A 144,179-nucleotide genomic window follows, 5' to 3' on the forward strand; every position below is an offset into this window, starting at 1 on the left:
CTGGAGTGATAAAGGCAGGTGTCCCATGTGCCTCCTTAATCTGCCCCAATGCCTTCAGGCACCCGTGGACTTGGGAAGCATTTGTGACTTGTGAAGCGGTGACAGTGGCCCTATGTCTGAGCCAGAAGTCTCATCTGTCGGAGCGCCCAAGCACTTTTATTGAAATACCTGTGTACTTCAAAATACTTCGAACGCTTGGCCCTGGTGCTACATAAATGCAAGTTTTTTTTTAATCCGGATCGGTGGCAGAAACCGCTCGGTTTTAGGGAGACTTTCACGTCATTGAGCGTTTAATGAAATACTGCTTCTTGAGAAAAAGGAGTTTGTTTCAGATTCACAGTGGATTAGTAAGAGAACTTTTATAATTACTAATCGGGATTACCGGTTGAGAAGGAGGGAATTGATCAGTCAGATATTGGGGGGGTGGAGTAATTTCGGAGCTAAATGCTTTGCTGTTTACAGCGCTCCGAGCTGTCCAAAAACTGGGCGCTCTGAGATAAGGGAGGAGTTGGCTGGTCTGCTGGTAGCGAGCGGCAGGCTCTTCTGAGGTAAGTCGATGTGGACAGCATGTGCTCCAGATTCCAGTGCTTCAGGCCAGCTTACCTTTTGTTTTAAAGTGAAAACGAATCTCTCATCAGCGAGTGGTCTTTCTTAGCTGCTGGAACAAGCAGCAGCCTTTAAAAAAAACTCAATAAGTGCCGGCTCCTTATGTCTTTCCTTGCAGTGTCTCACACTGCAACACATGCATGCCTGCTTTCCACTGCCAGTTATGAAGGAGCACTCAGTGAAGGAACTGTTCCAACTGAGGCCGCGACAAACTATCTGATCAGGTTGGATCTGCAGTTGGAAATAGCTCAGTGTTGCCACCCATTCTGGAAATGGTGTTGTACAACTCTATCCGGCAGGGTAGGAGCAAAAAAAAAATCCCTTTCTCTTTAAACACCGAACTGGCGGTGAACAGATCCATGGAGTGAATCTGATGTGTTGAGCGTATCTGCATAAACTCGCGGCGCTCAGAACCTTTGTGGGAGCATTCAATATTGGGTTGGTTTCAGTTGTACTGAAGACCCGACTGAGTTGGCAGTGCTGTTGTTAAGGGGGGTCAACAGACACCAAGAAATTCACTAGGGAATTCAAGGAAGGGTGGGGGAGGGGGAGAGAATAACATTTAATTCTAAAAACGACCGCCAGAATGTGGGAGCGGGGACATCGAGACGACCAGAAGTGCTCGATGGTGACAGGTCTGAGGAAAGCCTGACAACTGAGAGGGAGGGGAGAGGGAGGTGTGGGAGGAGTCGCACGTAGAACATCAAACCCCAGCGGGAGCTGGGACAGCCTGTTCCTGTGCATTCCAGGCATCTTAGAGACTGGGAGTACAATTAGGAGATGTTAGATTTGATATCCGGAAATGCATTTTCACTCACAGAGTCACAACTGCCTTTCTGAAACAGCAGTGAAGGCTAAAACTCTGGAATCTGCCATGGATCAGACCTCTGAATGTTGCAGATTTGAATCCGATACAGCCCAGGCTACCACTTGAGTGCAGTACCTGAGGGACTGTTGCAGTCTGAGAGCTGCTGTAATTCAGACGAGGCGTCAACTTCGTCCTGTGCCCCAGCCCCGGGTGGATGTGCAATATCTTGATGGTTGTATTTTGTAGAATCGAGCACTGTCCTTATCTCCGCCTATTCTGTTGTCTGTAGAACTTCTGATGTGCATATTGACTGCAGTTAGACTGCTGTATTAGAAAATGCTTACACAATGATTACTTTGGGTTCTTCTGAAGTTGCGAAAAGTGCTCTATAAATGTAACCGGAAATTGGATATTTTTTAAAAAAAACTGCGGATGCTGGAAGTCAGAAACCAAAGCTGGAAAAGCTCAGCAGGTCTGGCAGCGTCTGTGGAGAGAAATCCGAGTTAGCGTCGCCAGTGCAATGACCCTTCCTCAGAACCGGAAATTAGCTGGTGCACTGGGGAGATATTGTGATCTCAGCACGGTTGAAGATGCGCCTAACGCTGTTCTGGAATTATGCCCTTTAAAAAACGCAACGGAAGGTACAAAGAAACAAGGTGCAAACTTTGTCACACCTCTGGTTAGGATTACTGTGCATGGGATTGGTCAGTGTTCCCACCTAGGGCAGTGTTCCTGTGCACACTCTGTGAGGTACTGCAAAAGGAATTACTGTACATTCTTTATCGACTTGTTACTCTTTGCTTCAGTCCTTGCCGTCTATAGTCTGAAGTATACAAACGATCTACTAATCACTACATGGGGAAACAAGCCGTTCGGCCCATCGAGTCCACACCAACCCTCAAAACAGCATCCTAGCCAGACCATCCTCCCCTACCTCATACATCTCCTATGGCTAATTCATCTAACCTGCACATCTTTTGCCTGTGGGAGGAAGATCTCTCTCTCTCTCTCTCTCTCCCACCACCCCCCCCCCCCCATCCACTCTTGCTCTGTCGCTCTTTCAACCTCTCTCACTCTCTCCCACTTCTCCCTAACCACTAATTGGTTGAAGACTTGTCTCCCATCCATAAATAGATTGTGATTCCCGTTGGGATGGGTTTGTGACAGAAACAAACTTGCTGCAAGAAAATCCAGCCCATCTGTGATTCTGGGAATGGGGAGACTGATGTATGAGGAAGAGACGGACGAGGTTAGGATTGTTTTCACTGGAGTTCAGACAAATGTAGGGGGATCTTATCAAGACTTATAAAATTCTAACAGGACTAGAGAGGGTAGATGCAGGGAGAATGTTCCCAATGGTGGGTGCATCCGGAACCAGAGGTCACAGTTTGAGGATTCAGGGTGAACCATTTGGGACGGAGATGAGGAGATGTGTCTTCACCCAAAGAGTGGTCGGCCTGTGGAATGCAGTACCACAGGAAGTACTTGATGCCAAAACAATGAAGAGGCAGCTAGTTAGAGCACTTGGGACGAATGGTATCAATGGTTATAGGGAGAAAGCAGGATTAATCTATTGAGTCGGACGATCAGCCATTATCGTGATGAATGACGGAGCAGGATTCAAGGGCCGAAGGGCCGAATGGCCTCCTCCTGCTCCTATCTTCTATGTTTCAATGTATCATAATTCAATAATTAACCACTACGTACTTTGTATGATGAACACTAAACCTTACATTTTCTTTTTGTCTGTTGTCACAGCCAAAACAGTTAGAGTCATATATCATAGAACATAGAACATAGAACAATACAGCACAGAACAGGCCCTTCGGCCCACAATGTTGTGCTGAACATTTGTCCTAGCTTAAGCACCTATCCATGTACCTATCCAAGGTCACCAATGATTCCGAATCTGCCACTCCCACAGGCAGCGCATTCCATGCCCCCACCACTCTCTGGGTAAAGAACCTACCCCTGACATCCCCCCTATACCTTCCACCCTTCACCTTAAATTTATGTCCCCTTGTAACACTCTGTTGTACCTGGGGAAAAAGTCTCTGACTGTCTACTCTATCTATTCCCCTGATCATCTTATAAACCTCTATCAAGTCACCCCTCATCCTTCGCCTTTCCAATGAGAAAAGGCCTAGCACTCTCAACCTATCCTCGTACGATCTATTCTCCATTCCAGGCAACATCCTGGTAAATCTCTTCTGCACCCTCTCCAAAGCTTCCACATCTTTCCTAAAGTGAGGCTACCAGAACTGCACACAGTACTCCAAATGTGGCCTTACCAAGGTCCTGTCCAGCTGCGACATCACCTCACGACTCTTGAATTCAATCCCTCTGCTAATGAACGCTAATACACCATAGGCCTTCTTACAAGCTCTATCCACCTGAGTGGCAAATATCACCAGTATTTACCGGTTAAGAAGTCCTGCGCTATCTAGGCCGAGGTTTTGTAAAATCATAGGACTTGAACGTAATCCAAAATTAAGATACATGATGCAGCTCCATGTCTTCACTTTATTTCTCTGAAACATATAAACAGTAAAACTATTATGTTTCTTAGCGCAGTAATGTGTGTGTGTGCGCGTGTATGTGATCTTATGTAGTTACTCCTCACTGGGGTAATGTGCTATATCCCAAGTTGTCATATAAAAAAAAATTTTTATAAAGTACGGAGAATTCCCACATTTACCTGAGTTTCAGACCCAGGTTGAAAGAAAATACACTCTAGTATTCTGCATGTCACAAGAATGACTGTTACAAATACATAAATTCTCATTACAGATTAACAATTTTGAACTGTTGAAAATAACTCTATTGGTCAAAAGTCTAACCATCTTATAAACACCCACTAAGTGTATACACACTCTCTCTCTCTCATTCCAATGGTTCATCTTCACAGGGTTTACTCAGATGACCAGAACCTCGCTTCTTAACTTTCTTTCTCCTGATACTTTCACCTGTTAACAAGAGGCACAGGGTGACTGGTTCACACATATATGGGTCTTTGACTTATCCATTAAACGTGACCACCTCCAGCAACTGGAAAGGGAAATAAACTGGCTATTTTTAGGCTTGAGATATTTTTTGCTGCAGAGAGAAAAAACATTCTTTCTCCTCCTGAGTTCCAACTATTTCTGCCCAAACATTCATGTCCCTAAAGTTCAGCTACCTGGGAACCAATCACATAGTTATTGACAGGCCAAAGGCCTGTGTCATCAACCAATTGTCAATTGTCCCCAGATTAATCAGCTGCTCGTTGTCAACCAAAGCTCCATTTGTGAACATCCTTGGCTCCAAGTTATGTGCGAACTGGATTTCTACCACTGCTTGAACAGACAGCTGTTTAAACAGCACTTGTCACGAATGTCAGGTTCCTTGCTTTTACAAAGTGCAGTAATCTTTGATTTAAAACAGTTCTTTTCCCATTTTAACCCAAAATCAAGATATCCAAAATGAAACCAATGCAGTCTTTATATGTTGCCAAGATGGATTGATGTCAACAGAGGAGGAGCATTGTAGTTTGGTGTTCAAGTGAAGATTAGCATTTATTTACAATATCACGATCTGGGTTTGCAATTGAAAATGTCACAAAGTAGAAATCCTATCTGGACCCTAAACAGCAAGATACTGATGGCTGAGTGGTCCTGTCTCATTCTGTGTTTATTATTAACTCAAGCCAGGATGACTTTTGACAGAATAGCTTCCCAAAGTTGTAGCTAAATTGACACTTGTGGGTGTCCTAGACAAGATTCAGCAATAATTTGATGCAAAATCTGAGTAATTAATTGTTATTAACTTTAATAGCACCTGAGGTCAATTTGTGAATGCAATGTTAAGGTATGGCCCTATTGAAGGAGAGAACAGGGAGAGATGGAGAATCGAGAAAGATGAAGACATGAGAGAATATTGACAAAGTCTCTTGCCAAATGTTAAGGGGCAACTATGAGAGACTATTTTGGTGAAAGGGTTCAGAGCAGGTTTTGTAAATATGGAAAATTACAGCACAGAGAGTGATCCTTTCAGGAGCAGGGTATGGTATAAGCTTTGGGTGAAAGGTGCTGTTCTGAGCATAGAAAAAAGGTTGACCATGTTGAGATGGAGAGTGAGAAAGACAGAGCAGTTGTGAGAAACAATTGCAACATTTAAAAGGCATCTGCTTGGGTATATGAATAGGATGGGTCTAAAGGATTATGGGCTAAATGCTGGTAAGTGGGACTAGATTAATTTAGGATATCTGGTCAACATGGACGAGTTGGACCAAAGAGCCTGTGCCTGTGCTGTACACCTCTGTGATTCGGAGTGTAATTTATAGATCTTACAATAGTTTTCAGTGTGGCCAGTGAGCAAAGCATGAGATTGGTGTTAGGGATTCGGGTGTGTGTGGGAATGGGCAGGTTTGAAACGTTTCTGGACAAAACCTTTAGTGAAATGTCAAGTTAGAGTAGTTGAGGTCATGGAGAGTGCTATGGAAGAGGGGGGGTAGGATCTAATAGACATGTGTGAACACAAAGATAATGGTTCAATCGTGAATATTAAGTCTCTTCTTTATGAGCAGCAGGAAGGTCAGACAAAGATGCTTGGAGATGATAATAAAGTTGAGTGAATGACAGATAAGCAGAGTGGGTGGAGATAGAGTGCAAGAAAAACAGTTTAAAAAGGATGAAATACAAACAGGTTGCAGGGCACAATGGAAGTGGTTTCTTGCTTCATTGTGAGCCTATTTTGTAGGGATAACTTTGTGAAGTGGTGGCAGAGGAGGAATCCATTGTAGAGGAGATCATCTTTGAGAGGTTGGGATATACACAGAGAGGTGCTGCCTGTAGCCATGAACAATTTGCATTATAGCATCATACAGCATGGAAATTGGCCCTTCGGCCCAACTCACCCATACTGACCAGGTATCCTAAGCTGATCTAGTTCCATTTGCCTGCATTTTTCCCATAATCCTCCAAAGCCTTCCTATTCATTTACCCATCCTGGTAAAAGGTTTTAAAAGTTGTAATTGTACCCACCTCCACAATCTCCTCTAGCAGCTCATTCCCTACATACTCCACTCTCTGTGTGACAGAATTGCCTATCAGGTCCTTTTTGAACCCATGCCCTCTAGTTAGGAAAGAAGAGTGACAAGGAACTGTAATGACAATTTAGGGAGTTAGGTAGTAAACTAAAAAACATGACCTCTAGGATAGTAATTTCAAGGTTTCATTACTCCCCATGCTACTGAGGCTAGTGACAGAGGCAAAGAGTATAACTGAACATGTGGCTAAAACACTGTTGGAGATGGAGGGCTTCAGATATGCCAATCATTGGGATGCCTTCTAGGGAGGATGGGACTTTTTTTTAGATTACTTACAGTGTGGAAACAGGCCCTTTAGCCCAACAAGTCCACACCACCCCGCTGAAGCGCAACCCACCCATACCCCTACATTTACCCCTTACCTAACACTATGGGCAATTTAGCATGGCCAATTTACCTAACCTGCACATCTTTGTGACTGTGGGAGGAAACCGGAGCACCCGGAGGAAACCCACGCAGACACGGGGAGAATGTGCAAACTCTACACAGTCAATCGCCTGAGGCAGGAATTGAACCCGGGTCTCTGGTGCTGTGAGGCAGCAGTGCTAACCACCACTGTGCCACCATGCCGCCCTATACAAGAAGCACCTAATCTTGAGGGGCAGGTGGTAAGTGCCACTTGGGAGGGTTTAAACTAGTGTGGCAGGGCAGTGGGATCTGAAACAGCAGGTCAGTAAGTGTAGAAACTGGGGAAGGGCTTGAATCTAAGGCAAATAAAGCTGAGAGGAGGAGCAGTCAGGGAGAGGTGCAGAGCTTGGCGGAACTGGAGGCTTGGTCTGTATTTATTCAATGCATGAAATATAACAGGTAAGATGATCAGCTTAGAGCCTGGGCTAATGTGTGCAATTATGATGATGTTGCTATTAAAGAAATATGCTTGAAAGAAGGACGGGACCGGCAGCTTAATATTCTGGGATTTCAATGTTTGGGAAGGTGTGTGAAAACTCTTTGGCAGGTCAACATAATGAAGAAGGAAGTGTTGGGTGTCTTGAAATGTATTAAGATATGCCAGGATTCTCTGGGCGGCAAGGGAGGAAGGAACTAGAGCCTTAACAGACATCTTTGCATCCTCTCTTGCTTCAGGGGAGGTTCCAGAGGACTGGAGAATGGCCAAATTTGTTTGTTTGATTAATAAAAGAAGCAGAGATAATCTAGGTAATTACAGGCCGGTGACTCTGACGTCAGTGGTGGGAAACTGTTCAAGAAGAATTGAGAGACAGGATTTATTCACATTTGGAAGTGAATGGACTTGGTGATAGGCAACATGGGTTCTTCTGGGGAAGGTCATGTCTCATCAACTTAATTGAGATTTTCTGAGGAGGTAAGAGGAATGATTAATGAGGAAAGGCAGCAGATGTTGTCTACGTGTACTTCAGTAAGGCATTTGATAGGGGACCGCATGGCAGACTGGTACAGAAGATCGAGTGTCATGGGATCCGGTGTGAGCTGGCCAGATGGGTGCAAACTGTCTTGGTCATAGATGACAAAGAGTAACAGTGGAAGGCTGCTTTTCGGAATAGAAGTCAGTAACTAGTGGTGTTCCACAGGGATCAGTGCTGGGAACTTTGGTTATAATGATCTGGAGGAAAATCTGGGGAAGCAGAATGATTGTGGTTAGCGCTACTACCTCACAGTGCCAGGGAAGGTTCAGTTCCACCCTCGGGTGATTATCTATGTGGAGTTTGCACATTCTCCTCATGTTTGTATGTTTCCTTGGGTGTTCCAGGTTCCTCCTACAGTCCAAAGATGTGCAGGTTAGATGGATTAACCATGGGACATGCAGGGTGACAGGGATAGGGTAAGGGGGTTGAGTCTGGGTGGACTCGGTGGACTGAATAGCCTGCTTCTACAGTGCAGGTTTCACAGGACCCCTGGAGTGCAGTAACAGGCCATGTGGCCCATCGAGTCATACTGATCCTCCAAAGAATATCCCACCCAGACCTACCTCCCTACCTTGTCCCTTGACCCTCCATGGCTAATCCACCTAACCTGCACAACCCTGAACACTACGGGTAATTTAGTTTAGTGGGGAAGTATGGGGAAAATATTTCACACGGGCTGGTGGTGCCTGGAATGCACTGCCAGTGGAGGTGGTGGAAGCAGGTACGCTAGCTATGTTTAAGCTGTATCTTGATAGTACAGGAACAGAGGGCTAGACACTGTGTATGGGCAATCAGTGTTGGGTCTAAATAAGGACTAGGAATCAGCAGAGGCTTGGTGGGCTGAAGGGCCTGTTCCTATGCTGTATTGTATTATTGTATTGTAGTTATGGACTCACCTATTCTGGATAAACAACCTTGGATATTCAGCTCATCCACGCCCTCATAATTTAATAAACTTCTCAGGTCACCCCTCACACGCTCCTTGGGAAAGAAATTCCAGCCTATCCAACCTCTCCTTTATAATTCAAACCCTCTAGTCTCAGTAATGTCTTGTAAATCTTTATTGCACCCTATCTAGTTTAATAACATCCTTTTGCAAGCCATCGTGCTTATGAGCTTAGCTGCATCTTTGTTCACCATGGGGTACACTTGTCACCAGATTCGCTGTGACATCACCATACTGGGTGGTGCTTAAAGCATCCTAGGTTTTACCCTTCTCTGACTCTTATACCCTTGTACATATCTCCCTTGTGCTTCTTTTCTGGCTTATGTGAATATCACATTTTTTTGTAAATAATTATATTTACTACTACTCAAATCTTTGACTTCATAACATTCAGGTAGCTATTCTCTTTGGATCTGGAAGATTGGTTGGTCTCTGGGTTGACAGTTCTTAACTTTGATTCTGCTTCTGACTGTGAGCGGGCTGGAGTACCTTTGATCTGAGCCAGATAATTTCTTCTTTGTAATATCCTGTACCTCTGAACAATGTTTTCCTTTTCATGATGTACTGTGGATCTCTGGACAATGGTCATCACTTCTTAGTGTGACTTCCATGTGTGTATGCACCAAATCTTTAATCTGTGTCAGTGGATGTTTATACTTAATTAGACAATAAAATCTGTGAAATTTTCACTTCAGCTTGTGCATTGGCTTGAATGCACTCTTTTAACCTTCATGTACGTTATTGGTGAACCATCATGGTGCCTTCCTCACTCCTACTCTGAGGATGTTTGAATTCAATCCTGGGATGAGGGTATTGCTGGCTAGGTCAGCATTTATTGTCCATTCCTAATTACCCAGAGGGTAATTAAGAGTCAACCAAATTGCTATGGGTCTGGTCAAATGTGGATAACAAATGTTATAGGAATAACAGATTTCTTTCCCTGAAGGATTATTGTAACATGTTCACCGTGAGCTTTTATTTTTCACAATAATGTTTTGGGGAAAAGGGAGGAGAATGGGGTTAAGAAAATATTAGCCACGATCAAAAGGCAGAATAGACCTGCTGGGCCGAATGGCCTAATTCTGCTTATGATGTGGCACCTTATCAAATGACTTCTGGCAATCCAAGTATAATATATCTGCAGGCACCCTTTAACCACAGTGCATGTTACTCCCTCAAAGAACTGAAATTGGTTAAACATGATGTAACATTTGACAAAACCATGTTGACTATTCCCAGCTAGCTTGATATTTTGTAAATTGCAGCTTTAATCTCTTTAATGATCAATTCTAACACCCAGTACAGAGTCAAGCTAAGTGGTCTATCATTTCCTGTTTTAGCATCCCTGCCATCTAGAATACAGGGAATATATCTACTACCTTCTAATCTGACTGAATGTTTCCTACACTGAGTGAATTGTGAAAAACTAGCAAAAAAGCATCTACAACCCTGTACAACTTCTCTTAAGACACTAAGATGAATTCTATCAGGGCCGAGAGCCATTGTCAGACTGAGACAAACGCTGAGTGGGTGAAACTATGAATTTGTTTCAAAGTGGGAATTCAACTGGTGTATCTTTTTCAGCTTTAGTTTTGGAGGTAAGGTTGGTTTCAATCAATAGCTCTTAAGATAAAATAATTTAAATCAAGGAGGCAGTGGCATGATTGTAGCAATTGCATCTTAAACCCCTGAAATTCTTGGTGTAAATAGGGCGCTAATTACTATACCCTGGAGGTGGCTTTGTGCAGATTCATGTAAGAAAGGAATCTTTTGCACCTCTCAGTTAGCAAGGAGTGCAGCTGATGTGATTGCAGACTTTGTCAAAGAGACACAAAAACTGAGTTAATGAAACTGGGAGTAGGGTTCAAAGTGGAAATACAATGCAAAAGGGAACAGAGATGCTTTAACTTGAGTTTATGGTAAGACATAAAATCTCCAGGGTGAGCAGAAAGCTGGAGAAGATAAAACACATGGAAGGAGAAGCCAACCCGTTGTGAGACCGATGACAGAGTGATGAGCAATCAAGTGCCGTGAACACAGGGAAAGCAGCTGATTGGTTAGTCAGCTTGGAGAATCTTTCTAGTCTTTTAAAGTTTGTGTTTAGGTTTCTAGTATTTTTCTTCTCTTTTAGTTAAAAAGCTGGTTAAATATAAGATTGATGCTGGTACTTCTTTAGTTAATATAAGGACAATGGCATGTAAAGAGAAGAGAATCTAGAGTGATTAATTCAGAAATTAAGTTGATATGAAAATGAAGGCGGGATGGAATATGTGATGCTGCAGCATGTGAGAGCTGCTGAAATCCAGGTCGATCCAGTGTTGCAGTATAGAAACTTTGGTTCTGAAGTAGGAAGCTGGAGTCCAACTGCAGACACTTCTCCACGTGCTGCTCCACACTTTTCCTCCAAGAAGTGGTTGTTTCCCTCAGTCTAGGGAATTAACATTTTTTAAAAAGCCTTAATTCTTCTTTTTATTTCAACAGGAGCCAATGATTCACTTTAATATTGTGAATTTATGGAATAAAACTACAAGATAAGTGACTAGATCAGATTCCCTACAGTGTGGAAACAGGTCCTTTGGCCCAACAAGTCCACGCCAACCTTCCGAAGAGTAGCCCACCCAAACCAATGCACCTAACACTATGGACAATTTAGCATGGCCAATTCATCTGGCCTGCACATCTTTGGACTGTGGGAGGAAACCAGAGCACCCAGAGGAACCCCACACAGACACAGAGAGAATGTGCAAACTGCACACAGACACTTGCCCAAGGTGGGAATCAAATCTGGATCTATGGTGCTGTGAGGCAGCAGTGCTAACCACTGAGCCACCGTGAGATTCCACACTATGGAAACAGACCCCTCGGCCCAAAAGTCTACACCGACCCTCCGGAGAGTAACCCAACCAGACCTACATTTCCCTCTGACTAATGCACCTAACATTATGGGCAATTTAGCATGGCCAACTCACCTCACCTGCACATCCTTTTTTGGGGAGTGTGGGAGGAAACCAGAGCAAACCCACACAGACACCAGGGCGAATGTGCAAACTCCAAACCCACACACATGCAGGGAGAGCATGCAAACTCCACACAGACAATTGCCCAAGGCAGGAATCAAACCCAGGTCCCTGGCTCTGTGAAGCAACAGTGCTAACCACTGAGCCACCGTAATTAACTTGTACTTGAATGCGTTCTCCATTTGAGTTATATGACTCTGTACATGACATGTAATTCAGTACAAGCAATGCTCGTGTCAAACAGCTTTGAAAAGTTAAAAATCACACAACACCAGGCTATAGTCCAACAGGTTTATTTGGAATCACTAGCTTTCGGAATGCAGCTCCTTCATCAGGTGGTTGTGGAGCAGGATCATAGGACAGAGAATTTATAGCAAAAGATCACAGTGTCCTACAAACTGATGCAGTATATTGAACAAAGCTAGATTGCTGTCAAGTCTTTCATCTTTTAGAATGGGTTACAGGTTTCCATTCATTAATATGTAAATCCCAGAACTTCTTTTAAGTCACATTCTTGAGACAATTTAAGGTTTTATAAAAAAGGTGTAATCTCAGCTCAGATAATGTACTAAAGGTGTGAGATTAGAGTTTGTCTGTACTCAATCTTGAGTCAGACTGATTCTATTCCCAAAGTAAGAATTTATAAAATGTTATATGGATTGACTGCCTACGGATTGTGTGCTTCTTGAGCAAAATAGAATGTATCTACAAAGGTTTGAAAAAGATCATTCAGCTGGGTTTGCAAGTTAATATTTGACCTGACACGTTCTGTATGTGTGAGGTGTTAGTTGTCGTGCTACCACATGTCTTTCTCATGAGTCCTTTTCTGACACTTAATAAATGTTTGCTGAACATTCTGAAATATCTGCCACTGATGATCCACTGACTTGGCTTAATTTTACAACCTCCTTTAGACCAATCTTTCTTTGTACCTCTGTAATTGCCCTTAATTAAGTTGAAGACGTTGTTTTGGGATTGAGTCGCCCTCCCTCAAACTGAATTTGAAATTCTGTCATGTTATATATGCTACCCACCTTGAGGATCCTTACATATGAGACTTCTGATTGGCCCCTTATTGATAGGAATTAGTAGCCTAGTGGTATTGTCACTAAACCATCCAGCCAGAGACTCAAGCAACGATCTGGGTCCAAATCCTTCCTTGGGAGAGGGTGGAATTTTGATTCAGTTAAAAATCTGGAATTAAGAGGCTAATGAAGATCATGAAACCGTTGTTGATTGCCAGAAATTTCTGTTTGGTTCAGTAATGTCCTTTAGGGAAAGAAACTGCTATCTTTACATGATCTAGTCTATATGTGATTCCAGACTCTCAGCGATGTGGTTGACTCCTAACTGCCTGCTGGGTACTTAGGGATGGGCAATAATTGCTGAGCTAGCCAGCAACACTCACATTCCATGAATGAAGTTTAAAAATTCTTAACATGTTACACATTGCTGGATCTAAAATTATGTATTTTAAAGTTGCCACCCTGGAATTATGTCTCTACAATTGCTATCAAGTCATATTCATTTATTTTTACTTGAGCCATCAATTAATCTATCTTGTTTGCAAAGTTGTGTGCATTTGGAATAAGAGCCTTTAGCTTTGACTTCTTTGTATTGTTCTCCCTCTCTCTCATTCTAATTTCTGCTGCATTCTATTTTCAGCCCCTTCCTGACAAACCAATAGTAATTTCCCTCTTCACCACCCTGCACCTCTGCTCACTCATTTTGTTTTACTGTTTAGTCTTCTCTTCAATTGTAACGCTCTCCCCCCATGATGAACCCTGTCTGTGACCCTAGGTTATATGATTTTCCAAGACACTGGTCCCAACATATTCAAACAGAATCCTTCCTAATGGTACACCTCTCTCTTTCCCTAACACTGATGCCAGTGCCACATGAATCAGAGCCCATTTCTCCCACACCAATGTGTGACCCACATATTTGCCCCTCTAATCTTATTAATACTGCTTCAGTCTACATGTGGCTCGGATAGTTGTCCCAAGGTTATTGACTTTGTAGTTCTGCTTTTTTAAAATTTAGCCCCAAACTGCTAATAATTCCTCAAGGAGTATTACATTCCTAGGTGGCACCTTCATCTAGTTGGCACCTTCATGGACCATTTAGGATGCTTGTGTTTATGTGAGGATCCATCCAGCTGACCCAGCACAGAATGGTGACTTGGTGGCTAGCACCGCTGTCTCACAGTGCCAGAGACCTGGGTTCAGTTCCACCCTCTGGTGACTGTTTATATGAAGTTTGCGCATTCTCCCCACATCTGCATAGGTTTCCTCCCACTGCATCCAAAGATATGTTGGTGAGGTAGATTAACTAAGGAGGATGCTTTTGGTATGTAGGGTATGGTGGTGGTTCAGGATGGGATGCTCTTTGGATGGGCTGAGTGGCCTGCTCCCACATTGTAGGGATTCGATGAAACCTAGGATTTTTCCCGACAGGATTAATTCATTGTTGTCACATGTACCAAGATAAAGGGAAATCTGTTGTTTTGCATACTCTACAGGTGGCTTGTACCATATAAAGTGCAGCAGGGTAGCAGAACAGAGTGCAGAATATGGTGTTACAGTCACAGAGAAGGTGCAGAGAAAGAGAGATCAATATAAACATTGAATAGGTCCATTCAAAAGTCTGATAACAGCGGGGAAGGAACGGTTCTTGAATCTATTCATATGTGTATTCAAACTCTTATATCTTCTGCCTGAGGGAAGATGGAGCGAGAGAGTATAACTGGTGTGGGAGGGGTCTTTGATAATGCTGGTTGCTTTCCCAAGGCAGCAGGAAGTATAGGTGAAGTCAATGGTTGGAATGCTGGTTTTTCTGATGGACTGAGCAATATTCACAATTCTGTAGTTTCTTGAAGTCATGGGAAGGGTAATTACCAAACCACGTTGTGATGCAACCAAATCAGATGTTTTCTCTGGTAAGTAGAGTTGGCCATTCATCCCCTCAAGCCTGTTCCACCATTCAACTAGATCATGGTTGATCTGTGGTCTGTCTCCATATACCCGGCTTTGGCCCATATCCCTTCATACGTTAGGTAAACCTTTCAGCAATGTCAGATTTCAGATTCACAATTGATCCTGCATCCATTGCCATTTGTGATCAATTATTGATGACACAGACCTGCTGCGGGCCAGCAACTATGTGACCGGCTCCGGGGTAGCTGAGTGCTTGGACCTCAGGAGGAAAAGGAGTGGTTGTTTTCTCTGAGGTAAAAAACATCTCAAGCCAGTTGCTGAAGGAAGTGACCTTTAATGGATGAGTCAAAGAGCCATATAAGTGTGAAGCATTCATCCTTTGCTTCTTGTAAACAAGCAAAAGTGTCAGGAGATGGAAAACCAAAAAGCAACATTCTACTCATCTGAGTAAACCATGTGAACAGGAACCACTGGACTATCTTCTCAGAAGTTCCCACGGTCAACGTTGCTGTGTGTGTGTGTCCATAGAGTTGCTTTCAACAGTTCCAAATTGTTAATCTGTAGTGAAAATGTATTTATTTGTTATAATTAGTCATTCTTGTTAAGTACAGAAACCTGTGTTTTCTCTCAATATGAGCCTGAAAGTCAGGTAAATTGGGTAATTCTTCATTTTTAAAAAAAACTTTAATTTTGTGACAACTCAGGGTATGATGGATCTCCATTTCCAACACGACTGTATATAAAAGATTGAGCTGTATCTTGTACTTTTATTTAAAGTTCCAGTCCATTGACTTCTGTTTAGATAACACAAAGACTTCTGAAAAGGTTGCTCCTTGGAAACGGTGATGTATAACTCTAAATATTTTGGCTGCGTGATAGCAGTAGGCAGATTCAAAAAACTACCAGAGGAGCTTGATTTCAACACTCTTGTCTACAGTTGTCACTTCACATTTCAGTGCCACTGTGCCCTACTTGGCTTGTATTAGTTAGACTAATCTATGGTTCTCTACATGAGATGAATGCTAAGAAGGACAACGCACCAAGTGCCCTTGTGACAAATTCAGTAGATGTTGGAGATATGCTAACTTCTCTGGCTAATGGAGGCATAAAAGTAATGCTCTGTGGATAGTTCAGGCCTACAATTTGGGACATAGATACTGCTGGTCACCAAGTGCAGCTCCCTCCATTCCCCAGATAGCCCAACACTATCTTTCCAGTGAAGTCAGATGTAGGGCTGGGGGGGTATATGCAATGTGAGTGAGGCAAACTGGATTTCCTTCAGTGATGCCACTGGGAAGATGAATATTATGATAAGCATTGGGGTAGTCATTATTGTAAATAGTTAGTCTGCTGATAAAGCAGATTTTAAAGAAAAGTGAATTATAATATTTAGCAATTGTATAGGTTAAACTTGCTGAATCAATGTTTATCAATTGGTTAAAAATTCAAATATTTCATGAGGAATGGGCTTGAATGATTTCAACATTTGCTTTTTCCCTTCTGACTCTCGTACGTTTTGATATTTCTTGAAAATAGCTTTGAAGGAATGTGCTCGTATTTATTGACAGCTTTGTGGGAATGTTTGATCTATTTTTGTCATTTTTCTAGGGTGGCCACGCCTGAAAGCCTGATCTCCCTATCACCTCCATGTCACTGTTTATTCCCCTCGTTCTGTCGCTAAAATCTCATTGTTCCATCTCCTTTTTAAGGTGTAATATCTCCTCCTTTATCTTGACATCTGTTTTAATCTCTCTAATTGCATTGGGATGTTTCTTCTACACTGAAGGCATTATATAAATGCAAGCTGCTTCTGTCTCTCAAAATGGCATGAAATAATCATTGCTCCCAATTGGTAGAGAGATACTTTAAATTACCCACAAATCTGAACAGGAGGCTACAATTTGTATACAGTTGCAATGTTTGTTTGGAAAAATAACAAGAGAATTATTTCTGGTCAGCCCTTCTAAACAAAAGAATCACTTTTTTTTATGGATTAAGACTGGAATTAATGTCACTGAATATCTAATATTGGATCTGACTTGGAATAAAGTGGATTTGACTGCAGTTTCAGAATGTTGTTCGGAAAATAAATGTTAGCTCTCTTCCGGAGAAAGGACAATTCCATTCTGTTTTAAAGTGGTACAAGTATAGGGAACAGTGATGAAGGGAAACATATAATGTTTTAGTGCTTCCATTCTCATTCCACCACTTTTTAAAGGGGTAGTATGTTATTGAGATAAAAGACAGGAATTTCAATCCCTTCTCTCCTCCAGAAACATGGGCAGAGCTGCTCAATCTTTCAGTATAGTTTCAGGAAGGACAGACTCTTCCTTCCCCTATGGGGCTTGCTGGCATTCGGGGACAATGTTTCGTTGGCTCTGCAAATACACACTTATTGGAAGTTAGCAAGATTGTTTTAATAGATGATCCCACTGAGTTGCCAGCAATGTCTCTGGAAAACTATTTTGGAACAAATGAGCCACTTCAATCTACAACAGACAAGTCCAATGCAGCTTGCACTTATTTAAGTAATCAATTCCAGACATCTTCACTGCATCCAGATTCTATTTTTGTAGAAGCTTAATCTTTGCCATGATGTAAAATGGGGCTCAGTTCATCTGGGTCAGAGGTCATGGATTCAAGTCGCTCATCAAACTCCTGAGTCCGTAATCCAGACTTGACACTTTGGTATAATACTGACAAAAGTACTGCATTGTGTCACCTGTTTGGAAGGGGGCCTGCTTTTGTTTTTTTTAAAGATTCCGTGTTTGGAGAAACCCATATGAGTTCTCCCTGGTCTCCTAGCTGATGGCCTTCTCTCAATCAAGTTCCCTTAAACAGATTTATCCAGTCCGTTATCTCTGCTATTTGTCAGACCCCCACCGTGTAAATGTTAGATGGCGCTTTTCTCACAATACTACCATGACTACATTTCAAAAGTCTTTCAGTATTTTTAGACATTGTAAAAGATTTCATAAAATGAGAGATCTTTCTGCTTTACTGCTTCATCAAACTTGGTAGCACAGATGAAAATCTTATTAATGAGCTGACCTTTAACCAAATTTAATCTCCGCAGGTCCCCTGTACTCTGTCTGGAAGCCTTACTGTTGTTCTGTCATATAATATCACTGCTGTGTGCTCCTTCTTATACAGGTGATGCTACATTGAGTGGAATTGTACCAAAGAGTATATTGTCCACCTGTCCTGGTCAAACATCTGACCATGGCCTTAAGCCACTCTGTTACTGAGTAGTTGGCTGGACAGTCTGTAGTAGCTTGAGAAATATTTTGTTCCACTCCCCACTGACTGAAGTAGACTAAGTAGCACTTGGAATAGGATGGCTCTCTATCATAAATTCTGTGAACAAATTTTAACAAGAACGGCATATGCCAGCTCCATTGTAGGGCTGGTCTCTGCTTGCTTTTAATCCTGTTTAATTACATTCTTGCAAAAAGTCTAAAGCAATGACCATCTAGTAGAGTAGCTGAAACCAGTTTACTAACGTTTACAGCACTCGAAGTGAAGCCCTGCTTAGTGAAATGCATCATTACAAGTTCAGGCATACACTGTACAAAGGGTTGCCAAGCTTTGTTGGACTTATTCCTGGAGGTTCCATCATGTGGTCTTCAGCCTCTAGCCAAGCTCTCTGACTCAAAAAGCCGCCTTTTTTTCCCCTCCATTCACTACATTTTCAAAGCCACTTTGCTTAAAAGTGCCCCACTTCGTTTAGCAACCCCATTATTTTCCTTTTGGTTTAATTACAGCAGTTTCTCAGAGATTATAATTTCTAGGGAGGATTTGCAACATGAACTGAGTATGATTTTACTATTCTTAAACGGAATTCTGCCCCATTTTCCAGTGGACTTTCACCAGGTTGTCAGCAAGTTGCAGTTGGAACACTTGCACCTTTTAAATGCCTGGAGTACAGCCAAACCCACTCTATGTTATTTATATTGATTGGTTCTTTCAAAGAAGTTTTTGATAGTTTTCCCATTCAGTTGATAGTTTTGCAAATTGTTCTGATGAGTGCAAAACAGAAAGCTTCAGCAACTTGTCATTTTTTGGCAATATATTTTAAAATTTAAAATTAAAAAAAAGTTAGTAGATAGCACTCTTGCTTGTGGGCTCAAATCTCATTCAAGTGATGAATCCATAGTCCAGGCTGACAGTCGATTAAAGTACTGAAGGAGCGCTGCGCTGTCAGAGATGCTGCAGGATGGATGAGGCAGTAAGCCGAGGCCCTGCTTACCCCCAACAGGACAGAATAATAACAATTGTATTTGAAGGAAAGCAAGGGAGTTCTTCCTTGCCCCCGGTCAGTATTCATTCTTCATTCTTCTGCAGCATGTTTCGGTGAAGTGACCAATTCCTGCTTGTTATTCTGACATTTGCTGAGGGTAGAGGCTGCTGCCTGTAAGAGCACTTCATTATCTATGAAGTGCTTAAGAATGTCCAGAATTATTTTTCTAAAGTACTATATAAATGCAAGCTTTTATTAAAATGCAAGCTCTTTAGATTAAACTGAGATATGGCAAGTTGCCAAAATGTACTTACAACAACAGATCATTGATTACAACAATTAAGGTAATCACTAACAGAGCTCAAACTAGATTACATGAAATACTGTTTGATTTAACTTTTTTTTCTTTAAAGTAACATTAAAGTATACGGTGTTTTTGTTCCTACCATATATTCCTGTTGTATTTGATATAGACCAGAGAAGCGATGTGTTATGTCTACAGTGTGCAAAGGGCTAGTTGGTGTGGTCAATACAAAGTTTGAGATATACAGGCCTACCAAACCTTGTACAATGTTTTGAGACCTCCATGAATGAAAGACTTCAGATGCTGCTGCAATGCCGTCCAGAAGATAAATTATAAAAGGCATAGTGAGGATCAAACATGACAGAAACATTGTTGTTTAACTGCCAGTCAAGATCTAACTGGGGAGCTGAACACAAGGGCAAGAATTATAAGTTTGAGGTGTTGCTGCAGGAGGAGCCAATGTAGGCAGATGAACACCAGATAGTACGTGCAACGGACTTGAGTGAGAGTCAAAACATCGAGCTTTGGATGTACCAATTTTGCAGAGGAATTGAGCAAAACGGCAAATTATTTTAAAATTGGAATGAGGCTACTCTGCAGTGAAATATGTCTGTGCTCAGGGTGTGGGAAATTTGCAACTTTCTTTCCATGAAGACTGGTGGATGCTGTGTCATGAAAACTGAGATTGATAACGTTTTCTTAGGTAACGGCCTTAAGGGACAAAAAGCAGGGTAGGTGGAGCTGGGGTGCGGATCAGCCAGGATGTCATTGAATGTTGCAACAGGCTGAGAGGGACTGAATATCCCCCTTTTTGGTCCCCTTTATTCCCGTATTCTAACCTCATTAACACAATATCCAGGAACAATTGCTCACTACCAAAACCAGAGAATAGCACTGAAATATTTGAAATTTTTATGAAAGTTCCAGAGAAAGGATCAAGGGAGAGCATTGTAGGTGCCATGTGGTTGTTGGTGAAGATGGAGGAATTGTCTCTCCTTGAGTCTACACTGTCCGACAATTAGATTCTGCTGTACAAATTACCATGAACAAGGAATTTGTAGAGTTGGGAGTGGGCACCTCTGCTCAAATATGCTGGCACATTAACCTGTCATTGTTCTGGAGACCATGGGGCAATTTGGTTTAGAGCATGGTGTGGAGGAGCCTCTTTCCTTTACTCCACCCTCCGGCCGGTATCTGGGGTTCACTGATTATGGTGGTGGTCTCTCTCCAGCAGGCTCTGAAACTTCAAAGACCCAGAATGCTGCACTAGGGCAGCTCCGCTGGGGAGACAGCACTGAACCAAACTCACTGTTTATAGCCTGACTGGCGAGTCGGAACTTATCTCCATACTGTAATGGCGACCACCACCAATGCCCGGGCTATTCCCTCTCTTGTTGGTGGGACAACAGCCACCTGGTACCTACCCACTCGGGCAGTATCCCCAAGAGAGAGAAAAAGAGAGATCAAATGGCCTATCCTGGCCAGCAAACCCCCTTGAGTGGGTGGTTCGAATTGTCTGGATCACCCTTCGGTCCTTAACACTGGAATTATGGTCTGGGATCTGCTGTGAACTCAGCCAGAATTGGTGTACCCAGATGGAGCACAGTTGGACTCAAACGTGAGCTGAAAATTGTCACTGACCTTTATTACAGGAAAAAAATTCAACTTGCCCAGTCTGTACAACACTTCAATGAAACTTATACAATGATACAAAATACAAGAAAATTGGAGCGGACACAATGTAAATCTTTTTAACCTTACACAATTTACAGGGTACTTATACCTGAAGAATCACACAACCATCCTCCCCCCATGCCTAACCAACTACTCCAGAGTACGAGTGTTCCAGGCCTGAAAAGGGTTCTTTCAGTCTCAGAGGGGCTTGTTGCTTGTCCGGTGGGGCTCCCTCTCTGTCTCAGGTGTTGCTGTGGACTTCCAAAGTCCGAGGTCGTAGACAGGGTCGATGTCTTCAGCCCCAAAGGGTTGGTGTCCAGAGATGCAGCGAGCTCAGAGCAAGGAGAATGATAGGAAAAGGGCCCCGATAGCTGACCCTGCTGCCCCCTTTACCCCGGCGATTCCAAAGGGCCGGCCAGGTCTGCTCCTCAGGTAACTCCATCTCATGAAGCATCTCCGGTGATTGCTGGGGCCGGTTTAACCTCATCATTCATGGAAACAAAAGGGTCGATACCGTCCCAAATTTACTTCAGTGAAATTCTGATGACTTCATGGAGCCTCCCAAAATGTTTTCAGATTAGAGTAAATCGTTATCCCATGAATTAGACAGGTTCATATGCCTGCCCCTCGATACGATGTCTGGCAGGTGCTGTTTTGTTGGCCGAGTTATCTCATACTTCTGAGGATCTCCATCCCCAGAAGGAGCTCTGTCCTTATTCTGGCAGGCCTGCTGGGAAATCCTGCCTGCACAGATGCCAGGTTGACCAGTTTTTCACAAAAGACCATTTTCTTTCAATCTTTCCTTTTAAAACTGGGGATTGCCCTGAAACTGCTACAATGGCTCATTTTTAAAATGTTTTGCATTTCTTTAAAGTTATCGGCAAGGTGGTAGTGACAGCTCCTGGTTGTTGTAGGCCCGGAGCTGGGGTGGTGGTTACAGGGAGAGTGTGGGTCTTGCATGCGACCTGACAGCGAGGTGGGCACAATGGCGAAGTGCCCGATTCATGGCAACTCTGATGTTGGTGGTTTCCAGTGCAGGGGCAGCGAGGCAGTGGAGGAAGACTGGCAGGGCACGGTTCAGGACTCATGGTGGAGGTACCAAGACAAAGATGGCCTCTCTTTCAGTTATATCTTTTCACTCTTCTTATTCTTAAACTATATTGAAGATGGCGTCTGATTGTGGTAACAGTTGAAGCTTTCACTGTATTTTACTGTTTTTTATTCATTTGTGGGACTTGGGCATCACTGCCCTCCACTGAGGTCCATTGGCTATGGAAATTTGTTTGGCTGGCCAGCATTGCTAGCCCATCCCTATTTGCCCTTGAGAAGGTGGTGGTGAGCTGCCGTCTTGAATCGTAGGGATGGAATTCCAGGATTGTGACCCAATGACTGTGAAAGAACAATGGTATATTTCCATGTCAGGATAGTGAGTGGCTTGGAGGGGAACTTGCAGGTGGTGCTGTTCCCAAGTACCTGCTGCCCTTGTCCTTCTAGATGGAAGTGGTCGTGGGTTTGGAAGGTGCTGTCTACAGATCTTTGGTGAATTTCTGCTGTGCATTTTGTAGTTAGTACACACTTCTGCTACTGAGCGGCGGTCATGGAGGGATTGAATGTAGATGTGGTGCCAGTCAAGCGGGTTGCTTTGTCCTGGATGGTGTCAAGTTTCTTGAGTGTTGTTGCGTGCACCCGTCCAGGCAAGTGTTATTCACTGTAAAACACAAGTGACAATAAATCATTCATTGGCTAATGAATGGCTAATGTGCAACCTGCCGAGGGATATTAAGGATGCTATGTAGCTCCATGGGCAACATTGTTTTGGGGAGGTGTGACACCTCCCTAGGATAACCAAGAGAGTTTGCAGGAAGGGGATGTTAATGTACTATCATCCGTGTGGCTATCCAAGAATTGCTTAATGTCCCTAATGTATCTGACTCTACTACCACCGCTGGCAATGCATTCCACGCACCCACCACTCTCTGGGTAAAGAACCTACCTCTGAAATCTCCCCTAAACCTTCCTCCAATTATCTTAAAATTATGCCCCCTCGTGTTGGCCATTTCCGCCATGGGAAAAAAAAACTCTAGCTATCCACTCTATCTATACCTCTTAACATCCTGTACACCTCTATCAAGTCACCTCTCATTCTTCTTCACTCCAATGAGAAAAGCCCTAGCTCCCTCTACCTTTCTTCATTAAACATGCCTTTCACTCCAGGCAGCGTCCTAGTAAATCTCCTCTGCACTCTCTCTAAAACTTCCACATCCTTTGTATAATGAGGCAACCAGAACTGAACACAATATTCCAAGTGTGCTCTAACCAGGGCTCTATAGACCAGCAGCATAATCTTGCAGCTCTTCAACTCAATCCCCCTGCTAACAAAAGCCAACACACCATACACCTTCTTGGCAACTTTGATGGATCTATGGACGAGGACCCCAAGATCACTCCCACACACATAGACACACACAGACACACAGATGCACACACAAGCACAAAGACAAACACACCCACCCACAGACACACACACACATATACACACACACACATCCACACAGGCACAGACAGACACACAACAGACCCCACACAGACACGTACATAGACACGCACACACACATACACACAGACAGACATGCACAAATACAGACACACAGACAGACACACATGAGCACATGCACACACAAATGCACACACATGCACAGACACGCACATACACACACAGAGACACAAACATGCATGCAAACAGACACACACAGACACACGCGCGCACACATACCCCCACAGACACACACACACTCCCACACAGACACACACACACACAGATATACACACAGACCGACAGACACACACAGATATTTACAGACATGGACAGACACACACAGGTACAGACAGACGCACACCCACAAACACACACATAGACACATACACAGCCACGCACACAGATACACACAGACAGACACTTATACAGACACGCAACCAAATACACACATATACACACATACAGGCGCAGACATAGACAGACAGACACACACACAGACATGCGAACACCGACACACAGACTCACACACAGATATACGTGCACACACAGACACACATGCAACACACATAGACACAGACACACACACTCTTGCGCACACACGTGCACACACACACAAAACTGCCAGCACACTGTTGAAGTCCTCTTCTCCCACCCCTCAGACCTGACCTCCTTTGGGGGCAGCACGGTGGCTCAGTAGTTAGCACTGCTACCTCACAGCAGCAGGGACCTAGGTTCGATTCCAGTCCCAGGTGATTGTCTATCTGTAGGACGTTTGCGTGCTCCTAAATGTTTTCATAGGATAGAGGTGGAGTTTAATAGAATACCGATAGCACATTCTCCCCGTGTCGATGAGAGTTTTTGGTGGGTGCTCCAGTTTCCCCTCAAGACCAAAGCTGTGTAGGCTGGGTGGGTTGGTCATGCTAAATCTGGGGTTATAGGGATAGAGTGGAGGAGGATGTTGAGTGAAATGCTCTTCGGAGGGTCATTGCAGGCAGAGTGGGCCAAATGGCCTCTTTCCATTCCATAGGGATTCCATGGTTCTAGCTGGCTCAGCTAGGAATCTGATGCATCCAGCAGAGGCTGTCTAACCTGATTACTCTTTATTTAAAAGGTTGGAATGTTTCTCATGCTTCTCATCCTCATGAGTTGGTGCCCACTGATTGATTGGCAACATTTAAAATGCTGCCTGAGGCTACACTGACTGCAGGGCTCAGATTGGCACAGGGCTTCACTGCTGACCTTGTTCTCACTTTGTGCACAGGCCAAACTTCTCAATGTACATCATACTCAAAGACCCAAGACAGGGATGACATCTAAACATAAGCTTTTGAGTTCTGTACCTGTGTGATAGGAGTCAAAGAGTGTGGTGCTGGAAAAGCACAGCCGGTCAGGCAGCATCCGAGGAGCAGGAGAGTCGACGTTTCAGGTAAAAGCTCTTCATCAGGAATGAGGCTCCTGGAAGGGTTTTTGCCTGAACCATCGATTCACCTGCTCCTCAGATACTGCCTGACCTGCTGTGCTTTTCCAGCACCACATTTTTTGACTCTGATCTCCAGCATCTGCAGTCCTCACTTTCTCCTGTGGGATAGAAGTGCAATTTTGAATTGAATTGAATTAGCTTTATTGTCATATGTATGCAAATTAGTATAGTGAAAAGTTAACAAGTGACCACTTACTGTGCCAAGTTAGGTACAAACCTAGGTACAGTTTCTTCAGTTACAAGATTAATTACAATGTAACAACGTCAGCAATACTTGGCACCATCTTAGCTATTGAGTACTAGGGTACAATCCTTAGTTAAAGAATAGAAAAATGAAGAGAAAAGGTTACATTACAGCTATACACAGCATAACCCTAGGTCAGAAAACAAGAAGCTAAAAAGACAAACATCAGAGTCTCTCACCAAGGGCTGTCCACAGCAGATCAGCGCTGGTCAATGTGCTCTAACCGTTGGCTGCCAACACACACCGCACTGAGCCGCCGGTCACTGGAGTCCCCACTTCAGAGGCTGGGGCTGGCTATTTGAGGCCGAGAGAAAGGAGGAAGAGAAGGAGAAAGGAAGAATAAGAACAGGTGCAGCAGACGAACTCCAGCTGGAGTCACCTACTTCACCGTCTCCTTACCGGAAAATACTTTGAAGAAATTGTGTAATTTGTGTTACGCGGACCAGAACAAGGTAGGTATAGATTTGAACAGATTGGTAATGTTATTTTCCTTTGATCGCAAATGACTCAAGCTGGAGGATAAAATAGAGGGAGGTAGTTCAGTAGATGAAGGCATCAGGAATGAGGATTTCTATCGCCACTCATGTCTTGTTCGTTACTGTGCATAAACACACCATTGCAATGGGTGAATAAAGTTCATTCCTTTGTAAGTTCTACTGTTTGTGCCTGACTGCCTGCTGCGTCCCGAGCTTGCTTCAGCTTGTTAAGAATAATTGTGTTCATCAAACATCGGGAGAGAGCCGTTTGCATTTGCAAATGTGAGCTCCTGTTTGTGTTGTGTTTGTACAAAAAGTAGAAAAATATGATGATTAAGCAGTCTGTCTTTTACATTCCTATTTTATTGAGTTCTTACACAGGCCTTCTGATCTGGTCTTTTCTAATTAAACTTCTTAAATCTTTTGCGGTAAGAATTTGCAATCAATTTGCCTCATTCTTAATCACGCAGATATGACTTTTGACCTAACGCATCCTGTGTTTAATTTTTTTCAGATGTTTCATGAAAATCATTTACAAGAGCACATTCCAGACCTTCGAGTGCAGAAGTTCTGAACCACCCTCCGCAGTACAGAAAAACAAACTTGACACTCTGTTGGAACCAGGGTGCAGTGCAAATCTCGGTAGACAGTCGAATTGGTACAATGCCCCGGCACTCAAAGGTTCCATTAATGGAAGCCCCAGATGGAGGATGGGGCTGGATGGTTGTGATTAGCTGCTTCGCAGTGACTGTTTGCACAAGGGCAGTGTCCAGGTTTGTCAGAAAACCTCTTGGGGTCATTGTACTTTGGTCTGATTAAGACAAAGCTTTGCTTGCATTTACAATCCTTCAGATTGATCTATAATCTACATTTCTGTTCAGTATTGGATGTGTGACATTAGTTTGAACCTTTTTTAGGTGTACGTTTTAACCATTCTTCCTCTTATCTTGCGTGCATGCTGTTCCTGGCCTAGAGGAGTACAGCAGGTGCTGTGCCCTGAGGAATTGATCATCTGATTGATCAGCGTGAGTTGAATCAACATCTGCTTTTCTTTCTCCCTGGCTGAGACAGACAGACCTGAATGGTCTGATTCATTGTGTTTGGAGCTGTTTTTCCAACCTGCTAGATGTAGCAGCATGTGGCAACATAATGTCCCATGGAAGCATGCCAAGGAAGTCTTTGTGTTCAGGAGCTATGACTTTAACTTGGAGCAGGGCTTCAAAACACTGGGAGTAGTGCTTATTATTTTTAATGGTATTGTTGTTGCTTAATTGGATTGCTCATTTATGTTGAAATTATGTGCTCTTTTGAAACTGCAACTAATGTCTGAGGTCAATTTTTATGTAATGTCATAGTGTATTAAAGTGCAGGGAATTCAGTTTAGCTTCAAGTCGTATAATGGCTGATCAAAGAATTTTTAAAAAGGCGTAATTGAATTGAAATTATGACAATTAAAGTGAATTTAGTTTCCTGATTTGCCCTTCAATGTTTCACTTCTCCTTTTCTTCTCTGGAGATGGAGACTATGGAGATGGTTCATTGATCACTGGATATTCTCTAGTAACTTTGTCAAATAAATGTGGCCATTATGTCAGACCCTTAAAGATGGTATTTTAGAGAATATTTTGCAAGGGATCCCATCAAAATGATCCCCTAAATAAAACAGATTCAGAAGTGTAGGTTTCTAATTTAGGAGCTGAGCTTAATTTGTGGGGAAGGGGGTTTGGCTTGTTCTAACACCTTCTCTCCAGATCGTTTAAAGGTAATTCTGATTTGTAGGCCTTTAAGAGCCCTTTATTAGTTATCAGATTTAATGTTACAGAGTAATGTCAACAACATGGGTTCAATCCCCCCACCAGCTGAAGTCACTGTGCACAACTCTCCTTCCCAACCTCTTGGTTCCGAAAGATTTACAAGGATGTTGCCAGGGTTGGAGGATTTGAGCTATAGGGAGAGGCTGAATAGGCTGGGGCTGTTTTCCCTGGAGCGTCGGAGGCCGAGGGGTGACTTTATTGAGGCTTATAAAATCATGAGGGGCATGGATAGGGTAAATGGACAATGTCTTTTCCCTGGGGTGGAGGAGTCCAGAAATAGAGGGTGTAGGTTTAAGGCGAGAGGGGAAAGACTTAAAAGGGACCTAAGGGGTATCTTTTCCACACATGCTCTGCCCTCTGTGTGAAATGAGCTGCCAGAGGAAGTGGTGGAGGCTGATACAATGACAGCATTTAAAAGGCAAGGAGAAAGTGAGGACTAAATATGCTTGAGTCGAGAGTATGGTGCTGGAAAAGCACAGCAAGTCAGGCAGCATCCGAGGAGCAGGAGAATCAATGTTTTGGGCATAAGTCCTCCTAATGAAGGGCTTGTGTCTGAAATGTTGATTCTCCTGCTCCTCGGTTGCTGCCTGATATGCTGTGCTTTTCCGGCACCACACTCAGAGGTTGAACAGGCTGGGGCTGTTTTCCCTGGAGCATCAGAAGCTGAGGGGTGACCTTATAGAGGTTTGCAAAATCATAAGGGGCTTGGATAGGATAAATAGACAAAGTCTTTTCCCTGGGGTTGGGGAGTCCAGAACTAGAGGGCATAGGTTTAGGGTGAGAGGGGAAAGATATAAAAGGGACCTAAGGGGCAACATTTTCACACAGAGGGTGGTACGTGTATGGAATGAGCTGCAAGAAGAAGTGGTGGAGGCTGGTACAATTGCAACATTTAAGAGGCATTTGGGTGAGTATATGAATAGGAAGAGTTTGGAGGGATATGGGCCGGATGCTGGCAGGTGGGACTAGGTTGGGTTGGGATATCTGGTTGGCGTGGACAGGTTGGACCTAAGGGTCTGTTTCCATGCTGTACATCTCTATGATTCTATGACTCTATGAAGATTTAGATCCATTTCAAGCTTCAAACTTTCTGGAAGCGCCTTGTCATGACATACTTAACAATACTAAAGAAAACTGGGTTGTAAGTTGTGTGAAATGCAAGCATGGTCAGACTGTTTGGGCCACAGCATGACAGGAAGATGGCACAGAGGCAAGAAGATGACAAGCTGCTCAAGGTGCAAGAATAGCTCCTCAGCAGGAGTTTAAAATGATCTAGGAGCATTTCCATTACCTCAGCTGGGGACCATATGTGCATTGTCTCCATATTACAAAGGAGGTGCTAATAACAAGCTGCCACCATTTCTAACCAGGTCATGGACTGCACTGTAAGTTAGTGTGAGGGTAACCATTGTCCTGAATTTCTTTGCATGAGATTGTTCTCGGCAAAACCAGGTGCCGTACGGTAATCTAACCCATTTCGCTTTTCACTCCTGATCCGAGAGGTGAGAAATGCTATTTATGTCACTTCAAAGGGGTTCATTACCTTGAACTTGACCAGAAAGGTGCTTCCATCTACTGCTCACACAGCTCTGGGGACACTGTATCTCAATACAGAATGTACCACAACCACAAAGGCAACCACATCATGCAGGAAATTGCTTGGCCTCCTGACAACTGTCACAATGCTCTTAATTTTGCAGTTGTCCTTCAGGATTTCAGTCACCATATCAAGGCAATTGTGGCTGTTGAGTGTTGCAGACTCTGTCAGTTTAACATCTGGCTTGGATCTCTCTGCAGATATAATGAGTCATTCAGTCATGTCAAATCGCACTGCATGGATAATTAGGGTGTTGATGCAACAGTTTTGCTGCCCAGATCTAAAGAAATAATGTAATAATTGTGAGAAGTATGTCATAATTGTGGTGGGCTTCAGTGATGAAGACACCACCACTGGAGAGATGTTGAGCAAGGCGAGAGGAGGGGATGGGTGGTTCCTGGTACATCCACTTTCTGACTGGGCTTTGCCTTATCCAACAGGAGTTGCATTGTACGTCCGAGAGACACTCCCTCATCCATTTTGACCTGCAATATTATCCCTCCATCAGTTATCACAAAAACAGATTGTTTTTGTCATTTTGCTGTTTGAAAATTGGCTGCTGTATTTCCCAAGATACAATACTTTATTGGTTGGAAAGGTGCTTTGCGAAATCATGGAGTCATACGTCATAGAAGAAGCCCATTGAGTCGGTTTGACCTATATACATACACTGCACTTTCCCACACTAGACACGTAGCCTGAAATGTAATGCCATTTCAAGTGATCATCCAAGTTTTTTTTAAAGATTGTGAGGTTTCTTGCCTCAACTACTCTCCTAGCAATGCTTTTCAGATCATCACTACCCTCTTGATGAAAAGATATTTTCTCAAAATGCCCTTTTAAACCTCCTAGCTTTCACTTTAAAACTTACATCCACTTGTTATTTACCCTTTAACATGACAGGGGACTAACTGCTGTATACTCACCCTATCCATGCCCCTCATAATCTTACACACTTCCATCAGATACCACCCCCCCCCCAATTTCCTCTGCTCCAAAGAAAACAATCCTAGCCCCTTTCCACAGCTAAACTGCTCCTTCCCCAGCAATATCCTGGTGAATCTCCTCTGCGCCCCCTTCGGTGCATGTGTGGAATTGCACAAGGCCCTGGATAACTGCGTGTGGTAATTTAAAGTCTGCTTTTCCCAGCTGGGATTACAAATATCTACTACCCTGACCCCCACCCTGATTTCATTTTAGCAATGGCTTTCTATCTGAATCCACTGATTCCCAATACTGCTGCCACTGGAAATTGATTCTCCTTATTTGCACGATCCTAACTGCTCACGCTTTTGAATTCAATCTCCCCTCAACCTCCTCTGCTCAAGAGAATCACCCCCAGCCTCTCCAGTCTCTCAAAGTAACTCGTGGTTCTCCTCCCTGTTAGCATTCTAGTCCTCCCCAAGAACTTCACATCCCAAAGTGTCTGTCCAGAGAAGAATATAGTGTTGTAGTTTGGGTCTAACAAGTATTTTCTGAACATGCCACACAACCTCTTTCCTTTTGTATTCCATGTGTCTATTCCCAAAGCCAAGGAATCTGCAAGCTTTCTTAGCAGTGCCAAGCCGTGTAGTTGTGATGTAAGCACGTTCAATGCATGCAGCTGTAGAAAAAGGAACATCTGCTACTTTGTCTCCACCCACAGTGTTAATACATCTTCCCGTTGCTGATGTATTAATTGTGCATTCTGAGCATTTGTATATTTTAGTTCCATGCTACACCTTATACTTGTTTTGGATTTCTCAGATGCTTCTCCATATTTTTCGTGGAGTTCCAGAATTATTTTGCCCAAGATTACGCCATGACAGCATGGATACACTCCACGGTTGACTGCACGACAATGGTATTTGGTGAGTGTGTGATTACTTCAACTCATAAACCGTACCCTCCGAAATACAACTTGGGAGGCTTTCCCCATGTGCAATCATGTAGTCCTCAGCAGCTCAAAGCACAGGCTGCAGTGGATTAATTGCAGCTATCCTGTTGTGTTGAGGTCATGGAAGTTGGCCATAATCATTAGCCACATGATTATTAATAGAATTGTGTATCGGCCTTCTGATTCTGTAATGAGCAAATAGTATAAATGTATAAATGATTTCACTTATTTGTTCTCAAGTATTCCACTTGATGATATCAATAAATTACATCTTAAGCCTCTGACAACCCTCTGCATATAATGAAGATTCTGTGTGTATCTAAGGCAGCAATTATATCTTTTTTTGAACACACTGCTCATATTTAACTTGAGATGTGCTGTGGGCAATCAAAATGTTGAGGATCGGAAGAACAAAGAATGGCGCGGGGGACAAGAGATGATTTTTAAAAAGGGCCCATTTTTTAAAATTGGGAACACGCTATTTTTGAGCTTTCAGCTCTCTATCTGTTTCCAAGGGTTGAACTTCCACTGAAATACCATCAAGAAACCTTTCATAGAGTGACAGCTTTATGGTGCTGGCCAACTGTGAAGAATTTACACTGTCGGAGAAGATGGGATAAAGTATCAATAAGGCTGCAAGGCCATGCTGCACCAATCCTCACAATCTAAGGAAACAAACCTAATTAGGCTTGCCCTGTAAGTCAGTGGGAAGTCCCAGGTTCCATGTTCGCTGCCGTGACAACAACACCCTCTGCTCAGAGGTTTGTAATTAAGCAGCTGACTTGCTTGGTGTTTGACCATTCACAAATGGAGGGCTAAAATGCCAGTCACACTTTTTGGCACTCTCAATTGTTCTACTGTAAGCTTAGTGCATGTTTCAGACATTCTGCAGCTATGTTAACAATTTGAAGGAAGATTTGCCTTTTTTTTTCTGAACTAAATTCTCCTTTCCTAAGGTTCAGGGTTGATTCTGTAGTTTGTGGTGCAGAGAGTTGCTTCACTGTGCTAACTTGGTTAACTAGTCAAATATTATACTTGACAGAGCTGAAGGCACAACAAGTATCTGCTGTTAATTATTATTTGCCAGAGCGATGCAGTATTCGGAATAAAGTGATTAGACTTTAAAAAGAACTTGGGTACGAATGAAACATTAATTTTGACCGATCTGGGCACATGTCCTTGGCAGCTTTTTAATATCTGAGCGGAAAATGTGTTGCTGGAAAAGCGCAGCAGGTCAGGCAGCATCCAAGGAGCAGGAGAATCGACGTTTCGGGCATGACCCCTTCTTCAGCTTTTTAATATCTGTCTCAGTACCTAAGGAACAGTTTCAAAGTGTCAAGAAATTACTGTTTTGATTCTGAATTAATCAGATGCGCAAATCCTTCAGTAAATCCAGTAAAGCTTCCATATTTGATGACGTTAAATATCACACAACAACAGGTTATGGTCCAACAAATTTATTTGAAAGCACTAGCTTTGGGAGTGCTGTTCCTTCATCAGGTAGTTGTGGAGAATAAGATTGTGAGACACAGAATTTATAGCAAAAGTTTACAGTGTGATGCAACTGAAATTATATATTGAAAAAGACCTGGATTGTTTTAGGGTGACCATGTTGGTTTCAGTTCTTTCATATATAAATCCTAGAACTTTTTTAAAAGTTACATTCTCAAGTGAACTTTAACAATAAGTGCCATGTCAACTCAGATAATGCATTGAAGGGGTGAGATTAAAGTCTATCTGTCTGTGCCCCAATGTTCAGACTGATTCTGTTTCTAAAAAAGGAATTTACAGAATCTTACATGGATTCGTGCAGTTTTTTGAGTAAAATAAAATGTAATTCTGCAAGTACAAATTCATCCCACAAACGTATATGTGTGTGTGTGTGCATGTGTGTGTATCTGGGGGGATGTGAGTGTCTGTGAGAGAGTGTGTGTATGTGTATGTGTGTGAGTAAAGGGTATAAGTCTGTGAGAGGATGTGTGTATGGGTGTGAATGTGGGGGTGTATATGTGTGAATGTATGAGAGCGAATGTATGGGCCTACACTCATGCAGACCCCCTCTCATACATAAGCTCTCTCTCATATGCTCACACATATACACCCACACACACACCCTCTCACAGACTTATACCCCATTACACTCACACACAGATGCACACTCTCTCACAGACATTCATACACACCCTCCCTCACTCTCCCCATGTACACATGTAAGTTTGTGGGATGAATTTGTACTTGCAGAATTACAATTTATTTTGCTCAAAAAACTGCACGAATCCATGTAAGATTCTGTAAATTCCTTTTTTAGAAATAGAATCAGTCTGAACATTGGGGCACAGACAGCCTCACAAAGGGCACCTCACATTTTCAATGCATTATTTGAGCTGACATAGCACCTATTGTTAAAGTTCATTTGAGAATGTAACTTTAAAAAAAGGTTCGGGGATTTACATATGAAAGAACTGAAATCAACATGGTCACCCTAAAAGATGAGAGACTTAACAAACAATCCAGGTCTTTTTCATCATATCATTTCAGTTGCAACACACGGTAAACCTTTGCTATAAATTCTGTGTCCTACGATCCTATATTCCACAACCACCTGATGAAGGAACAGTGCTCTGAAAGCTAGTGCTTCCAAATAAACCTGTTGGACTATAACCTGGTGTTGTGTGATTTTTAACTTTGTACACCCCAGTCCAACACCGGCATCTCCAAATCATATTTGATGACTGTCTCCTGACCAACTTTAACCATCAAATATTTCCAGAATCTCCTGAAATAGGAAATCATAAATAAACTCCGAACAAGACTTGGATCTGTAGGATTGGATGCAGAATAAAGGAAATCTAAATAAAGTGTTGAGCCTCTCAAATGATTGGATCCAGTTAAGGAGGTGGATGGAATATAGCACCCGCAGGGCCAATTGGGTAGCAAGGAACATCACTTGATTTTACAGCCAATTGCCAACCTCCTGATGAATGTAACCAGGAAGTTGACAGGAAGGAGGTGCCCACTGTTAACCTGGCCTGCTGAGGAACCTTCTAAAGAGTTAAAAATCACACAACACCAGGTTTAGTCCAGGCTCATTTGGAAGTACAAGCTTACGGAGCGCTGCTCCTTCATCAGGTAGCTTGTGGGGCAAGATCATAGGATACAGAATTTATAGCAAAAGATCATAGTGTCGTACAACTGATGCAATATATTGAACAAACCTAGATTGCTGTGAAGTCTTTCATCTTTTAGAATGAGTTACATGTTTCAATTCATTAACATGTAAATCCCAGAACTTAATGAATTGAAACCTGCAACCCATTCTAAAAGTGGAAGACTTAGTAACAATCTAGGTTTGTTCAATATATCGCATCAGTTGTATGATACTATGATCTTTTGCCATAAAGTCTGTGTCCTATGATCCTGTCCCACTAGTTACCTGATGAAGAGGCAGCACTTTCAAAGCAAGTGTTCTAATTAAACCTGTTGGTCTATAACCTGGTATTGTGTAATTTTTAATTTTGTCCACCCCAGTCCATCATCTGCTCCTCCACATCTTCCTGTAGAGGCAGGATATAGTCCCTGTCACCTACAATCAGTTGATGGGGATCGGTAGGGGAAGGAGGAAACTCAGTTCGGGAGAGGCTGGAAGAACAGCCTTTTGGGGTCCAGAGGTAACTCCTGCTCCTGGACTTTTGAGGAAACAATTCCAGTTTTTACAATGTAGCTGCTGCTCCTCCTTCTGACACTGCTTGATGTTTGGCCTGGTCAGAATGTCACAACTCTGGCTGGAAGAATCTCAAGTCACAGTCACATTAACAAAGACTTAACTAACTTCAATGGCGACTGTTTCTTCCTGTTGTTACATTGGGTACTACATCAAGGAAGCTAGCAATGTCCTTCCGGTCTCACATTCAAGTACCATATCGTGCACTTAATTCAGATACAGACACCAGGATATGCCCAATACAATACACTGTTAGCTTGCGGCAGTGTTTAATATTTGAAATTATAGTAAATTAGATTAAAACTGAAAAGGGGTGAGCTCTTTTTTTTCAACAGCCACCCCTGTCTGTTCTGAGCAGGTGTCCAGAACTGGAGGAGAATGGGGTTGAAGACTGGATGGGGTGGAAGCAGGATCAGAATAAAAACTGAACATCTGAGAAACTGCAGGACAGATATTGTTGATATAGATCCAGAAGAACTTCTGAGCTAATCAATAGAATGCTACTTTACAGTTGGAACTGGAGAGGCAGGAAAACCAAAACCGTTTTATCTTGTCATGAAAAGATTCTTCACAAATCTTTTAAAAAAAATGAAAATCCAGATTTGTGATTGGACAGCACTGTCCTTAATCTTTCCAATCAGCAGTGAGATTGTTACTTGGACATGGACGTTCTTAATGTGTATTATAAGCAGAACAATCATAAGCTGTGAACACATTCTTTCAAGAATTAACTTCTCCTGGGCTTGGAGATTAGGTGTATTTTCCAAGTGACCACAATGATTTTTAAGAGCAAGAATTTAGGATGTGGAAAAGAAAAGGGGTGAGAGATAAATAGAACAAATAGGCAGGTGGGAAGGTAAGAGTTGAAAAATGTGATGCTGGAAAAACACAGCAGGCCAGGCAGCATCCGAGGAGCAGGAGAATCGACGTTTTGGGCATAAGCCCTTCTTCAGGAATGAGGCTGGTGTGCCAAGCGAGCTGAGATAAAAGGTAGGGGGGAGGGAATTTGGGGGAGGGGCACTGGGAATACGATAGGTGGAAGGAGGTGAGATAAGGGAGGGGCACTGGGAATATGATAGGTGAGATAAGGTAGGGGGAGGGGAAATGAGGAAGCTGGAGAAATCTACATTCATCCCGTGTGGTTGGAGAGTTCCTCGGCGGAAGATGAGGCGCTCTTCCTCCAGGCGTTGTGTAGTCAGGGTCTGGCAATGGAGGAGGCCAAGGACCTGCATGTTCTTGGCAGAGTGGGAGGGGGAGTTAAAGTGTTCCTTGGCCTCCTCCATCGGCAGGAATACTTTAACTCCCCCTCCCACTCCACCCTTTTGACCTGCAATCTTCTTCCCGACCTCTCCGCCCCCACCCCCTCTCCGGCCTATCATCCTCACCCTCACCTCCTTCCACCTATTGTATTCCCAGCGCCCCTCTCCCAAATTCCCTCTCCCCTACCTTTTATCTCAGCCCGCTTGGCACACCAGCCTCATTCCTGAAGAAGGGCTTATGCCCAAAACGTCGATTCTCCTGCTCCTCGGATGCTGCCTGGCCTGCTGTGTTTATCCAGCACCACATTTTTCAACTCTGGTCTCCAGCATCAGCAGTCCTCACTTTCTCCCAGGTGGGAAGGTAAGGACTTGGGTCTCAAAAGATCATGAAGTGTTGAACTAACCACATCCCACATTTGGGATTTGGGAATAGCTGCCAGGATGGGCATCAATTCTGAGATCTTTTAGTTTCTCTTCTGGCCCAAGCTTTGTTCCTTGAGCTCCCAATCCACTGCATAATTCTTTCCGAAATTAAAACGCCAAACTTTCTACAAGAATGAAGTTGTATTAACTGGGAAATATAAAACTGCAAGCAATAACCAAAGGTATAATTTTTTCTAACTCTGCAGTTATCAATGAAAATGCAAATGATGTAAACTAATGATGGTCACAGTGTGGGGAACGGAAGACATTTTAAGTTGCAGGTTGCAGCCTGGAAAGTAACCACATCCCTGGCAGACTTTGGAACTTGGAAATCCATGAGGAAAGTTAAAGGAAGACCTTCTGATATTGCAACATATGCCTGTTAGACATTAAAGGATATATATGGGTCAGGAGTGAAGACTGTTGTATCTGGTGCAGACCATTGAATAACAAGAATGGAATTAGCCTGATGTTCGGTTGCAGTATTCTGAATTTGTTTCCATGTATCCAGCACCATTAACAGCAGAAACTACTGAAGGCCCAGGACCCTCCAGTAAATGCAAAGCTGGACCAATCATCTTTCACCATTCAAATATTAGATTTTTATGACTTCCAGAAGAGCACATCCGTGATAATGGTTTCGCAATGTTTATGATTTGAAACATGTTACTGAATTCCAATGTATGCTATGATCAGTCAAAGAACCATTCTGGCAACATTCTGAAAGCTAAATTGCTGACAATCTGCAGGATATCAACAAATCAGATAGCAACACCTACCCAGAGCTTACATCCAATCTTGTCCATTGATCCGGGATTCCTAGGAACTGGCTGGTTGCTTTTATTCAATAAGGTATGATTTCAACAAGTGCTTATGAACATTTCTTTTATTCTTTGGTTTCATCATTTACTGTTTCAACTTGCAATAATTCTCTTCCCATTCTATTTTTCAGGGAAAGCAAACCTCAGCACTCTAAACTTTGATAGGCCTTGAAAATAGCTGTAAAGTCCATTGATGTGTGAACGGACCCCAGCTGTCCAAAGCCGTGTGGAGATCGTGCAACATCTGTGCTACCTGCTAATTATAATGATTGCACTCCAATCTTGAATGTACTGCTGCCTGCCAGCAAGGATCACATGACAGTGCAAGGCTGATACCACTATAGCCAGAGGGCTTTTGCCCGAAACGTCGATTTCGAAGCTCCTTGGATGCTGCCTGAACTGCTGTGCTCTTCCATCACCACTAATCCAGAATCTGGTTTCCAGCATCTGCAGTCATTGTTTTTACACCCTTTTAAAGGCAAGCAGCAGGCAGTAAAATTCATTCATTTCACACAGACACTACGCTGAGGAAGAATCATCATCGTGCCAATGTGAGAAGCTCTGAGGCCCAGAGTGCAGTGACACAAGAAAATTCAAAGACTTCTTGCACATTGTCAGACTCGGTGAAAGCATCTTCGGATACCATTTCCTGACAACTGATCCTCTCGCGCTCCTCTAGTCACCACACCCTGTTCACTCACTTATTATCTATCCCATTCAAGCCCAACTGAAAGCTAACATTCACAGCATCACCTCATCCTCTCTCACTGCTGCAAGCCTCATACCCACCACTCACAGCTTCCACTCTACCAACTATGAAAGGCAAAGCACTGAAGCATACTTCCCTCTCTCTTGCAGGACAAGGGGCCCATAATCAGAGACAGCAGCACCTAACTCGATAGCGGGTGTCAGACATTGTCAGCATTCCCTCACCCCTACTGAAGAAGAGAGTGGGTAGCATCATTGACGCTGCAGTGAATGAGGATAATGCTGGAATTATGGAACTTCACAAAATGCTCTAACCTCGCCTTCTCAAATCCCTGTATTATTTCCTCAACCCACAATGTCCTCTGATTTGCAAACTGCGGATCATGTAAATGCGTATAATGAGACTGACAGCAGCAGGTAGCAACAGTGATAGAAGGCACCGAGTGAGCAGAGACGTTCTCTGGGATCTCCAACAGAAGGAGATGATGATGAGGGAGGGCAGCTGGAACAATTAAATGGACTGTCACTGGAAAGAAAGAGCATCTTTCAGGCAGGGGCTGATCGGAGGGGGAGCAGACAGACAAATGGATTCCTCAGCCCAATGTAACATTCCCCCGCCAGCCCAGGTTGTTCCATATACATTGTGTAAATACTTTCTCATTTATCCTTAATTTTCCTTCATGTTTGTAATGACCTTCTGCCTGTGGAATAAAGAATCCCTGCTTCATGATCTTTGGCTAGTTCATGTGTTCATATGTTATGGTCTTTGTGCAAATTCTAATATGCCCCTTTCACTCACTCCACCAAGACTCTTGTATTTTTATCCTTTTAGCTACACATGAAAACCCTCACCTGGTCCACAATTGGTTGGGGAGAGTGTGAAGTACAAGAAGAATGAGAGATTAATGAAGAAGAAACAATGTCACTTGTAGCTACTACTCAAATGCTGACACTGTTTGTCAGTTAGAGGGCAGCAGTGAGGCAGGATCTATGTGTGGTGAGTCACTGGGTAGGCAAAAGCTGCAGCCAGTCAGAGGATAGTGCTGGTGCTAACCCCTTAGAACAAAGGTGCACTTTGGTTCTGCTGCAGAGAACTCAGACAAAGACATATGTGGAGTAGAAAACAACTGCGTGACACGGATTTTAGGCCAATCACCACTGCTGGTGTGATGTGCTCTGGGCGCTGCCTTGCCTGTTAGCTTTGTGCAACATGTGCCATAATAACTAGATTCTTGTGGGGGCAGTGTTGGGAATTTGCTAATAACACTAACTATTTACATTGCTATAACGTCACAGATTTGCACACTGTGCTCTGCACTTATTGACAATACTGTACATTGCATACATCTTGACTGTCTAAACACATGCCATGGATGCATGGAGTTATGGAGTCAGACAGCACAATCCAAGTCGTCCATGCCAATCAGTTTCCCTAAACTGAACTAGTCCCATTTGCTTGCATTAGGCTTATGTTCCTCTAAATCTTTCCTAACCTTGTACCTGTCCAAATGCATTTTAACTGTTGTAATTGTACCCACCTCAACACTTCCTCTTGCAGTTCATTCTGTACACATACCACCCTCTGAGTGAAAGAAGTTGCCCCTCAGGTCTCTCTTAAGTCTTTCCCCACATACCTTAAACCTATCCCCTCTAGTTTTAGACTCCCCCATCCCGGGAAAAAACCTTGGCTATTCACTTTTTGTATGACCCTCATGATTTTATAAACCTCAATAAGGTCACCTCTCAGTCTCCTCTCTCCAGTGAAAAAAGTTCCAGCCTATCCAGCCACTCCTTGTGACTGAAACCATCCAGTCTCAGTGACGGCCTTGTCAATTTTTTTTTCAGTTTAATAGCATCCTTCCAACAGTGGGGAAACTAGAATTGCACTCAGTACTCTAAATGTTTTCTTAGAAATATCTTGTACAGCTGGAACACGATGTCCCAATTTCTGTACTCAGTGCTGTGACTGATGAAGGAAAGTGCACCAAACGCATTCTTCACCATCCCGTCTTCCTGTGACTCCACTTTCAAGGAACTATGTCCCGACAACCCTAGGTCTCTATGTTCGACAATACTCTCCAGGGTCTACCATTAGCTATGATGATTTTAGAACATGACCCTAGAGTAACACTGAAATGGTGACCTTTAGGTGGCATAACACTTAGAGTGATGGAGTTATACAGCATGGAAACAGACCCTTCAGTCCAACTCATCCATACCAACCATAGAGATGTACAGCATGGAAACAGACCCTTCGGTCCAACCCGTCCATGCCGACCAGATATCCCAACCCAATCTAGTCCCTCCTGCCAGCACCCGGCCCATTTCCCTCCAAACCCTTCCTATTCATATACCCATCCAGATGCCTTTTAAATGTTGTAATTGTACCAACCACCACCACTTCCTCTGGCAGCTCATTCCATACATGTACCACCCTCTGTGTGAAAACTTATCCTAAACTGATCTAGTGCTATTTGCCAGCATTTGACCCATGCCCCTGTAAACCCTTCCTATTCATGTACCCATCCAGATACCTTTTAAATGTTGTAATTGTACCCGCCTCAACCACATCCTCTGACAGCTCATTCCATACACATACCACCCTCTGCATGAAAACATTGCTCCTTAGGTTGTATGTAAATCTTTCCTCTCTCTCCTTAAATCTACGCCGTCTAGTTTTGGACTCTCCTACCCTGGGAAAAAGACCTTGGCTATTCACCTTATCCATGCCTCCCACGGTTTTATAAACCTCTGTAAGGTCACCCCTCAGCCTTTGACACTCCAGGGAAAAAAGCCCCCAGCCTCTCCCTGTAGCTCAAACCCTCCAATCCAGGCAAAAATAAAGTGCGCTGTCATTTATTCCATGAATTATTGTTTTATGTCGAGTTTTGTCAGTTTTTGCATTTGTACAGAGTCAAAAGCAGCATAGGGATACCGCAGTGTATCCCATCTATTATGTTTGTCCCTTTGTTCTCTTTAGCACCTGTTGGAAGTATTATTAGCAATCGCTATTCTACGAGAGTGTCAGTGATTCTTGGAGGAATGTTAGCTTCTGCCGGCCTCATTCTCAGCTCATTCGCTACCTGCTTGGAGTATCTCTATCTATCTCTGGGAGTCGTCACTGGTAAGAGCTATAACTGCCGTGTAAATATAATTGACTGGTGCACTAAATCCTCCAGGGGATACCCTTAGGTGGTAAAAGGTGAGGAAGTCAGAGGGCCACTGAGAACGGCATTCAGATAAATGGTCTGACAATCTGTAAACAGTGGATGAGTCGGGAGATGGGTGGGGATGGATGTTGTCAGCGTACATGTTATTGCAATCTCTGCAGAGACTTCTTAAGAGGGATGAATTTCCCAGTGACCAATCATAATTACTGAAGGACATGATACCATATTATAAAACTTTTTCCGCAGCAAACAAGCTAAAACCAACAGAGTTGAAATATTAATGTGACAACTAATATATCCAATTAAAGAGAAGCTACTTTCGCATGAGTTAACGAACTGTTGAGATTCTTACACAACCCCTTTGCTGTATACTGCACTTTTGGCAGATATGTAGAATTTCAGTAGCAGCCATAGAATAACCCAACTCTCGGTGGGCTCAGTGTTCTCTGCTTTACTAGTTAGGTATGGCCTGTGGTTTAATCTGACACATGACTTTCACCAAAATCTATCAGTCTCAGTTTGTAAGTTAACATCTAATCTAGTGTTAGTTGCTAGTTGCAATAGAGTTCTAAACTTGGACCACACTTTGCATTGAAGTGTTATCTAATTTCTCTCCTGAAAGATCTGCTGTTTTTTTTTCCTACTGCACCCCCCCAGACCTGCTCAAGCAGTGATAAAGTTTCTCCCTGTGTACCCTATCTGTTCTTCTATCTTGAATGATTCAATCAAATAACCCCTTAACTCTTGAAATTCAAAGGAATGCAGTGTGTGTTTGCTTAGTCCTTCACAATGTAACCTATGGACTTCAGGTACCATTCTTGTGAATTACACTGCCCTCCCTCCAAGGTCATTAAATGCTTCTGGAGATGTGGTGCTCGAAACAGTCATGGGTCTCCAGGAGAGGTTTATTTGCTGCTTGGTTTAGTTTTCACTTAATTTCTATCTCCTTATATTCTAATCCTCCAAATATAAAGGTCAGCATTCCATTAGCGGCTCTGATTCATTTCTGTAGCTGGTCATAAAATTTTAATGATCTAAGTACTTGGAACAGTCAGATCTTTGAACTTGCACCATTTTCTCACTCTTCACCACTGTAGAAAAGACGTTACTCTGTTTTAGGAGCAAAGTGGATGACCATCCATTGGACCGGAGATCATATTTGAAAAGTCATTCCCAATTCGACACAGTCCCTTACTTTTTCCCGATCACCTTGCAGTGTTTCCATTTTATATTTTACATTCACAGCAAAGAAGCATGTTGAAAGGACGCTTTGTGCTACTCAGTGGTTATCACATGCATGCTGCTGTAGAAGTGCCACACAAATAAAATATCCTAATCATGTGTAAGTGATATGTAGCAATATGATTAACAGCCTGTGAGCACAGTCTTTGTATTCCTGAGACTCTTCTACCATCTCTCTATCAAAATAGGGAAGACAACCGAAAAATCCCACTGAAATCTCTTACCATACCCTCCTTTTGAGAATATGTGATAAACCTAATTTCAATAGAAAGCTAAAAGTGAGAACAATTGGATGGAAATGTTCATTGCAAAGCAATTCCATATGTAATTGTGCTCAGGTGGTGGGCATTAACTGGGAAGTCACTTGTGCTCCTCAAAAGGGCTTTTGTGGCGCTGTGGTAGTGTCCCATCTCTCAGCCAGGAGACCCAGATTCAATACATCCTGGTTCAAGTCTCACCTGCTTCAGAATAGGTTGACACAGAAAATATATTTTAAAAAGAGACTCATGCTCCTCTATGTATGAGCAAACTGAAACAGCGGTTCTTGGGATGGGAACTGCGGAATAACGTGTCTAAAGTAATCGAAGCTTGGACTGCATCCTTTACCTTACATCGCATAGCTTTTGCATTAAAAGCATGTCATAATTCTTTTAAAAATCGGTTTGTGTTGCAGGTTGTGGTTATGCTTTAGCTTATTCTCCAGCCATATCAATAGTCGGCAAGTACTTCTGCAAGAGGAAAGCAGTGGCGTATGGATTGGCCATGTCAGGAAGTGGAATTGGGACTTTTGTTTTAGCTCCAGTGGTTCAGCTGCTGATTGAACAGTACTCTTGGCGTGGGGCATTACTCATCCTTGGAGGCCTTGTAGCGAATATTTGTGTTTGTGGTGCTCTGTTGAGACCCCTCACCCTTGTCGAGGAGCTGTGCAGTTCCACCATGAGTGACATTGCCAGTGAGAAAATCTCTGTGGAATGCAGCCTTAAGGCACAATGTGATGACCCTCAACTGGCCAGCCCTTCGGCAGATTCGAACTTCATTAGCAAAGCGAGTGCCGAAAGGCAGCTGTGCAGCTGTTGTCCGTCATATAAAGAATATGCCTTCCTGCTGACTCCGGACTTCCTTGTGTTTGCTGCATCGCTGCTATTCCTCGCCTATGGCTGCAGCACTCCTTTTGTTCATCTTGTACCATATGCAGTAAGCACTGGGGTAAGCCAACAGCAAGCAGCCTTCTTAATGTCGATACTAGGCATCATAAACATTATTGGCACCATTTCATTTGGCTGGATAACGGACAGAAGGTAAGGGTAAAAGTGAAAATATTTAATTGTATTCGGCGCTAGAGTTAGATCATTCAGAAGTGTGAAGTGCTAAGGGTTCTAACTCCAGCACCCAATAACACAGGGGCAGGATTATTACTGACTTTGTGTGATGTACCTCACTGGACTAGAATGAAAAAGTCTTCAGCTAGCTCCTCACCACTTTCAAACTTTCCATTGAAATTGATTATGAACATGTGCTACAGCAACCCCTGTGGTTGAATGGATTACAATGCTATATATACAAAGGCCAAAATCAGTCAACAGATGTATTTTGTATGTGTACCATCCACAAAAATGTCTGTCTCCCTAGGAAGGTTAACGTGAAATTGTTTTCGATGTGTATCCTGAACCTATTAACCCGAAATTGCAAATGAGGTAAAAGCAATTTTAATAGGGCACTTTAAATGTTTTAATAATTCAGCATATCTCATTGCAACACAGTTCAATTATAGCTCTTTTTAGAATAATTCTCTCAACCATATTTCCGACTTGGCCTATTTTTTTGACAGCATGTTTTACAAATAACTGATATGCTTTCTTCTTTGCAGTTTGCACTGTCTGTTAGCAGGATGTAAACTTTATACAGACTGGATATTAATAAACTCAAAATATATGCCTCAAGGAACTTCTTTTATAGCTAGTCAAAAAGAGATCTATGGAGATTGATGTCAATATATTGTGAGATATCGGTGACATCAACAGCATCAGGCTAAGACATTACGTGTGCAGCACATTAAGAATCAATGCATGTTATGAAGGAAGTTTTCTTGCTCACTTGGGAATATTACATTATTTAGTCAGATGGCAAGAATAAAAATCTTTAATCCCTCAGTGCGGGTATGAGTTAACCCTATAAGACCATAAGATGTAGGAGCAGAAGTAAGTCATTTGGCTCACTGAATCTGCTCTACTATTTGGTAAGAGGGTGACTGATCTGATAATCTTCAACTCCACTTTCCTGCCTTTCACCAGAACCCTTGGCTCCCTTACTGTTTCAGAATTTATCTCACTCTTGAATACCCTTGATGTCCCAGCCTCAACCACTCTCTGGGTAAAGAATTCCATGGAATCACTATCCTGAGAGAGGAAACTTCTCCTCATTTTTGGCTTAGCTATTTGACCCCTTACTGTGAGCCTATGTCCTCTGATCGTAAACTCTTTCTGGCTGAGTGTCAGTTTTATTGAGTATCACGGAAGGTTGCTCGCTGTGAATGAGTTTTCTTACCAAAACGTATCTCATTACTTACCTACTCTGCCCCTCTCACCTGATTCTAGCCCCGCTGTGTCACACGTGGAACATCTCAAACAGCTTGGCACTTACCAGGAGATCCTGGAATGAACTGGCATCTCTGAGGAGAGTGTGTCTTTAAAAGGCCTTTGTGCATTTAGACAAATGCTTTGTGTAGACTGGAGCTACCCAGTGTGGTTACTGACCTATGCCCTGCTTTGTGGGCAAGGACCAGGAGGTCCTGGTGGACATGATGGTGCAAATGTGAGATGTCCCCTTTCACCCAGTGAACGAGATTGTGACCCTGGTCTGGTGAAGGGTGGGGTTGGTGCTGCCTTCTCCATCCAGAGGAATGCCCCTCACTGTACAGGAAGCAGGTCAATGGCCTTCTCATCTTCCCCACTCGCTCTCATCAACCCCAAAGCCCAGACAGCCCTGGGCGCTACCTACTTACTTGGCTGAAGGTTCTTTAGAGGCTGGCGCATGTTGGATGCCAATGTCAATGGGTGTGGGGAATATGTGGCCAGTCCCCATGGAGTTTGCCCAGAGATGGCAGTGATCCTTTGGCTGTCCTTGGCACCCTCACTGGTTCTCATGTCTGAAAGCTGGGTATTGATGAGCTGAGTTGGGCTGGCAACATGGTGTTTAACAAGCAGTAATCCCCCTTAATTGGCAACTTGACACTGCCTAGTCAGAAACTTGCCTCACTGCTTGGCAAAAAGCATAGTAGATGCAGCAAGACGCTCCTGACATTGAGATAATCCTCACCAGAGTTCTTACCTGACTGCCACAAACCAGACCATATTCCAGATCAGACTCCTTTAAGATTCTGCCCAATACTTCTGCCTGCACAGTTGCTGTTTGAACTGTTGAATATATCCCAATACTTATTGTTTTCACTTTAAAGTAACAATGTCACTACTTGAATGGTATTGTATTCCATTTGATGGGAAACTTTTGCTGCTGTTTCGTGATTTGTATCTGTTGGTTTCATTGAACAGGTACACTCACAAACCTAATGGCTGTGCCAGGAGATTTGATTTTACCAGCTCCTGGGTGGTGGATGTGGTGGTGGGGGGCGGCGGGTGTGGGGGGGGGGGGGGGGTGGTGGGTAGGGGGGAGGGTTGGGGGTGTTATCGGGGGAGGTTGGATGGTGGTGGCCTTTGTGTTGCAGGTGGTTCATGCCAGTCCAGGTTGGGTGGGGTTAAGAGTTACAGGGAGCATAGAAACAGATTGGTGACGAAGTGGCGAAGCAGGTGACTAGTCTGGCATCATGCAGCACCAAGCAAGAAAAAGTTAGTTTTCATGCAGTTCAAATTATAAAATATGTACATAGCACACTCTAATAATACCCAGTATTCATTCAATTCTTGTTTTTAGAAATGTCACTTTTGAAAGAGAGTGAATCTAGAGACAGATACAAAATTTGAATGGTGTTAATCACCCCTAAATAAGAAAGAACAGCCATTGATAAAGTTGCAACTGTCTATACTGAGTGCGATGAAAAATAGGTCATTCAAACTTTACTTGTTTGCTGCTTTACTTAAAGTGAATTTCCACATTTTTATTCTGGCAGCTCTTTCTCTCTCTTTAAATCTGCAGGTTCTTGAAGAAGTATCGGAAATACTGTTACATTTTGACAGTCGGCTTGGATGGTCTCTGCTCTCTGTTCATTCCCATTCTGAGATCCTTTCCACTCCTTGTTCCCTATGCAGTTTTTTATGGATACTTTGACGGTGCTTACGTTGCTCTTATCCCAGTGGTAACATCAGATATAGCAGGGAATAGGTTCCTGTCCTCTGCTCTGGGAATAGTTTACTTTATCCACGGGATTCCCTATCTAATTGGGCCCCCAATAGCAGGTCAGTAATATTTTAAATAATGTATTTTTATCTCTTTTGCATTCTTATCCACTAAATCACAGTAATATTTTTTAAGCAATGGTAGGGTGTGGAAGCATGCTCTGTCTGGATTGGATTGGTGCTGGAAGATTCCTGATGAAGGGCTTTTGCCCGAAATGTCGATTTTCCTGCTCCTTGGATGCTGCCTGACCTGCTGTGCTTTTCCAGCACCACTCTAATCCAGACTCGGGTTTCCAGCATCTGCAGTTCACGTTTATATCAAGCATGCTCTGTGTCTACCTTGGCTGGAACAGAGGTCAAACCCTGGGTTGCTGTTGTTAATGAATCCCACACACAAGCTATTTGACCAACTGAGCAAACTGCACCACAGCCCCTCTGCCCAATCACCCTACATAATCCATTAAGAGCTTTTCATAAGTGTGGTTTTAATATTTCAATGTCTTTTCAAAACTATTTTACATGTTTTGGCTAATGCCAGCCAACTGAACTCTTGCCATTAGTAACAGTTGAATATTAAAAGCACCTCCCCCCCCCCCCCCCCCCCCCCCCCCCCCCACCCCACCCCACCACCACCACCACAAGCTCTCATTCTGGAATGCAACCTCCCGGTTTCATCAGAATAATTATAACACAAAAGGAGGCCATCTTGCCTGCAGCAGCTGTTCAAATGAGTATTGTTTTATAGATGCACCATAGAAAGCATTCTATCTGGATGAATCACAGCATAGTATGGCAACTGCTCTGCCCCTGAGCAGAAGAAACTCTGAGAGTTTCAGTGTTGTGAGCACAGCCCAGTCTAATATGTGAACTGGCTTTCCATCCATTGACTCCATCTATACTTCCCGCTGCCTCGGAAAAGCGACCCACATAAACAAAGACCCTAGTTATATTCTCTTCCACAGTCTTCCATCAGGCAGAAGATATAAAAGTTTGAATAGATGTACAAACAGATTCAAGACTGGTTTCTTCCCCGCTGTTATCAGAGTTTTGAATGGACTTCTTTCATGTTAATGTTAATCTCTCTCTCTCTCTCTGCACCTTCTTGGCAGCTGTAACATTGTATCCTGCACTCTGTTCTGTTACCCTGAAGTATTTGTATAGCGTGATCTTCCTGTAAAGCATGTGAGACAACACTTTTCACTGTACCTCATTACATGTGACAGTATTAAATCAAATCAACTCATTAGCTGGTGCCAGTTTTCCAGTTTTTCCCTACTTCTTTGTATGTTATTTTGATCCAAGTAATCGTCAAATGCCCTTTGAATACTAAAGACAAGGCTTTGTGTTAAACATTTGCTGCCTTCAGGTTGTTTTAGAACTGCTGCTGAGCTATTCAGCTCCTCACATGTGGACAGTGTGTGACATAAAAATAGGAGACCAAATCTCTGAGCTACAAATTGCCGTAGTTTTAGATGTCACCTTGATAATGGGTGGAGCGTTCCCCTTTCTTAGAGGTAGCAGGACAGATGGAGGGAAGGACAAATAATGCCTTCCCAACATCTCAACAGTTCAGTTTTGAGTGGGACGATCTATGGGCAACTTTCTTGACCAGTTACTAATTAAAGACCTTGTAACCAATTAACGACCACCAAAAGGTCTGGATCTAGCGTTCTTCGTTACCTGCCTTCCCAGCAGACAAAAGAAATGACTGCTTATCTGATGTGGGAAACTGGGTTTAGTGGGGGTGGCCTCCAGTTGCCCCAATCTGAGAGCAATTGTGGTCAGAAATGGGGCATATTATGGGGCCATCCCCTTGCCCTTGGCTTCAATGCCTCTGCTGCTAACCTCCACATTGCAATCCCCTTCAAAAAAAGACTGGACCCTCACCTGCTTTTCATGGCTGTGTAGCCCAGACCTCCCCTTGACTCTCTCCAAATCCTAGTGGCTTTGAGTGTCTGAGTCAAGAGAGTGGTGCTGGAAAAGCACAGCTCAGGCAGTATCCGAAGAGCAGGAGAACCAATGTTTTGGGCATAAGGCCTTCATTAGGAATGATGTCCTCACTTTCTACTGGCTTTGGGTGTCTGACTGGTTGCTGGCAGTTTCAGGCAGGATGAGACTTCACTGATAAGGCAGCTGACAGACTGCAAAGCTAACTGGTCAGAACTGAAGTGCTTGACCTAGTGGGGTTTTTTTTGCTGGTGGAACCAGGGGCGTTATGTGCCTTTTACAATTCCCATGCCAACATATGGTGCAAAAAGAAATTAACTCACAACCAATGTCACTATTATGAACCAATGTTCATTTATTATTCTTTGCCCAAACATCTGTTGTGTTCCAGTCGTTCCCTGTGCTTCTAATATGATAGAATGTAGAGCATAGAAAATTACAGCACAGAATAGGCCCTTCGGCCCACGATGTTGTGCCGAGGTTTAATCCTAATGTAAAATATAATAACTTAACCTACGCACCCCTCAACTCACTGCTGTCCATGTGCATGTCCAGCAGTCACTTAAATGTCCCCAATGACTCTGCTTCCACCACCACAGCTGGCAAAGCATTCCATGCATTCACAACTCTCTGCATAAAGAAGCTACCTCTGACATCTCCTTTATACCTTCCTCCTAATATCTTCAAACTATGACTCCTCGTACCAGTCAATCCTGCCCTGGGGAAAAGTCTCTGGCTATTGACTCTATCTATGCCACTCATTATTTTGTATACCTCGATCAGGTCTCCTCTCTTCCTCCTTCTCTCCAGAGAGAAAAGTCCGAGCTTATTCAACCTTTCTTCATAAGACAAGCCCTCCAGTCCAGGCAGCATCCTGGTAAACCTTCTTTGCACCCTCTCCAAAGCCTCTATATCTTTCCTATAGTAGGGTGACCAGAACTGGACACAATATTCCAAGTGTGGTCTCACCAGGGCTTTGTAGAGCTGCAGCAAAACCTTGTGGCTTTTAAACTCAATCCCCCTGTTAATGAAAGCCAAAATACCATGTGGTTTCTTAACTACCCTATCCACTTGGGTGGGAAATTTGAGGGATCTATGTACTTGCACACCCAGATCCCTCTATCCCTCCACACTGCTAAGAATCCTGTCTTTAATCCTATATTCAGTATTCGAATTTGACCTTCCAAAATGCATCACTTTGCATTTATCCAGGTTGAACTCCATCTGCCATTTCTCAGCCCAGCTCTGCATCCTGTCTAAGTCGCGCTGCAGCCTACAGGACCCCTCTATACTATTGACAACACCTCCAACCTTTGTGTCATCCATAAATTTACTAACCCACTCCTCAACCTCCTCATCCAAGTCATTTATAAAAACTACAAAGAGCAGAGGCCCAAGAACAGGGCCCTGTGGGACCCCACTCAAAACTGACCTCCAGGCAGAATACTTTCCATCTATAACCACTCTCTGCCTTCTGTCAGCCAGCCAATTCTGAATCCACATAGCTAAATCTCCCTGTATCCAATACTTCCTGACATTATGAATGAGTCCATATAGTCCATAATCCAGGAGAACCCAAATAATACCTTTACCAAATGAACCCAGACTGAACCTATCCATTCATCAATTCCAAAAAAACAATACTGAAACCAGTCTTGTCAACAGTGATGCTTATACTGAAAGCATTAAGAGAGATTGATTGAACCTTCAGTAGTATTTCACCATAGCTGACTGGGAATCTAACAGTGGAGTCACTTAGCTTTGTACATGTCAGAGAAATGTGCCATGCTTACAAGATGTGACAGTACTTACGGTCGTGGAGATGGTGCTTTATTAAAAAGAAATGTTGTAATAGCGTGGCACAATGGCTCAGTGGTTAGCACTGCTGCCTCACAGCACCAGGAGCCCAGGTTCAATTCCATCCTCAGGCAACTGTCTATTTGGAGTCTGCACGTTCTCACTGTTGGTCTCCTGTAGGTGCTCTGGTTTCCTCTCTATCCAAAGATGTACAGATTGGGTGGATTGGCTGTGCTAAATTGTCCCATAGTGTTCGGATTAGGTAGATTAGCCATGGGGAATGTGGGGGGACAGGGTGGGTATGGGTGGTATACTCTGAAGAGACTCAATGGGCTTCATGATGTTTATCTGTGCCATAGTGATTCTCTGAATAGGGAAGTTGCATCTAAGCATTGATTTTATTCAAAATTTGCTTTTCCTTTCACAGGTTGGTTGGTGGACACTACAAGAAGTTATACAGCAGCCTTCCTCGTCAGTGGGCTCTCCATGATAATCAGCTCTATGCTGGTGGTTACTGCCAATCAAATAACCAAACACAGGAATTCAGTTAACCTTCACACCTCGGTCATAGAGCCAGATCCTAGCACTACAACCTTTCAGACTACATCAAGTGATCCAATATGAAAAACTGGATTCATTAGACATTAAGAAAATGCAGGCAAAAAAAATTGCTGGCATATTTTTAAAAGGTTCTCAAATTATCAAAATATACGGGCAATCATTATACTTGAGAAGCTAATGATAAATACATCTTTCAATGCCAAAGTATTTTCATATATATCCATATATATTATAGTTTTTTTAAAAAATGTTTTCTGTCTCTTTCATTTGGCAAGTTCCTCTTGACTTGCTAACTGCAGAGTCGCTGGTTTGTACCAATACTTCTCTTCAATACAAAGGGCTCATGTGTGGACATATGACTCCTAATAATGTATCAGTGATTGTATATGTGGCCAGGGTCAGTCATAAATCTCATACCTCATAATGACACAAGCTCAATTGAAATTTTTAAGATTGTGATCCATAGATTTTCTTTAATTATGTCTATCAAAAGATATGGAATAAAGACAGGGACATTAGTTTAAGTGCAGATCAGCCAGGATAAAGACAGGGACATTAGTTTAAGTGCAATCAGCCAGGATTTGGTTGATTGTTAGTAGAAAAAGCCTGTGAAGTTGAACTTCTTACATTTAATTTAAGAATGATATACTGTATATAGACTCTTGAAGATAGGTAGGAATCATGCAAGCATACAGTTTTCTTGTTTTACTAATCTGTTCATCCATTAATTAAGCCAACAACCCTACATGCTTTTTGAGCAGTCTCTGCCCTGCTACCTTTCTGAAGATTTTCATATCCTTTTGATTTGTTACATCTCGTTCATACTGTCTTTTCTCACGCTCTATCAAAGTGTATCATGTGCTGTCCATTTCATCATCCTATCCTTAACCTTCTGGAGTTTGTTATAATCCCCTTAATTCTTTATTATAATTCCACATTTTGTATGATCTACAAATTTTGAAATGATGGCCGTGATATCTAGTCCATATCATTGATGTATATCAAAGAGAAACAGTCTTAACACTGATCCCAGTGAAACACTGTGATTCACTAACCTTAACCTTGAGACCTACCATCGACTGAGTGACTGCTTTGTGGACTGCAGTGTTAACAAGAATGACTCCATCCTTTCAGTTGCTTGCTTTTTCAATGCTCCATCTTGCTCTCGTTCTAATATTTCTCTCCTAGACTGGAGTGGTCAAGGCAAGGTGGAGGAAGAGCATCTCATTTTCCACTTCTGCACTTTTATAGCCTTCTGAACTCAAAATCGAGTTCAGCAATTTCAGACCATGAACTCTGTCCCCACCCCCTTTTGGATTACCCCATTACTCTCATCAACACTCTCTGCTACCTCATCAAATCAAGTTAGTGAAACAAAATACATCTTTAACTAATCCAGACCAAGTTTCATTTAGTAGCCCATTTCCAAATGCCAAGTAATTTGCCTTGAATTCTTGTGTAAGGTTTTGTTATGGACCAGACCAAACTCCCTCAAAATATATGCAGAAGATAGCTTAGACCGTAACCTTTTCTTATTTTAAAGGCAAGTGCAAAATGTTGCATTCCAGATGCTATTTGATTGGTCAAACCAACAGTATTGAAATAAAACACACTTTATCATACACTATAGTTAAAACACACCAAAAGAAAGAATAAATTGCAATAACTTAACTCTGTTGGAAAGCTTAAACAGAATAATAGATTATTTAACTACTAAACAGCAACTGTTCCAATATAGTTGTATCCCATGGATACACCCTTGGCAAAGGCAAATTCAGTAAATAGATTGTCATGCATGCAATTCTAGCAACAGGAAGAGAACTCCACCTTTTAGCTGTAACAGAGAGAGGAATAAGAGCTTCCACATCCAACTTCAAAACCCTAGCAACTGCTACCGAAGGCTAAAACTAAAAACAAACTGGTTCTGTGGAGCTTCACACCATCCATTCAGGATGCTTCTCTTGTTCCAACTTTAAAAAGAATCCCAAGACCTCACAAGCTGTTTACTTATTGGCTTTGATAAGACTGCTCACCACCTCTATTACAACTTCCTTCATTTAAAAAAAAGCACAAACTACACCTCTGAAAGCCATAGTATTGTTGCAGGATAGAAGATTGGCTGGTAAAAAGCAGCACATCCATAACTGGATCTTTTTCTGATCCACAGGATATGACAAATGAAGTCCCGCAGAATTCTGATTTGGGTCCTCAACCTTTTAGTTTACATCAATGACTAAGATGAGGGAAGTGAAGTATGCTGGCTACCTTTTTAAATGTTAGGTCCATAAAGATAGGGAGGAAGGCAAGGAAGCAGCAGACAGATAGAGATAGATTGAGTCAATGGGTAAAAATCTGGCATATGGAGTATAATATTGGATAAAACATTCTTTGGCAGGACGAATATAAAGGCAGAATATTATTTAACCAGAGAGATACTGCAGAATTCTGAGGTGCAGAGAGATCTACATGCTCTAGTGCCTGAGTGATTAAAGGTTAGTTTACAAGTGCAGTAAATAATTAAGGCTAATGGAATGCTATCCTTGATTATGAGCAGAATTTAACTTGAATGCAGTATGTTATGCTTAAGGTATGTAGGGTGTTGTTGAGACCACATCTGGAGTACTAAATACAGTTTGGGCCTCTTTGATTTATGTCTGATTGCTATAATGCAGCTTACGTTTAAGAGACATGCTTGTGATATTGTAACTGTACCACAGCATATGACCTAAAGTATAAAGATCTCGATCTCCATCTTAACTATGGTCAATTGAAGCATGATGTGCTGATGTGAGTGCGCTGCAGTTTGTCACTGAAAAACTGATTATTAGCTCAGACATAGAAGTGCCTGCAACTGTAATGTTTATGTATATTTCAAGAGCTGTAATAAACATCTATTGAATCTTCCAGACTGTTACCCATGTTTAGTTCTTGTGTTATGGGAGCTAACGTAAGTATTGCCTCATTAAGAACAAATGCTCTGCTGAAGGCAAAAGCCCATGACATGGTGACAGATCATTCCTTGTTTAAGAATGGATGAAAATGTCTTTGAAGGCGGTTCAAAGAAGATTGGCCAAATTGATTCCTGGAATGAGTGGGTTGTCTTAAGAGGAAAGGGTGTCTTAAGACTGGACTTGTTTCAACGTGAGGTGAGCTGATTGAAGAATATACGATCCTACAATGTTTTAATGAGGTGGTCATGGAAAGATTATGAGAGCTAGGTGACACGTGATTAAAAATTAGGGTCACTCTCTTAGGATAAAATTGAACAGAATTTTGATCCTGCAAAGAGTCACGTGACTTTGGAACTCCCAGCTTCAAATGACTGTGAAAGTAGATAAATTCCTGTTGGACAAGGAAATCAAAGGTTATTGGGAGTAAGTGAGGATATAAAATTGAAACACAAACAGATTGGTCATGATCTTAATGAATGGGTGATCTGCCTCCAATGTCCCGTGGCCTAAGTAGTCATTTTGTTTATATGTAAGTTGCCAAATGCACTGGGAGCAGTGGGGAACTGCAATTCTGTCAGTAGCTTTTAGCTTTTCTACTGTATTGATCTGTCCTTCTTGGGTTTGCAACTTGTTGCTTTGAGCAGGTATGATGAATACCTCAAGGACCATTGCAAAGGTGAAATGTAATGGAGCAGAACACAAGCGGATTGCATACAATCCCATTTTGGTGTGCTTCTCTGGGTGGGATGCTGGAGGCTAGATTGGAAGGAGATGCTATTCCATAATGACAGGAGGAAGAACCAGTTAAAAACTAGAATGTGTGGCTGGAAGCAGCAGAGGTGGTGAGCATGTTTATTGTGGTGCCGCGCTTTTAGATTTGTGATTGAAAATGATTTATCGATATAATTAGAGCAAGAAAATCGATTATAAGAAGGCATTCGGCTGTAACTTAATGTGTGTATTAACCTAGCCCCCTCTCAGTGTCTTCTCAAATCCACTTTAGCACATTATTCCTCATATCCATTAAGGGTTGGTGGTGATATTGTCACTAGACTAATAATAGAGCCTACCAAGACAGATAATGAACTGTGATTTTGATCAGGAAAACCTGGATTTCAAAGGTCGCCTAACAGCAGCGATTGTTGTAAAATCCCATCTCATTCACTAATGTCCTTTAGGGAATGAAAGCTATCATCATTACATGTGACTCCAGGCCCATAATACTGTGTCGACTTTTAATTGCCCTCTGAAATGGCTCTGCAAGCCACTCAGTTTGTATCAAAACTGCTTCAATTTGCGAATGCAACAATTCAAGTCAGCAACTCACTGTCAGCTTCTTAGGCTCAATTAGGGATAGACAATAATAGACAATAAATATTGAATTAGCCACTGATCCCTACATTCCAAAAACAGAAATATCCATTCAATCATGTATGTACAGTCCCCATTAACCGACAATGTTCTTTCTCCCATTGCATCAGTCCATCCATCATTGACACAGCTCAGTTTCATTCTTAATGCAATATCATACCCCTCTTAGCCACCCTGAACAATTGCACTTCATCCATTCTGTGTACTTCATTATGACACTGATGGGTCTTTGCTTTCCTCCTTGCAGAGTAAGAAAGCCGAGAACAGCAAGGAACTGTAGGACAATTCTTGAGCCATCTCCAAACCAACAGCTACAGAACAGGATGTCCACAACAGCTTGACTGTTAGAAATGGGGAATCAGGAGTGTCCCAGCAACCTTGTGACAAAATCAAGTTCAGACAGTTACATGCAATGAGTGGGTGTTGTCTGCTGCATTGATGTTAGCAGGCAGTGAAGTATAATTACATGATTAATAATCATTCAGAACAGTCTTATCTTGAAACTCTAAGTTCATGTCGTGTATGTCCTTCAACATCCTGCAAGAGGTGATCCAGGAAGATCCTGCACAGAGAAAGGTTGGTGAAATCAATTTCAAGAATGAGCTATAAATGCTGCCATTCCTCTATAATTATGGCACAAGGAAGCCTCCAAAATGTCCGCCTTTTTCCTTAACTGATGATTCCCCACCACCGTGGTTGATAAGAGCCCAGTTCTGACTCATTTCCTGCCCTTAGCATTTCTCTTCCCTCCCACAGCACCAATATAGTTCCCCTGGTCCTCACTCATCACCCACCAGGATCCACAGCCAAAGGACCACAAGCTGCACTTCCACCACCTCCCAATAGGATGCCGTCACCAGACACATATTCCCCTCTCCTCCCTTGTCAGCCTTCTGCAGGGACTGTTCCCTCTGGGACACCCTGAGCCACTCCTCCTGTACTCCCAATATCTCCCCACAGCCGCACAGCACCTTCCCATGCACCCCCAGAAGGTGTAACAGCTGCCTGTTTACTTCCTCCCTCCTCACTAATCGAGGCCCCAGGTGAAGCAGTATTTTACCTGTACCTCTTTCAATCTAATTTACCACATTCACCGCTCACAATGTCGTCCCCTCTGCATTGAGGAAACGAAGCGTAGACTGGGTGACTGCTTCGCAGAACATTCATGTTCTGTCTGCAAAAAATGACCCAGAACTTCCAATTGCTTGACACGTCAACGCACCACTGTGTTCCCTGGTCAACACCTTAGTCTTCAGTTTGCTTCAATGCTCCAAAAAAACTCAGAGAAGCTAGAAGAAGAGAATCTCATTTGCCGCTTGGGGATCCTATGGCCTTCTGGACTAAATATCGAGTTTAATAGTTTTAGGATCAGAGCACATTCTCCTATGTCCTTAGCCCCATCCCCACATACCAGACCTTGTCATCACATGGGCTGTTTCCACCACAGCCAACCCATTTTTACCCACTAACTGTCCCGACTGGCAGCTTGTTTATTTTCTCAGCTCACCATTATCTACTCCTTTCTCTGCCCAGTTGCTGTGCTTTCTCTATCTGGGCTCCACTTCCACTTACCGTTTACTCTTCTCTCCCCTGCCCCAACCCCACCTTCAGGACATAAATGTTTCCTTGTGACAATCAGTTCTGAAGAAGGGTTACTGGAGCCTAAAGTTCCTCTCCACAGATGCTCCAGACCTGCTGAGTTTATCCAGCAAGTTCTGGTTTTGTTTCAGATATCCAGCATCTGCAGTTCTTTGGTTTTTCTGGGAATGTGTTTTCAGCGGCTCCACCCTAATGGTCTGCACCCTATGATTGTCATCTTGAGTAGAATTCATAACACTGTGGCTCTTCCGCCCAAAGATCTGCAGCAAAGTGCTCTTCAATCGAATGCTGAGAAGGGCAAAGACGGGCCATGACATAGAAAAGCTACAGAATATGTGGAAGCAGGGACTGCAGTGATTGTAATGAGACAAAAAAAACCTACAGGTGCTGGATTCCAAGGTAGACAAGCAGGAAGCTGGAAGAACACACCAGCATCAGGAGGTGGAGAGGTCAACATTTCAGGTGTAACTCTTCTTCAGGACGAGGTGTGGGTGTGGGGGGGAGCTGCAGATAAAGGGGGTGGTGGGGACAGGGTTATGAAGTGGGGATAGGTGAAGACTGGTAGAGGGTACAACCTGATTGGTTAATGGGAGGAATGAATCCAATTGGTGGCTGGGAGGAAGGGTCGATCAGAGGAATGGAAGGGAGTGGGGATGGGCTGGGAAGGGATTGTAATGAGGTCAGCCAGGTAGACCTCAGAGAATATGAGTTCCCTGATTGGGGTTGTTATTTGAGCTGACTCTGAGGGAGTGGGATCAGTGACAACGACTCTCCACGTGTAAATAAAGGGGTTACAGGATGTCAGTGTCTGTGGAGTTATTTCAGGGGCTTGACTTAAAGTGCTTTGAATTTTCATTTGTTGCTCCCCATTGCCTCTCTATACCCTGCCCAGTCACTATCCCTCAAGCTGTCTCACTGTGTCTTGGTTTTTGAGTCAGATTCTGCTCAAGTACAAATGGAGTCCCTATGGGCTGGCCTTTCACAAGCTCAAATATCCAGAACATTTTAGGAAAGATGATCGCAGTCATTAGAGAAGGGATTTGTACTCCCTGACTCTAGCTCAGCTGAAGCCATAGGGATTATAACATATTGAATGGCCTAGAAGAATAATGATTGATAGTTTTATAAGGGATTGCACATGTAAGTGTTACACAATGTTAGACTGTGAAGTGTTGCTTTAATTTTTAGTCAAAAATTAACACTTTTTTGTTCATTACCTCCTGCTTGGCAATTAGTCCTCTCCCTTGTGCTGAATGTGAACTGGCAGTGACCAGTGCTGGGGTGAGGGTGTGAAAGGCAATTTTGCAGGATTGCTTAATGGAGTGGGTTTTGCAGGTGGCTGCCAGATCAATGGACTGCTTAAAAGAAGTTTGCAGCAAAAAGGCCACCTCAGAAGCAAGGGGAGCCGCGTTGGCTGTTTCAGCTACATCGCAGTCATGGGCTTCCTCTGTCGGATTGTCTGAAGTGGCTCTGCTTTCTGCACTTTGGTTGTTCTGCAGATCCAAGTACTCTCTGATGTGGAAAACACCTCGCCACGGTCATTCTGAGCACCTTGATCACCATCATCAAAAGAAAAGCATTTCCAAATCTGACCAGGCATTTGAAGCCCACTTGCAGTTTCTGATGACAGGGTTCATTACCAGATGGCGGTCATCGACCCCTGGATCTAATTGGTGGCTTCCTCATAAAGGTGGGGGGTTGGAGGAGACTGCCACAAGAAGAAAGCAACAGGTCTGCCACTCAGGAATTGTGCCTCGGCTTTTATAAAGGCCTGGTTTTAATGGCACGCCCGCTGTATATTGATGGGGTGAAAACCCTTATGGTTGATAAACAATCCACAGTGATTGTTGTGGTTCTGTTCGCCGAGCTGGGAATTTGTGTTGCAGATGTTTTGTCCCCTGTCTAGGTGACATCCTCAGTGCTTGGGAGCCTCCTGTGAAGCGCTTCTGTGATGTTTCCTCCGGCATTTATAGTGGTTTGAATCTGCCGCTTCCGGTTGTCAGTTCCAGCTGTCCGCTGCAGTGGTCGGTATATTGGGTCCAGGTCGATGTGCTTATTGATTGAATCTGTGGATGAGTGCCATGCCTCTAGGAATTCTCTGGCTGTTCGCTGTTTGGCTTGACCACTGCAGCGGACAGCTGGAACTGACAACTGGAAGCGGCAGATTCAAACCACTATAAATGCCGGAGGAAACATCACAGAAGTGCTTCACAGGAGGCTCCCAAGCACTGAGGATGTCAGAGCTCTATCTCAGAGCATTGTGAATGGTGTGATTTATTGCTAGGATCAGTGAACATCAGTTCCCTAAGGCAATCAAGGAATAGGCAAATGGGCAGAAAAGCGAAATTTAGGCTAAACATCAATTGCAAGTAGAATGGTGGAACAGGTGTGAGGGGTTGTTTGGTCAACTCCTGTTTCTATTTCTGTTGTAGTTACGTTTCTTACTATTGGCAACAAAAGTACATTTTACATTTGGCATTCCCATTAATTCACCATCAGAAAGGGCATAGTTAATGCTCAGGATTATCAGAAAGCAAAAATAATGCTGGATAGAACTTTGAAGATAAGATCTATGAGAACTCCTGACTTGCCAGTATGGCCTTATATAGCCAGTACTGATCTCAAAATTGCAGGAAACCTGATGGCTGAGAGCAAGGTCAATTGTTGGTAGCAGGGCCAGGTCCTTGTCATTTAAAAAGGCCTTAAAATCAGAATCCTGCATGCAACTTGTTACAGTAAAAATAGCAAGTCTGTAGGTAAACTCTGTCAGTGTATAGAGGAAAGGCTTTGAAAAAAATCATAAATAATGGTAAATGGTACTTCTTGTCGCTGAGTGTATTTTCACTGTTGCTTTGATTAATATTTGGTACAGTATTTCAGATAATTGTATTCTGTAAAATGTCTAATGCTTTACAACAGGTGCAGCATCATTGAATTATTATTATTTTGTTTTATTTCAATCTTTTATAGAAGACAACATTATACATTTGAGAATTTAATATTTTCTGTGTTGCCAGATGTTGTGATACTAAACTTATCCAACAGTTTAATTTTCCTCAATGTAAAGTTGAAGGAAAAAACTGCATTCACTTGTTGTTCTGAAATCTTTAATTGGTTTATTCTGTGCCGAGCGGAATATATTCTGCTTGGTGAGCACTATTAATAGTTAACCAGCCTATATTGGTTCATTGATCTCAATCTACACATGGATTTGAGCTGGAAGAAAAGTTTGGAATTCTGACCTCAAATAAAATTGTTAATGGCGTATGGGTAAATCCTGTTAAGATCGAAGAGCAGGGTTAAGTAAAAGCACAATACTGCTGATGCTAGAAACCTGAAATAAAAACAGAAAATATTAGAGAAACAGTAAGTCTGACAACATCTGTGGAGTGAGCAAGAGAGAGAAAGAGACAGATTCAATGTTCCAAGTTGAAAGACTGCATCAGAACTGATTAAGTAACATTGCCTTCCTGGACTTTATATTGACTGGTAATTTTCCTTAAAGCTGCTCCTGCTGCTGGTGGACTGTTAATAACTTGTGTGTGGAATACCAGGAGCTAACCTTTCACAGTGCTGCACATTAATGAACCTATGTTCTGTCATTGATTGTCACTCCTCAACGTGCTGTCGGGTTACTACATGAGGTGGCATATTAAGCTTATAGTACCTCAGTCAATATTCTCATAATATCAGTGCTTTAATTTCTATACTCATTCACACTTGGCTCAGCTGCAAGAACATCAAAATAATGAGAAACTTAGAAACATGTCCATATCTGCAACTTTGCATTCTTAAAGCTACAGTGCTGCACAATCAAAATTAAGTTAATGCAAACATTGATTTGGTGTGTATTTCAAAGATAAAAGTTGGACAAACAATCTGAAGAATGTTGAGTACACCAGTTCTTGTATGAATAGATGTTCATTGCTGCTTTGGGGGTTCTGAGGCTGGCGAGATGTGAAAAAGCTCATTTAGAATTGCTCTGCTTGTGGCAAAGATGTGGGTGATACAGTAGACATGTTGTTTTTGTATACACATTTTTACAATGTAACCTCCAATCCCCATTGCTGAAGATAACAGAGTGATGGCTGGGTATTGAGCTGATTGATCTCCCCATGATTTCAAAAGGCCAGGAGATTCCTTCAGTGGTCTAGCTATTAATATACACTTCCCTTACAACGCACCCATTTGTGGAGGTTTCTTTTACCTTGAGCTTCTCTTTAAGCAGCTGCATTTGGAATATCAGTGGGAGCCTTCCAACATGCTCTCCAATATTTGTGCCTGTTTTGATGAGGAGATATGCATTCTCTACTACATCCTCTTTTGATTTTGAGGTTTGTAGCCTTACACATTTGGAGGTGGAAATGGCAGTAGATGCTGGATCAGTTGTTAATTTTAAATCTGAGACTGATCATGTTTTCTTCAGCAAAAGTATTCAGTAATATAGGCAAAAGGCAGGTAAATTGAATTAGGTCATAGATCAGCCATGATCTAATTGAATGATGGGATAGGCTCAAGGGGCTGAATAGCCTACTCCTGTTCCTATGTATCTATGTTCCCAACTGTATCCATAGACTGAGATCTTGGTTAGTATGAACAGTGATGCACATGAGAGCAAATATCTGAGTAATACAAAAGCACTGAAACTATACAAAGTGCTTCTTCTCATGGATTTCCCAGTGTGTTAAATTTGGGCAAAGCAATCTTTTTGAGGTTAGAACCCTTTACAGCTTGCTCCTACAGCAAAAACAGGTGAACTGATGACCGACATTTTAACTGGCTTTAGAAACTCTTTCACTGGGGCCTTGCAGTATATTGTCTTGGCATTGCCTCATTCTCTCTGCTGGCCTACAGATCTGTTGGATAGCCATAATTGACCTGATGTGAGAAGTGGACTTGGTTTGTAGTGAATATCTTATCCTCCAGGGCTTGTCTGACTCTATAATAAGCAAAGAAACGTTATTGTCCATGTTGATGTTCTTGTGAGGGTCTTGCAGCAAAGCAAAGGAAAGGCTGAAACTAATGGTGCCAACAGTTTCTGCTCCTTCTCTACTGTACTGTGATTAACCCAATGTACTCACTCACCTCAAACTGACTATATAAACCTCCAGGCTAGATGCTCTTGTGCTAACATGGGATTTCTTGTACATGGAGTGACTTCTGGGAAATGGTAGGATTGTGGTCACCATTGGGATTTGTTAGAATTGCAGCTGAATAGAGACCCTCAAAGAACTTACACAGCTTACAAATACAACAGGGGTTTCCTACAGTATGTGCATGTGTGACAACCATGGGAGGAAGGGCACACAATTAGATAGTTTTGGCCCTGTGCCCCAGGAATCACTACAGCCCATTGTGTGTTATTGAGCTCTAACATGGCTCCTCATCTAGTCTCAGTGAATAGAAATGAGGGGAATTGTTCAGATTCTGTCTGGTTTCTTCTGGACAATGCTTTTCCCTGCAAGAACTAATGATGTAACTTTGGAAATTTAAGAAGCACACAACGGATAGTTGGTCAATCATTGACAAGATGAATACATATCATACTAATTTGCAATGTAATTGTGATTTCTTTCATGACTTATTATACAGTTTGAAATAGCAACAGTGCAATATTGTGGGCATGTCTGCAGAAACCTTTGACAGCACAGTTTTGTGAAGACTTAGCATGTACGCCAATCAGGTGAGAACAGTCTGTTAGTGTTCTGCCTCCCCGACATAGTGTGGTATGTTGGCTTATCTTACTCTGGTGAATATCCTGAAACATTTTTTAACCTTACCTATCCTGTGTTCTCCCATCACAGGTATTTCACTTGATAACTACTTTCTGATAACAGTCTCGATGTTTCTGGGATGTCAATGAGGGGAATCCTCTTGCTCCCCTTCAGTTTTCAGACAAATGCCTAAATAAAGTAGTAAGTTAGACTTTGTATACAGCCAGCTTTCCTTTGATTTGTTGCAAGGGAAAAGCCACTGACCCTATAAACAGAAACTGCAATCTCGTAGGAACTGCAACTATGGATAATCCTCTGGACTCCTGTCTTTGTGCAATGGAGTTAATTCTTTCAGTTTGAAACAGTTTAAAATGCCTTCTTCTTGGAGACAGGAGATTATGGGGTAATGATGTGTATTATGTGATTACATTTGAACTGATGCTCAGTCACATCACACATGCTGTCATTCGTATCACGGAAATGTCATGCCATCTGTGACAACTTCATGTCAAATCTATACCGTTTGCAGCCTTGGGGAACAGCTCAGTGCAACGGCAAAAACTGTGAGACTAAACATTACTGAAAGAACACTTAATGATAACTTGTGTGGAACTGGAGTGCACACTGCAAATTATTATAAAATCTATCAAATGGTTTAAAGCAGAAAGTTTAAACATATCTATTAATTACATGTCTCAAGGAAATATCTCAAAAGTACCAAGCTTTTTTTATGTAGAAGGTACTTGCTTCAACACTTTATGTTTAGTTTTTTTGCGTGTGACTATCTGTTATACAGCAAACTATGGGTCCAGGATTGTGCTGATTAATCAATATTCCGGTTGATAGAGAGGTCCACATAATCAATGTAAAAACACAAACTAAGTAATAGAAACGTAATGCTGGTGATATGTACCTCACTGTTGTACTTTTGTTTGTAATATGAATCACTTAAATAATAATGCAACTTTTGATTTAAATAAGGCTTACCGGGAGAGAGCATCTCACTTGCATCCCCAACTGAGATTGCCAAGAATTCAATAAACTTCCTGTATTTCATCTCTAAAAGTTTGCCACCTTATTGAGTGCACTGGCTCATCAAGGTACCAATTAAAACAAAGTTTTCTGTATTATGAAGGAATAATTTTTCATTAAAGTTTGATTTGATATCCACAAACTTGTGTTTTCAATGCTGAGACTTGTGTACTTGACAATTTAATTTCAAATACATTTCTATATCACCCAGGTTAAACTGAGAATGGTCTCTATTTCCCATCACTGTGTCTTGTCCAGGAATTGGAGGCAATCTGGGCCCTGCAGTGTAGTGTGACAGAAAAATGGCCTGAGTTTTATCAGACCCCAAGATAAAGTCCTGCTGGACAATTGGTTACTCCTACCATTTAACCTGAGGGCTACTACACCTGGGGAGAGGTTGAGAATCTTTCATGGTAACTTCAGCTGGTGTGGGAATTGAACCCATGCTGTTGGTACACTCAGTATCACAAATCATCCATCCAACCAACTGAGCGCAGCTTAAAAAGAGACAGCTGCTGATTCGTTCTTGTGCGTATTCCCATCATCAAGAACTGAAGCAGGATTCTGGAGAATGCCGTTCTATGAGAATATACCAGTCCACGCTTTCCAGTACTTCTCTGGAATAGCTGAGACTGTTCCACCAAGTCTTTGGAAGTTCGTCGTAATGGATGATAAACCATAACATTCCTGATGAAGGGCTCCTGCCCAAAACATTGATTTTCCTGCTCCTCGGATGCAGCCTGACCTGCTGTGCTTATCTAGTACCACTCTAATCTTGACTCTAATCTCCAGCATCTGCAGTCCTCACTTTTGCCTGGTAAACCATAACATACAAGTGAATGAAGCAAACCTGGTCAAATTCTCAGCATTCAGATTATTAAAAGTCCCTGGTCGCCTTTTGCTACTATTTTGGTTGCCAGGCTAAATAAAGAAGAAAAACAGTAGGACAAACTCCAAGATCCTGTATTACTTCAACCACCACAAACCTTTCAGTTTTTACTTTTGAAAAATGAGCATTTACTATTTGTTTCACACTGGATCGAAAACGCAATGCATGTACTTCTCCATTAGAGGTCTCACTGGGCATGTAAATTATTTGGAGTTGAACTTGGAAGAGGAACATTTAAGGAACTTTTTGCAAAACAAATTGACTCAGAGATCCAAGAAGTATTCTAAAGCAACCAGCAAGTCTTTAAAATTCCGAACTCAGGTTCTGGAAATCTGAAATAAGAACGCAAAAAGGGAAGTGGAAAGACTGAGTCAGTCAGGCAGTAACTCTGGAGAGAAATAGAGTTCAGGTCAGTGATTGGGGTTTGGAGTAGAATTGTATCAAACACTGTACATGACAGGGCAGTAGGTTCATATCAGACACTCTATACTCCTGGATTCAGAGTTTGTAACGGCCTGAGCAGCATTCCGGTTCAGATCTCCCTTTCAATCAGAGCAGTTGTTTCACAGAGGGATGTTGAAGGAGCACGTATACTGACAGACATGTAGCCAATACCAAGCTGGTCAACAATGGGAAAGGAACTGTGGTGGCAGTGCACAGGCACTTAGTTTGTATGACTGGCCTCAAGCTGTAAAAGGTATCAGATACAAAAAGATAATCTGTGGATTATTCAAGTACAGTTATCGCTGCAGGTGAACCAAAACTGCCCCAGTTATCAGCTAGAAGGTTGACAAAGATGTTTAAAATTATGACAGAATATCCTTTCACTGATCTATTATTTCATTAAATTTTATGCCTTTGTTACGAAGATAATGGGGCACATTAAGGTAGTCTTTGTCTCCCCTAATATGAGTTAAGATGCCATGTAAAATCTTAACAATTAACTCTCTGGGTTTATTATCCACTATGCCTAATTAATGTATGTACCAGTATCATTACTTCCTGTAGAAGTCTTATTAAGGCAAGCATAGTATTATATCTCACAGTTAGTATGTCAGCATATCTTAAAAAGATTTGCTCAGGATATCATCAATGCATGTGATCTAATGGGTATGGATGCACAGCTTCTTAACTCTGGTCACTTGAAGCATGACATGCTGATGGAATTGTACTGCTCACTATGTTATCAAATAGTTTAATATTAGCCCTAAAGTACCTGTGATTGTATATTTGTTTGGATTAGGAAAGCTGTAAGACACATCTCTTGGATCTTTCCATGTTACTCACTTCCTAGTTTCTGATGTTACAAGGGATAACATAAGCGTTTTCAATTGGCAAAGATACCTCCTGGAGGCAAAACGCACATTAATAGGTGCATGTTAATGTGGTTTGATTAAGAGAACTGCCTTCTGGTGTGGACTTTTATAGAGATTGCTAGTGCTTGGCTCAATTTAATCAGAAATAGCAAAAGAGTACAGCTCATTCCAATTAACTGACAAATCAACACTCTTTTTCTCTTGTAGTATGAATTATTGTGATTGTTTCAAACTTGACTTTTGTGTTTGTCCTGATGAGTGTAAGATAAAAAAATTGTCAGTAACATGTCTCACTTTATCGCAATATTGAAAATTTTCTTCATTCATTCACGGTACATGCATTGCAGGCTAGACCTTTATTGTTAATCCCTAATTACTGTGGGAAATATGGTGGTGAGCTGCTTTCTTGAATGCCTGCAGTGCTTTGGATATAGAAATAACCACATTGCTGTTATAAAGGGAGTTCCAGGATTTTAACCCAGTGACAGAGAAGGACCATTGATATCGTTCAAAACCAGGATGGTGTGTGACTCAGAGAGGTACATGCAATTGATGATGCTCTCACACATTTGCTCCCTTTGTCTTTCTAGGCTGCAGACTTCGCAGGTTTTGAAGGTGCTATAGAAGAAACCCCAGTGAAGTCCAACAGTGCACCTTGTAGATGGTATACACTGCTACACTAAGCACTGGTAGTGATGGGACTGACTGTTGAAGGTGATTTTTGGGGTGCCATACATGCTTTCTCTTGGATTGTGTCAAGCTTCTTTAGTGTTGTTGGAGCTGCACCCATCCATACTCTTCAGTCTATCTTGTAGTTTGGGGAGACTGGAGGTGATCAGATGGACTCAGGTTGACAGAAAACACCGGTCAGGCTTCTGTACTTAACGAGAATCACTATTTATTACAAATAAAACAATTCCAACTACAGGCAAATGCAAATATGAATTATCGATATAGAGCTGTATTAGCTGAAGCCCTAACCTAATCACATACACATGCAGATAGGCACAGACAAACAAACAAGCAGACATGAATGTTATGAGTGAAGGAGAAAATATTCAGAAGGATGGTTCAATAGCACCAGTCCACATGATTCGCAGAGGTGTCTCTTTCATTTCTTCCAAAACTTTCTGAACTCCGATCTTCATATCCAAGTGCTTTCAATTCTATGCTGGAGGGGAGAAGGGACGGCTGACAAATTCATTGTTCACTTTCTCAGTCCCCAGTTAGAACAATAATTGCTGGGAGAGAATAGCTATTGTTAAGGTTTTAATTCTTCACTGAAATGGAGGCAAGGAGAGATGCTATCTTTTGCAGTCTGCAGATCTTCTGCCCCTGGATTGTTCACACACAAGCTGATCACTTGCCCTGTAGCAAATCAGAGAGTTGTTGTCATGGCAATGACTAGTGACTTCCACAACTGGTCCTTATCAAAGCACCAATCAGTAGTTTCTCTCAGAGCAAAGTTTGGTGCTGCTGAGACTCAAATATCTTCCCCCACTGCTTGAAGAAAACAACCGCGGAAACACAACTCACACTGGGCTCCAGTAACTTGTTTTAATAGGGCAGCTACTCCTTTCACCGTTCTAGTTTAAAGTCAGTTATTTTTCTGTGTTTCAGCGCAGAATCCAAAATAAAGGAAGATAAAAAGATGTGATCTTTACTTTGGTCCAGGTCAGATTCTGGTCAACATCATGGCTGCTGACAGTCGGGGATTCAGTGATGGTAATACCATTGACTGTTAAGAGGTGATTGTTAGATTCTCTCTTCTTGGTGCTTGGGCCTTGGGTGGCACTAATGTTACTTGCCACTTATCATGGTTATTGCCCAGGTGTTGCTGTGTATGGACATGGACTGTTTTCTGCATTTCAGGAATTGGGAATGGTGTTGCAAATTGTGCAGCCATCAAGAACATCCCCACTTCTGACATTGTGATGGAGGAAAGGTCATCGATAAAGCAGCTGTAGAAGTTTGGGCCTCAGACGTTTCCCTGAGGATCTCCTGCATCGATGCCCACATTTGGAATTTAGCTCTTTTGTCCATGTGTAGACCGAGGCTGTAATGACATCAGGAGCTGAGTGACCCTGGCAGAATGCAGAATGAGCATCAGTGAGCAGGTTATTGTAAAACTTGTAATGCTTGACAGCAATGTTGGTGATACCTTATTGATACTGAAGAGTAGACAGATGGGGTGGTGGTTGGACTTGTACATTTTCTTTGTTTGCAGGGTAGATCTGGATAACATTTTACATTGTTGGGTAGATGCCAGGGGTGTAACTGCATTGTTATGGCCTGGCTAATATATCTTCTCACCTTCTTGTTCATAGTTTCAAGCTGTTCAGCTACCTGAGAACCAATCACATTGCTGTTGGCAGGCAGAAGGCCTTTATCACTAGTCCACAAACCAATCAGCTACTTGCTGCCAGCCTAAGCTCCATTTGAGTACACACCTCCTATGTTTCCAGCTCATCTGCAAACTGCACTTCAACTGTTGCAGCTGCATAATCCTTATTTACAATGAGTTACAGGTTACTTGCCTTCATAGCATGCAGCAATCCTCAGTTTTGAAGCAGTTCTATTTTTCATTCCACAATTAAAGTAAAGACAGGATCTTTATCATTCAGTTACACTAATTTCCCCACGTCTGATATTATTTTGTGCCTATTCACGCTCAGCAGAATCTCTAATTTTATGGAAATTATTGCGATTTCATTAGTTCTGCAGTGTGGTCCAGGGCTTTTTGGAAAATGAAACACAGATATAAAATGCTTACTTTGAAGAAGCTTCCTCTGGTATATAAAAGAAATGAACCCCAATTGAATGTGTTTATAGATTGGGGAGTCAATGCATTTCACAAAGTTATTTAGTTTTTGTTGGGAAGGTTGTTTCTGACCTCGATGGAAAGGCGTAATGCACAAAGAGCACTGAGATATTCATCATTATCAGGATCAAACTCTAAAGCATTTTCAAAGCATTCAATCGCTTTACTCTTCTCCCCATCCAGCTGGTTTAGGAATCCCCGAACTCCAAGGGCCTCACTGTCTCCTGGATTCCTGCGAAGTCGTCTTGCTGCAATCCTCTCCAGGTTTTCATGGCACCTTTTCTGTACCTTTGAGGCATAATTGACTTTCATTCCCATCAGAAAATGTCGGATGGCGTTTGATTCTGAATTCTTGTGATTTAGCTCAAATAGCCCGACTGCTAAACATATCGCTTGCTTATTCTCTGGACGATTACCTTCCAGTGTCAGGAGGTGGCTGTAGATTTCCTGTGCTTTGTCATATTCTTCATTTAATAAGCAAATTTCAGCAAAATCAAGGTGGAACTTAATAGATGTCAGCATTCGTTTCTCAAAAGACTTTTCGAAATGGTACTTGCATTTATTAATCAGCTCAACTTTCTGCTGAAATGCCGGATTGCGAGGATCTTTACTGCCCAGATAGTTAATCACTCGATACAATTTGATTCTGTAGCATTGACCTATTTTATGATGTATGAAGGTGGAGTGTGGGCTAATTTCTAATCCTCTCTTCAACAGCTCCACAGCTTTTTCCACATTGTTGCAATTTCTGTAAAATTGTGCTGCGTATCGAAGCACATAAGGGAGATCAGGGGACTTCTCCAATGCTTGTTCAACTAAAGCGAGTGCTTCATTGTTTGTTCTGCCTTGTTGTAGTTTGAGAGCCAACAGCACCATGGATACAGAATCATCAGGATCCAGCTCCAGCACACGTCTAAACCACGTCACTGATTCCATGGGCCTCCAGCTCTCTGGGGTCCCAGAAAACCCTTCCAGACGGGACAGTACAGTGGCATAGCCAACATTCCACTCAATGTTGTCAGGATCTTCCTCCAGGGCCTTTGTAAAACATTCCTTTGCCTCTTCATAATATTGAGCGGCTGTGGTCAACAGTGACCAGCCCTTCTCCCCGTAAACCTCAGGTATCATTGCTGTAAACCGAGAGGCTTCAGGAAATAGTTTACAGACTGTCTCCAGCTTGTCGAGGTAGGACTGAGCCTCCTCCAGTCGGTCCATGTGATAATAAACCCAGGCATAGTTTCCATAGGTGACCAAGATTCTTTTCTCAAATTCATCTTCATGTCTCTCCCTCAGAATCCTTTCAGCTTCCTTTAAATTCTGAATTGCCTCTTCACAGTTTCCTTGCAGACAGTTTATAAAGGCGAGATGGTTGTAAGACCTGGCTTGATATTTTACACCAGCCTTTATTTAACCAGTGGGACCAATCCACCCTAATTGTTTTTATTTGAGATACGTGAACTTGTTTAAAACAATAATAAACGAATATGAGCCTGATTTTAACTCCAGTTGAGTTCTGGGTGTGAAGGGAGGGCATTTCAAAACTATATAATTTCTCTAGTTCCTGCTTTGAGTTCAGGAGATCGTTAATATCAGGGTCAGAGAATGTTGGGGAAAATGATATCAAATTTGGTTCACAATTTAGTTGTCCTGTGGCATGAGGTGTGCTCACCGAAGATGTTGAAACTCCTTACATTTAAAAAAAATTATCAGAAAAAACTGATAGATCAAAAGGTTACCTAAGTAACAGGTTACGTTGGAAGAGCAAAGTCCATGACTCAGGTGACTAGGAGCAGAATACATTGTTCACACAATTCCCACAATCCAATTGGAATAATCAACATCTCTAGGCGTTCCTTTGTCCTACCCGCCTATATGGATTGTTTATTTAGCTCCAGTGCCACAAAACCTCTCACCAGTGGGTGACTATAATTTCAGTGATCTCATCCTTCAGTTCTTTAGTGTGGTGTACTATCTGAGTAAAGATTTTATGGGCACCAGCCATTTATAATCAGACCTTATCCAATCTCTCCAGCAGAAGTTTTATTCCTGTGTCGTATATTTCTAAGTATCTCTCAACTGTAACCTTTAATTTGTCACATGCATCAACGTGAGTCACTTCCTTTCCGTGATCATCAGTCAGTTTGATTTGACCTATTCGTGCGGGGATGTGAGGCCAATTATTGAAAGTGATGTTGGGATTACTGCTCCATCCCTGTATTCCTTAAGTGACACAATATTTACCCTCCTCACTGCAGACAACTCTAGTGAAATTGGTTGTCAGGCTCCGAGCCTTGCTTGTCCTGAATCCACAGAGTGCACCTTTATTCAAGTAGACTGGATACAGGCATGCAGTGATCTGATCAGTTTGGTCACAGTTGCTCAGACTGGTCCCCGCCAATCTCTCTTCCTTGTCGACCATATTTGGCAGAATATTCATATTCCATCCTGTCCTGCCTCATGAAAATAGCTAGGCCATAGGTCAGGTCTCCTTTCCTGTGAATATCCGGGGCTGGTCTGGGTTGCCTTTGTACCTCCCCATTCCCAGTCCCAGGACTCTTGCAAGTCCAGTGCAGATAAAACATGGACTGGGAAGGCACCAGTCCAGCAGTTGATATGCACTGGACACCGATGCCCTCTTTCGAATTCCTTCTCTGAGTCATGAGCGAAGCAGCCTATTTCTGTGCACCTGTTTTTGGAAGATCCTTACCAATCCTCTATGATCCCGGCATTGATATAACCAAGGGTGGAACTCCCATTGGGTTTCCAGCACATTGTGAATTGGTTACAACTGTTATAGACCAGGCCAGACCCCCTCAAAACATTTCAAGAAAGTAACCCAGACCCTAACTTTGCTTGTTGTTTTAAACAGGTGTACAGCGGATCTTCCAGGAGGGACGCAGTTGATCAAACCACTTTGTTTCAAACAAAACAGAATTTATATCCAAGATTAACGAATGAAACACAAACAAAAGAGAAAAGAATACAGAATAACAACCTATCTGAAAACCCAACAGATTATCTCAGATTAGTGATGCTGTTCCAAATACTTGCAACCGTCCTCATAAACACTCGTTGGCACAAAATTTAAAACCAAACACAGGGTCTTACAGGAAAGAGGTCAGAAAGAGGGAGGGTCAGCATGGACCTGCTTCTCTTGGGTCCAGCAGCTACACAACTGCCTGACTGCTTTCAGGGAATAACCAGACAAAACAAACCAAACTAGAGAAAAGCTGAGCTGGGAGAACTGGCCACTCCCCTTTTGTTGTACAAGTGTATTTTTCTAAAATCTTGAAAGACTTTTGCCTCAGGCAGTATTTGTTTGCGGTAATCAAATGGGCCCTAAAACCCTTCAAACTTAGACTTTTCTGAATCTGTGTCTTTACGACCTCTCTGAAAAAAAGCCAAGGACATCATAACCCTGTTAAAGGAGCAGCATCATCACACCACCGAAAGGGACCATTTCGGCCAGGTGACCCCACAGAATCCATCATATCCTATGGATTAACTACAGATACTCTGGGTGCCTGGGTATGACCACACAGCACAACAGCTGTACACACACCAATATCTGTGCGGATGGAGAAGAATACATTGAACACAGTTCTTCTGTTTTCTTGTCAATTTCCTTGAAATAGGCTACCTGACAGAAAACAACTGTAGTTTCTGTGAGTAACTCAGTTTAATCTCTGAGTCCCCTCATCATTTTAATGTACAGAAAGTTTGAAAGTCTAAAATTCCATTAAATTTCAGAATCCAAATACCATCACCTATCTTATTTTAAAATTCAAATCAGTGCCATCATCATATAGATCTTATAGAGTCATAGAGATGTACAACATGGAAATAGACCCTTCGGTCCAACTTGTCCATGCTGGCCAGATATCCTAACCTAGTCCCATTTGCAACACTTGACCCATATCCCTCTAAACCCTTCCTATTCACATAGCCATCCAGATACCTTTTAAATGTTGTAATTGTACTAGCCTCCACCAATTCCCCTGAGAGCTCATTCCACACACGCACCACTGTCTGCATGAGAAAGCTGCCCCTTAAGTCCCTTTTATACTTTCCCCTCTCGCTCTAAACCTATGCATTCTCATTCTGGTCTCACTCACCCCAAGAAAAAGACTTTGTCTATTTATCCGATCCATGCCCGTCATGATTTTATAAACCTCTATAAGGTCACCCCTCAGCCTCCAACACTCCAAAGAAAACAGGGCCAGCCTCTCCTAATAGCGCAAATCCTCCAACCCTGGCAACATCCTTGTAAATCTTTTCTGAACCCTTTCACGTGTTACAACATCCTTCCGATAGGAGGGAGACCAGAATTTCACACAATATTCCAACAGTGGCCTAACCAATGTCCTGTACAGCCGCAACATGACCTCCCAACTCCTATACTAAATACTCTAACCAATAAAGGAAAGCATTCCAAATAGCTTCTTCACTATTGTATCTACATGCAACTCTACTTTCAAGGAGCTATGAACCTGCAATCCAAGGTCCCTTTGTTCAGCAACACTCCCAGGATCTTACCATTAAATGTATAAGTCCTGTTCTGATTTGCTTTTCCAAAATGCAGCACCTTGTGTTTATCTGAATTAAACTCCATCTGCCACTCTTCAGCCCATTTGATCAAGATCTCATTGTACTCTGAGCTAACCCTCTTTGCTGTCCACTACATCTCCAATTTTGGCATCATCTGCAAACTTACTAACTGTACCTTTTATGCTCACATCCAAATCATTTCTATAAATGACAAAAAGTAATGGACTCAGCACCAATCCTTGTGGCACTCCATTGGTCACAGGCCTCCAGTCTGGAAAACAACCCTCCACCAGTGCCCTCTGTCTTCTACCTTCAAGCCAGCTCTGTATCCAAATGGCTAGTTCTCCCTGTATTCCATGAGATCTAATCTTGCTAATTAATCTCCTATGGGGAACCTTTTCAAACACCTTACTGAAATCCACATGGATCACATCTACCGCTCTGCCCTCATCAATTCTCTTCTTTACTTCTTCAAAAATCTCAATCAAGTTTGTGAGACATGATTTCCCACGCACAAAGCCATGCTGACTATCCTTAATCAGTCCTTGCCTTTCCAAATACATGTACATCCTGTCCCTCAGGATTCCCTCCAACAATTTGCACACCACCGATGTCAAGCTCACCGGTCTATGATTCCCTAGCTTTTCCTTACCACCTTTTTTAAACAGTGGTACCACGTTAGCCAACCTCCAGTCTTCCGGTACCTCACATGTGTTTATTGATGATACAAATATCTCAGCAAGGGGCCGAACAATCATTTCCCTAGTGTCCCACAGATTTCTAGGGTACGCCTGATCAGGTCTTGGGGATTTATCCACTTTTATGCGTTTCAAGACATCCAGCACTTCCTCCTCTGTAATATGGACATTTTTCAAGATGTCACCATTTATTTTCCCTTATTCTATATCTTCCATGTCCTTCTCCACAGTAAACACTGATGCAAAATACTTGTTCAGCATCTCCCCCATCTCCTGCGGTTCCACACAAAGGCTGCCTTGCTGATCTTTGAGGGGTCGTATTCTCTCCCTAGTTACCCTTTTATCCTTAATGTATTTATACAATGTTTTTGGATTATACTTAACCCTATTTGCCAAACCTATCTCATGTTCCCCTCTGGATCAGGAGAGAGCAATCAGTGAAGTGGGCTAGTTTCATATCAGTGGCCCACCCTCCCTTTTCCTTTCTCCTCCTCCTGTAGGGGAAAACTCTGGAGGTGAATTTCTAGAGGGAGGTGACTCTGTCTCTCTCTCCCTCTCTGTTCAGGGAAGAACTCTGAAGGGTAGGGGGGGCAGAGCTGAGCACTGGGAAGGAAGCATGCTCATTGGTTCAATTCTTAGGTTGCCTTTGGCCTGAGACTCCTTCTCTGGGGCATCAATCTGTACACGAGCTGGGTGACAATGTAAGAGTTGGCCCTTGAACAATTTGAGCTGATTTAATCACATTATGCTGTTCCTGTTTGCCTCCTTCCAGCTGTAATTTGTAGACTGAAGGACTCCATTTTTCAATGATCCGATTGGACCCGGCACTCTCTGGGTGCAGGAATGTTCTGGGTTCAAGCACTCGAAGCATCACTCTGTCCCCTATTTTATCGGCCTTGGGGTTCATGTGTTCCTCCCACAGAAGTTTCTGAGTTTGTCTTGCCTTCCCTAATCTGGGTGCTGCCACAATACTGGCCCCTAAATCTTCCATGGGTTTAGCAGATTCAACCTTTTCTCTGTGTGTGCCATACTATCCCAGTATGTGCTCCTTTGTTGGCCAGTGCATCTGCTCATTTATTGGGGTCTTGCAGTGGGCTTTCACTTTCTCTGGAATGGTTATGCCACCTTAAGCTGCTTTGAACACATACCTTGACAGATCACTGCCTTTTTCCTGAAAAGCTCCTGTTATTCTCCCACAAAAGCTACAGCTGCCAATTCTGCTCATTGTGCCCCCAGATTTGTGGGTACACTGACTTCCCCTTCTCTCATCCCTCACTTGGGCTTATGCATATGAACACCTAACCCTGTACACCTATTACATAAGAGGAGACGTCAATGAATGTTTTTGGAATTTCCTTGTCAGTATCACAAACTTCCCCATCAATATCACTCCCCGGTTCATTTGTGGTTCAAAAGGACCTGTTAGGGTTCATGATACTGAAAATGACCATTCATGAAGCTGGAGGGTGATCTCCAAGCCCAGATCCCCATATTCTGTATGAGTTATGTATCTGGTGCTCACCTTCCAGGGCCTGAGGGGTGCAATACCATCTTCCAGGATGGTACCCCTGTTGAGGACACTCCTGGGCAAAGTGTCCTACCTCGCCACACACACAAAGTGGGGATTATCACCATGACTTGCCCTTCGTTCAACAAAGCCCTGAGCTGCTGGGATGGACCCCTTCCTCTGTCCTGCCCCTTATTCCTCCAAGCCACAGGAACTATCTGCGGGGCTGTTTTTCTTTTCAACGTTGCCCTTTCCCATCTCCTGGCTGTCTGATGTCGTAGCCATGCTTCTGTGTGAGCATTCTCCATTGGGATGGGGATGGTCACATGCTGCCTGAGCCTGTGGTGGGTTATGGGAGATCAGGCTTCAGAGTCAAATGAATTTCCTTTCCTTTTGGGTTCTCCCTTTGGCGAGCTGGCCCATAGAAAGCATTGAAAGCAGCAAACAAATGAACTACAAAGGCTGTAGGGTGTTCTCTGTTCCTCTGTCAAATTTTGTGAAGATCCTCACCCTGATTGTACCCAGTGTATCTTTAATGGCTGTTTTCAGGCCTTCTCAAGTCCCTCTGCTGTGTTTTTGAGTCTCCGGGAGAGCTGATCAGACACTGGTGTCACAGACCAACAAAACAAGTTTCTTTTCCCCCCTCCTGATCAAATCCCTGTTCGAGGCGGATCTGGTGCATTTGGTACCACAAACAAAAGAGAACAGAATTCACAATAACAACCTATCTGAAAACCCAACAGATCCTCTCAGCATGTCCCTCAACTGGTTAACACTAAACGGCGTGTTGTAATGCAGGGATCCGTGGGAATTTTCAGCAATCCTGAGGTGGGGTGTTGGATCCATTCGCTGGAGGTGGGTCTGCGGTCAATGGCTCATACCGATCTGCGTGATTTGTGTCTCACCCAGATTGCCAGACAGCCTCATCGAGGGCATCCTAATCAGGTTCATTCTCACCCCTTTTGTCCAACAAAGCACAAACTTTGCCCCACTCACTTTTAGCTGTGCTTTTAATTGCTGAATCTCCCTGAAGCATTTTTATATGGTCTACTGCCTTTCCTTGCTTGGTCCTTATAGACATCTGCTATACTGCCCGTGCCCCGCTCTGTAGATCTTCACACTGGTCTCACAGTTGAGTGATTTGTTGCTGGTCCTGCTGTCTTAATAATCCTGCCCTTTCTTTCTGATGACCCAAGCTGTCAATCATATTTTGGTGATCCTCCAAGCAGGCAACATATCCTTAACACTTTTGCCCACTTCTTCCCCACCACTTTGGTCAATCCTTCAATTCTTCAATCAGCTGCAGCTTCCTCACCCTGCAGAATTCGGACACTCTGATGGCAAGCTGTCAACTTCAGTGCTTTTTCTAACTCTATCCTTTACTTTACCTTTAATATGGTCTCCCTGCAAACTATTCCTCAGCCCCTGGACTCTGGAGGGAAGATGTGGAGATGTTGATGTTGGACTGGGTGGACAAAGTCAGACACCAGGTTATAGTCCAACAGGCTTATTCAAAATCACAAGCTTTCAAAGCACTGCCCCTTCAGGTCAAGTGAGAGAGAAACACACAGGCACAGAATTTACAGGCAGAGAGGTCAAAAGATCATAGACATCAGGTGAGTGGAGTGTCAAATAATCAATTTCCGCAGGTGATCAAAAGTGTCTGACTGTGTGAATAAAGTGTCAACAGCTGAAAAACAAGTGAAGGGATAACCTATAATCCACTTAAATGAGGCAGAGAGATCATTACAAAAAATTTAAAATGTGTTGGCGCTGGAAACAAACCAAATGGCTGGAAAAACACGATAGGTCTAAAAGTCTCATGGCAAGGGTCTAACTAAAATGATAAGTAATCCAAAACTGTACGAATTAATTAAAGTACAGAGATCATATCAATTTATCGAAGTGATGGTGTCTAAACAGGACAGTAAGGAAGATTTTACAGATACAGAACAGTGTGGTGGGGTCACATGTAGTGCAACATGATCACAGTTGAGGCTGTCTCCATGGGTGATTCGGCATCATTGTGTCTCTCGAAGGCCGCTTTGGAGCATGCTCACCCAATGGTCGGAGCCTGAATGTCCTCAACCACTGAAGTGTTCCCTGAATGGGGAGAGAATATTCATGTCTGGCCGAATGTTGTGCGGTGTCCTGGTTATAATATCTGCATGGTCTTGCCAATATACCATGCCTCGAGGCAAACTTGCCTGCAGTGTTTAAAATAGACAACATTGGCCAAGTCACGTCTGCTGTGTATGTGGTGGGTAGTGTTCCCACGTGTGACGGTACTATCCACGTCGATGATCTGACATGCCTTGCAGTGGTTGATATGGCAGAGTTGTGTGGTGTTGTGATTGATGTCGCTGTGAATGTGGGGCAGTTTGCTGCGAACGATGGTCTGTTTAAAGTTTGGTGGTTGTTTGAAGGCGAAAAATGGATGCATAGGGATGATCTTGGCAAAATGCTCATTGTCATAAATGACATGTTGAAAGCTGCAAAAACCATGGCGTAGTTTCTCTGCTCCTGGGCAGTACTGAACAACAAAGAGAATGCTATCAGTTGTATCCCTTGTCTGTCTCCTGAGAAGGTGTTTGCGGTTTTTCATGGTGCATCATACCCCATTCTTATGAGGGCGTCCTTCTAAATCTTTAGGTGTCCACCACAGCCCTCCTCAACTGAGTAGATCCTGTGTATGTGCAGGGCTTGTCCGTAATATGTTTACAGTGTGCAGCATTGTGAGGTTATCCGTGGGCCTATGTGGGAGTGTGGCACTGAGGTGTCCGTCCTTGATGGAGATGCATGTGTCCAAGAATGAGACTGATTCTGAAGAGTAGTCCTTGTAAGTCCGATGGTCAGATGAAACTTGTCGATGTCTCTATATAGTCATTTCAGTGATTCCTCACCATGAATCCAAAGGAAGAAAATGTCATCGATGTATCTGGTGTATACCATGGGTTAGACGCCCTGTGCAGCAAAGAATCTTGTGTGTGAAAATGTTGGCACACTAGGGTGCAAATTTGGTCCCCATGGCTGTTCTATGTGACTGGATGAAGAACTGGTTATCAAGGGCGAAGATGTTGTGATCGAGGATAAAGTGGATGAGTTGTAGAATGATGCTCGGAGATTGGCAGTTGTTGGTATTGAGTACTGAGGCTGTTGCAGCGATGCCATCATCATGGGGCATGCTGGCACAGAGTGCGGAAACATTTATTGTGCTGAGGAATGTTCCTGGTTCGACTGGTCTGTGGGTGCTGAGTTTCTGTAAGAACTCTGTGGTGATGTGATAAGAGGCCTGCAATTCCCCTGTGCAATGGGTTTCAAGCTGCCCTTGACATAGCCAGAGAGGTTCTCAAACAGGGTCCCATTGCCTGATATGATGGCTTTGTGTATCTTTGAAGATACTGCCTTCTTTCTCAACCAATTTCACCCCATCGAGCTTGGGCCTGAGACTTTTACTACAATCAATGGTGACTGAACCAGCTGCTTCTCATAAGAGACCAGAACTGAGGATGTACCCTTAACCTATTAAGGTTCCCGGTATTCGTTCTCAGTCTAGCCAAGGTCTTAGAGTCCAGAATTAATTTTGTTAAAGACTGGTTCTGTGATCACTGAAAAGGCTACACTGGCATTGACCTCCATTAGAACTGGGTGACTATTATTTTGATTGGTTCTAATTTGAATGCTTCTAAGCAATTTAACTGTTCCAAACCAGATGTAAATGGATGTTCCAGAATGTGCACTCTCCTGGATACTGGCCTATGAGTTCTCTTACTCAGTTTAGATCTAGTGGGATTTGTTGATGTCTCAAGTCTACATACCGACAGCAACTACAATGGCCTGCCGGTCTAAATTCTTGAGAAACTTTTAACCATTTGGCTGAAACTTGGCTTTGTTTTGGGGTTTTGTTGTGGGTTGACCGATAGTCCTGATATTCAGGATATGTGCTGAGTGAGGTTACACAATTGCCTTCAATTAAGTGGTGTTCCCCAAGCTCAGTCAGACTGGCGGGGGAGTCTAATTCCGTCGGAATATCCTGCAACTCATACGCTCCACTTCCCACAATTTCTAATGACAAAGCCAGTTGTAGTGTCTGTTTGAAGTCCAGTTTGGTTTCAGCTGGCAGGTGGTTTTGCACGGTTGCATCATTAATCTGACTCTCTTTGCCACTGTAATAACTCCACAGAGGCTGGTATCCTATCACCAAATCACCCTTTATTTACATGTGCAATGTCTTTGACACTGTGCCAGCTCCTCCAGAGCCAGCTCTCAGTGAACAGAACCTCTGACACTTCTTTATTTATCTGTCAGCCAAGACTCCCTGATTGGACCAGATTAACAGCCCCAATCAGGGAACTCATATTCTATGAAGTCCACCTTGGCTGACCTTGTTACAATCACTACAGTCCATGTTTAAAACAAGACTGCAATGAGGGAAGGTGCTGAGTGCGTCTATGGAATCCGCTTGAACATCAGTGAGCAGGTTATTACCAAACAAATGTTTTTGCTGACACATTCCATGCTTTTAATGATGATAAAGAGCAGGCTAATTCTATTAGTTTTAAAATTGTGATGGAAAAGCATAGGCCAGATCTAACAGCTGAAGTTCTAAATTGGAGGAAGGCCAATTTTGATGGTATTAGGCACAAACTTTCAAAAGTTGACTAGGGATGGTTGAAGGTAGAAGACAGAGGGACAGAAGGTGGAGGGTTGCTTTTTCGACTGGAGAGCTGTGACCAGTGGAGTGCCACAAGGATTGGTGCTGGGTCTAGTGCTTTTCATCATTTATATAAATGATTTGGATGTAAACATAGAAGTATAGTGAGTAAGTTTGCAAATGACACCAAAATTGGAGGCGTAGAGGACAGCAAAGAAGGTTACCTTAGAGTATATTTGGATCTTGATCGGATGGGCCAGTGGGCTGAGGAGTCATAGGTGGAGTTTAATTTCAATAAATATGAGGTGCATCATTTTGGAAAAGCAAATCAGAGCAGGACTTATACTTAATGGTAAGGTCCTGAGGAGTGTTACTGAACAAAGAGACCTTGGAGTGCAAGTTCATAGTCCTTGAAAGGTTGGTATGCTTTCCCTTATTGGGGATGAAGGTCAGTAAGGACCTGGAAACAATCATTATTACGGAAGAGGTAGTATTGAGCAAGCTAATGGAGCTAAGGATAAACAAGTCTCCTGGCCTTGATGGAATGCATTCCAGAGTACTAAAAGCGATGGCAGGAGAAATAGCAAGTGGGCATAGTCTCAAGACTAGAGGAAGCAGATTTAGGACTGAATTGAGAAGGAACTTTCTCACCCAGAGTGTTGTAAACCTATTACTTCAGTAACTGTTTTTAAAGCTAAAATATATATTGTTTTGAGCACTAAAAGAATTCAGGGTTATGGTGAGAGAGTGGGTAAGTGGAGCTGAGACCGCAAGAAGATCAGCCATGATCTTAGTGAATGGCGGAGCATGCTCAAAGAGCAACATAGCCTTCTGCTGCTCCTATTTCTTATGTTCTTATGCTCTTATGTTCTACGTTCAATACATTGAGTATAGGAGTTGGGAGGAGGTATGGCCGTACAGGATATTTGTTTGGCCACTTTTGGAATATTGTGTGCAATTCTGGTCTCCCTCCTATAGGAAGGATTTTGCAAAACTTGAAAGGGTTCAGAAAAGATTTATAAGGATGTTGCCAGTGTTGGAGTATTTGAGATATAGGGAGAGGCTGAATAGACTAGGGCTATTTTCCCTAGAGTGTCAGAGGCTGAGGGGAGACCTTCCCATTTATCTCTCAGCCCCCTTGGAACACCCTCCCCATTTATCTCTCAGCTCCCTTTGGCCACCCTCCCATTTATGTCTCAGCTCCCTTGGGCCATCCTTCCCATTCCTGATAAACAGCCTATGCTCGAAACGACTCTTCTACTCCTCGGTTGCTGCCTGACCGGCTGTTCATTTCCAGCACCATACTCTGCGATTCTCATCTCCAGCAACTACAGTCCTCACTTTCTCCCTGTCTCATGTCACTGTCAAGGACCCTGGAGGAGTTCAGCTCCAAATTGACAGGGGGTTTCCATGGGGTTCATATCTCTCCACTGAAATGATCTGTGTCTCGTAAACCCAGAGGGCACTGCCCCTGCTGCCCAATACCCGCTGCAGTTGGAAAAGCAACATGCCCCAATTACTGGGTCAATAACTTCTGATAAGGACCAGCAGTATGATGGAGCCAAATCTTGTACTCTGTAAATCATCTGTAAGTCATGGGCAGGCTCTTAACTCTGGATGGCGTTGAAATTCAGAAGTGATGACTCACTGTTTTGGTTTCAATTCCTTTCCCAAGTACAAGTTTGAAAAGATCACTTGACTTGGCAAGTTATGAAGGGTGTGGTTGGTGTGCATGATATATATATATATATATATATATATATATGTTGATCTAAGTTAAATAACATCATTCAGATCATCCAGCTCCTCAAAAGGAAAGTGAACAAGCAGCCAGCATATTCCACCATGGGGTAAGTGAGATCTTCATGTGTCCATACCATGTACAGTATAGTCAGCTGGAGCTCAGTGCTCTCCCTCCTGTCTCTGAGTCATTGTGATGTGGGCTCGAATCAGGAGAAATGAGAAGGAACTGCATTTGGGTAAGCAAAGGAAAAATGGCCAATCCTGATCATGGGATTGCACGATGGGGCCCTTGGAAATGCATACTTTGTGAGTACCCTGTTCCACCATTTATCATGGCAAGGAACACAGTTAATCATTCTTCCACCCGCTCCCCCCTCCCAAATTAAGAATCATACACTAAGTTCATGCAACATGGCCACTTAATTTAATCTTTTAAATGCTGGTGTTTCTGATGAGAATACCCAATACCTGCCAGACCAGTGAATCAATCCTGAGGATCGATGACAGCATTTTAATGTACTCAATTTGATAGGATCTGAGCAAAGCTCTGCACAACGGAACCATCAATTCCTTACTTCTGGATTCCAGACCCAAACGTCTGTTTGCTCCTCTGGCCCACATACTGTGAGGAGCAACAGTCACAGTGCGATTGCAGCTCCCACCTTTCTGCACATCTCCAGTCAGGTCGGAGTGGACCTGCAATCAAGGCATTCTCATAGCTCTGGGTCATCAGTACTTTTGTGAATGAGTGCGTGGGTGAATGAATAAGTGAGTATGCTCAGGTGTAAGTGGCCAGGATGGCTGAGGTAAGTACATAACTGTGAACTGTGACAGGTTAAGAGGATAGTTGCTGGTGAAGGCAGCAGATGGATAGTTGTGTCTGGTTAGGTCAGATTGGGAATGGCAAATGCAGCCAAGGTAAAACATCAGTGAGTTAGGGGAGAGACAGGAAGCATGCGATATTTGCAGAAGGCCGGAGTTAGAGGGAGTGTCATCTTAACCTGGTGTAATATTTGAATGTGGGTGTACTGCTCTGTAATCCTTCAACTCAGCCCAATGTACAGTTTGAAACAAGTGTAGCCTCTGTCCAGATCTGTGGGGTACATCATTAACCACATCCCACTATTCATAGGTCATTGCATTTGGCCTTACTTTCTCCCCTAATTCCATCAAATAACCAACTTCTATTGCAAGGTTGTCTCCAATTCATGTTTTTGCTAATCATCTCTTACATGGATCTTTATTACAAACTTTCTGGAAACCTGTTTGAAATGTCCGTAAACAGCCCCCTGTTCAATATTGTCATAATTTCCTCAGAGACTGCTAACCTTTCAGATGAATTTTGAACACCCAGGCTGCATTGACACTCAGGAGAAAGTTAATTAGAAAAGAACTACCTAAGAAGCTTTTGGATCTGATTAGGAGAACGCAACCATAAACGTTTGGCAATCAATGATGTAAGTGAATTTGAGTGAATTAAAATCTTGTCAATTGAAAAAAATGTATAAATGGCAGGTATTATACAAAGGATATAAACCAAAATTCACTTTTAATTTAGAATTGACAGTTATTAGCACAATTTATTGAATGATATGATACTATTGCACTTGTCAAAATCATCACTGTCTTATCTAGCATTCCCAAAGGTCAGGCTTAGAAAGTAATTCCAAAGACCAAATTAAAAAGGACAAGTTGCACCTGTAGATATGGTGAATTTATGAAATATTTTAATCTCTTGCAGTGATACAGAGAAAGATTTGTTGAAAGTGAATCTCGATCAGCTTCAATGTCACTTCACGTGGACCCCACAGACAGAAACCATCGACTGGGATGATATGAAACACAGATTAGAAGATTCAATACAACTTGATGTGAAATATCAAGCCAGGTCTTACAACCATCTCGCCTTTATAAACTGTCTGCAAGGAAACTGTGAAGAGGCAATTCAGAATTTAAAGCAAGCTGAAAGAATTCTGAGGGAGAGACATGAAGATGAATTTGAGAAAAGAATCTTGGTCACCTATGGAAACTATGCCTGGGTTTATTATCACATGGACCGACTGGAGGAGGCTCAGTCCTACCTCGACAAGCTGGAGACAGTCTGTAAACTATTTCCTGAAGCCTCTCGGTTTACAGCAATGATACCTGAGGTTTACGGGGAGAAGGGCTGGTCACTGTTGACCACAGCCCCTCAATATTATGAAGAGGCAAAGGAATGTTTTACAAAGGTCCTGGAGGAAGATCCTGACAACATTGAGTGGAATTTTGGCTATGCCACTGCACTGTCCCGTCTGGAAGGGTTTTCTTTTATCCCAGAGAGTCATGAACCCACTGAATCAATGAAACAGTTTAGACGTGTTCTGGAGCTAGATCCTGATCATGCTGAATCCATGGTGCTGTTAGCCTTAAAACTGCAAGAGTTCAATCAAAAGGAGGAAGCATCCACATTAGTTGAGCGAGCGCTACAGAAGTCCCCTGATCTCCCATATGTGCTTCGATACGCAGCAAAGTTTTACAGGAAAGAAGGAGATTTAGAAAATGCTGTCAAGCTGTTAGAGAAAGCATTAAAAATTACACCAAACTCAACATTTTTATACCATCAAATAGGTCAGTGCCTGCAAAATAAATTATTTGCACTGTTGAAAGGTCCAGGCAGCAAAATTCAAGAGAAAGAAGCATTGATTAAACAATGTAAGCAGTATTTTGGGAAGGCAGTTGAACTGAAGCCATCCTTTATATCTGCAAAATTGGCTTTTGCAAGTATCTGCTCAATAAATAAAGAATATTGTGAAGCTAAGGAGATCTATAGTAATCTACTGAAATTGCAATCAATTCATCCAGAAGATAAGCAAGAAATATATTATAAGGCTGGGCTATTTGAACTTCATTGTAAAGAAGAATCAAAAGCTATCACACTTTTGCTAGAAGGATTTTCAATCAAATGCAACTCATATCTACAAAAATACTTTCAAACCAACTTGGAAAAGATCGCAAAGAGACGACTTCAAAATAACCCAGGTGATATTAAGGCTTTATGCATTCTTGGGGTCATGTATCTGCTGGATGGGGAAGTGTCTGGAATTCGTCAACACTTTGCGAGGATCAAACTCCAAGAACTTTTCAATGAAAAACAGTGATCTGCTCTCCTTGTATTACATCTTTCTACTGGCATCGACAAGGACTTGCCAAACAAACACATTTGAAAGATGGGTGATTTGCTTTGATTTATTACTGTCACATACCGACGTACAGTGAAAAGTTTTGTTTTGTGTGCAGTACAGGCAGATCGTAACATACAAAGATCACAGGGTGATTCAACAGAGCAAGGAATATAAAGTTATGGCTGCAAAAAGGTGCATAGACAGCAAGATAAGAGAACATTGTTAGTAATTTTACGTATTTAAAATTGAGTTTTAAAAGTGCAGAATAATTTTAAGAAATGTGAGAGTAAGATCTGCTGTAGAGAGCTCGCAAAGAGTTACCCTGTAACAGCAGCGTCCTAGATGAGTATTCTCTGATAAGTGCTTTGATTGGGTATCTTTTCATTTATGTTCTGTGAGCTGTTTCTTTAAAATTAACAATTTACTCATGCTTAAAAATGTAAACCAATATTCAAATGTACATGAAAAACTGCTTTGTAATGATGTAGAGTTCTTTATTCAAGAAGCAATACATTCAGGTGGATTTTCCATTGGCCATACAATCATCATTCCAGTAGAGATGGAACATGTGTATGGGGACCCGAAGGAGAACATTACAATGGAATTTCCTGGGAAGTTTAATTTTTCCTCTGGGGAATCCCTCTATGCCTGGACCTTCCATTTTTCAAATTTCCATTTAAATCCAAATCTACGAACAGGCTGATGAAATTAGGTGAAGTAAATACTTTGGAAAATGTTAGAGTGTTTAAATATATAGATCACCTCCTGAGTAACTATAGCACAACTCCACAACTACACTACCCACAGAAACCTTAAGCCTTCCTTAGACACTAACCCAGCCTCAGCTCCACCCCCCCCCCCCATTCCCACCCCTATCGAGCTAACTTCCCCTTTCCCTGTAAGTTCCACAGGATCCAAAGTGACATTCCCAACCCCGTATCCAGCCAGACCTTGAACTGACCCCTTCAATACTCGCTCTCACCACTCACTCCCACCGCCCATTCCCCTATACCAGATTGGGCTGGACCCAAACCAGAGCCAACATGTCCACCCTGAAGCAGACTGGACCCAGCTTTCCCAGGATTGACTATCCCCACCCCCCCAGACTAGTCGCTGCCATCCCCTGTTGCTGGAACCAACCTTCCCTCCCTCAGACACAATTGTTTCCATCTACCCTCACGACATCCCTTACCGAGCCATTATATGTCCAATGCAATTTGTACCCTATGCCTTACCAAGCTGGTACATCACCCTGTGGGCATCCTTCTTAGGTGGCACCCTGGCACTCTAGCCATCTGGTGCACTACTTAGTTGGGACCCTATCTTTAGATTAGATTACTTACAGTGTGGAAACAGGCCCTTCGGCCCAACAAGTCCACACCGACCCGCCGAAGCGCAACCCACCCATACCCCTACATTTATCCCTTACCTAACACTACTGACAGTTTAGCATGGCCAATTCACCTGACCTGCACATCTTTGGACTGTGGGAGGAAACCGGAGCACCCGGAGGAAACCCACGCAGACACGGGGAGAACGTGCAAACTCCACACAGTCAGTCGCCTGAGGTGGTAATTGAACCTGGGTCTCTGGCGCTGTGAGGCAGCAGTGCTAACCACTGAGCCACTGTGCCGCCCTTCTATTCATCTGCCATGCAACCCAGCAAGTGTCCTGTTTACTTGCACCTTATCCACCTGCCACCTAACCATCTGGTTTCTTCCTTTTCCAGCATCCTCATATGCTTATTGTTTGACAGAAATTGTTAAATTGACTGTCAGGACCTTTACATTTCAAAATGTGGCAAATTACCACTGTGAAAAGGGAGAGTGATTTGCTTTCTTCTGACAGTTCTATGTGACAAAAGAACCAACAGAATGGAACTATGCCTCCATACTTCTAAGGCTGCCCCGAAAGGAAAGCCCTCTCTCAAAGGCAGAGCTCTCTTTCAGAAAAAAAAGAAGGGCCCAAGTGGCGATCTGTATGAGACTGTCATTCCTCAAACAGCCCAAAACAGCAGAAGGACCATCACTCACAGTGACAGTCTCAGCGTGTGACTGCTCCTCTTTCGATGGTGATGATGGTGTATTCACAATATCCAATCCAGCCTCTAAAGACTAGATTAAAGCCCCCCTTCACTTGCTGCCTTTTCACAAAAAGGATTTCCTTTGGGTGAAAGGGCCACCAATCACTGCAGACCCTTCAAATGAACCAACAGCTTAATTCTGTGTCCCTGAGGATTTACTGTGGGGTGATGGGACATCCCCTCCAGGGCGTTCACTCAGATCTGAGCCCCTGTCACAGGGGGTCTCCCTGTCCTGGATGTTGTCAGCTTCACCAAGCCTTCGGCAAACCATTTGAGGCCCTGATTGGCCAACACAGAGCAGCTGGGACAATCCCCGAGGAAAGGCCATGTACTGCAGACTGTCGCTGTCTGGGAGAAAGAAAAAGCAGGAACTTTGGGGGGGGGGGTGGAGTGGAAGATAGAAGATAGAAAAATGGGTTTGAAGGAATATAACACAATGGCTGCAGATATTGATCTTGCAATTTAGTTGTAATTGTATTATCAGGAATTGTATGCTCAAAATAGCCAATAAAAGTACACCGTGGCTAACATTCCATTTATGTTGTCGATGTGGGTGAATGAAAACAGTTAATCGTGTGCACACTGCATTAACCCATAATGGGGATTAAATTAGAAAAATCAGTTCTAGCAGTCTGTCAGGTTTCTAGACCCTTGTCACCATTTGGAAAACTACCACAGTTCCTTCTGGTCAACACAGGGCAACTTGTCTAAAAGCTGTGAATGGAAATTAGAGCCACCTTAGCCAAAAAGGACTCTGTAAAGGGACAAAAGCTGTGATTCTATAAAGGATTCAGAATCATTAAAACCTCATCATTACACACACTGATTCCATCAACACAAGTCCCACTTGTCAATGAGGCTCGTCTCCTGGAGCCTAGACTACAATGATTCTCCCTGATGTAGGTGGATTCCTATCTTTGTTTTCATCTTTAGCATTTCTTTGAAGATAAAGTGAAATAAATTGAAGCTTTGGATTCCTCTCAGCAATAGATGCCCTGTTGCTGATGAGGACCAGAGGACTTAAAATGTAAAATGGTCATCAATTCTCAAATGGAACTAGAGATGAATTTGTCATAAAATTGAACAAATATAAAATCCTATTTTTTTGGATTCCTTTTTATATTTTGAACAAATGTTCAATTTTATTCAAAATATAAAAAGGAATCTAATAAGTCCCAAATTAAAGAAGCTGCAGCAAATAATTTGCTAAAAGAGTTTGGAGTTCATACCCATTTTACAGGCTGCTTCACTTTGTTTTCTTGGCTGTTCTTATCCTTCCTTTCTTGTTCTATTTCTTCCAGTGCTTTCTCTACCTTTCCACCCAGTCTTCCTCTCACCAGGCCTTTCTTACCACTTGTGTGAAAAGTGCATCTGACTTCACTTTCACCAAGACAGATTCTAATTTTAAAACTCTTCTCCTCTGTTCTAAATCACCCTGCCACACGATCTGGCTTATCAGATCAATTCTATTGAACTCTGTTTTCATTTTTATTCCTAAGTAAAACTTTCCCTCAACTTACTGAACTCAAGTGCATGTCAAACAAGTTAAATCAACTTGTCCTTGTAATTAAATCTTTCACCCCCTGGAATCATTCTTCATTCAGGATCTTACTGTGAGATAGAGTGGATGGTGATGGGGTTAGTGTGGGTGAAATATAAAGGTAGCTTACTCCAGACGTAAAAGATGTAGGTTTCATGACATGAGAGGACTACTTGCTCTTTGAGTCTCCTCTTTCAAGGAGGAATTTTCTGGTACTGGAGTTACTTCAGAGAAGTTTCACTTGGCAGTTTCATGAGAGAACAGAGTTGTCACATGAGTAACAAGTTGAACAGGTTGGGTCTGCACTCATTGGAGTTTAGACGATTAAGAGGTAATCTTATGAAAACACCATTCTGAGGAATAGTGATAGGGTAGATGCTGAAAGATGGCTCATCTCATGGGGAAATCTAGAGCCGGGGGCACCATTTCAGGATAAAGATTCCCAGTTTAAATGAAGATGAAGAGGCATTTCTTCTTCAGGAAGATCATTGTCTTTCAGAGAGTGACGGAGAACTGGATGATTGAATATAATAATTGGATCTACAAGGGAGGGAACAAAGTGAAGTGATAGCCAGGATCAGATCAGCCGTCTTCTTATTGCATGATAGAGCAGGCTTCAAGGACCAAATGGCCTACTCCTTTGCTTTCTTCCTCCAGTTCAGGTTTAAACTGATGTAATTACAGTAGACCCCCCGTACTCACGGGGGATACGTTCTAAGACCTCCTGCGGAAGCCTGAAACCAAGGATGGGAGTGAACCCATTCATGTAAATGGGAAACTTACCTTCCCAGCAGCCCCCTAGTCCCTGGCTCTGGAAGGTTCCCTATAATATGTTTGGGCTGCAGTAAACCACAGGTAACTGAAACCACAGAAAATGATTCCGCAGATATGGGGGCTCGTCCTGTATTTGGAAATTCGACTCCCAGGTGTTGTGTATAGTACATGGATTACGTGGGGCATTTCAATGGTACCATACCTGCTCTGTTCCATGTCAACAAATTATCAGGAGAGGTTCTGAATCAGCTGATAGACACTTCATTAACTTGTGGATGGAGCCTAATGTTTGTTCTGGATGCTGTCAGGTAGACATGAATACAGTCAAACTGGTACACTGATAAATTCACTTTAGGTTCCCATATTCCACATGATACAATGTGACAAAGTTGATGATTATTTCCTGTATTATGCATTCAGGAAATGGTGCTTGAGAGTCCAAATGTTACTTCTCTTATTGCTGACTGCATGTTGATGTCAACTATTATGGTCCCCACACAGACGCATTCTTTTAAAAAGAAGTGAACCATCAGTTATAAGCAAATGACAAGGTTTCCCATTTTAAGCCATTTCCTTTAACAAATTTAATACACAACTAACACGACAATAAAGAAAAGATACTCACACATTAACTAACAAATGCAATCAAAATATGTCTCTTTTTTTTTATTTTAGACCGTCATTCCTGCAGATTTGTGACATCAAAGATGACATCCTGACTTACTCCCAGATTTCTATCAAGGCTATTTCTCCTTGCCAAGCCAAATTCCCAGTGTTCACTGAAAATTGTTTTGCCTGAATGAAGAATTCCAGAAATGACTTTCCCAACGTGGGCAAACTTAGAAATTTCTTATCCCTTATATCTTCAAAATTTCCGTCTTTGCCTCTTCTCTTTCAACAGAAGACAAACTCTCATCAGTATACTGCTTCGTAACTCACACAAAAATTAGTATTGTAGTCTTCACAGCTGTAGCTGCTTTTGGGTCTCTCTCTCTTTTTCCTATGTACAAATATCAGCAATTGCTTATTCTGTGTTAATGTATGAAAATTATCACTTGATTTTTATTAGGTTTTGGTGTGTTTGCCCAAGGCAACCAGATCAAATGAGTCTTCTCTGGGCAGAAGTTTACAAAGACCACAGCATTCTCTTGTCCCGAGGACATTGTTTCACCTTAAGTTAAAAGTAACATTATATGACAAACTCTCTTGTCAAATCCCACATTTGTAACACTGCGTTTCTCAATCGACAGCATTTAATAGCTCAACAGAACTGTCCCAGGACTCTTCACTTATTTGGTTGTCCTAACTGCTTTTCCAATTCCACTTCCAGGCCAGAGATTTTCTCCCTTTGTCCTTATTCTTTCACAAGATGTGCATGTCTCTGGCTAGATAAGTATTTCATACCCATCTCCAAATGTCCCTGGACTGTCATCCATATCTCTGCCACCTCTAGATCTTATCACTGATTTCTAACCTTACAGATGTTTTCTGTCTTGCTGTTCCCTCACCACTCTGTCCGGCTCTTCAAACTCGTAAAAAGTATCTCGACAGCCTTTCAGTTCAGTTTGATTTCACCAAATTCTGCAGTTCCACCTGTATGAAAAGTTTCAGTCCTCAATTGAACTTTCATTTTGGACCTTATTTTCTTCACTGTGGCAACCTGGTAAGAAACACAGATGATAATGTTCATGTTAACACTGTCCAAACAGCAGACTTGACTGATGTTGAACCTTCAGCCTCATCATCCGACAGAATGGGGGCACCGATCGGGTGATGAGAGGAAACTAAGCAAACTGTGGAGCAATGACTGCTGTCAAGCAGTGACCTTCAAGGTAACACTGGGAAGGATGGGCTGGGGCAGAGGAGATGTGGAGATGATTGGGAGGTCAGTGAACATGGGTAGGCAATGTAATGGAGCATGTTAATAGAGCAGTCAGTCCAGCACCACTAATCCAGAATCTGGTTTCCAGCATCTGCAGTCATTGTTTTTACCCAGTCATATATATAGTGGGTTAGAAATTGGCACTTTTTAAACAAATGCATTCACAATGTCTCGCTGCAACTTGACGTGATGTTAGGGAGACCACATCTAGAGTGATATGAACAGTTTTGGTCCTCTTATTTAAGGAAAGGTATTGTTTCATTGGTGACAGTTCAGAAAAAAGGTGCACTTGGATGATCCCGGTGTGGAGGGATTGTCTTTGAGCAAAGGACGAACAGGTTAATAGTCAACTCATTGGATATGGAAGAATGAAAGGTGATCTTATTGAGACACTTCAGATTCTTAACAGGATAAATGCTGAGATGATATGGAAGAATCTCGGAGCAGAGAGCATAGTCTCAAATTAAACACCTCAATTTAAGACTGAGATGAGGAATTTCTTCTCTCAGAGGTTTGAGTGTTTTTGGAACTCCATACCATAGAGAGTTGTGGGGCAGAGTCGTTGAGTATGTGTAAAGTTGGGAGAGATCAGTAGGGGAATCAAGGGTTATGGGGAAAAATCAGGAAAGTGGGCATATGGAATGCTGGATCCGCCATGACCCTAGTGAAAGGTGGAGCCAGCTTAAGGGGCCAAATGGCCTACTCCTGTTTCTATACCTTATGGTCTTATGGACTATGGGTTGATAACCTGACTGTGCCCAATGATAGGTAGAGACTATAAGCAAATGTATTGCTTTGTCTTCATTTACTTGACAACAGAGTAATCCAAGCAAGACCCTTGTTTAACTGCTCACCAGGGTTCTAAGTAGGGAGGTGGGCTAGGGGAGTGAAGGTAGTGAAGTGAGGGTAGGAGAATGGGGATAGGGTATGACAGTGGAGCAGTGGGGATAGTGGACTGGATGTAGGGGAGTGGGGAGAGGGCATAAGGGAGTATAAGTAGGGGAGTAAGGAGTGAGGGTAGAGGAGTGCGGGAAATGCAAGTAAGGATAGGGGACTGGGAGTAAGGGAGTGAGACTAATGGAGTAGGAGAGTGGGGATAGGGCAGTGGGTTTAAAGGATTGGGGGTTGAGCAATATCATGGGTTACACAGTCTGTTCCTCTTGAAGCTCTTCTGTCCTCAAAGCAAGAGCCTCACTGAATCAAAGAAACGTGATTGATGTTGTTGTGTCAATTGTGAAGAAGGGAAATGAAACCCCCTGACAGACAGATCACTCCCTGAGAGCACAAAGGTCCGAATGATTTCTTCTCACTTCATCAACATGCCCCGAGTGGGACTCAAACCCACAACCGAGAGATAGAGACATTATCACTGTCGTACAAAAACTTCCCTTAAACATAGTTAATTTATAAGCAACTGTTCAGACATGTTGAAACACACATCCAGGGCAATTGAGATTTGAACAGGGACTTTCTTATCTGTTGTTAAAGACACCACCACTGCAGCATAAGAGCCCTTATCCTCATAGTTTATCTTTGCTGAGTCTGAGAACCTGTCTAATTGTTTGTGTTAGATTATAAACTACCAGCTATTCTGAATGAGTAAAAGACATTTGTCTTACACAAGGTATAACTTACTGCAAAGCTAGGAATCACACAGTGGCCCAGTGTGCAGGTTAGATGAATTGCTCATGAAAAATTGCTCATAACTTGCTCCAGGGATGTTCAGGCTAGCTGGATTAGTCATGGCAAATGCAGGGGTTACAGGGATAGGATAGGGGATTTGATTAAGGTGGTATCCTTTTTGGAGGGTCAATAGGCAACAAAATATAGGTGCTGGTGTAGGCCCTTCGAGCCAGCACCACCATTCATTATGATCATGACTGATCATCCACAATCAGTATCCTGTTCCTGCCTTATCCCCATAACCCTTGATTCCACTAACTTTAAGACCTCTGTCCATCTCTTTCTTGAAAGTATCCAGATACTTGACTTCCACAGCCTTCTGGGGCAGAGCATTTCATACACCCACCACTCTCTGGGTGAAGAACCCAATGGATCAAATGTCAAGATTAGTGGCGCTGGAAAAGCACAGCAGTTCAGGCAGCATCTGAGGAGCAGGAAAATCGACATTTTGGGCAAAAGCCCTTCATCCTGATGAATTTTACAGATTTTGCCCAAAACATCGATTTTCCTGCTCCTCGGATACTGCCTGATCTGCTGTGCTTTTCCAGCACCACTGATCTTGACTCTGATCTCCAGCATCTACAGTCCTCACTTTTGCCCCGATGGGTCAAATGGCCTACTTCCACACTGTAGGGATTCTATGACAGCTATAGATACAATTAACATTAACTAGTTATCCTAACTGCATAGAAACATAGAAATGAGCAGGAGTGGGTCATCAGCCCTTAAGATCTGCTGTGTTGTTTAGTGTGACCATGTCTGATCATCGAGCCCAATGGCCTAATCTCATTCTCCCTGCATGCCCCTCGAGCCCTTAAGTCACAAGAGCCATGTCTATCTCCTTCTTGAGAACACATTGTTTTGGTCTGAACCCACTTTCTGTGGTAGTAAATTCCACAGGCTCACCATTCTCTGGGTGAAGAAATTTCTCCTCATCTCAGTCCTAAAAGGCTTATCCTTAAACCATGACCCTTGGATCTGGGCTCACGATCAGGAACATCCTTCCTGCATCTGACCTGTCTAGATCCTGCTAGAATTTTACAGATTTTTATAAGACTCCCCTTCATTCTTCTGAACTCCAATGAACAGAATTTGGAACTGACTCAATCTCTCCTCATACATCAGTTCTGCCATCTTTGGAGTCAATGTGTTAAATCTTCACTGCACGATGACTTCTAGGTCTCATTAACATTCCCCTCTCTCAATTTACAGCCTTTAAAGTAAGAATCAGCCTTCCTATTTTTGCTACCAAAGTGGACAACATCATAGTTATCCACATTTTACTGCATCTGCCATGCATTTGTCCTCTTACTCCACCTGTCCAAATCACATTGCAACATCTCAGCATCCTCCTCACAGTGCACCCTTTCACTCAGCTTTGCATCACCTGCAAATTTTGAAATATTACATTTAGTTCCATCATCTAAACCACTAACATATTTTGTAAATAGCTGGAGTCCTAGTACTGATCTCTACAGAACTCCACTAGACACTTCCTTCCATTCCAAAGATAGGTCTGTTTATTCCTACTCCTTGTTTCCTGTCTGCAAACCAGTTTTTTTATTCATCTCAGTAGAGTCAAGATTAGAGTAGTGCTGGAAAAGCACAGCAGGTCAGGCAGCATCCGAGGACCAGGAAAATCAATGTTTCAGGCAAAAGCCCTTCATCAGCCCTTTCCTGCTGCTTGGCTGCTGCCTGACTTGCCATGCTTTTCCAGACTACTTTAATCTTGACTCTAATCGCCAGCATCTGCAGTACCCACTTTCGCCTATTCACCTCAATACTCTATCCCCAATCCGATATGCCTAATTTTACATATTAATCTCTTACGTGAGGCTTTGTGCAAAGCTTTCTGAAAGGCCAAATAAACCACATCCACTGGCTCCTCCTGATCAACTGTACTAGTTCCATCCTTGAAGAATTCTAATAGATTTCTCAAGCATCGTAAATCTATGCTGACTGTCTGATTCTACCACTGTTTTCCAAGAGCTCTGCTATAAAATCCTTGATAATGAGCTGTAGCATTTTGCCCACGATCAATGCCAAATTCATTGGTCTATAATTCCCTGTTTCCCCACTACTTCCATTTTTAACTAGTGGGGTTAAATTAGCTACCCGTCAAACTCTTTCAGAGTCTGAAGAATCTTGGAAGATGACCACCAATGCATCCATTATTTCTAGGGGCACTTCCTTAAATAGTCTGGGATGTAGATGATCAGGTCCTGGGAATTTATTAGCCTTCAATCCCATCTATTTCTCTAACACCATTTCTCTACAATACAGATTTGCTTCAGTTCCTCTCTTGCACTAAATCCTGTATTCCCCATCATTTCTGTATTCATGTGAATCCAGGATCTAACTATGAATTTCATTCATCACCCATTTCTTTGTTCCCCAGTATAAATTTCCTCGTTTCTGACTGTAAGTTACATTAGTTGTTTTTATCCCTTTGTGATGCTGGTGGTGGTCTGGGGTGTACAAAGTTAAAAATCACACAACACCAGGTTATAGTCCAATAGGTTTAATTGGAAGCACTCGCTTTCGGAGCAACGCTCCTTCATCAGGTGGTTGTGGAATACACAATTGCAAGACACAGAATTTATAGCAAAAGTTTACAGTGTGATGTAACTGAAATTATACATTGAAAAATACCTTGATTGTGTGTTGAGTCTTTCATCTGCTGGAATTGCACCTTGATTCTGATTCTCCATAAATGACTTCTTTACTATAGGATCTTTTATCTCTTAGAAGTCTTCCACAGAGAATGTCATTCCTGTTAAACCCAGTAGTTGGTCCATTGTTTCATCTGATGGACTCTCATTCATTTGAATTCCCTTCAGAGAGGAACTCTTCCCTGCAATCTCAGCTGAGGAACCTTTATTCACTTGAATCACATGGAAGATAGCTGCACTGTTAAAACAGACATTTTCTTATGTTTACTCTCCTGGATATTTGGAGCAGGCAATTACCTTTTGATATGAATAAGTATTCTTTTTTTTGCTTTATCCTGGATGCTCAAACCAGTGGCTGTTTTTCTAACCATGTATTGAATCTATGGACATTGATTTGGGTTTAGCTGGTTTTGAATGTCACTCATCTCCACTTTGCTGAAGCAAATCATTCCTCACAATCTGCTGATACATTGATACATTTAGAACTCCTGTTTGCGTTGCAGTGTTTTTGTAATATATCTTTAAACCTGGGAGTTGTTTCACCTGGACTATGCCATTTCACCGTTGTAGGCTATAATTTCTGTCTCTTCAGTAATGATATCTGGCTTGAAATTAGCAAGATATCCAGTGAGATAAGTATGTTTTCTGAAGGTCAGTTTGGACAAATCATTATTTTCGAAAATAAAAATCACATTTGGTCCAACACTTCCATTTGCACTCAACAGTACAATTTACAAGAATACCAATAAAGGGGAAAACCAACATATATACAGTATGAGAAGCCAGTACTGATTAATGGACAAGTATCCTAATTGGTAGAGGTTTTGCCATGGGGAATGCAAGAGTTAAGGATGATTGACTATTAGCTGTCAAGCTTTGTTTGTATTTAAACCAAGCATGTTGAGTTAGGTTGAGCAGACAATGGCCTTGATGAATGAAATGGAGAAAACAGGAGCAGAAGCAGCTCATTCAACACTTTGAGCCTGCTCCACTATTTGATATGATCATGGCTAATCATCCAAATCAGTAACACTGCTCCCGCTTTCTCCCCATGTCTTTTATTCCCTTTATTTTTAAGAACTGTATCTAATTTTTTCCTGAAAACATTCAATCTTTTGGCCTCAACTGCTTTCTGTGGCAGAGTTTACCACAGACTCACCTCTGTCCTTGGTGAAGAATTTTATCCTTATCTCAGTCCGAAATGGTCTACCTTAAACTGTGATCTCTGGTTGTGGACTTCCCATTTATTGGGAACATCCTGTGTTTACCCTGTCTGATCCCATTAGGATTTTAGAGGTTTCTATGAGATCCTGTCTCATTCTTCTAAATCCAAGTGAATATAATCCTAACCGATCCAGACTTTCTTAATATGTCACAGCTGCCATCTCAGGATTCATTCTGGTGAATTTTTGTTGCATTCTGTCAAGAGCAGAACATGTTTCCTCTGATAAAGAAACCAAAACTATATATCAGACTCCAGGTGAGGTCTCACAATGCTGCCACATATGCCTTCTTAACAACCTGCTCAGACATGTCGTGACAGACCTCTGGGAGAGGTGGGACTTGAATCCAGACCTCCTTGCCCAGAGGTAGGGGCATTGTGTCACAGAAGCTATGGACCTACACAGCTGCAGTAAGACACCCTTGCTCCTATACTGAAATCCTCTCACCATGAAAGTCAACACACTATTTGCCTTATTGACTGCCTTCTTACTTTCAGTGACTAGTGAAAAGAACACCCAGGTCTCATTTCACCTTCCTCTTTCCCAGTCACTATTCAGATAATAATCTGTCTTCCTGTTTTTGCTTCCAAAGTGGATACCCTCACATTTGTCCACATTATACTGCATCTGCTATTCATTTGCCCACTCACTCAGCTTGTGCAAATCACACTGGAACATCTCTGCACATTCCTCATCGTTCACCCACCCATATAGCTTTGAGTTGCTTGAAAAATTGCAGATATCACATTTAGTTCACTTATCTTAATCACTAATATCTGGGCCCCAAGCACTAATCACATCTGTACCGCACTAATCACTGGCTGTCACTCAGAAAATGACTAGTTTATTTCTAATCTATGTTTCTCATCTGCCAACCAATTCTCTTTCTGTGTTAGTACACTACCCCAATTACATGCACTTAAATTTATGTGATAACCTCTCCTGTGGCACGTTATCAAAAGCTTTCTGCAAGACCAATTAAACCGCACCCACTGGCACCATTTCTGCTAGTTACGTCATCAAAGAAATTCAGTCGATTTGACAAGCACAATTTGCCTTTCACAAATCAATGCTGACTGTCTGGTCCTGTCACTGTTTTCCAACCACTCTGCTGTTAAATCCTTTATAATGAACTCTCACATTTTCCTTACCACCAGTGTCAGGCTAACTGGCATTTACTTCCTCATCTTCTTTCTTAAATAATGGTGTTACATTATTTACCCTCCAATCCATACAAACTGTTCGAGAGTCTATCAAATCTTGGAAGTTGACCACCAATGCATCCATTGTTTCTAGCGATACTTCCGTAAGTACTCTTGGAATTCAGATTATCGAGCTCTGGACCTTTAATCAATTTCCTCAAATTCATATCTCAACTAATACAGATTTCCTTCAGTTCCTCCATCTCATGATATCTGTGGTCCTCACCACTTATAGGGCCCTTTTATGAAGACAGAACCAAATTATATACTTATTCATATGCCACGTCTTTATTTTCCATTATATCCTTCTCTTTTTCTGTATTTTGTCTTCACTAAACATCTTTTCTACACATACCCAGAGCTGCTTTTGCAATCAATTTGTATGTTCCCTGAAAGCTTACTCTAATAATTTACTTCTCTTCTTAATTGACCACTTTGCTAAAATGTAAATTGCTACCAATCTTCAGGTTTGCTACTTTTTTGGAGTAATATATATCCCCCTTGCTTAGATCTAATATTAACCCAAATTTCCCTATAAAAACCAAAAGAGCTGCATATGCCATAAACAGAAACAAAAACAGAAACAGCTGGAAAAGTTCAGGAGGCCTGGCTGCACCTGCAGAGTTCTAAGGAAGGGTCACTTGCCCCAGAAACATTAGCTCTGATTTCTCTCCACAGATGCTGCCAGACCTGCTGAGCTTTTCCAGCCATTTCTGTTTCTGTTGGCCCAAATTTCCCTTGTTGGCCATTTTATAGCAAAGTTAGCTGAGAGTAAAGTAAGTGATGGAGTGAAAAAACAGAAAGGAAGTTAGGAAAGCAAAAACGAGAGTGTGAAAGAATATCGGCACCATCATTAATGTGAGTCCTCAGATGTTTTTAGTCAATCCATTAAGACTGAGAGCGTAACTGTACAGGACTTTGGTTAGGCCACATTTGGAGTACTGTGTGCAGTTCTGGTCGCCTCACTTTAGGAAAGATGTGGAAGCTTTGGAGAGGGTGCAGAGAAGATTTACCAGGATGTTGCCTGGAATGGAGAGTAGGTCGTACGAGGATAGGTTGAGAGTTCTCGGCCTTTTCTCGTTGGAACGGCGAAGGATGAGGGGTGACTTGATAGAGGTTTATAAGATGATCAGAGGAATAGATAGAGTAGACAGTCAGAAACTTTTTCCCCGGGTACAACAGAGTGTTACAAGGGGACATAAATTTAAGGTGAAGGGTGGAAGGTATAGGGGAGATGTCAGGGGTGGGTTCTTTACCCAGAGAGTGGTGGGGGCATGGAATGCGCTGCCCGTGGGAGTGGTAGAGTCAGATTCATTGGCGACCTTTAAGCGGCATTTGGATAGGTACATGGATGGGTGCTTAATCTAGGATAGAAGTTCGGCACAACATCGTGGGCTGAAGGGCCTGTTCTGTGCTGTATTGTTCTATGTTCTATGTTCTATGTTCTAAGGAGAGAGTCAGGTCCTTTAAAGACAAAAAGCTTCTGTTCAGAGGTGAAAGATTCCTAATGAATGCTTTGTTAGTCTTCACAAGAGGGTGGATGATGCAGATATTGTAGACAAGGGGGAGGATTGTGACGTACTGAATGTGATAATTATAGGGAGAGAGGAAATATTAATGTGATTCACATTGTTGACAATGGGCCAAATGCTGGTTGTTACTCAGTCTTGGCAATTCTATCCCGCATTGATAACAGTGACATTGCAATCCAACATTCCTCTGCTCCCATTTGCCTGCTGGTCTCTTTCATTTGAACTTAATTTCTAAAAATCTAATTGCTTCATTGCAGTCACATGACTCACAACACTATTTTTCTTAATACTTTCCAAACAACCTGTTCAGGTATGTTACGGCACACTTCTGGAACATTTGGAACTGGCATCTGGTCCTACTGACCCAGAGATAGGAACGCTGCCAAGGCAGTGGATGCAGAATCTTCAACTATTTTTAAGTCAGAGACAGATAGATTCTTGATGGTCATAGAGATGAAAGATGATCAGGGCTTTGCAGGAATGTAGAGTTGAGATTAAAGTCAGAGCAGCCATGATCTTATTGAATGGTGAAGCAGGTTTGCAGGGCCTAGTGGCCCAGGTTTGTTCCTTGTTCATATGTTCATGCTCGTGGTTTCTAAATGAAGAGCCTGAGGAACATGGTAGAGGTAATGTTGAGATTAATCAAGCAGGTTGTGCTTGTTACGTATTTCTGTATTAGTAAATAGGTCTGTGTGGATAATAGGAACCATGGACTTCTGTGAAATTATACTCCTATTTGCCCATGTTCTGAAATCTTTCTCCATAGAGAAAGACATGGGTGGGTCTTATTGTTTAGCAGTTTCAGTTTCACAGTCAAAGAAGGTACTGAAGGAATAACACGGAGCACTGTTCAGCATCAGCTCACCAGTGGAGCATAGAACATTACAGTACAGTACAGGCCCTTCGGCCATTAACGTTGCACCGATCTGTGAAACCAGTCTAAAGAGATCTCACCTACACTATTCCATTTTCAATCCATATGTTTATCCAATTACCATTTAAATGCCCTTAAAGTGAACTTAGGTTGAGACAGGAATTTGACATTTTGTCAACATTTTGACATTTTGTCAAAATTAATTGAAATGATTTTACATTAGACTGTTAGACATGTAGAGTATTGAATAAAAAGATTATTTTCAGAAATAAATTGGTATAGTTTACACAGCAGGATTATTTGTCACAGTGACACAACAGACAAGTGTTTACTGCTGTCAGGAGAAATAATGGAAGGAAATTTGTACGCATTATGCCAGGCACTCTTAAATCAACCTTAACGTCCACTCAGATAGTCCATAAAATACAATGTTGAACTTTAATTCCACACTGTCATAATGTTGAATCAAATATTCTGTAACGTTCTCAAGCAGATATGATGAAATACGACTATCCGGAGTTAGGAACTAACGTAAAACTGTGAATTGTGGCTCAACCTGATGAATGGACTTAATCTCATTCAGAACCGTAATTCCCAAGGTAACAGAAAAACACATAACATTGCAGAATGCAATTGACTATCCCTGATGTGAATTTGGTTGCAGTGGTCACTGAGCTGGTCAGTAGACGGTGGGATTGAAAACGTGCTGCAGTCACTCCTGCCCGGTCCCATCACTCCAGTGCAGCTTAATCCTACTCTCTGCTCCAGTAACTGTTCAATCTCCATGTCTCCCATTCCCTCTTCATTAATAGGTAGCATAAATAGTCATGAGTGGTATTCATTTGTGAAATAAATACACTTTTAAAGTACAAATTACTAATACTGTAGTCCCAATAGTATATGTCTGTTCATGATATGATAGTGAAGAAGGCATTTAATATGCTTTCCTTTAGAAAATCAGGAGGACAAAACAGGGACATGAGATAACTTTGGCAAATAGAATTAAGGAGCATCCAAAGGGTTTTTACAAATATATTAAGGACAAAAGGGTAACTAGGGAGAGAATAGTGCCCCTCAAAGATCAGCAAGGCGGCCTTTGTGTGGAGCCACAGAAAATGGGGGAGATACTAAATGAATATTTTGTATCAGTATTTACTGTGGAAAAGGATATGGAAGATATAGACTGTAGGGAAATAGATGGTGACATCTTGCAAAATGTCCAGATTACAGAGGAGGAAGTGCTGGATGTCTTGAAACGGTTAAAGGTGGATAAATCCTCAGGACCTGATCAGGTGTACCCGAGAACTCTGTGGGAAGCTAGAGAAGTGATTGCTGGGCCCCTTGCTGAGATATTTGTAGCATCTATAGTCTCAGGTGAGGTGCCGGAAGACTGGAGGTTGGCAAATGTGGTGCCATTGTTTAAGACAGGCGGTAAAGACAAGCCAGGGAACTATAGACCAGTGAGTCTGACCTCGGTTTTGGGCAAGTTGTTGGAGGGAATCCTGAAGGACAGGATGTACATGTATTTGGAAAAGCAAAGACTGATTCGGGATAGTCAACATGGCTTTGTGCATGGGAAATCATGTCTCACAAAATTGATAGAGTTTTTTGAAGAAGTAACAAAGAAGATTGATGAGGGCAGAGCAGTAGATGTGATCTATATGGACTTCAGTAAGGTATTCGACAGGGTTCCCCATGGGAGACTGATTAGCAAGGTTAGATCTCATGGAATACAGGGAGAACTAGTCATTTGGATACAGAACTGGCTCAAAGGTAGAAGACAGAGCGTGGTGATGGAGGGTTGTTATTCAGGCTGGAGGCCTGTGACCAGTGGAGTGCCACAAGGATCGGTGCTGGGCCCTCTACTTTTTGTTATTTACATAAATGATTTGGATGCGAGCATAAGAGGTACAGTTAGTAAGTTTGCAGATAACACCAAAATTGGAGGAGTAGTGGACAACGAAGAGGATTACCTCAGATTACAACAGGATCTGGATCAGATGGGCCAATAGGCTGAGAGTTTAATTTAGATAAATGTGAGGTGCTGCATTTTGGGAAAGCAAATCTTAGCAGGACTTATACACTTAATGGTAAGGTCCTAGGGAGTGTTGCTGAAAAAAGAGACCTTGGAGTGCAGGTTCATAGCTCCTTGAAAGTGGAGTCGCAGGTAGATAAGATAGTGAAGAAGGCATTTGGTATGCTTTCCTTCATTGGTCAGAGTATTGAGTACAGGGGTTGGGAGGTCATGTTGCGGCTGTACAGGACATTGGTTAGGGCACTGTTGGAATATTGCATGCTATTCTGGTCTCCTTCCTATCAGAAAGATGTTGTGAAACTTGAAAGGATTCAGAAAAGATTTACAAGGATGTTGCCATGGTTGGAGGATCTGAGCTACAAGGAGAGGCTGAACAGGTTGGGCTGTTTTCCCTAGAGCGTCGGAGGCTGAGGGGTGACCTTATAGAGGTTTACAAAATTATGAGGGACATGGATAGGATAAATAGACAAAGTCTTTTCCCTGGGGCAGGGGAGTCCAGAAGTAGAGGGCATAGATTTAGGGTGAGAGGGGAAAGATATAAAAGAGACCTGAGGGGCAACATTTTCACGCAGAGGGTGGTATGTGTATGGAATGAGCTGCTAGAGGAAGTGGTGGAGGCTGGTACAATTGCAATATTTAAGAGGCATTTGGATGGGTATATGAATAGGAAGGGTTTGGAGGGATATGGGCCGGGTGCTGGCAGGTGGGACTAGATTGGGTTGGGATATCTGGTCGGCATGGACGGGTTGGACCGAAGGGTCTGTTTCCATGCTGTACATCTCTATGACTCCATGACTTTATAATAGAATCGCTGCAGTGTGGAAACAGGCACCTCGGCCCAATAAGTCCACACCGATCCTTTGAAAAGTATCCCACCCAGACCCATTCCCTTATTACTCTACATTTGCCCCTGACTACTGCACGAAACCTACACATCCCTGAACATTACGGGTAATTTAGCATGGCCAATTCACCTAACCTGCACTTCTTGGGATTGTGGGAGGAAATCCATGCAGCCACGGGAAGAATGTGCAAACTCCACACAGACAGTCACCAGAGGCTGGGATCGAATCCAGGTCCTTGGTGCTGTGAGGCTGCAGTGCTAACCACTGAGCCACTGCACTGCCTCATGGGCAGCTTATTGGTCAGAGCATTGAGTATAGGACTTGGGAGGTCATGTTGCAACTATACAGAACATTTCTTAGGCCACTTTTGGAATATTGCATGCAGTTTTGGCCTCGTCCCTATCGGAAGGATGTTGTGAAACTTGAAAGGGTTCAGAAAAGATTTATAGGGATGTTGCCAGGGTTGAAGTGTTTGAGCAAAAGGGAGAGGCTGAATAAGCTGGGGCTGTTTTCTCTGAAGTGTTGGAGGCTAAGGAATGGTCTTATATAAGTTCATAAAATCATGAGGGGCATGGACATAGTAAATAGACAAGGTCTTTTACCTGGGTTGGGGAAGTCCAGAACTAGAGGGCATAGGTTAACGTGAGAGAGGAAAGATTTGAAAGGGAATGAAGGAGCAACCTTTTCACACAGAGGGTGGTATGTGTATGAAATGAACCTCCAGAGGAAGTGGTGGAGGCTGGTACAACTGCAACATTTAAAAGGCATTTGGATGGGTATATGAATAGGAAGAGATTGGAGGGATATGGGCCAAGTGCTGGCAAATGGGACTAGATTAATTTAGGATACCTAGTTGGCATGGTGTTTTTCCATGCTGTACATCTCTATGACTCAATGACTCTATGTTTGAGAATAACAAGTAAATTTTAATATGCCTTGTATTTGTAAAGCACATTTCACAACTTCAGAGTATCCCAAATTGCTTTACAACCATCAAAGTGTACTTAAAATATAATGACTGTTGTTATGCGGGCAGTATAAGCGAGAATTTGCATAAAGCAAATTGCACACTGTGACAATGGGTATTCTATTTTAGTGAAGTTGATGAAGTGATAATATTGGTCAGGGCAATGGGACAAACTCCATTCTAAATTCTTCTTCCAATAGCACCTTGGATCCATTGCATTCACCTAACAGGCCAGGGGTGGGTGGGGGGCCCCATTTAAATGACTGATCCAGAAGGATATAACCGTAACCATGTGCACTTCCCTCAGTAGTACACTGCAGTAAAAAAATATGCAAGTTTCAGAAGAGAGACACGAACTCGCAACCTTCTCTCAGGATGAAACATGTAAGCTCGTGAAGGCTGCTGGTGACTAATTGGAGCTGAAAAGTGTTGTGAATAACCTTGATTTCATAGTGCTGTGGTGTTGTCAAACATAGTACTTTGGTTCAAAAACAGATGTTGCTGGAAAAGTTCAGCATGTCCAGCAGCATCTGTGAAGAGAAATCAGAGTTAACATTTCAGGTCCGGTGACCCTTCCTCAGAACCGAGGTTGTTGTAGATTTCAGTTTTGAATGTTGTGGGGCTGTTTTACAGCAAATGAAAGGGATGGACAATAAATGCTAGCCCAGCCAAATGATGCCCTCATTCCATGACCAAATTAAGAAAACACTGTTTGATATTTAGTTGATTGAAGAAATTGAGAAATATCAAACGTTCCCAGTTACACAAATTTTTTTTAATATACTAATGACAACTTTCTCCAGCTCCGGCCTCTAGTACACCCACACTTCCTCCACTTCACTATTGTTAGACATGTCTTGACAGCCTCTTCATTAAGTCCTGGGATTTCCTCCTTTAACCCTTCTCTTCTTCAGTTTTCTCTCCTCTTTTGAAACGTCCCTTAAAAATCTAAACTTTTGACCAATCATTTGGTCTCATGTCCTCATATCTCATTCTGAGTTTGGGTGTCAAATTGTTGTTTCACTAAGTTAAAGGTGCTATAGAATTGCAGGTTGTTGTTGTAAGCTCTCAATGAGCTATTCTGTGGGCTCTTTGTCAAAACTGTGAAGTATTAGTCTCTAACATTTTTTTATTCATTCCTTGGCTGAGGGCATTGCTGGTTGGGCCAGTATTCATTACCCCTCCTTAATTGCCCAGAGCACAGGTAAGAGTCAACCACATTGCTATGGGTCTGGAGTCACGCGTAGGCCAGACCAGGTAAGGATGACAGTTACCTTCTCCACAGGACATTAGTGAACCAGATGGTTATTATTTTTTTAACTGACAATGGATTCACGGTCATCATTTGATTCTTAATTCCTGATTTTTATTGAATTCAAATTCTACATCAGTCATAGCAGATTTCAAACCTGGGTCACTAGAACATTAACTGGGTCCCTGGATTAACAGTCCAGCGATAATACCGTGAGGCTGTCACCTCCTATCATTACATCTCAGAGTGCCTGTAGAATCTGGAATATAATTCTTAAATCAAAACTCTCAGAGGCCCAGGAAACAAAATCAAACCTTATGGTTTTCAGTGCCTCAGCTATGTATCCACCACATGAAGGCCCTTTCTTTGTCTCTAGTGGCCTCCTGTCAATGATTACTTTGATCTAATGCTCTTAGTGCAAGTCAGTCTCTCGAGACAAGCCAGTGCCTTGTAAGAACCAGAGACATCTGGGATCACATGTCACTGAGTAAAAAAAAACAATATTTCTACCACTGGGTTAGAAAATGCTCTGGAAATAATTTGAACTTCTCATTGTAGATTCCCATAGATTTACAAACTAGATCCTCCAGAATATAGCAGATCCTCTTTAATGCCACAGAAAAATCACTCTGAAAATATTATTGGGCAGGAATCTGATAAATTGATGAATAACATTGCATTGAATCAATTGGGTAATGGTAATGCATAGCTTCATATTTAGCTGGTACTTTGAAAGCTGTTTGCTGTTACTAAACTAACAGCAGTGCTTTGGTAACCCTGATGATGATCTGAACACAGTCAGAAAAACATTTATTTCTGGGTACAAGTAACATTGAACGAAGAGCTCTTAATGAAGGTTGGACCAGAATCATTCCGATATTATGTAGATTGTAAATCAGCAATGATACCCAGAGATTAGGATTTCCTGGAAAGATGACACAATGGATGTCACCCCATGCTATTTGTATGAACGTACAGATGCCCATGTTATTTAGGAACAGAAACAGGCCATTCAGCCCATCAAACCCACTCTTCCATTTAGTAAGAGCAATGCTGATCTGATTGTGGCCTATCCGATACCGTTTGACTCCCTAATTAGTCAAGAAACTATCTACTTTGTTTTAAAGATATTCAGTAAGTGTGCCTACTTTCAGCTGATATCTTTTTATCCAATCTAGGGTTTTTGTAGAAACATTGGAATGGGCATAATCTATTTAGCCTAATGAGTCTACTCTTTCAATCAGTTATATCCAGCAGATTGTCCACCTTGATAACACTTCTCCACACACTACCCTCCATTTCTCTGGATGTAATTAGCCTCCAGAAGTTTTTCAATTTTTGTCTAAAACATGCTGAAGATTGAGCTTCCATAGTCCTCTGCCATAGGGAATTCCAAAGATTCACCATTCTCTAACTAAAGAATCTGCTACCCATTGCAGTCTTAAATGGTGGACCCCTTGTCCTGAGATTATGCCCCTTGGTTTTAGACTCACCAACTATGAGAAACATTGTATCTATACACAAAACATGTCCTGCCCTGTCAGAGCTTTATAGGTTTCAATGAAGTAACCCTTCATTCTTCAAAACTGTTAGGAATACAGACCCACTCTCCTCAATCTCTCTTCATAAAATAATTCCACCACCACAGAGATCAATCTGGTGAACCTCTATTGAACTTCCTCCATGGCAATTAAATCTCTCCTTCGATAAAGAGGCCAAAACTGTAACCATTACTCCAGGAGCGATCTCACCAAGGCTCTATACAACCACCACACAAATTACCTTGTGAAGGAGGTGAACATACCATTTGCCTTTCTAATTACTTGTTGCACCTTCATGTTAGTTTTTGGAGACTCATGAACAAGTACATCCAAAACCCTTTGGACAGTTGCACTTTCCATTCTTTCATCATTTAAGAAATATTGCTTGTCTTTCTGATTTTTGTACCAAAGTGAATAACAGATTTGAAATTACTCCATAGAGGCCAGTATCCTATCACCAAGTCACCTTTTATTTGCGTTTGGAGAGTCCTTGATACTGATCCAGCTCCCTCAGAGCCAGCTCTCAGAGTGAACAGAACCTCTGACACACCTGTTTATATCTGTCAGCTAGCGCTCCCTGATTGGACCAGATTAACAGCCCCAGTCAGGGAACTCGTATTCTGTGAGGTCCACCTGGCTGACCTCATTCCAATCACTGCAATATTCAACTGCCATGTTCTAGGCGATGCATTCAACCAGTCCAAATATTCCTCAAACCTCCCTGCAAACGCCTCACAACTTAGGTTCCCATCCAGTTTGGTGCCATCAGAAAGTTTGGAAATATTATAAGAATGACCATCACATTCAATCATACACATGGAGAGTGAACAAGCTGTGGCTGAGCACTGATCCTTGAGATACCCACTAGTCACATTCTGTCATTCTGAGAATGATAGGCTTTTCCTACTCTCTGCTTTACATTAATCAATTCTATATCCATGACCTTCTCTAAGGATAAGACATGATTTCTCTTTCATAAATCTATGTTGACTCTATTTAATTTTCTCGTTCGTTTCTCAATTTCCATTTATCATTATAATAATGTGTAACAAATTGTAAATATTTCCTTTCTACTGACACCAAACTAAGAGGTGTGTTGCTCTCTACTGTCCCTCTTGTTTCTTTATTAAACAATGGAATATCTTTCCAACTTTCCAGTCCCCAGGAAACTTTTTGGAATCTATTGAATTTTGAATACATCTATTATCTCTCTAGTCATCTCCAACAATCTGTGTTGAAGCTCAGCTGGTTGAGGGGATTTATCAATATTCAATCCATTTAAGGTTTCAAGAAAAATGTCTTCATTAATACAAATTTATTTTACTTTCTCAGTTTCACATGTCCATTGGTCATGTAGTATTTCGAGGAAATTTTCTGAATCTTCTTCTGTAAAGACTATAACTGGTTGGTTGTCTTCTATTTTATTCCTCTCCACCTGAAATAAACCTGGCCCCAACTGTCATGAGCCCATATTTGTCTCAACTAATCTTTTCCTTTATACATACCTAAAAAAGCTTTCATAGCCTGATGCTCCTTGTTAGTTTGTGTTCATTCTATCTTTTCCATTTCTTAATCAAGTTCATGGCTCTCCTTTGCTGGGTTTGAAATCCTTGGGCAAAACACTTTTTCTGTCATCCTTGTAAGCCATCTCCTTTGATTGAATGGGATCTTTAACCTCTTTCATAAACTATGATTGGTTTACCTCTCCCTTTAAATGCTTGCACCTTAGAGGAATGTTTATCAGTTGTAGACATTGTAGCACTCCTTTAAGTTGACCATCCAGCCTTTCAGTCACACATTTACGGGAGATTCTCATTCAAAGGCATTCAGTCAGAAATCCTCAGATAGGAGCTTCACATCATTGGATCCTCAGCTAAACACAGATCAAACATCTGAACTTGTAGCACCTCTTATACAGGATGGGAGCTCGACTGTACCAACACAGCATAAACTAGGTTCTGACCCATGTTCCACATTTGTCTTGATTGAAGAGTCTGAAACAGTGCCAGAGGAAATGGTCTTTACCTGGACCCTCCCCACTTTGTCATCTCACTAAACCTTCTCCATCACCTCCCCCAAACTGTGCCTTCACTAAACCTCCATCACCATTTTGCCAGCTCTCCAAATCCCAACCCCCTCTGTTACCTCATTAAAAGACCCTTCCAGCTCCATGATATCAAACCAAGTCCCTGAGAAGTAACCAGGAACATCTTGTGAAATATAACAAGAGATATACGGCCTTTGATAACAACCTGCTTAAGATGAGCAGAAGGTTGCTAAAGACTCAGGTATTGAGGTCAGGGCCACACCATGTGCTTCATGCCATAGAATCTCGACAGTAGAGAAAGAGGAAATTCAGCCCATCGACTCTGCACGGACCCTTTGAAGAGCATCCCATCCAGAATTAGCCGCTGACCCTATCCTAATAACCTACATTTATCATGGCTAATCCACTGAGCTTTCACATCCCTGAACATTTTGAAACAATTTAGCATGGCCAATCCACCTAACCTGTACATCTTTAAACTGTGGAAGAAAACCCATGAAGACACAGGGAGAGCATGCAACCTTTACACACTCACCTAAGGACTGGAAGTGAACCTGGATCCCTGGTGCTGTGAGGCAGCAGTGTTAACAAATTCTGCCACTGTGCTGCCTCTTGGGCAGTCTGAGTGACCTGTTGTGGATAGAGAGATGGACATTTCATTGATATACAGTCATGGTCACAGAGATGTACAGCACGGAAACAGACTCTTTGGTCTAAATCGTCCATCCCAACCAGATATCCTAACTTAACCTAGTCCCATTTGCCAGCATTTAGCTAATATCTCTCTAAATCCTTCCTGTCCATATACCCATCCAGGTGCCTTTTAAATGCTGTAATTGTACCAGCCTCTACCATGTCTGCTGGAAGATCATTCCATACACGCACCAACCTCTGTGTGAAAAAGTTGCCCCTTAGATCCCTTTCAAATATTTCCCACCCTAAACCTATGCCCTCTAGGTCTGGACTCCCCCACCCCAGGGAAGAGACTCTGTCTATTTATCCTATCCATGCCCCTCATTATTTTATAAACCTCTATAAGGTCACCCCTCAGCCTCTGACACTCCTGGAAAAACAGCCCCAGCCTGTTCAGCCTCTCCCCATAGCTCATATCCTATAACCCTGGCAATGTCCTTGTAAATCTTTTCTGAACCATTTCAAGTTTCACAACATCCTTTCAATTGGAGGGAAATCACAATTGCTCACAATATTCCAAAAGTGACCTCACCAATGTCCTGTACAGCTGCAGCATGATCTCCCAATTCCTATACTCAATGCACTCACCAATAAAGGAAAGCGTACCAAACACCTTTTTCACCATCCTATCTACCTGCGACTCCACTTTCAAGGAACTATGAACCTGCACTCCAAGGTCTCTTTTGTTGGGAGTGTGGTGCTGGAAAAACACAGCAGCTCAGGCTGCATCTGAGGAGCAGAGAATCTACATTTTGGGCATAAGCCCTTCATCAAGAATGAGGTTTGTGGGCTGGGTGGGGGGGGGGGGGGGGGAGCTGAGAGATAAAAATGGGAGGGGTGTGGGGTTGGGGGAAGGTAGCTGAGAATGTGATAGGTAGACGAAGGTGGGGAGAAGGTGATAGGTCAGAGAGGAAGGTGGAGTGGATTGATGAGAAAGGTGATGGACAGGTCAGGAGGGCAGTACTGAGTTGGAGGCTTGGGACTGAGATAATGTGGGGGTAGGGGAAATGAGGAAACTGGTGAAATCCACGTTGATCCCATGTAGTTGCAGGGTCCCAAGGCAGAATATGAGGTATTCTTCCTCCAGGCGTCAGGTGGTAAAGGCTTAATGGTGGGGGAGACCTAGGACCTACATGTCCTTGGTGGAGTGGGAGGGGGAGTTGAAGTGTTCTGCCACAGGGCGGTGGGGTTGGTTGCTGCGGGTGTCCCAAAGATGTTATCTGAAACAATCCGCAAGTTGGCATCCTGTCTCTCCGATATAGAGGCATTATGTCCCTGGTTAGATTAGGGAACCATGGATGAATAAAGATATTGAGGTTCTAGTCAAGAATAAAGAAGAATCATATATTAGATATAGACAACTAGGATCAAATAAATCTCTTGAAGAGAATAAAGAGTGTAAGGGCATTCTTAAGAGGGAGATAAGGAAGGCAAAGAGAGGATATGAGATAGCCTTGGGCAGATAAATTCAGGGATAATCCAAAGAGGTTGTACAAGTACATTAAGACCAAAAGAGCAACTAGAGAGAGAGTAGGGCCCCTTAAAGATTCACAATGTCATCTTTGTATTGAACCTCAGGAGATGAGGGAGATATTCAATGAATATTTTGCATCAGTTTTTACTGTGAAGAAAACAATGGTGGCTAGAGAGCTCAAGGAAATTTAGCACGGGGATAGTGTCACACAACACAATGGAGGTTATTCTCAATGTGAAGGTGGGACTTCATCTCCACTAGGACCATACGGTAGTCACTCTTACCAATACTGTCATGAATGGATATATCTGCAGCTGGCAGATTGGTAACGATGAGATCAAGCATTCTTTTCTCTCTTGGTGGCTCCCTCACCACCTGCTGCAGAACCAACCTAGCAGACCTGCAGTCCTTTCAGACCCCACTAGCTCCATCAGTAGTGCTGCAACCGAGCCACTCTTAGTGGTGAATATTGAAATCCTGCACCATTGCCACCCTCAGTGCTTTGTCCAAGTGTTGTTCAAAATGGAAGAGTACAGATTCATCAGCCAAGGGAGGACAGTACATGGTAATCAGCAGGAGGTTTCCTTGCCCATGTTTAATCTGAAGCTTTGAGACTTCATGGAGTTAATGTTGAGGATTCCCAGAGCAACTCCCTCCCGACTGTAGACCACTTTGCCATCACCTCCACTGAGTTTGTCTTGCTGATGGGACAGAACATATCCAGGGATGGTAAGGGTGATGTCTGGGACATTGTAAGGTATGATTCTGGGAGTATAATTATGTAGCTTGACTAGTCTGTGAGTCAGCTCTCCCAATTTTGGCATGACCCCCAGATGTTAGAAGAAAGACTGTGCAGGGTTGACAGGACAGCATAGGAGTTTAATTTAGATAAACGTAAGGTGCTGCACTTTGATTAGATTAGATTACATTACAGTGTGGAAACAGGCCCTTCGGCTCAACAAGTCCACACTGACCCGCCACCCACCCATACCCCTACATTCACCCCTTACCTAACACTACGGGTAATTTAGCATGGCCAATTCACCTGACCTGCACATCTTTAGACTGTGGGAGGAAACCGGAGCACCCGGAGGAAACCCACGCAGACACGGGGAGAACGTGCAAACTCCACACAGTCAGTCGCCTGAGGCGGGAATTGAACCCGGCTCTCTGGCACTGTGAGGCAGCAGTGCTAACCACTGTGCCACCATGCCACCCACTAAATAGACAGAGTCTCTTCCCTGGGGGAGTCCAGAACTAGAGGGCATAGGTTTGGGGTGAGAGGGGAATGATATAGAAGAGACCTGAGGGGCAACTTTTTCACACAGAGGGTGGTGCATGTATAGAATGAGCTGCCAGAGGAAGTGGAGGAGGCTGGTACAATTGCAACATTTAAAAGACATCTGGATAGGTATATGAATAGGAAAGGTTTGGAGGGATATGGGCTGGGTGCTAGCAAATGGGACTATATTGGGTTGGGATACCTGGTCATCATGGATGAGTTGGACTGAAGGGTCTGTTTCCATGCTGTACATCTCTGTGACTCTATGACTCTGTGACTGATTTAGCTATTGCTTTTTCTGGTGCCTACATCGATGTCAGTTGGTCCTTTGCTGAGATGTTGCTGCAATTAATACAACTGAGTGGCTTGCCAGGCTACTTCTTTTTTTTAGATTACATACAGTGTTGGAACAGGCCCTTCGGCCCAACAAGCCCATACCGACCCGCCGAAGCGCAACACACCCAGACCCATTCCCCTACATTTACCCCTTCACCTAACACTACGGGCAATTTAGCACGGCCAATTCACCTAACCTGTGGGAGGAAACCAGAGTACCCGGAGGAAACCCACGCAGACACAGGGAGAATGTGCAAACTCCACACAGACAGTCGCCTGAGGCGGGAAATGAACCCGGGTCTCTGCCACTGTGAGGCAGCAGTGCTAACCACTGAGAGGGCCATTGAGAGTAAACCACATTGTTAAGAGTCTGGAGTCACCTCTGTGAAGGTGTGTGAAGGTGTCACCTCTGAACAGGGAGCTTCCATCTGAGCTTGTGTACTTGAATCTCACACCTCAAAAGTGGTCAGTGCAGACTGACCTGAACCAGCCTGAGTAAGTGCACAAATAGGCAATGAGCTCAGGCAGTGATTGAGGCACTTCTCAAGGAGTGTATTGACATAAACTCAACTCAGCTCCAACCTTCCTGAGCCTATTTCCTGAGCAAGCACAGAATCAGTATCAGGGGTTTCACTCTCTGGAGCTACGTAGCCCTCTCTCATTCAAGCTCATGCCTATTTCAGTGAAACTTCAATTACTAACCAGGCAGCAGGGGACAGGAAGTCACAATTCTGGTTCACTAATATCCTTTTGGGAAGGAAATCTGCCATCTGGCCTCCACGTGACTCCAAACCCACAGCTATGTGGCCGATGTTTAACTGCCCACTGGGCGATTTTTAAAATTCATTTACGGGCTGAGGGACACTGGCCAGGCCAGCACTTATTGCCCATCCCTAATTGCCCAGAGGGCAGTTCAGCGCCAACCACATTGCTGTGGGCCTGGAGTCACATTGGAGGTCAGGCCAGGGAAGAATGGCACTTTTCTTCTCTAAAGGAATTAGGGAATGGGATATATTTGTGATGGGCAATAAATGCTGACCTAGACATGGAAGCTCACATCCTGTGAATGTTTAAAAACAAATCCCAGGTCATCCAGGGAAGGCCAGGAATGAGTGGTCAAGAAGGCATACGGCATGCTTTCCTCCATCGGCTGGGGTATTGAGTACACGCATTGGCAGGGCATGTTACAGTTGTATAGGACTTTGGTTCGGCCACATTTGGAATACTGTGTACAGTTCTGGCCGCCACATTCCCAAAAGGATGTGGATGCTTTGGAGAGGGTGCAGAGGAGGTACACCAGGATGTTGCCTGGTATGGAGGAAGCTAGCTATGAAGAGATTTTGAGTAAATGAGGATTATTTTCATTAGAAAGATGGAGGTTGTGGGGTGGGGGGGTTGGTTCTTGATTGAGGTCTACAAAATCATGAGAGATATTGACAGGGTGGATAGCAAGAAGCTCTTTTTCCCCACAGTGGGGGACTCAACTACTAGGGGTCAGAGTTCAAGGTAAGAGGGGAAAAGTTTAAGGGAGATATAATGTGGAAAGTTCTTTACGCAGAGGGTGGCGGGTGCCTGGAACGTGTTGCCAGTGGAGGTGGTAGAGATGGGCAGAATAATGTCATTTAAGATGTACCTAGATATATACAAAAATGGGCAGGGAACAGAGGGATACAGATCCTTAGAAAATAGGCGACAGATTTAGATAGAGGATCTGGCTCGGCACAGGCTTGGAGGGCCGAAGGGCCTGTTTCTGTGCTGTAATTTTCTTTGTTTTTGTTATACCTTTCTAAGCTCCAATGTTCCCTGACCACCCCAATTACAGTTTCGCAAAAACCGAAACCCCACACGCCTTGTTATATCAATTCCCGAGATCTGGGGGATGGGCGGACACTGTAATAACACAATGAGGGAAGTCTTTCACTTGAGATTCACTTTCCAGTTTCAATTTCCAGTTTCACTTCATGAATTCACTGAAGTCATGTGACTCCAGACGCTATAAAACGATATCTGCAAAACAAGCCAATGAACTGGAGCAGAAATCTGCAGCAGCATCATGAGGTTAGTGAGCTCTTGTCCTGTACTTTGCACGGTCTTGTTAGATTTTACTGAGGGCGGACAGCAGGCAGTGATAAGGACACTGACACGTTAACAGGGATTCCTCGGCTTGTCACTTCAGTGTACTTTTCAGTGTAACCTCGGTTGGCCGGGGGACCCACGTAACACGGACATTTGTCTCAAATCTTTCCAAACCTCATTTCCGACCCACATCAGACACAATGTTGTCGAATCTTTCTCCGAATTTCCGGGTCCGACTTCCGATGCAAAATCTGTCTCAGTGCAGGTAATGCAGTAAGCTGTACATGGCTGTAGGCTGTGACTGACATCTTGGTCCCAGCACTTTGTGAACCAGAGCACCGATGGCCCGAAACCAGCTACCTGGGTGGGGTGCACTCTCCTACAGCACTGCAACAGGTAGCCGCTGACTCTTGGGCAGACACGGGATGGCCTGTTGGTCACCACATCACCTTTCCCTTGCAGCCTTGACTGATCTTCTCTGGCCCTCTCCTAAAGTGGGGAGTGCATCTACTGAAACACCCCCACCCCTCACTGCTGTTCTTCCCCGATCTCAGCTCCCTCAACTCACTCATTCAGCAGGGCTTCCAGTGTCAACCCTTGCTCTCTGAACGGTGCCAATTCCCTTATACCTTGCTCACCATCACTGTTCACTAAATACAAGTGTGACAGCAGTGATGGTGCCAACTCTGTGTTACTGTCTGAACATCTCTCCCCTATTCGTCCATATACCTATACCTCCCCTATACCTTGACCATTGTATCCATTAGCCCACATGGCCGCTGGGTGTGTATGTGTCTGTCTGTCTCTGAGTGAGTGTCTGTGTGTGGGTGTGTGTGTGTGTATGTCCTCTAGGTGTATGTGACTGTGTGTGTCAGTGTATGTGCCTGACCGTGTGTGTACGCGCATGCCTGTGTGTCCTCTAGGTGTATGTGTGTGTGCATGCCTGTGTCTGTCCGTGTGTGTGTGTCTGTCTGTCTCTGTGAGTGTGCATCTGTGTGTGGGTGTGTGTTTATGTCCTCTGGGTGTGTGCGCGTGCTTTTGTGTGTATGCATTCCTGTGTGTGTGTATGCGCTTGCGTGTGTGCATGCCTGTGTCTGTGTCTGTGTGTGTATGTGTGCTTGCCTGTGTGTGGGTGTGTGTGTGTGCCTGTGTGTCCTCTGGGTGTGTGTGCATGACTGTGTGTGTGCATGCCTGTGTCTATATGTGTGCATACGTGTGTGCAGCCTGATATGCTACAGACATTTGCCAGCCTAACCTCTTACCCACCTGCCATTCTACCTCCTTGTGCATCTGCTAACTTGCCTCCTCACCTGCATAGCCATCCTACCTCCTCACCCACTTCTCTCTGTCATTTTTGCAATGTTCCATGTGAAAAATTACACACTGCTGCTCAATGATGGGGTTGAACAACCATTTAATTGGAGGCATGGACATTTCTGGGATATTAGCCCCACCATCTTATGTAAAGCAATGTCACATTCCAGAGGTATTAGAAACCAAAAGCTCTCTCATGGACTGCGATTTTCAGTCCCATTCACACACCACCTCTCCCTGAAAATCCAGCCATTTCTCACTTCCCACTCGATCTTTCTATCCTCCCTCCCTGGCTGAGAGCTGGGATGCTGTATGCACCAGCTTCAGAAGATTGCAGTGCAGTGAGAGGCAAGTCAGTCCACACATATGCCCAACTCAGAATCATTATTTCTGACCCAGATCAAAGAAAGAATACATCCTTTCCTTAGTTTGACTTTTCCCTGGGTGTCCGGTGCAGGATCCATCCCAACAGACTGAGTCCAGCAAATCCTGGAGGCAGGATCAGAGTCAAACATCACGGAAGCCAGGTCACCCTTTTATTGCTGCCGCAATTCAAGAAGTAAACACAGTTAGGATATCCGAAAGCCTCTTTGAGAACCTCCTGAGAGGAGGTATGTGTGTAAGGTAACTAAGTGTATAGGAAAGGATATTGTTAGGGCAACGGGGGAGGGGGGGGGGAAGAGGGCATTAAGTTGGCAGAGGTCAATGGGGTCAATATTTAGAATGGACGGATGATGGAGTAAGGAGACAAACAGAGAGGCAAGCTCAGAAATGATGGACCCAGATTTGTTCTTGGATCAGGCCCCCTTCTGTAAGCAGGGTACAACTGTACACACTCCCACGCCAACACATTGACCCTCTTCCTCCCCACCTCAGAGGACAGCAACTACTCTCTACCCTTCCCCCAAGAACCTGGTAGACAGAAGTTAAGGTAGGTGCCTATTTGGGCAAGTCTGCTGCAACTCCCTGAGGTCTATGATTCTAGCTCAGAGACCCATTGCAAGTTTAAACTTTCTAGGCAGTTGCCACTTAGTGTATTAGGATCTCTAAAGTGTCCAATACTGCAACTGTTGAAGCTAGTCCATTCTCCAGTTGTCAGGAGTCTGAAAAGCCTGGAAGTATGACTGTCCAAATAGTGTGTATGTTCTTATATAAGACACAATCAGTTTGATCTTGAAGTTATTAGAATGATACTGTCTTATAATGATAAACTTCATTTTTGGAAGGTGATATGGATGCGATAGACACTGATTGGTGATAATCAACTCAGTCAAATGTCACATGAGCATTTAGTGGAACAGTTAAATTTCTAGGGTCTGAGCAATCCAGGAGAGATTGGGTAAGTCCTGGAACATAGGAACATTAGACTCAAGGATCTGGGAATATAGTGAGGCAAGTTCTGAATCTTAAGGAATTGAAGAGCAAGTGAGAGACTTTGACTCAGGGTAAGGAAAATGATTAACCTTACTGCCAGCCATCTGCACCACGTTATTTATATATCAATGCTTTAGATCAAGGAACAGAAATAAAAAAAACTGCGAGAAGGAGACAAAAGTTGTGTGTTCATTATGACTAGGCTTCAAGAAACATGCTTGAAACTGTCTGACACACACAATAGCTAAATCTAGTGGACCAATTGATTATTTATTCTAAGGTTAGTGGATAGTTGACCTTCATCTCAGTGGGACAGGAATGCAAAGGGTGGAAGTTATATGATAGTAATTTCAAACCCTCTTGTTTGACCATCTTTCCTTCACATTAAGGATATTAATAACCTAGTGCACAAGAATTCAATTAAAAATTTCAAAACTTTGAATAGTAGACCTTTTTTCAATATGGAGAGGAAGCGTTTTGGAAGCAAGATGGATAGGAAGAGTTGAGATAAGAAGCAGCCGTGATCTAATTGAATATTAGTCTTTCATGTGTTCGTATTTTAGGGGGTGATTTTAGATTTCTGTGAGCTGAACCCATTGTTGATTTTTTATCCCATTCTAGTTCCTTACAGGATTACTGTAGGTGCATTCAATCATCTGAGGGGTACTGGCCACATCCAGCTGAAGTAGGATTGTTCTGAATCCACTTGCACTGACCCATACACCTGGTCAGCTATTCCAGTACTTTGCCAGTACAACTAATGTGAATGCAAGTTACAAATGTAATTTAGATATACATAAGTTGGGTTTTATTTTGTGCTTTTTTACAGTAACACTTGGAAGGATTCCTGGAAAGCAAAACTTAACCAGCTTCAATGTCACTTCACATGGACTCCACAAAAAGAAAACATCGACTTGGATGATATGAAGCACAGATTAGAAGATTTAATACAGGCTGGTGTGAAATTTCAAGCCATGTCTTACAACCATCTCGCCTTTATAAACTGTCTGCAAGGAAACTGTGAAGAGGCAATTCAGAATTTAAAGGAAGCTGAAAGGATTCTGAGGGAGAGACATGAAGATGAATTTGAGAAAAGAATCTTGGTCACCTATGGAAACTATGCCTGGGTTTATTATCACATGGACCGACTGGAGGAGGCTCAGTCCTACCTCGACAAGCTGGAGACAGTCTGTAAACTATTTCCTGAAGCCTCTCGGTTTACAGCAATGATACCTGAGGTTTACGGGGAGAAGGGCTGGTCACTGTTGAGGTCAAGCAGGAAGTATTATGAGGAATCAAAGGAATGTTTTAAAAAGGCTCTGGAGGAAGATCCTGATAACACGGAATGGATTGTCGGCTATGCCACTGTTCTATCTCGTCTGGAAATGTTTTCTGGTACCACAGCGCATCATCAGCCCAGAGAATCAGTGAAGTGGTTTAGACGTGTGCTGGAGCTTGATCCTGATGACTCAGTATCCATGGTGCTGTTGGCTCTCAAACTTCAGGAGCTCAAACAAAAGGAGGAAGCATGCGCGTTAGTGGAACGAGCTTTGCAGAAGTCCCCTGATCTTCTGTATGTGCTTCGATATGCAGCCAAATTTATGAGGAAAGAAGGAGATTTGGAAAGGTCTTTGGAGCTGTTGAAAAAAGGATTGAAAATTGCTCCAGAGTCTGCCTTCTTACATCACCAAGTAGGACTGTGTTACAAAACCAAACTAATGCCACTGATCAAAAACCCAAACCTCACGAAGCTTCCCAAACTTAGTTCACGACAGGTAACCGAATTGATCAATCAGTGCAAGCATCACTTCAAAAAGGCAAGTGAGAATCGCCCTTTAACATTTGTTATTGCAAAGTTGGATTATGCAGTAATATGCTCATTAAATAAAGAATATCTCAAAGTAGAAGAGATCTTCAGCAACCTCCTGAAGTTCGAGCAGATGCACCCTGATGATAAACAATCGGTATACTTACAGGCTGGGTTATTTGAAATGCATCACAAAAGATCAGAATCAAATGCCATTGCTTATTTTCTGGAAGGACTTAAATTCAAACGTAATTCATTGGAATGGGAATTATGTCACAAAAACTTGATCAAGATTGCAACCAGACAAATTGATAGGAATCAAACAGATAGCAAGGCCTTTGGTATCCTTGGACGTGTCCACCAGCTGACTGGGGAGAAGCGTGACGCTATTGAATGCTTTGAAAAGGCCTTACAAATTGATTGTGACAATGAAGAATATATAAGTGCTCTTTTGGAACTCCGGCTTTCCCTTCAGGCTCAAAATGATTCACCAAACTAAAGTTGAATACGTTGCATTATAGTGTTGTCTTCAGACCCAAATGTGAACTTCAGCACAGTGGGTGTTTAAAATAGAGCTGATAAGATTACAGGAAAAGCTTCTGCTATAATTTATTAGTGTAAATGTAAACATGAAATCTTCCTGTGAACAATTCTTTCAGTCAGTGTAATAGAGTGCAATCCACTTTTCTGTTTGGAGTAACAAATAAGCATTGCATTTAAAAGTTACAACCATTTACGCACTTTTGTTGTACTGATAAAACTGTATACCATGAAAAATAAGCAGTCTGCTAAATGTGTCATGTCCTCCACATGTGATAAACCTGGATGAAAACGATTTCAAGAAAAGGATATGGTCTCTGAACAGATATGGCAGGTACTGATTTAACAGATTTTAGTATATACTGATAATTATTTCTTTCACATCAATCTAATTGATCATTTTGTATATGCACAAATATCCATGAATGCTATTCTCCTGCAAATAGCAATGACCATTAATGTGAATTCATTTTTCCCTCTATATTCTCACAAGTATAATGTTTGAAGCATTAGTCTGTTGGCAACTAATTAGCTACAGCTCCCTGATTTTCAATTCCTTCTGAGTGTTTCAGTTCCATTGGATGACTTACAGCTAAATGATACAAAAATGGTGCAATAATAACAATGTAGAGGGAATCTTTTCAACTAGAAGTGCAAATTTACTCTGATATCAGAGACTGGACATTCAAATAGCCAATAAAGAGAAACTTCTGCTAAAGTTCTATTGGTGTCATTGATCTTTGCAATTACTGAGGATCAATATTGTTCATATTCCAAACTTTGAGCCCAGGAGTGGAATGATCTCTATATGCAACATTCAAATCGATCTTTATATTGGATGTAACAGCTATTATGTTCACCCTGATAGTTTACAGGTATAGATGCACAGTAGGGAAAGGTTGAAAGAAATGATTGAGAAGGTTTACAAGATTAAAACAGTTGAAGAACCGAACATTAGGAGATGCTGCAAAGGCTTCATAGCCTATTATGACATCTAAAAAAATCAGTATCTGGGAAGAGCCGCTTTTCTGGAGTGATTTTGTCTGTAGGCACAATAATGTAAATAATTTTATAGTTAATACATGATGGCCAGTGCTTGTGAAACTGTTCAATAATGGGTCAACAACTTCAGAAGTGGAAATGAATAGGAGATTTCCTCACCAATTTTCAGTGGTTCAGCAGAAGTAATGTGAGTTGCAGACCCTTGTTTTCACTCTGTACTCTGTCTGTGAGTTGACAGTCATTTCAAAGTTAATTCTCCAATCACTATTTCACATTCCTTACAATGCTGGAAATTGCTAGTGTCAAACATTGTCTTCTGCTTTTGACAGGTTACGTCTTAGTTTAGACTTGAGGATTAGAACAAGTAATGAGACAATTGAAACAATATCTCTTCTAGATCTCCATTGAAACAATGTCTCTTCTCGATTAAAACAATAGAATAATCTATTGCAATACACCCACTACAGATAGACAGAGATACAAGAAATAACTACACATGAGCAAAAAGCAAGTATGCAAATCCATGGCAACCATATTTGTGGAAGACAATGAAATGCTAAGCCAAGCTCCAAAATAATGACTTTGATCGACTTTTCAGGATATTCATTGACAAGATAGTACGGTCCTATTCAAATCAATCCTAAATGACAATTGTTCAATGAGGTGTTCAATTCTTTGTTCAAAGCATGATATCACAAACTTCTCAGACAATGTTCAGATGTTTAAAATCCTCTTAGTAATTTCCTGCAATGAGAAGGGAAAAGAAGAAAGGAATGTGAAGATTTGGGGGAGGGTCATCTAGACTGTGAGGCTCAACTCGTGACTCTCTGAGTGAAATGGGGACCTGTGTAAACCACTCTGTGAACTGAGACTGTAATGGATCAGACCAAACCCCCTTCAAATATATAAAGGAGATAGCCAAGACCCTAATTTTTATCTTATTTAAAGATAAGTGCAAGGTACTGCATTCCAGGTTTCATTTAATTGGTCACATGACTCAGCTTTAAGAAAAACACACTTTATTCTTACACTACAACTAAAATATAAACAAAAGAAAGAAGAATTGGTAAGCTTTAACTGTATCGGAAAACTTAACAGAATAATAGATTATTTAACTACTAAACGGCAACTATTCCGAGATAGTAACATTCCATAAACACAAAGGCAAGTTCAGTAAAGTAGATTGATTCACATGCGATGCTTCTTCAGCCTAGGAGGAAAGAACACCAAGAGGAAGCTGTGGCAGAGAGGGAGATGTGAGATAGATTCCACTGCCAACCTCAAAACCCCAAATAACTGAAAACTAAACTCAAACCCGGGTTCTGCTGGAGCCAGACTCCACCCATTCATGGTGCCTCTACGGTTCTAACTTGGGAAAAAAAACCCAGGGCCTTACAAGCTGTTTACTTTAATGACTTCGAAAGAGGCAACTCAGTGCCTCTCTCTACAAAAAGAATGAGGACAAAATACAGCTCTTAAAGCCGCATATTGTCACATCTCCTCCCTTAAAAATAAACCATCGGTATACAAAGATGGCCTCATTTTAAAAAATCTTTAGTCTTACACTATGAACGTTACAATACATAGAAACATAGAAAGTCAATGCATGAGTAGGCCATTTGGCCCTCTGAGCCTGCACGACCATTCAATACAATCATGACTGACTTCAGTGAGTACAAGCCCAGCGATCCAATCTTTCTTCATATATCCATGCTTCCATCCCGGGAATCAGTCTGGTGAACCTTCGCTGGACTCCCTCAACAGCAAGAATAGGAGGAGACCAAAACTGCACATAATATTAAAGGTGTGCTCACACCAAGGCCCTGTATAACTGCAGCAAGACTTCCTGACTCTGATACTCAAATCCTCTCGCTATGAAGGCCACCATGCCATTAACGTTTCTCACTGCCTGCTGCACCTGCATGCCAGTGATTGTTCCATCATGACACCCAGGTCTCACCTTCTCCTAAACTGACACCATTCACAGAATAATCTGTCTTCCTGTTTTTGTGACCAAAGTGGATAACCTCACATTTATCCACATTATATTGAATTTGCCAAGTATTTGCCCACTCAGCCAGTCTGTCCAAGTCACCCTGCAGCCTCTTAGCATCCTCCTCACAGCATACACTGCCACCCAGCTTAGTGTCATCTGAAAATTCAGAGATATGACATTCAATTCCTTTGTCCAAATAGTTTATGCATGTTGTGAACATCTGGGGTCCCAGCACTGAACCCTGCGGTACCCCACTCATCACTGCCTGCTGCCCAGAAAAGGACCCATTTATTCCAAATCTCTACTTCCTGTCTGCCCACCAGCTCTCTATCCACATCAAAACGCTTTAATTTTCTTTATAAATCTCTTATGCAGGATTTTGCCCGAAGACTTTTGCCAGTCTAGATATGCAACATCAACTGATTCATTCTTATCCATTTGACTTATCACATTCTCAAAAAATTCCAGAAGATTTGTCAAGCTTGACTTCCCTTTGGTGAATCCCTACTGACTTGGATTGATTCTGTCACCACCTTTCTAATGCTCCTTTATTATATCCTAATGATTGACTTCAGCATTTGCCCCAACACCGATGTCAGGCTAACTGACCTATAATTCCTGATTTTCTCTCTCCCTCCTTTTTAAAAAAAGTAGGGTTATGTCAGCTAAACTCCAGTCCATTGGGACTCTTCCAGAGTCTATGGTGTTGGAAAATGATTACCGATGCTTTCAGTATTTCTAGGGTCACTTCCATAAATACTCTGGAATGCAGAGCATTAGACCCTGAGGACTTATTGAGTTTTAATCCCATCAGTTTCCCCAAAACTATTTCCTGATTAATAAGGACTTCCTTCAGTTCCTTCCCCATGTTTGACTCTGTGTCCTTGAGCATTTTTAGAAGGTTGCTTGGGTCCTCCTTAGTGAAGATCAAAATATTTGTTCAACAGGTTTGCCATCTCTTTGTTGTCCATTATGAATTCACCTGGTTCTAACTGTAAGGGAATTACATATGTCTTCATCAGTCTTTCCCTCTTCACATATTTATAGAAACTTTTGCAGTCAGTTTTTATGTTTTCTGCAAGCTTACTCTTGTATTCTATTCTCTCCTTTTGAATTAAACCCTTTGTCCTCCTCTGCTGAATTTTAAGTTTCTCCCAGTTCTCAGGTTTGCTGCTTTTCTGGCTAATTTATATGCCTCCTCTTTGCTTTTAACACGATCTCTGATTTCCCTTGTCAGCCATGGTTGAGCCACTTTCCCCGCTTTACTCTTACACCAGATAGGGTTAAACAATTGTTGAAGTTCTTTAAATATCTGCCATTGCCTATCCATCATCAACCCTTAAAGTATCCTTGGCCAGCTTATCCCAGTCAATGCATGCCTCGTACCACCAAAGTCAGTTTTCTTTAAATTCAAGATCCCAGTCTCAGATTTAATTGTGTCACTCTCCGTCTTAAAGAAGAATTCTACCATATTATGGCCACTCTTCCCCAAAGGATCTTGGACCACAAGGTTGCTCATTAATCCTTTCTCATTCACAATATCCAGTCTAGGATAGCCTGATCTCTGGTTGGTCCCTTGACATATTGATCGAGGAAACCATCCCTCATACATTCCAGGAAAGCCTCCTCCATCACATTGTTACCAATTTGGTTTGTCCAATCAATATGCAGTCGCCCATAATAACTGCTGTACCTTTACTGCATCCATCTCTAATTTCCTGTTTTATGCCACCCCCAACCTCGTAACTACTGATGGGTAGTCTATACATAACTCCCACTAACATTTTTCCTCTTTGGCATTCCACAACTCCACCCATACTGATTCCACATTGTCCAGGCTAACGTTCTTCCTTACTTTTGCATTAATCCCCTCTTTGAGCAGCAATGCTACCCCACATCCCTTTCCTTTCCAATTACCTTTCCTGCAAATTGAATATGCCTGGATGTTGAGTTCCCATCCTTGGTCACCCTGAAGCCAGGACTCTGTGATCCCAATTATATCATATCCATTAATAACTGTTTGCACAGCTAATTTATCCACCTTATTACAAATGCTGCTTGCACTGAAACACAGAGCATTCAGGCTCGTTCTTTTGACATGTATTGCCCTTTTAGAATTATGATGTAGTTTGGCCCTTTTTTGATCTTTGTCTTTGGTGTTTTTGCCTTCCACTTTCCCTTTTCCCCTTGCAGCCTTTTGTTTCTGTCCCCACATTACTTCCATCCAACTTTCTGCATTGGTTTCCATCCCCCGCCATATTAATTTAAACGCTCCCCAACAGCACTAGCAAATATGTTTCTCTTAGACTTGGTTCCAGTCCTGCCCAGATGCAGATCATCCTGTTTCTACTGGTCCCACTCCCCCCTGAACAGGTTCCAATGTCCCAGGAATTTGAATCCCTCCCTCTTATATCATCCTTGAAGCCACATATTGGTTTTAGCTATCCTGCCATTCCTATTCTGACTTGCACATGGCACTGGTAGCAATCCCAAAATTAGATTAGATTCCCTACAGTATGGAAACAGGTCCTTCGGCCCAACAAGTCCACACCGACCCTCTGAAGAGTAACCTACCTAGACCCATTCCCCATATTTACCCCCAACTAATGCACTATGGGCAATTTAGCACTAAACCTGAATTGTGGGAGGAAACTGGAGCACCCAGAGGAAACCCACACAGACAAGGGGAGAATGTGCAAACTCCACACAGACAGTCACCCGAGGCTGGAATCGAACTTGGGTCCCTGGCGCTGTGAGGCAGCAGTGCTAACCACTGAGCAACCAGGCCACCCACTTCTGAGGGGCTACTTATTAGTTTAACTCCTAGCTCTCTAAATTCAGCTTGTAGGACCTCATCCCATTTTGGACCTATATTGTTGGTGCCTACACACATCAAGACAACTGGCTGCTCACCCTCCTGCAGCTCTGTGACATCCTTGACCATTACAATTGAATCCCCTTTCACTGTAGCTGTAGCTCTGCCACTCTTTCTCTTGCTCTCTTGTGCAGCAGAGCCAGCCACGGTGCTGTGAACCCAGCTGCTGCCACCTTTCCTTGGTGAGCCATCTCCCTCAATGGTATCCAAAACGTTATATCATTTTTGGAAGGAGAGGAGTTGAGCACAGGAGACCCCTGCACTGCTTTCATATTCTTCCCCTGTCTGTTGGTCACTTGTTCCCTATCTTGGTCATTTTTATCTATGGTGTGACCAACTTACTGAACAAAGGCGAAAGTGAGGACTGCAGATGCTGGAAATCAGAGTCAAGATTAGAGTGGTGTTGGAAAAGTGCAGCAGGTCATTCAGCATCCAAGGAGCAGGAAAATCAATGTTTTGGGCAGGAGTCCTGCCCAGAACATTGATTTTCCTGCTCCTCGGATGCTGCCTGACCTGCTGTGCTTTTGCAGCACCACTCTAATCTTGACAACTTACTGAACAGGCTATCTCCAATTCCCTCAGCCGATGTGAATCTAGCCGCAGCTCCAGAGCTGTCAGGCAGTTGGACAGGACCTGTAGCTGGATGCACTTCCCACACGTGAAGGAGTCAGGGACATCAGCAAGGTCCCCGAATTCCCACATTGCATAGATGGAGCATGACACAGGCCTAGGATCTCCTGCCGCCACGTTACCCTTAAATTAACTACAGCAACAGCAAGGCCAAGAGAAAGTAAGAAAAAGAAAATTCTAATTACCAGTCACTGGCCACTCACTAACCTGCTAGCTGTGACATCATGGTCTAATTTTGTTCTCCTTCTCCTTTGCCCTCGTGCCTTCAGCAGCTGCAGTAACCCACTTCTCCTCCAGCCGCCTTACCTCATTTCCAATCGCCCTCCTCACCAAAGCCCGGTATTCACTTAAGCCTACACTTAAACCTCCAGCAGCGCTCCAACCACAAAGCAGCCCTTCTCAAAATGGCCGCTCCACTATAGTTGCCTCCTTTTTGTTTGCTCCTGGGCGAACGCTGGTGACCGTGTCAACTTCTCCCAGAATCCTCCACAGTCACTCCTCAGCAGTGCCCTCTGTTCAATTGACTCTAAGCATGGAAACATTCAATACTACAGTCCATTTCAATCCATTTCTTCCACCAATGAGCACCTTTGTCTTTCTTCATCAAAGACATGACAAAGTCACAGGAATTACATTCTCTCATCCTGCCACATGTATCATTTTTAAAGGGTTAGGATCAGTCCATGCAATTGCGTCAGACATATAACTGGCATTATAAATATTGAAATGTTGCAACACTAACACCAAATTCAAGGTCTCCTCCTCAATTGTGGAATATTTCTGTCGATGAATATTCAACTTCTGGAAAAAAGCCAAGAGGTCTTTCTATCTTCTAGACATCTTCTTGCAAGAGTACAGCACTGACACCCACATCACATGCATCGTTAGCCACCTTGAATAGCTTTGTGTAATTAAGTTTAGCTAACACTGGGGCAGTGGTTAACCCAGCATTCAGGCTGTCAAATGCCTTTTGACAGTCCTGCATCCACTGAAATTTCCTGCACTTTTTCAACAAGTCATTCAGTGGTGCAACCACAATGCTAAAATTCAATACAAACTTCCCATACAAAGCACTCAATCCCAGGAATGGTAGTGCTTCCTCTTCATCAATATTATGGGCAACCACCCAATAATCTTTGTTTTCACATCCCATGGGGTCCATGTCCAATGAAATGACCCAGTGCGATGGCAGCTTCCATAACCAAATTCAAAACCCCAATAACAGAAAATGAAAACAAAATGCTGGTTGCGTGAGAGCCTGACTTCACCCATTCATGCTGCTTCTATTGTTCTAACTTTTAAAAAATCCCAGGGCCTGACAAGCTGGTTACCTTATTTGGCTTTGAAGAGACAGGTCGGCCCTTTAGTCTTAAAAGCTCTTTTCAAAAACAAACAGGACAAAATATACCTCTTAAAGCCATAGCATCCCCAACAACGGGAGAGGCCATTTTGGATTTGGGCTCGACAATGAGCCAGGACAGGTGTCAGCTCTCGCGGTGGGAGAGCACTTTGGTGACAGTGATCACAACTGCCTCACATTCAGCATAACCTTGGAGTGGGAAAGGAGCAGTTACCGAGGGAAGATATTTAATTGGGGAAAAGGAAATTATGATGCTATCAGACAGGAGTTGGGAAGTACAGACTGGGAGCAGTTGTTCCACAGAAAGGGCATAGCAGATTTGTGGAGACTATTTAAGGAGCAACTGTTGTGAGTGATGCACAAATTTGTTCCTCTGAGACAGGTAAGAAGGGATAAGATTAAGGAACCTTGAATGACGAGAACAAAGGAGCTTCTCATCAAAAGGAAGAAGGCAGCTCATATAAGGTGAAGGAAGCAAGGATCTAGCACAGCTTTAGAAGATTACAGCCTTGCTAGAAAGGAGCTCAGAAATGGACTGAGGAGAGCCAGGAGGGGGCACGAAAAAGGCTTGGCATGAAGGATTAGGGAGAACCCAAAGGCGTTTTACTCATACATGAGGAATATGAGAATGATCAGGGAGAAGGTAGGGTTGATCAGGGATAGCGGAGGAAACTTGTGCGTGAAGTTTGAGCAGATAGGGGAAGCCCTAAATGAGTTTTTTTGCTTCAGTTTTCACCAAGGAAAGGGACCTTGTTGTGAATGAAAACTTTGAGGAGCTGGGATACAGTCTTGACCAGATCAAGATTGATGAAGTTGATGTGCTGGAAATTTTGGAAAACACTAAGATTGATAAGTCCCCAGGACCAGACCACATTTATCCTAGGTTGCTCCAGGAAGCGAGAAAGGAGATTGCTAAGCCACTGGCGAGGATATTTGCCTCCTCACTCTCCACGGGAGTCGTACCGGAGGATTGGAAGGAGGCGAATGTTGTTCCTCCTTTCAAGAAGAGCAATAGGGAAATCCCTGGCAATTATAGGCCAGTCAGTCTTACGTCTGTGGTCAGCAAAGTTTTGGAAAGCATTCTGAGGGATAGGAATAATGACTATTTGGCAAAGCATGGTGTGATTAAAGGCAGTCAGTATGGCTTTGTGAGGGGCAGGTCATGCCTCACAAATCTTATTGAGTACTTTGAGGAGGTGTCAAGAAAGGTCGATGAGGGTCAAACAGTGGATGTGGTGTATGTGGACTTCAGCAAGGCATTTGATAAGGTTCCCCGTGGTAGGCTCATTCATAAAGTCAGGATGTATGGGATAAAGGGAGATTTGGCTATCTGGATTCAGAATTGGCTGGCTGACAGAAGGCAGAGAGTGGTTGTAGATGGAAAGTATTTTGCCTGGAGGTCAGTTTTGAGTGGGGTCCCGCAGGGCTCTGTTCTTGGGCCTCTGCTCTTTGTAGTTTTTATAAATGACTTGGATGAGGAGGTTGAGGGGTGGGTTAGTAAATTTGTGGATGACACAAAGGTTGGAGGTGTTGTCAATAGTATAGAGGGCTCCTGCAGGCTGCAGCGCAACATAGACAGGATGCAGAATTGGGCTGAGAAATGGCAGATGGAGTTCAACCTGGATAAATGCAAAGTGATGCATTTTGGAAGGTCAAACGCGAATGCTGAATATAGGATTAAAAACAGGATTCTTAGCAGTGTGGAGGAACAGAGGGATCTGGGTGTGCAAGTACATAGATCCCTCAAAGTTACCACCCAAGTGGATAGGGTAGTTAAGAAAGCATATGGTGTTCTGGCTTTCATTAACAGAGGAATCGGGTTTAAGAGCCGTGAGGTTTTGCTGCAGCTCTACAAGTCCCTGGTGTGACCACACTTGGAATATTGTGTCCAGTTCTGGTCACCCTACTATAGGAAAGATACAGAGTCTTGGAGAGGGTGCAAAGAAGGTTTACCAGGATGCTGCCTGGACTGGAGGGCTTGTCTTATGAAGAAAGGTTGAATAAGCTCGGACTTTTCTCTCTGGAAAGAAGGAGGAAGAGAGGAGACCTGATCGAGGTATACAAAATAATGAGTGGCATAGATAGAGTCAATAGCCAGAGACTTTTCCCCAGGGAGGATTGACTGGTACGAGAAGTCATAGTTTGAAGATATTAGGAGGAAGGTATAAAGGAGATGTCAGAGGTAGGTTCTTTATGCAGAGAGTTGTGAATGCATGAGATGCGTTGCCAGCTGTGGCGGTGGAAGCAGAGTCATTGGGGACATTTAAGTGACTGCTGGACATGCACATGGAGAGCAGTGAGTTGAGGGGTGCGTAGGTTAAGTTACTATATTTTACATTAGGATTAAACCTGTGAGCCAAAGGGCCTGTTCTGAACTGTACTTTTCTATGTTCTATATTGTCACTGGGCCTGTGTTGCCTTCCGTCTTGATCCAAATTAGCGTGAACAATCAGTGCAGAAAATGGCTGCCACCACATCTGGAGTGGGTGTCTAAATGCATTTTCACTGAGGTTGAGTGTCCACTTTCATGTAATGTGAGGCCCCTCCGAGAGTGACAGCATTAAACATACAGAAAAGATGGAGAGAATCTGTGATCACACAATGCTGTATGTGGATCTTCCAAATTGATCGATTGTGTCAACCAAAAGCCCCAAGCACTCTTACCCACTTCTGTCAACATTATCAATTGACCATACTAATGGCTGTGAGTACAAGTAATGTCTCATAGTCTGGAAACTTTTATTCCAGTTGCTAAATTAGCAGTCATCTTCCAGGAATCGACTATATGCTCAAGATTAGATTAGATTACTTACAGTGTGGAAACAGGCCCTTCGGCCCAACAAGTCCACGCCGCCCCGCCGAAGCGTAACCCACCCATACCCCTACATCTACCCCTGACCTAATACTACAGACAATTTAGCATGGCCAATTCACCTGCCCTGCACATCTTTGGACTGTGGGAGGAAACCGGAGCACCCGGAGGAAACCCACGCAGGCACGGGGAGAACGTGCAAACTCCACACAGTCAGTCGCCTGAGGCGGGAATTGAACCCGGGTCTCTGGTGCTGTGAGGCAGCAGTGCTAACCACTGTGCCAGAGTGCGGACTGCAGATGCTGGAGATCCGAGTCAAGATTAGAGTGGTGCTGGAAAAGCATAGCAGGTCAGGCAGTATCCAAGGAGCAGGAAAAATCGACATTTCGGGCAAAAGTCCTTCCTGCTCCTCAGATGCTGCCTGACCTGCTGTGCTTTTCCAGCACCACTCTAATCTTGACTCGGATCTCCAGCATCTGCAGTCCGCACTTTTGCCTATATGCACAAGATATAGGAGCTGCTTACTTCAATCCCTGGACCATGTCCGATATAGGACACTATGTTCCTTAGGTTCTGTGGGGAATGGGAGGAAGGAAAGAGGCCCTCATTACTGCTTCCACATGTACAATCTGATAGTATGTGCACCAGTTGGCATGAACACAAGCTTTTTTTTATTTCAAAAATATACTTTATTCATAAATGATTTGATGGTCTGTACATTGGATCATGCCATACATATGTCAATATTTACAAACACAGATTCGACTTTATTCTTGTCCTTTACAATCCTGTGCATTTTTTCAATCTTGTATATATACATATATTTGGCTGAGGCATCAGCAGAGCCCAAAAAAAAACGTCTGTATGGGCCCCCTGTTCTTCTTTCGGCAGGCCGATCTTACACGGTGGTCTTTCCCCACCGCGCCTTGGCGGCAGCTGCCCCAAGCTTCAGCGCGTCCCTCAACACGTAGTCTTGGACCTTGGAATGTGCCAGTCTGCAACACTCGGTCGGGGTCAACTCCTTCAGCTGGAAGATCAACAGGTTTCGGACCGCCCAGAGAGCGTCCTTCACCGAGTTGATGATCCTCCAGGCGCAGTTAATGTTCGTCTCGGTGTGAGTCCCGGGGAACAGGCCGTAGAGCACGGAGTCCCGCGTCACGGCGCTGCTCGGGACGAACCTCGACAAGCACCACTGCATTCCTCTCCAGACTTCCTCTGCATAGGCACATTCCAGAAGGAGGTGTGTGACAGTCTCGTCCCCCCCGCAGCCACTTCGAGGGCAGCGTGCGGTGCGGCAGAGAGTCCGGGCGTGCATAAAGGATCTCACAGGCAGAGCCCTTCTCACCACCAGCCAAGCCACGTCTTGGTGCTTGTTGGAAAGTTCTGGCGATGAGGCATTCTGCCAAATGGCTTTGACAGTCTGCTCAGGGAACCGCTCGACAGGATCCGCCCTCTCCTTTTCCCGAAGGGTCTCAAGGACGCTACGTGCTGACCACTTCCTGATGGACTTGTGGTCAAAGGTGTTTTTCCTCATAAATTTCTCCACGAAGGACAGGTGATACGGAACGGTCCAACTACTCGGAGCGTTCCGCGGCAGCGAGGCCAGGCCCATCCTTCGCAACACCGGGGACAGGTAGAACCTCAGTACGTAGTGACACTTGGTGTTTGCGTACCGGGGATCCACGCACAGCTTGATGCAGCCACACACAAAGGTGGCCATCAGGGTGAGGGTGGCATTGGGCGTGTTTTTTCCCCCATTGCACCGGTCTTTGTACATTGAGTCTCTTCGGACCCGGTCCATCTTTGATCTCCAAATGAATTGGAAGATGGCCCGGGTGACTGCGGCGGCACAGGTCCTGGGGATAGGCCAGACCTGTGCCACATATAGCAATACTGAGAGTACCTCACACCTGATGACCAGGTTTTTTCCCGCGATGGAGAGCGACCGTTGCCCCCATCTGCCTAGTTTCTGTCTCATCTTCCTGATCCGCTCCTCCCAGGTCTTGGCGCACGCCCCAGCCCCCCCGAACCAAATACCCAGCACCTTCAGGTGGTCAGTCCTGACGGTGAAGGGGATAGAGGATTGGTCGGCCCAGTTCCCGAAGAGCATGGCCTCGCTCTTGCCTCGGTTTACCTTGGCCCCCGAGGCCCGTTCGAACTGGTCGCAGATGCACACGAGTCTGTGCACGGACAGCGGATCCGAGCAGAAAACAGCGACGTCATCCATGTACAGGGAGGCCTTAACCTGCAGGCCCCCGCTGCCAGGAATAGTCACCCCCCTCAGGCTCGCATCCTTCCTGATGGATTCGGCAAATGGCTCTATGCAACACACAAACAAGGCGGGTGAGAGGGGGCATCCCTGCCTGACTCCAGATCTTACAGGGAAGCTATCTGATTCCCACCCATTGATTGAGACTGCACTGACAATGTTGGTGTAGAGCAGTCTGATCCAATTTCCGATTCCCTCCCCAAAGCCCATTTTGGAGAGGACATCCCTCATATATGTATGCGATATCCTGTCAAAGGCTTTCTCCTGGTCCAGGCTGATGAGGCAGGTGTCCACCCCCCTGTCCTGCACGTAGGCGATCGTATCCCTGAGGAGTGCGAGACTCTCAGAGATCTTCCTGCCCGGTACAGCACAGGTTTGGTCCGGGTGGATCACCGATCCCAGAGCAGACCTGACCCGGTTGGCGATGACCTTTGACAGGATTTTGTAGTCTGCATTTAACAGTGAGATCGGTCTCCAATTTCTAATTTCCTCCCTCTCCCCCTTCCGCTTGTAGACGAGGGTGATGATGCCTTTCCTCATGGATTCACTCATGGTACCTGCCCGGAGCATACTGACATACACCTCCAGCAGGTCCTGGCCGATCAAGTCCCAAAGAGCGGAATAAACCTCGACCGGTAAGCCGTCGCTTCCGGGAGTTTTATTCTTTTCGAAGGACTCGAGGGCCTTGGTCAGTTCATCCAGAGATAGCGGCTGGTCCAGCCTCTCTCGTGTTCCGTCATCTAGGACCTCCGTGATAGAGGACAGGAACGACTGGGAGGCCGCGCTGTCGGTCGGCTTCGAGTCATACAGGCTGGCGTAGAAGGATTTGCTGATCCTCATGACGTCAGCCTGAGATGACGTTACCGAGCCATCTTCTTTCTTCAGGCTGCTGAGCACGGAGCTCTCTTTGTGCACCTTCTGGAAGAAGAAACGTGAGCACGTCTCGTCCTGCTCCACCGAGCGGACCCTGGACCGGAAGATTATCCTGGAGGCCTCCGAGGCAAAGAGCGAGGCTTGCTGGCCCTTCACCTCCTTGAGGTCCTCCGTGACATCCACCCCCATCGTCTGCAGCAGGAGCAGGTTCTGCATACTTTCCTGGAGCTGGGACAGTTTTCCCCGCCTCTCTCTCGCCTCCTGGACACCTTTGAGGATAAAGAACCTCTTGATGTTCCCTTTTACCGTTTCCCACCAGTCCGCTGGAGACTCAAAGAGGGGCTTCACGGTTCTCCAACCTGCGTAATCCCTCTTGAGCTCTTCGATGTTTCCCGGGGTCAACAGCTTAGTGTTCAGTTTCCACGTTCCCTTGCCCGCCCGCTGTTCGTCCTGTAGGTGACAGTCGGCCAGCAGGAGGCAGTGGTCAGAGAAGAACACCGGCTTGACGTCGGTGGATCTGACCGAGAGCGTTCGGGACACAAACAGGTAATCTATCCTTGAGCGGATAGACCCGTCTGCCCGTGACCAGGTGTATCTACGCTGCGCTCCGTCTGCAGGGGCGCTGAAGACGTCGTGCAGCTTGGCGTCTTTGACCGTTTCCATCAGGGCCCTGGACGTAGCGTCCGGTTTACTGTCCCCCCCGCCGGATCGTCCATCAGCATCAATGATGCAGTTGAAGTCTCCGGCCAGAATGACCGGCCTGGACGTAGCCAGCAGCAGTGGAAGCTGTTGCAGGACGGCCAACCGTTCACTCTTACCCACTGGGGCGTACACGTTGATTAGTCTCACGGGAGCGTTTCTGTATTTGACGTCCACGACGAGGAGGCGCCCGCCCACCACCTCCTTAACCTCGGAGATGGTGAAGTTGCCTCCCCGCAACAGGATAGCATCTGACTCAGGAAAGCAAGGTGCAATGTCAATATGGGCTGGCTTCCTTTCTGAGGGCCTCCACGTCTCAGTGTTATGAGGACACTGTTCAAATGTGATGTGTCTGTGTGTGTCTGTGACTGCTGAATGATCACTTTAATGAGGAGCTGCTTTGTTTCTGATATTAACCATGCAGAGAGGCTCACTGGGCCGGTTCCCCCATGGATCCAAGCACAGAAGCTGTGGCTTCCTGTCCCTGTGCCCACAGCACTCGGACCTGCTGTATGAATGGATGAAGGAATGCATCAGGAAGCCCAAGGGCCAATGTCAGCCAACGGAGGGGGATTCCCACTGCTTACTGTGGCGCTCCCAGCTATTGGGGCTGGCATGATGCGGCAAAGATTTGTCCAGAAATGTCTGCAATCCAACATCTTCTTCCACTGGGGGCACTGACGGCTGGCAATTGCGCCTTGACATCAGGTGCCCAGGTAGGTCATCCCTGGAGTTGTGGACCATTATGGACTGACACAAAGGTCCCTGCCTCAGACAACTGGAGAATGCACAAGGTTATGAATGGATGATGAGAACCTGTTAGAACCACAGCATTGTGCTGAGTAAGATTAATGAGGGTATTCTTCAGTTGGAAACAGCACCTGCAGCATCCCACAGTGCAGTTGTTTCAGCCAAAATACCACAGGAAAGATTTGTTTATGAGAGCATTCAATGGAATTGAGCTGGGTGATGGCTGTATTCACTGACTGTAATTGTATCAATGCTGCTGAGGCCAGTATCCCCTGTATTTTCTGTATCCCTTGCCATTCCCTCTAATTCAAGCTGCTTCATTGTAGTTGATTTTTATCCATTTCCAATAATTCTGAATGCAATTGTAAATGTTGAGCTATTGGCCACAGTTATCGCCCCTTTCATCAGAGACACAGGCACTCCCAACGGCAACTTGCTCATCAGGTTCTGAAAGTGTTGCTTTGCTCACTTTCTGTAAAACACTGGAAGTGACTTCCTGTGTGATTCCTTGTATGATCCCAACCACAAATGCAACTTAATTGTTTGATTTTTAAAAAATAGATGCTTAATGACAATTAATCAAAGTTAATTATACAAGCAGATGAAAGCCTTTACAATGTCTATTGCTCCCTGATTTGATCGCTACAAAGTTTCATGCTAATATAGGTGCTAAGGAAAGAGTAGCTATCATTCAGACAAGGTTCAAACATCATGTGCTGTTAAGAATGGTTAGCATGTGTACCTTCATTCTTGCAGCTCCCTCCATTTAAATAAAGGGCTGCTTTTTAATTATTCTTGCAGAAGTTGACAAGTTCACGTCTTCCCACAAAACTCCATCCTCCAAACTCGTGTCCACACACTTAACCTATCTCCGTGGCTTGCAGACTCCTTATGGTCTCTTCAAACTTATGCCAAAACCCACTTTTGGTCATCTGTAAATTTTGTAATCATACATTCAGTTCCTTCATCAAAGTCATCAATAGTCTGAGACTGTAGCCCTGAGCCTGTGGCACTCCACTTGCTAGCCTGAAAATGACCTATTTATGCCGACTCTCTGTTTCTGGTTAGCTAGCCAATTATCCATCCAATCTAATATCTGACACTGGTACAGTGTAAAAACAGTGGTTGATCCAGCATATTGTGAAATGCCTTCTGGAAATCCAAAGAGACAACATCTACAGGTTCCACTTTATCACTGTTAGTGTTATCGCTTCAAAGTACTTGAATAATTTTTTTCCACAAGGTTTGCCTTTCAAAAATAAACCACATTAATATTTCCTGACTTAAAAGCAATGCAAATGCTGGCAGCCTGGAACAGAGCACTGAAGAACCCATGCACAAAGAAAGCAAGCAAATGCCTAAACAACCAGTCCTTTGTATAAAGTGCGTGTGTCCTGGTGCAAAAGGTGAACCGTTTAAGCGTGCAAGTCATAGGTAGCCTTGAGCTCCAAGAGGAAGTGTTGTATGGGCTGAAGCAGAGTCTGAATTGACCCCAGAGCAAATGCTGATGCGGTGAGGCTGGTGGTTTGCTGATATCAACTTGCATGGGCGAAGGGTTGAGGAAGATGGTGGCCATGGACCATGCTCCACGGTGATGCCGTGAAGATGTAGCTAGACAATGGCAGGAAAACCTATTTGGGGAGCTGCAGCTGGCAGGTACCTGCTCCGATTTACATGTTGGGAATTTGCACGTCTAGTTTCTTGGAGAAGAAGAGGAAAATTGAAGTGGTATTCAAATAAGGCCAGCTGGGGCTTTAATGGGAAGCAAACATAGATATAAGGCAGTTGCCAAATTTTTCAGCATCTCCATCATTCTCACTAGTACCCATGCTCATGCATTGCAGTGAACACACAGGGTAACCTCGATTATCTGAACAACATGGGTAGGGAGTATTTTCTTCAGATAATCGAATGTTCGGATAACACAGTTTACTCAAGCATCAAGACCTTGAGATCCTGTTCAGATAATCTGAAATTCAGATAATTGATTTTCGGATGATCGAGGTTGTTCTGTATACCTGATTGGAAGAAGCACAAATGAAATGCTGCCTCACCTGGAAGGTATGTTTGTGGCTTTGGACAGTGAGGAAATAAATGGGCAAGTGTTACACCCTCTGCAATTGCATGGGAAAGTGTCATGGGGTGGGGGGGGGGGGAAGCATTAGGATTGGTGGAGGTGTGGACTAGGATGTCACAAAGGGAATGGCCCCTGCAGAACACTAACATTAAACAGGAGAGGCTTGGTGGTAGTATTCTGCTGGAAGTGACAGGAATGACAGAGTGATCTTTTGAATGCAGATCCTAGTGAAGTGGAATGTAATGAAAAGTGGAACCCGATCACTGTGATGGGAAGGGATGAGGACAAAAGTGCAGGAGATGGCTCATTCATGGCTAAAAGCCCCAAAAACCACAACAGAAGGGAAGCCTTGATTAAGGAAAAAGGAGATCATGTCAGAGGCAGTTGATGGGAGAACAGATGCAACAGAAGCAGAGGAACAAGGAGAATGGATTGGAATTATTGCCTTCATCCACCTGGCCCAAATATTTGGCTCAGTAAATCATAAAGGGCTGTGGATTATGCCCAAAGATTTAGACGCCTAAAAAACTTTATCACAACCGCGCCACTGCTATCATATGACCACTAGTGCCCTGAGTGGGGGGGATCTGAAATAGTCACCTTCAAAATCCATACCAGTGATGAGCAAAGCTGAATGATAGCCCCATACTGCTAAGAATCCATCTGACAGTGCTTATTCCCTTCATCAAAGATCATCTGTCCTCTGCTGTGGGTGTCAAATACGACCTAGATAAACAACTCTTAAACCTCAGTCACCTGCGTGACTAAAACTAAACAGACGACCATAGACATTCATGATCTATAGTTTGCAGATGATTCCAGTGGCATTGTTAAATCTGCACAAGCTCTGCAAGTCACTCTCAATCTCTTCAATTCAACGAACACGAGTCTTGACCTCTCTTTGAATGTTGCCAAAACAAAACTCATCCAAAGCATTTAGATGAAGCTTGTAAAGTCCACTTTGGTGAAAGGGCACTGTGTCTGGACAGCTGAAGAGCATTCCCCCTTCTGACCTTGCTTTCTCGACTCTCATATGGCTTATAGTCAAGGGGACAACAGGGAACTGCTTCAAAGCATCTCTGACTCTCTCCTTGAAGCAAAGCATATTGATATTAATGTTTCAGAGGAGCCACCAATCACTCAAAATGGAGACAATCTATCCATCCAGCTGTCTCATATGTTGAGTCACAACATCTTGATGATGAGGCAGACCTGCAAAAGGGGAAGGAGAGAAAGCCAATCCTGCACTACATCATAAGATGTCCCTCTCCAATACAACCAAAGATCTGTGTGTTGGAAGCTGACATGAAGATCCAAGGAAGAAATTCATAAGCCTGGAAAGAGCTCATCCTCCCATCAAGGGACAGATACTGATGTGTAGGGAACCACAGGATTTTAGGGAATTGGGTTATTTTTGAGGTCCTGTGTCAATGGGAGTCCTTCAATAACTGTCTGTCAGTGGTGTGACTTGAGGAGGACACTGCGGACGTCAGGAGATTTAGTGTGCCCTGGAACAGGAAATCCTTCAAGCTGCAATAATATCAATGTCCTGGAAGTAATCCTCCCAATGTCTCAGAGGTGCACATCGACTCGGTGTTTTGGTGGTTCTTGAGTCAGGGTGAGCAGCAACCCTCTGCTCTGGGATTGAATAGAGTCAGTGCAGAAGCAGGGTCGGGAATAGGGTCTGAGACTAGGCTAGACTACACAAGCTAAAAACAAAGGGCCCTGTGCCCAAAGCAGCCCTAGGTTCAATATGCAGCCTTTGCTGATAACCTCACCTCTCCATCTCAAGTGCCTTTTTTGCAAATGCAGTGTTGCAAAGCTGCAGTAACCCTGTAACCTCTCTTGCAAATCAACAAACACTACATTCGTGTTTCTCTTTTGCACTTTTGTTTAACACTCAAAGCAGCTTTTTGCTTTTTCAACCTTGTTTTTCACTGTTCCAAGCTAAGCTCTTATGTTTAACTGTCTAGCTTCTTGACTTTAATTGTCATTTCCACCCCACACCAATGTTGTTGCAAAGTGAGACAGGTATTGTTGAGTTGCCCCTGCAATCTGGGATATTTTGCCTGCTCTTCAGCCTGTTGTTGCTGGTGTGCCCATCTCCCAGAACCATCTCCTGTCCCATGAGATCTCAGGCAGACTGAGCACATACTGCACCCACTTATGCCAATGACATGGTCTAACAGCAACAGCTTTTTCACTGGGAATGAGCACAGCTTTTTCACTGGGCCCTTTGGGTGCACTCCATCTGTATAACTCCAGGCTGTACAATGGCTGAGTGATTGTTACCTTACAAACAGTCCAATGATTTGGTCATAGACATGGAGATGGGGCTAGAGGCTCTGTCCAGTATTGGCATACTTCCTTCCTCCTGGCAGAATCTGCACCCCTTCCTGCTCAGTGAGTGCCACATAGTGGTGACACAAATAGAGCAGCATTCTCCGAGCATTTTCCCAGACCAACGGAAAGCTGCGGCAACTGGAATTGCTCTTCCCTTCCATCCAGATCCTAGTGGCCAGCACAGTTGCCTAGCTTCACTTTCGAAAGCCATCCAAGACTGCATATACAACCCTGGAATGCAAATGGTTTGGATCAATAGCATGGTGGCCTAAACTATGGGTAACATTTCTAGTTCCTTTGTGAAATACAAGTGTTAAGCCCACATATTGACTGACTCCTTCCTCCTGTAGTAGCACTGCGAGAGGGAATGACATTGGCCAGACAACTGTACATAACCTACTTATATGAGCAACAATTTTATCAGATTGCAACTGTCATTTCCAATTGTTACACTGCCTTTCCACCAATGTGCAAATATTTAATTTCCCAAAACATCCCAACAGTCAGTGCTGGGTTAGAGGTGGATATGGTGCCTGTCAAGTCCAAGAAGGTACATCCTGAGAGCTTCCTGTTCCTTAATCATTTTCTCTCCTATTTGTCACCATTGCTCCTCTCCACAAAGATGCTGATTTCCCTCATGGGTAGAAGCACATGGTTACTATCCACCCTTTGTCTTTCACTTGGGTTTCCATTATTTATTTAGAGGGCAGTAATTGTAACAAGATATTTCAGCACAGGAACACCAATGCATCCCACGACAGCAACCATCTATAACTCTTCCCCTTTCCAAAAACACTCTGATGCAAACCTGTGAAAAGATGCCAACTTCAAATTATTCTTGGAGACCTTACAAGTTGCATTTTCACTTTCCATGTAAAGACATATTTCTTTTCACTATTTGATGTAAAAATGAAGGAACCATTGATCAATTCTATTTCAAATTCCTCTTAATTTCCCAATTAGGATGGATGATTATTTCACATTATGGCTATTAGCAGCAGGAAATCTGTTAAGGACAAATCAAAAGATTCAATGAGTTTTACTTTGTTTTAAAAATAAATGTCAAAGAGGTTGGAAACCCTCCTTATTGGTTGCGAGTCATTGCAGAGTTGACCCCCAGAGACACATGCCATTGGCCTGTCTGACTTCATGTGATAGAATTATCTGTGAAGATAAAACTGTAGTCATTGTCAACCCCAATTTACATCAGCTTACTTTTCAACTCCATACAGTATCACTCTTTAGCCCAGAGGGTGCACTCTCAATAAGATGGAATGTGTAACTTTTGCATAAGTTGCTGTGTTGACCAGAACAAAATGGGTCAAATATTGTTCATTAAAAAGCTTGAGAGTGGGCATGAGTATTGCTGACAATTTCATCTCCTTTACTGCGCAAACTATCCTCAGCCATACAAGTCAATCCCACAAATAAAACTGTTGCCTCAGTTTCATTTTACAACCAGTCAGTCAGTGGTATTACTGTTACAGGAGAAATCTTGTGAAAGAATCATTCAATGCTCAGTTTAAAAAAACTACCAGGAGACACAGAAAATCCTTCACGAAATTAAACTTTAACCTTGCAAAACTCAAAGCTTATGAGAACGAACAAACAAAATACCTTCCCTGACTCCCCACAATCGCTTTGTACTCCTGCAATTTATACAGGTATTCTTCCCTCACTTATCTGATGGTATTAGCATACCCAATCATATTTGCTTGCTTTGCCTTTCTAAACTAATTGTCATCTGCCAACTGGGTCCCTCCATCACACCTAATCTATCACATTACATCACCACCATCTTCAACATTAGCTCATCTCCAAGTTATTTCATTAACCTATCACAGTGCACTGCCATTCTCTGTTACTGGAGCCGTGTAAATTGAATAAAGATTCGTGCACTCTGTGTCTTTCACTGTGTCTCACACCTGCACACACACACCATGGGTGCTGGGGAAAAATAAGCACTACCGCAGTTAGGCGGTAGTGTGGGGGTTAAGGAAAAAGAGGAAAAAAAAAATTTTTAAAAAGAAAAAAAAGAAGAAAAAAAAATATTACTGGAGCCGTGTAACATGATCCCGGGAATGCATTGCAACACTAACTGAACCACATAACTGCCAGAATAACATTCATAATCTCTGATTCGAAAATCAGCCTCTGCTGCCATTGAGTTTTTTTTTAAACTGTTTAGCTGTCGTTTGTCTTCTGCCACCCATCACCCCACCCCCGTTCCTGCGTTTCCCTTCTCCCAAACAGCGACAGTCTGCAGTAAATGGCCTTTCCTTGGGGATTGTCCCAGCTGCTCTGTATTGGCCAATCAGGGCCTCAGATGGTTTGCTGACGGCTTGGTAAAGCTGACAACTTCCAGGACAGGGAGACTCCCAGTGACAGGGGCTGAGATCTGAGTGAACGCTCTGGAGGGGATATCCCATCACCCCACAGTAAGTCCTCAGGGACACAGAATTGAGCTGTTGGTTTATTTGAAGGGTCTGCAGTGATTATTGGCCCTCTCCCAACTGTCACATTTGGGAACCCTTTTACCCAATGGGATCCTTTCTGTGAAGAGGCAGCAAGTGGAAGATTGGGTGGCAGGGGGATTATGAAGGAGTTACCCGTTTACAAGAACCATAATTTGTGTGTGATGTTGATCGCTACCTCTCATAGAAATACAAATAGAAACCTTTCCACGTCCTGGTTGTGATGGTCAATAAAAGCCTATACCTTACAAAGTTGAATTTCATATTCCTCATACCAGTGATTAAGGTTCTTGTCAGCTGTGGGATGAATAAATGGACCTCCAAATTGTTAAAATATGTCCTCAATGTATTGCGCTGATTTGAAAATCACAACCATTAAAAGTAGTGTACGGTAAACTATACCGCACATCTCACTGTATTTGTTTGTACTCATTGTTGTTCAAAGAGCACTGAGGATGACCATAAAACAAAACATATTGCATGTATCGTTGCAAACATAATTGAACTTCTACCTTCATATCAGTCTACAAAAGTACATATGTTGTGCTGATTTTCAATATTATTATTTTTAAACTGGTTCTGACACCAATATTCAGATTCAGATCGCATTACACTTTCTTTGATGTTAGCTTGGAGAGAAGACATTGACTGAGATACCAAAGTAAAATTCAGAGTGTGTGTTTTCAGTTTCATCATTGCTGCCATCAAACTCCAAGATCTGAGCTCTAAGAGGAGATGGCAGCTAAACTCATTGGCTGGATAATCAGGAGCAATCCGCTGGCCCAAGAAGCAGCCATGAAGCAATCTTGTGTGACTCAGGCAGGTCAATGCCTGAGGAGGGATGGGAGTTAGGAGATGTGGGAGGAAACAGAGAGCTTCAAACTGAAGTGAGGAGAAATGGAAGAGTGTTTCATAACTCAGGGGCCAGTAAAATGGTGGTGGGGTAAGGGGGGGGAGGAATGTCAAATGTATTTTTGTTAAAACTCAGGTATATTCCTGCTCCTCCAGCCCAGAAACAATGCTGAGAAAGACCATATTGTGGAGCCAGTGGTGGAAGGAGTCTGTTGTCCATCCTATTCCAGACCATCACCCCACAGGTTTTGGGAAAAGCACAGGGTTGACTCTGAACACTCTGTGAACACAAATAAAGATTATTGGATGCCACATTGTAACAGGCAGGAGGCCAGCAGAGAAAAACAAAAACCTCATTTGGGTGATTGATAATCTGGGCTACTAAAAAAACACAAATACTTTTTATTTTGCTGAGCCACTTGGATGCTTAATTTAAGGATCACTTTGTTCCATGGGAAGTCTGAAATGAAGCTGCAGAAGTTAACATTTCACAATCTAAAAGAAATCTACATAATTCTAGAGCACCACTTTCAGAGCATGAACATTTACATAGCACATTTAATATGTGGAAGCTTGAATATTGTTAAAAAAAACACATTTTGTCAAAGTTTCTCATCTTGCTCTTATCAGGAGAGCTCCCAAGAAATACCAAAGTGATAGAAAAACAAATTATGTTGTTTGAATGGAGTGTGCTAATTATTGGTAAGTGGACTCTGATTGGTAGAGGAGTTGCCATGGAGAATGCAGCAATTAATGATAGCTGACAGTTAAGTGGCAAGCTTTGTTTACATTTTAGATCAGGTAGATTGATTTTGATTGGTCAAAGCATTGACCTGATAAACAAACTAGAGGCACTATCCTAAAATTCTGCTGTAAATCTAAAACTGCACATTATCCAAAGAAATGTTTAAGACTCATAACACCTCATAATGAAGGTTGAGGATATTTCCAACATTTTTCAGCTGATCTTACTGACCATCACTCTTAATGAGCTTGCATGTTTCATCTATGAATCAAAAGATTCTGGATTCAACCCATACTCCTACACTTTGCATACATAGACTGATAGTTCCCTCCATTACTGAAAGTGCTGACA

The 144,179-nt window shown here is 43.0% G+C and overlaps 4 protein-coding genes across 10 annotated transcripts; 3 read left to right on the forward strand and 1 right to left on the reverse strand.

The window, feature by feature from the left end:
• Positions 1–259: 259 nt before the first annotated feature.
• Positions 260–53,925, forward strand: LOC140463595 (monocarboxylate transporter 12-like). Of its 6 annotated transcripts, none has more exons than XM_072557805.1 (7): positions 260–347; positions 26,250–26,508; positions 30,892–30,995; positions 40,934–41,077; positions 43,039–43,663; positions 46,515–46,774; positions 50,886–53,925. In XM_072557805.1, the coding sequence occupies exons 2-7, from the start codon at positions 26,399–26,401 to the stop codon at positions 51,080–51,082; spliced, it is 1,440 nt and encodes a 479-aa protein (XP_072413906.1). In that variant the 5' UTR covers positions 260–347; positions 26,250–26,398; the 3' UTR covers positions 51,083–53,925. The 6 variants fall into 6 exon arrangements, with proteins under 6 accessions (XP_072413906.1, XP_072413905.1, XP_072413904.1 ...); XM_072557804.1 differs by lacking the exon at positions 260–347 and adding an exon at positions 455–548; XM_072557803.1 differs by lacking the exon at positions 260–347 and adding an exon at positions 1,380–2,055.
• Positions 53,926–66,844: 12,919 nt separating this feature from the next.
• On the reverse strand, positions 66,845–78,070 carry LOC140463272 (interferon-induced protein with tetratricopeptide repeats 5-like). Its single transcript, XM_072557030.1, has 2 exons — positions 77,780–78,070; positions 66,845–70,113 (listed from the first exon to the last, which is right to left on the reverse strand). Exons 1-2 carry the CDS (start codon positions 78,068–78,070, stop codon positions 68,755–68,757), a joined length of 1,650 nt encoding a protein of 549 aa, XP_072413131.1. The 3' UTR covers positions 66,845–68,754.
• Positions 78,071–81,938: 3,868 nt separating this feature from the next.
• LOC140463730 (interferon-induced protein with tetratricopeptide repeats 1-like) lies at positions 81,939–85,302 on the forward strand. Its single transcript, XM_072558074.1, has 2 exons — positions 81,939–81,969; positions 83,604–85,302. Exons 1-2 carry the CDS (start codon positions 81,965–81,967, stop codon positions 84,997–84,999), a joined length of 1,401 nt encoding a protein of 466 aa, XP_072414175.1. The 5' UTR covers positions 81,939–81,964; the 3' UTR covers positions 85,000–85,302.
• A 29,615-nt stretch (positions 85,303–114,917) lies between these two features.
• Positions 114,918–120,793, forward strand: LOC140463596 (interferon-induced protein with tetratricopeptide repeats 5-like). 2 transcript variants are annotated; one of them, XM_072557810.1, is made up of 2 exons: positions 114,918–115,018; positions 118,554–120,793. In XM_072557810.1, exons 1-2 carry the CDS (start codon positions 115,014–115,016, stop codon positions 120,028–120,030), a joined length of 1,482 nt encoding a protein of 493 aa, XP_072413911.1. In that variant the 5' UTR covers positions 114,918–115,013; the 3' UTR covers positions 120,031–120,793. The 2 variants fall into 2 exon arrangements, with proteins under 2 accessions (XP_072413911.1, XP_072413910.1); XM_072557809.1 differs by lacking the exon at positions 114,918–115,018 and adding an exon at positions 115,248–115,301.
• Positions 120,794–144,179: the final 23,386 nt, after the last annotated feature.

This window comes from Chiloscyllium punctatum, chromosome 38, assembly GCF_047496795.1.
Source record: "Chiloscyllium punctatum isolate Juve2018m chromosome 38, sChiPun1.3, whole genome shotgun sequence".
Taxonomy (NCBI): Eukaryota; Metazoa; Chordata; class Chondrichthyes; order Orectolobiformes; family Hemiscylliidae; genus Chiloscyllium; species Chiloscyllium punctatum.

Coding starts and splice junctions, on each gene's coding strand:
- LOC140463596 (XM_072557809.1), top strand. CDS start 115,279: ATGCAAAATCTGTCTCAGTGCAG. Junction 115,302..118,553: donor CAAAATCTGTCTCAGTGCAG/GTAATGCAGTAA, acceptor GCTTTTTTACAG/TAACACTTGGAAGGATTCCT.
- LOC140463272 (XM_072557030.1), bottom strand. CDS start 78,070: ATGAAAAACCGCAAACACCTTCTCAGGAGACAGACAAGGGATACAACT. Junction 70,114..77,779: donor GCCATATCAACCACTGCAAG/GCATGTCAGATC, acceptor GGTTAAATAAAG/GCTGGTGTAAAATATCAAGC.
- LOC140463595 (XM_072557805.1), top strand. CDS start 26,399: ATGCCCCGGCACTCAAAGGTTCCATTAATGGAAGCCCCAGATGGAGGA. Junction 26,509..30,891: donor TGCACAAGGGCAGTGTCCAG/GTTTGTCAGAAA, acceptor TGGATTTCTCAG/ATGCTTCTCCATATTTTTCG. Junction 46,775..50,885: donor AATTGGGCCCCCAATAGCAG/GTCAGTAATATT, acceptor TTCCTTTCACAG/GTTGGTTGGTGGACACTACA.